The sequence below is a fragment of the Oryctolagus cuniculus genome, chromosome 5 (assembly GCF_964237555.1).
Source record: "Oryctolagus cuniculus chromosome 5, mOryCun1.1, whole genome shotgun sequence".
Classification (NCBI taxonomy): domain Eukaryota; kingdom Metazoa; phylum Chordata; class Mammalia; order Lagomorpha; family Leporidae; genus Oryctolagus; species Oryctolagus cuniculus.
In genome coordinates, this window is record NC_091436.1 from 140,914,453 (window position 1) to 141,058,631 (window position 144,179).

General features: G+C 38.5%; 5 protein-coding genes and 3 pseudogenes across 8 annotated transcripts; 2 read left to right on the forward strand and 6 right to left on the reverse strand.

Annotated features, from left to right (window-relative positions):
* The first annotated feature begins 350 nt into the window (after positions 1-350).
* OR12D3 (olfactory receptor family 12 subfamily D member 3) lies at positions 351-1,762 on the forward strand. Its single transcript, XM_002714322.3, has one exon. It carries the CDS (start codon positions 576-578, stop codon positions 1,524-1,526), a length of 951 nt encoding a protein of 316 aa, XP_002714368.2. The 5' UTR covers positions 351-575; the 3' UTR covers positions 1,527-1,762.
* A 29,551-nt stretch (positions 1,763-31,313) lies between these two features.
* On the reverse strand, positions 31,314-32,500 carry LOC100345426 (zinc finger protein 24 pseudogene; annotated as a pseudogene).
* Positions 32,501-46,359: 13,859 nt separating this feature from the next.
* LOC100341101 (olfactory receptor 14J1-like) lies at positions 46,360-47,361 on the reverse strand. The gene has a single exon (XM_008262704.3). It carries the CDS (start codon positions 47,359-47,361, stop codon positions 46,360-46,362), a length of 1,002 nt encoding a protein of 333 aa, XP_008260926.3.
* A 7,111-nt stretch (positions 47,362-54,472) lies between these two features.
* Positions 54,473-56,205, forward strand: LOC100340583 (aspartate aminotransferase, mitochondrial pseudogene; annotated as a pseudogene).
* A 2,892-nt stretch (positions 56,206-59,097) lies between these two features.
* Positions 59,098-115,089, reverse strand: LOC100340841 (olfactory receptor 14J1). Of its 4 annotated transcripts, none has more exons than XR_011389037.1 (2): positions 115,002-115,089; positions 59,098-59,274 (listed from the first exon to the last, which is right to left on the reverse strand). XR_011389037.1 is itself a non-coding variant. In XM_051854905.2 (2 exons), the coding sequence occupies exon 1, from the start codon at positions 68,301-68,303 to the stop codon at positions 67,338-67,340; it is 966 nt and encodes a 321-aa protein (XP_051710865.2). In that variant the 5' UTR covers positions 68,304-69,346; the 3' UTR covers positions 59,098-59,274; positions 66,327-67,337. The 4 variants fall into 4 exon arrangements, 1 of the variants encoding a protein (XP_051710865.2); XR_011389039.1 differs by lacking the exon at positions 115,002-115,089 and adding an exon at positions 98,355-98,775; XR_011389038.1 differs by lacking the exon at positions 115,002-115,089 and adding an exon at positions 65,226-65,616.
* Positions 94,936-98,359, reverse strand: LOC100338572 (olfactory receptor 2B2-like). The gene has a single exon (XM_070074839.1). The coding sequence runs from the start codon at positions 97,924-97,926 to the stop codon at positions 96,982-96,984; it is 945 nt and encodes a 314-aa protein (XP_069930940.1). The 5' UTR covers positions 97,927-98,359; the 3' UTR covers positions 94,936-96,981.
* A 2,777-nt stretch (positions 115,090-117,866) lies between the features above and the next one.
* On the reverse strand, positions 117,867-118,808 carry LOC138849887 (olfactory receptor 2G3-like). Its single transcript, XM_070074941.1, has one exon. The coding sequence runs from the start codon at positions 118,806-118,808 to the stop codon at positions 117,867-117,869; it is 942 nt and encodes a 313-aa protein (XP_069931042.1).
* A 15,925-nt stretch (positions 118,809-134,733) lies between these two features.
* Positions 134,734-135,685, reverse strand: LOC100340326 (olfactory receptor 2G3-like; annotated as a pseudogene).
* Between the last annotated feature and the right edge of the window lie 8,494 nt (positions 135,686-144,179).

A 144,179-nucleotide genomic window follows, 5' to 3' on the forward strand; every position in this document is an offset into this window, starting at 1 on the left:
TTCCTCGGCTACACCCATGGCCCATCTGCCACTCTACAGTCTTGTGACTTATGATACAAATAATGCTGTTTTTTGCCATCTACTTACACAATATTGAAGTTTTATTTAGGTTTTCAAGAGAGATGTGTTAATCTCTGTGGCTCTGAGGCATCTCAGAAGAGGTGAGGGAATCCCCTCAAGACTACATCTACATTATTGTTAAGCTCTAGAATCACACACTGGGCGCAACTCTTGTTTGTGTTTGTATGGGTTAAATTTCTGGTTCCTAATTACAGTGCCATACATGAGGTCAGCTCCTTCAGTTACTACTCTTGTTAAGTACCTTTTATCTAAATGTAGTTTATTAATAACATCCTGGCATTATTAATCTAATGCTATCTTATGGATTCAGAATTTATCAGGGATATATAGTATCTCTTTGTTTTGTTGTGAGTAAATTTTGCTTCACTATTAGGCATTTTCACATTGTAGTTTACTCTTGTGTGTCTCCAAAGGTTAAACTTGTCTCCCTTAACTCCCACAGTACCAAATGAAAAAATAACTGATTGTTACTGTTATCTTTGCTCCTCAAAGTGATGGAGAATGTCACGATGGTGAATGAATTTCTTTTACTTGGCCTGACCAGTGTTCAGGAGCTGCAACCTGCCTTCTTCGTGACTTTCTTAGTTATTTACCTAATAAACCTGATTGGAAATGGAGCTATATTAGCGATTGTTATTTTGGAACCAAAACTACACTGCCCTATGTATTTTTTTCTGGGAAATCTTTCTTGCCTGGATATTTGCTATTCTTCCGTGACACTTCCCAAGGTACTCATAAACCTCCTCTCTACTCACAGGGGCATATCTTTCCTAGGCTGTATCACGCAGCTACACTTTTTCCACTTTCTAGGAAGCACAGAGGCCCTTTTGCTGGCGGTGATGGCCTTTGACCGATTTGTGGCCATTTGCAACCCACTTCGCTACACTGTCACCATGAACCCTCAGCTGTGTATTATGCTGACAGCCATGGCCTGGATTGCCAGCTTCTTTTATGCTCTGATGCATTCCATCATGACTGCACGCCTGAGATTTTGCCACTCTCAGAAAATCAATCACTTCTTCTATGATGTCAAGCCTCTCCTGGAACTGGCCTGTAGTAACACGTTACTCAACCAATGGCTGCTCTCTGTGGTCACAGGCAGCATCTCTATGGGTGCTTTCTGCCTTACCCTCCTCTCCTATTTCTATATTCTTGGCTTCATTCTATTCAAGAACCGGTCCTGCAGAATACTTCATAAGGCACTGTCTACTTGTGCCTCCCATTTTATCGTTGTATGTCTTTTCTATGGACCTGTGGGCCTCACATACATTCGTCCTGCCTCAGCCACCTCCATGAATCAGGATCGGATAGTGGCCATCATCTACAGTGCAGTCACCCCAGTGCTGAATCCACTGATATACACCCTTAGGAATAAAGAAGTGATGCTGGCTCTGAAGAAAACCTTTGGGAGCAAGTTGTTTAAAGACTGCCAGCAATACCATTAAGACTAAGAAGACTCATACATGATTCCCATTAAGACTCACATCACTTCACAGCCATAAGTGATTAGTTTACCTAATTTCAAATTTCCTTCAGAAATTTTGAGTGAATCTTATATCAGGCAATAAAGTAGGTTCAAGAAACATGGAAATGAGGAAAAGAAATTCCACAATAGTATAAACTTAAAGTTTGGTGCAATAGGGGCACCCAATACACAAATTTACAGGGGCAATTAAATGCTATGGAGGAATTAAAGAAGGTAGGAAGAACAGAGGGGGAGAGAGTAGGTACTTGGTTTACAATTGTTCGCCTGATCTTTGCCTTGGGTTCCTGTAATGGAGCTGATAAGAACCTAAGAATCTTCCCAGTCATATAAGAGACATGTCTGTGTTATACATGCTTCTGGACTATACCTGAATTTATGTTCTTGAGATGACCCCTGGAACAGCTTCAGGATGGACATTGGTTATGCCAGAGAGATCAACCATGGGTTTGGGGATAAGCGTTCTGAGTCTTGTTGATATTAGCCCTACCTTCAGGAGGTGAGGGAGGATAGAGACAGAGTTCAGTTACATGGCCAATACTCAATTGTGTCTATGTGATGAACCTTAATTGCCATCTATTACTAAAGCTCAGGATTCCCCATCAACTTGTACAAATATTGTGTGTTAATTAATAAGAAACTCAAGTGAGATTCCTTTGTTGGCAATACATTCCATATTTTTGCATATCAGGGTGCTGGGAAGGCAATACACCCTAAAGACAAAGAAGCTTTGCATTAGGGACCCTGGCAAAGCTTGCCCCATGTGTTGCTCCCTTCAGTTGGCTCTAGTTGGTATCATTTACTTTGATAAAACTGTATTATGTAGGGAAGTTTCCTGAGTTCTGTGAGTCATTTTATCAAATCTGAGGGTATGGTGGGAGCCTCCAAAGTTGTAGCCAGGTGGTCAGGAGTTAGTGTGATCAATTCTAGCTTATAAAGATACATATAATATCTGGAGCAGGGGCACACTTGTGGAGAAGTATGCCCTTAACCTGTAAAGATTGTTCCAGTTCCAGGTAGTGGATGATAAAAGTCATTATACTCCGCATTTAGTCTTTCATATATACCCCCCTCCACATGCTAAAATTATATAAATTGTTCTACAATTCATGACCTTAAGTGATTCTGATAACATGAAGATACTTCAAAAAGTTTTTGGAAAATAAAATTAAAGTATGAATTTATTTTGAGGCAAAATATTTTGAAATTAAATAACAAAGATTCTTTAGAAAGTTCATAGAAAATTCACATTATGAAAAAAACTATACACGAATTTCACAATTTCCTGAGCTAATGGGGAGAAATATTGTATTTTTTAGATAAGTAATTGTTAGAGCATCTGTGAGAGCCAAAATTGATTAAATTACTGTAAAAGGCAGCAGGCTTGGAATGACAGACAAAGGATCATGACCTACATGTGTCTACAATGCTGGCAAATGGATCATGGGGAAAGTTCTATGTAAATCAATAATAATATTGATGGCTTGATATGTGTTGGAAGTGATGAGCAGAAGGCTGACATCAGCTACCTCAACAGATCATTCTTCAATTCAGTTTCAGTTTCCACCTCTGAGCCAGTTCCCAAAGCACATCAATTCAGGAAGTGCAGAATTCTCAAGGAAGCACTTGTAATTTTACTGGAAGTGTATATAGTAAAATTTTTCCTAGTTTTTAACCAAAGGAGACATATGGCCTTTTATCCAAACAACTATATATTTTGGAAAGGGAAATGTCTGGATGTTTTGAGAGCTACTATGGCAAGAGATAACTGAAAATGTTATCAGGGACTTGTTAGATGCAGGGCAGGTGCTGCCATTTGACTACCACTGGATAAAAAGATCATTGTCTAAATTCATTTCACTCTGGTTCACTATTTTCACAGGACTCCTCATAAGTCATGATCACAGTCTCTGACTGCAAAACTGAATTGCCTATATTTGGCAGCTTTGGATAGTAATTTGGTGTGTGAATTAATTTCAATATTCATTAATAAGAAAGATCCAAAATACTTTATATTCATTTGAAGTGAATATTCACAGCATTGCCTCAAGGCTATAATAATGCAGCTCTCTGTCAGAAATTTATTTAAAGGCATCATATGAAAATTATGCAGAAAAATTTCTGGTCCACTATATTAATTATATCATGGTAATTACACCTCTTGAGCCGAAGGGGTGGATGCTCTGAAAAGAACCCTGTGCTCCAGGGGCTGGTGCTGTGGTACAGGGGATAAAGCTGCTGCCTGTGACACTGGCATACTCTACAGGAGCTGATTGTGTGCCAGCTGCTCCTATTTGGATCTAGTTTCCTGCTTATGGTCTGGGAAAAGCAATGTAAGCTGGCTCAAGTGTTTGTGCCCCTGCCATCCAAGTGGTAGACCTGGATGAAGCTCTTGGGCTATGGCTTTGGCCCAGCCCAGTGCTGACCATTGCAGCCATCTGGGGCATGAACCAGTGGGTGGAAGATCTCTCTATCTTTCCCTCTCTCTATAACTCTGACTTTCAAAATAAGTACGTAAATCTTAAAATACGTGTACTCCAGAGACAGGGAGATAATCTCCCAAAGATTCATAGACTTTCTAGCTGATAAATTTTTAAGATGTTCTGTGGTTTGGAGAATGTTGTACATTTCCTTCAGCGAAAAATGCAAATTATTGATTATTGCATTTCTGTAACTAAAATTCACTATTCTTGGTAGGACTATTTGGGTTTTGGAGGCAGCGTTGGTTATATTTGGGATGATTCTGAGGCATATTAATTGGATCCTTATAAGACAAACAATGTTAAGTAGATTCCAGAATGAGAGAATTTCAGGAGGTCCAGTTTCTGGGAACAGAAGGGAATAGTTAAAGGCAATGATTTTTTTTGGATAAGGCCTTAAAAGCACAGTCAGCAAAGGCAAAACCAGACAGATAGGATTACCACAAACTCAAAAGCTCCTAGATAGGAATGATGACAATCGATAGGTTGAAGAGACATCCAAACAGTATGAGAGAAAATATTTGCAACCTACTTTTTTTTTATAAAATGCATCTTTTGTATTGTTGTGGCTTCCCCCCCGACCTCCCTCCACCCGTGGTCCTCCCCTCACCCACTCCTTCTTCCATCCCACCCTCCATCACGTTTCATTTTCAATTACCTTCATATACTGAAGATCAACTTAGTATATACTAAGCAGGGATTTCAACAGGTGCAACCTACTTCTTTAACAAAAGATTAATATTCAGAATATATCAGGAACTGAAAAAAAACAAACCCTTAGACACAGCAACAAAACAAGTAATTCATTAATAAATGGGCAAAGGACTTGAATAGGTAGTTTTCAAAAGAACAAATACCAATGTCCAACAAATAAATTAAAAACTGTTCAATATCACTAGCCAACTAGCCATCAGGGAAATGCAAATTGAAACCACTGTGAGATAGCTCAATCTCTGTTTGAATGACTATGATAAAAAAGACAAACATTAACAAATGCTGATGAAGCTATGGAGGAAGAACTCATATACTCTGTTGCTGGGCATGTAACTTAGTACAGCCAGTGTGGAAAACAACATGGGAATTCCTTAAAACACAAGAAATAGAGCTTTCATATGGTCCAGAAAACCCAGTACTGAGTATTTATACAAAAGATAGGCCGGCGCCGCGGCTCACTAGGCTAATCCTCCGCCTTGCGGTGCTGGCACACCGGGTTCTAGTCCCGGTTGGGGTGCCGGATTCTGTCCCGGTTGCCCCTCTTCCAGGCCAGCCCTCTGCTGTGGCCAGGGAGTGCAGTGGAGGATGGCCCAGGTGCTTGGGCCCTGCACCCCATGGGAGACCAGGAAAAGCACCTGGCTCCTGGCTCCTGCCATTGGATCAGCGCGGTGCGCCGGCTGCAGCGCGCACGGCCGCGGCGGCCATTGGAGGGTGAACCAACGGCAAAGGAAGACCTTTCTCTCTGTCTCTCTCTCTCACTGTCCACTCTGCCTGTCAAAAAAAAAAAGATATAAAATGATAAGAGCCTAGGGTGATTACTGATGCCATAAACAAGAGTGTCAATTTGTTAAGTCAACAACAGGAGTCACTGTGCACTTACTCCTCATGTAGGATCTCTGTCCTTAATGTGCTGTAATTGTGATTTAATGCTATAACTAGTACTCAAACAGTATTTTTCACTTTGTGTTTCTATGTGGGTGCAAACTGTTGAAATCTTTACTTAATATATGCTAAACTGATCTTCTGTATATAAAGAGAATTGAAAATGAATCTTGATGTGAATGGAAGGGGAGAGGGAGTGGAAAAAGGGAGGGTTGCGGGTGGGAGGGACGTTATGGGGGGGAGCCATTGTAATCCATAAGCTGTACTTTGGAAATTTATATTCATTAAATAAAAGTTAAAAAAAGATATAAAATGATTATATCAAATAGTACCTAATCCACCATGCTTGCTGCAGCACTGTTCACAATAGTCAAGATATGGAATCAACCAAAGTGTCCACTATTAGATGAATGAATAAAATGTGGTATATATATGAGATGGAAAATTTTTCTGGCCACAAAACAATGAGTCCCCTGTCATTTTCAGCAGAATGGCTGGAACTGGAAGATATCACGTTAACTGAAATAGGCCAGACACAGAAAGACAAATACTGCATGTTCTCTCATATATGGAAGAAAAAATATGAACTACTCAGTTTGATCACAGAATGTTGATAAATAGAGGCTAGGAGAGGTATGGGGTATGACAGAATTTGGAAAATGGGCACTAAATCAGAATGGAAGAACAAGGTGCTAGTGTTACCCCATACAGTGAGAACATTATAGTTTACAACGACCTCATTTATTTCATGATAAAATAGAAGAAGCTCCAAGCTTGTAATCATGAATATTGTTAAAGAAAGGGAAATGTTGGTTACCTTGATTTGATGAGTACACACTACATGTATGTATTGATATTTCATAATGTAGCCAATAAATATGTACAATTATTTAAAAAAAAACATTTAAAAGTAAATAAACAAGAGTAACCAATGAGAGGAAATGAGCTCATTTATTTCTAGTAGGGCTACAAGTTGCAATAATATTTGAGAAAAGTGGGCTACGTAGGTACCCTTAATTCAGGATTCCTATATTTGTAAATCCACTATATAAAAATTATAGGATATAAAAATTTATTCTTGCATTATTTGTAGAAACAAAAACCTGGAAATAGTCTGAATGTATTTCAATATGGAGATGTTTAAATGCATTTTAATACATCCAAATTTAGTTATTAATGAAAATGAATATATTCTATGTATATTAATCTAGAATTGATACATAGTGTATTTTTATTTTTATTTATTTATATATTTATTTTCCCTCCAAAGATACTTTTTATTTTATTTTTTAAAAAAAATTTTAAGATTTATTTATTTGAAAGAACTACACAGAGAGAAGGAGAGGCAGAGAGAGAGAGAGAGAGAGAGAGAGGTCTTCCATTCACTGGTTCACTCCCCAAATGGCTGAAACAGCTGGAGCTGTGCCAGTCTGAAGCCAGGAGCCAGGAGCTTCTTCCTGGTCTTCCACATGGATGCAGGGGTCCAAGGCCTTGGGCCATCTTCTACTGCTTTCCCAGGCCATAGCATAGAGTTGGATCAGAAGTGCAGCAGCTGGGTCTTGAACCAGTTCCCATGTGGGATGCTGGCACTGCAGGCAGCTTCTTTACCTGCTACAGCACAGCACCACACCCAAAGATACTTTTTATTTAAGGAACAGACTTCATGCATTTTGTAAGTACAACTTTAGAAATATAGTGATTCTTCCCACCATACCAGCCCTCCCACCCACTCTCCCACCCCTCCTCCTCCTCTCTCTCCCATTCCCAGTCCCATTCTCCGCTAAGCTCCATTTTCAGTTAACTTTATATACAGAAGACCAACTCTATACTAAGTAAAGAGTTCAACAATTTGCATGAAAAAAGCAAAAAAAAAAACACAAGAAGCAAAACAAAACAGAAAAATACTGTTTCTCAACAGTTGAGACAAAGGCTGTTCAAAGTCATTGTATCTTGAAGTTAATTTCACTTCTTTTTTTGTGAACTTTAGACATAATTATAATAAATGTTTTGAGGACAGAGGTCCTACATGGGAAGTTAGTACACAGTGACTCCTGTTGTTAATTTAACAGTTAACACTCTTATGTATGACGTCAGTGATTACCCGAGGCTCTTGGCATAAGCTGCCTAGGCTATGGAAGCCTTTTGAATCCACAAACTCTGTAAATATTTAGACAAAGCCATAAGCAAAGTGGACATTCTCTCCTCCCTTCAGAGAAAATAACCTCCTTCTTTGAAGACCACTTCTTTCAACTGGGGTCTCACCCACTGAGGTCTTTCATGTATGACATTTTTTTTGCCACAGTGTCTTGGCTTTCCATGCCTGAAATACTATCATAGGCTTTTCAGCCAGACCAGGAAGTCTTAAGGGCTGATTCTGAGGTCAGAGTGCTATATAAATTGATTGTTATTCCAAGAGTCTGCTAGGTGGACTGCTTCCCATGTTGGAGCCTTCATTCTTTTTGATTCTATCTATTATTATTACCGGACCATTAATCCTATCCATATGATCAATTTAACATTTAAGATGGTATTTTTACTCCCAGGAGATTTGGAGTCTCATGGCAAGTTTTTATAATCCCACCATGCCCACCCTTCCAATCATACTCCCAAACCCTCTTCTTCCTCCCTCTCCTATTCCCACTCTTATTTTTTTACAGAGATCTATTTTTAATTGACCTTATACACATGTCTATCTCTATATTAAGTAAAGAGTTCAACGAATAGTATAAAAATCTTGTTCCTCAACTGTCAAGACAAAGGCTGTTCAAGTCATTTCTTCTCAAAGTGTCAATTTCACTTCTATGGATTGCCTTTTAGGTACTCTATTAGTTATCACAGATCAGGGAGAACATGAGTTATTTTTCCTGTTAGGATTGGATTATTTCACTAAATATGATCTTTTGCAGATTCATTCATTTTGTTGTAAATGATTGGATTTTTTTAACCACTGTGTAGTATTCCATAGGGTACATATCCCATAATTTCTTTTTCCAGTCTTCAGTTGACAGGCGTTTGGGTTGATTCCATGTCTGAGCTATTGTAAATTGAGCTGCAATAAACTGGGGGTGCAGATAAGTCTTTCATATGCTGATTTTTTAAAAAACTATTTTATTTATTTGAGAGACAGAGTTACAGAGAGGCAGAGACAGAGAGGGAGAGAGAGAGAGGTCTTCCATCCATTGGTTCACTCCCCAAATGAACACAATGGCCAGAGCTGAGCTGATCCCAAGCCAGGAGCCAGGAGCTTCTTCTGGGTCTCTCACACAGGTGTAGGGGCCCAAGGCCTTGGGCCATCTTCTACTGCTTCCCCAGGCCATAGCAGAGAGCTGGATTGGAGCTGGAGCAACCAGGAGTTGAACTGGCACCCATATGGGTTGCTGGCACTGCAGGCAGCAGCTTTACCCAATATGCCACAGTGCCAGCCCCTATATGCTGATTTAATTTCCTTTGGGTAGATTCCAAGAAGTGGAATAGCTGGGTCACATGGTAGGTCTATATTTAGACCTTTGGGGTATCTCAGCATTGTCTTCCATTGTGGCTTTACCAGTTTACATTCCCACCAACAGATTAGAGTATCTATCCCCCCACATCCTTGCAAGCATTTGTTGTTTGCTGATTTCTGTATGAAAGCAATTCTAACTGGGGTGAGGTGAAATCTCATTGTAGTTTTAATTTGCATTTCCCTGACAGCTATTGATTCTGAGCATTTTTTCATGTGTCTGTGGCCATTTGGATTTCCTCTTTTGAAAAAATGTCTGTTTAAGCCCTTTGGCCATCTCTTAAGTGGGTTGTTTGTTTTGTGGTTTTGGAGTTTCTTGATCTCTTTATGGTATACATTCTGGTTATTAATCCTTTATCAGTTGCGTAGTTTTCAAATAATTTTTCCATTCTCTCAGTTGCCTCTTCACTTTCCTGGGTGTTTCTTTTACAGTACAGAATCTTCTCAATTTAAAGTAACCCATTTATTGATTTGGGCTTTAATTGCTTGTGCCTCTGGTGTCTTTTCCAAGAAGTCTTTGCCTATGCCAACGTCTTTGAGGTTTCCCCAATTTTCTCTAATAATTTGATGGTGTCAGATCATAGATTAAGGTTTTTAATCCATTTTGAGTGAATTTTTGTGTAAGAGATCTTGTGTCATACTTCTGCATGTGTAAGTCCAATATTCACAGCATCTTTTGTTGAAGAAACTCCTTGCTCCAATGATTGGTGTTAGCCTCCCACAGTCACAAGCACCCAGCCCCCGTTAGTTCTCCCCACCAGAGTCAGGAGTCTCCACTTGGCTGGCTGCTGGGCATGGACATGAGCTGGCACAGCTGTTATGTGTGTCCAAAATGGCACCTGCTTTATTGGCTTGTTACAGGATGCTGTTGCAGGGTGATCAGGTGAGAGAAACGTGCCCTTCCTTTTTTTTTCCTCCTCTAGTTTGGCAGGTACACTATCCCCCACAGGGCTGCAAGCCAGCTTCCTTCTAGGCTCTTCCTGCAGTTTTATCACTAATGGTTTGGGCTGCTGTAGTCTGGTCTCACCTCACTCTCCAATGCTGGTGCAAAAGCTCTCGGCTACTGGCTTACTGAGTTGTGGGTGTCCATGCTCTCCACATAGCTTCAGTGTGTCTCTCTAAATTGTGTGGAATTTTCTCTGCCATTTTCTTCCTAATTCTTCCTTGAAACTGCACTCTCCCCACTTTTTAAAACCATCTTCTCCTAGATTAGAGTCATAAGCTCCCTCCCTACTCTGTCATCTTAATTCAGTCAGTTCCATGGTGTATTTAATCCTAGTAAGAATAATTTGAATAATGATTTGTGTAAGAAGATTCCCCATGTGCATAAAAATAACAAAGAAACCCTACATTGTAGCTTTTACTTATTTGCATTAAAAAGGTGTGGGATAATGTATATAGAAATGTTATGGGGTGCAAATGGAGAGAGGTTGGTGAGTAATTTTTTTTAAATTAAAAATTTGCTGCATTGCTTAAGTAGCATATATAAGTATGCATAATGTTTTATTATCTCAAGATAATTGCTCCATTTATAATGTTTGCCCAAGGCATACTTCATTTTTTTCAATCAGTATGGATACAGATTCTAAAGCTGTATAATGACCACTGTTACAGCTATACTTGCAGATGCTGTTGAAGGTTCTCACTGGAGCTGATCTTTCCACATGGAATTCATGCACAGGGGCAACAGACATTCATCCCACACCATGGAAGGACTGCTTGAAAATGGAAGAATTGGAGGAGGAGGCAAGATGGCAGAATAGGAAGGGAACACACTGATAGTCCGGGGAGAGACAGTTTAATAAAAGTGGAGATACTGCAGGTTCAAGGAAGAGTAGGGGAGGAAACAGCAGAAGAAACTCTTCCAGAACGCGTGATTCACAGTGGACCTGCGTGGAGAGCGTGGGAGCCCACAGTTCGGGACACCAGCGGCAGACTCAACACACCAGCGCTGGAACGTGAGGTGAGCCGAACCTCAATAGTCTGAGACACCGGCAGGCAAGCGGAGAGAGGAGACTAGAGGGAATGACCCCCGGGGGGGGAAGTTCACCAGGATAACTAGAAGAGAGAGAGAGAGAAAAAAAAGGTGACTGGTACGGACACGGGTTTCTCTCTCTCCTCTCACCTCTCAAGGGCGAGCAAGACAAAGAGCAGGCGCCATCTTGGATTACGTCATAAGCAGAGCGACCTCAGGTCTGCACCGGCCCTGAGCCTAGCAGAAAAACCTGACTCTGGGCGGGGCAAATTAACAGGAGATTAGGACCTAGTAAATTTGTGGTGCTACTGAACTGAGACTGTGAAAAAAGAGACGGTGGGGGAGAGAACTCACAGAATTCACGTGAGTACTCCCCAGAGACGCTACAATTCCGTAACTTTGGCAAGCCAGTGGGAGACTGAAGGAGAATTTGAGCCCACTCTGAGGGCAGAACAGATTCCCTGTGTGGTCCTGGGGAAAGAGCTTCTGATCGCTGGTTCCTGTGGGTATATCATTTGCCTGCTAACTACCTCCAACTTCGTTCAGCTGTGCGGAATTACTTACCTTTTGAATCAAAAAAAAAAAAAAAAGAAAAGAAAAAAAAAGAAAGAAAGAGAGAGAGAGATCTACCACGCTTAACCTGGGAGTGTCACCTTTGGCACACCAAACAGAGCTCTCAGGCCACACCCATCTCAAGCCTCTAAGGCTCCATCAAAAACAGACAGGCCACTTAATCTAGAGTCATAGTATAACAAGAAAAAGCACCACAGTGAAGAAACCAAATATCTCCAATATGCCAAATAACAAACGCCAAAACCGAGGTAATAAAAACAAGGAAGTCACCATGACGCCCCCAAATGAAAAAGACACCCCAATTCAAGATTATGAAGATGATGAGTTAGAAGAAATGCAAGAAGCAGATCTCACAAAATTGATAAGAACATTAAGAAGTTCTCAAAAACAAATTCTGGAACTACACAAATCCTTAATGGACAAGATAGAAAATCTTTCTCATGAAAATGAAATATTAATGAGGAATCAAATGAAATGAAACAACTAGTACAACAGCAAACTGTGATAGTGACGAGAAATCATAATGAAATGAAGAATTCAATAGATCAAATGAAAAACACAATAGAGAGCCTTACAAACAGAATGGGTGAAGCAGAAGAGAGAATATCAAACTTAGAAGACAGAGAACAGGAAAGGATACAGTCAGACCAAAGAAAAGAAGAGGAAATTAGAAATCTAAAACATATTGTCAGGAATCTGAAGGATACTATTAAAAAACCCAGCATTCGGGTTCTAGGAGTTCCTGAAGGCATGGAGAGGGAGAAAGGATTAGAAGGCCTTTTTAGTGAGATATTAGCAGAAAATTTCCCAGGTTTGGAGAAGGACAGAGAAATCCTAGTACAGGAAGCTCACAGAACCCCTAATAAAAACGACCAAAAGAGATCCTCACCACAACACGTTGTAATTAAACTCACCACAGTGAAACATAAAGAAAAGATCCTAAAATGTGCAAGAGAGAAACGTCAGATTACTCTCAGAGGATCTCCAATCAGACTCACAGCTGACTTCTCATCAGAAACTCTACAAGCTAGGAGGGAATGGCGAGATATAGCCCAGGTACTAAGAGAGAAAAACTGCCAGCCAAGAATATTATATCCTGCAAAGCTATCATTTGTGAATGAAGGTGAAATAAAGACCTTTCACAGCAAACAGAAATTGAAAGAATTTGTTGCCACTCATCCAGCCCTGCAAAAGATGCTTAAAGATGTGTTACACACAGAAACACAGAAACATGGTCATCAATATGAAAGAAGGTAAAGGAAGGAAACCTCACAGCAAAAGATCACAGGGAATTCAAAGCATATATTAGAACTTATCTTTGGCAAATGGCAGGGCAAAGTTACCATTATCATTAGTCACATTGAACGTGAATGGCCTGAACTGTCCAGTTAAAAGACACCGATTGGCTGATTGGGTTAAGGAACAAAACCCATCTATTTGCTGCTTACAAGAAACACATCTTTCCAATAAAGATCCATACAAACTGAAAGTGAAAGGCTGGAAAAAGATATACCATGACAACAGAAATGAAAAAAGAGCGGGCATAGCCATCTTAATATCGGACAACATAACTTTACCACAAAAACTGTTAAGAGAGACAAAGAGGGACACTATATAATGATCAAGGGATCAATTCAACAGGAAGATATAACAATTATCAATGTATATGCACCTAACTACAGGGCACCGGTTTATCTAAAAGATTTGTTAAGGGACTTAAAGGGAGGCTTAGACCCCAATACAGTAGTACTGGGGGACTTCAATACTCCACTCTCAGAAATAGACAGATCAACAGGACAGAAGACCAACAGTAGACAGTAGATTTAAACGACACTATAGCCCAAATGCATCTAACAGATATATACAGAACTTTCAATCCTACAGCTAAAGATTTTACATTCTTCTCAGCAGTACATGGAAGCTTCTCTAGGATTGACCACATACTAGGCCATAAAGCAAGTCTCAGCAAATTCAAAAGAATTAGAATCATACCATGCAGCTTCTCAGACCATAAAGGAATGAAGGTGGAAATTAGCAACTCAGGAATCCCTAGAGCATACGCAAACACATGGAGATTGAACAACATTCTCCTGAATGAACACTGTGTCATAGAAGAAATTAAAAGAGAAATCAAAATTTTTCTGGAAGTAAATGAGGATAACAGCACAACATACCAAAACTTATGGGACGCAGCAAAAGCAGTGTTAAGAGGGAAGTTTGTATCAATAGGTTTATATCAATAGGTGTCTACATCAAGAAATTGGAAAGGCACCAAATAGATGAGCTTTCAATTCACCTTAAGGATCTAGAAAATCTACAGCAAACCAGACCCAAATCTAGTAGGAGAAGAGAAATAATTAAAATCAGAGAAGAAATCAACAGGATTGAATCCAAAAAAACATTACAAAAAATCAGGCAATGAGGAGCCGGTTTTTTGAAAAAATAAACAAAATTGACACCCCATTGGCTCAACTAACTAAAAAAAGAAGAGAAAAGACCCAAATCAACAAAATGAGAGATGAAAAAGGAAACGTAACAACAGACACCACAGAATTAAAAAGAATCATCAAAAATTACTACAAGGACTTGTATGCCAGCAAACAGGGAAACCTATCAGAAATGGATAGATTCCTGGACACATGCAACCTACCGAAATTGAACCAGGAAGACATAGAACACCTAAACATACCCATAACTGAGACAGAAATTGAAACAGTAATAGAGGCCCTCCCAACAAAGAAAAGCCCAGGACCAGATGGATTCACTGCTGAATTCTACCAGACATTTAAAGAAGAACTGACTCCACTTCTTCTCAAACTATTCAGCACAATCGAAAAAGAGGGAGTCCTCCCAAATTCTTTCTATGAAGCCAGCATCACCTTAAATCCTAAGCCAGAAAAAGATGCAGCATTGAAAGAGAATTACAGACCAATATCCCTGATGAACATGGATGCAAAAATCCTCAATAAAATTCTGGCCAATAGAATGCAACAACACATCAGAAAGATCATCCACCCAGACCAAGTGGGATTTATCCCTGGTATGCAGGGATGGTTTAATGTGCGCAAATCAATCAATGTGATACACCACATTAACAGACTGCAGAAGGAAAACCATATGATTATCTCAATAGATGCCGAAAAAGCATTTGATAAAATACAACACCCTTTCATGATGGGTTTGGAAGGAACATTCCTCAATACAATCAAAGCAATCTATGAGAAACCCACGGCCAACATCCTATTTAATGGGGAAATGTTGGAAGCATTTCCACTGAGATCTGGTACCAGAAAGGGATGCCCACTCTCACCACTGCTATTCAATATAGTTCTGGAAGTTCTAGCCAGAGCTATTAGGCAAGAAAAAGAAATTAAAGGGATACAAATTGGGAAGGAAGAACTCAAACTATCCCTCTTTGCAGATGATATGATTTTTTATTTAGGGGACCCAAAGAACTCTACTAAGAGACTATTGGAACTCATAGAAGATTTTGGCAAAGTAGCAGGGTATAAAATCAATGCACAAAAATCAACAGCCTTTGTATACACAGACAATGCCATGGCTGAGGAAGAACTTCTAAGATCAATCCCATTCACAACAGCTACAAAAACAATCAAATACCTTGGAATAAACTTAACCAAGGACGTTAAAGATCTCTACGATGAAAATTAGAAAACCTTCAAGAAAGAAATAGAAGAGGATACCAAGAAATGGAAAAATCTTCCATGCTCATGGATTGGAAGTATCAATATCATCAAAATGTCCATTCTCCCAAAAGCAATTTATACATTCAATGCAATACCAATCAAGATACTGAAGACCTTCTTCTCAGATCTGGAAAAAAATGATGCTGAAATTATATGGAGACACAGGAGACCTCGAATAGCTAAAGCAATCTTGTACAACAAAAACAAAGCTGGAGGCATCACAATACCAGATTTCAGGACATACTACAGGGAAGTTGTAATCAAAACAGCATGGTACTGGAACAGAAACAGATGGATAGACCAATGGAACAGAATTGAAACACTGGAAATCAATTGAAACATCTACAGCCAACTCATATTTGATCAAGGATCCAAAACCAATCCCTGGAGCAAGGACATTCTATTTAATAAATGGTGCTGGGAAAATTGGATTTCCACATGCAGAATCATGAAGCAAGACCGCTACCTTTCACCCTACACAAAAATCCACTCAACATGGATTAAAGACTTCAATCTACGACCTGACACCATCAAATTATTAGAGAGCATTGGAAAAACCCTGCAAGATATAGGTACCAGCAAAGACTTCCTGGAAAACACCCCAGAAGCACAGGCAGTCAAAGCCAAAATTAACATTTGGGATTGCATGAAATTGAGAAGTTTCTGTACTGCATTAGCAACAGTCGGGAAAGTGAAGAGGCAACGAACAGAATGGGAAAATATATTTGCAAACTATGCAGCAGATAATGGGTTGATAACCAGAATCTACAAAGAAATCAAGAAACTCCACAACATCAAAACAAACAACCCACTTAAGAGATGGGCCAAGGACCTTAGTAAACATTTTTCAAAAGAGGAAATCCAAATGGCCAACAGGCACATGAAAAAATGTTCAGGATCACTAGCAATCAGGGAAATGCAAATCAAAACCACAATGAGGTTCCACCTCACCCTAGTTATAATGGCTCACATTCAGAAATCTAACAATAATAGATGTTGTAGAGGATGTGGGGGAAAAGGGACACTAACCCACTGTTGGTGGGAATGCAAACTGGTTAAGCCACTATGGAAGTCAGTCTGGAGATTCCTCAGAAACCTGAATATAACCCTACCATTCAACCCAGCCATCCCACTCCTTGGAATTTACCCAAAGGAAATTAAATTGGCAAACAAACAAGCTTTCTGCATCTTAATGTTTATTGCAGCACAATTCACAATAGCTAAGACCTGAAACCAACCCAAATGCCCATCAACAGTAGACTGGATAAAGAAATGATGGGACATGTACTCTATAGAATACTATTCAGCAGTCAAAAACAACGAAACCCAGTCATTTGCAACAAGATGGAGGAGTCTGGAAATCATCATGCTGAGTGAATTAAGCCAGTCCCAAACGGACAAATATCATATGTTCTCCCCGATCAGCGACAACTAACTGAGCACAAAGGGGAAACTTGTTGAAGTAAAATGGACACTATGAGAAACAGTGACTTGATCAGCTCTTGTCCTGACGGTTGATGTACAATGTAATACTTTATCCATTTCAGTATTTTTTTTTGTTCTAGTACCATTGGTTGAACTCTGTAATTAGCACACAATTATTCTTAGGTTTTAAATTTTAACTGAAAAGTGATCCCTGTTAGGAATTTGAAAGCATTATGTTGAGTGAAATAAGCCAATCCCAAAGGGACAAATACCACTTGTTCTCCTTGAGAGGTGACAACTAACTGAGCACCAAAAAGGAGACCTGTTAAAGTGAAATGAACACTATCAGAAATGGTGACTTCATCAGCCCTCACCCTGACTGTTGATGAGCAGCTTAATATGGTATCCCTCTTAGTATTTTTTTTGTTTGTTCTACTTAATACTTTTGGTTGAATACTGTAATCAATACACAATTCTTCTTAAGTGCTGAAACTTAACTGAAAAGTGATTGCTGTTAAATATAAGAGTGGGAATAAGAGAGGGAAGAGATGTGCAATTCAGGACATGCTCAAGCTGACTTACCTCAAACAGTAGAGTTAGAAACATACCAGGGGATTCGAATTCAATCCCATCATGGTGGCCTGTACCAATGCCATCTCACTATTCCAAGTGATCAATTTCTGTTCACAATTTGTCATAATGATAGGACTAAGAACCAAAGGGATCATATAAACAAGAATAGTGTCTTCGAATACTAGCTGATAGAATCAAAAAGGGAGAGAATGATCCAACACGGGAAGTGAGATACACAGCAGACCCATAGAATGGCAGATATCCTAAACAGCAGTCTGGCCTCATAATCAGCCCTTAAGGCATGCGGATCCGGCTGAAATGCCCATGAGAGTATTTCAGGCATGGAAAGCCAAGACACTCTGGGGGAAAAAAAAAACCTAAATGAAACATCTCCATGAGTGAGATCCCAGTTGAGAGTGGGTCATCAAAGAAGGAGGTACCTTTCTTTGAAGGGAGGAGAGAACTTCCACTTTGACCATGGCGTTGTCTAAATATGATCAGAGTCGGTGAACTCAGGGGGCTTCCATAGCCTTGGCAGCTCATGACAAGAGCTTAGGGTGATTGCTGAGGCCATAGACAAGAGTGTCAATTTGTTAAGTCAACAACAGGAGTCACTGTGCACTTACTCCTCATGTAGGATCTTTGTCCTTAGTGTGCTGTACATTGAGATTTAATGCTATAACTAGTACTCAAACAGTATTTTTCACTTTATGTTTCTGTGTGGGAGCAAACTGTTGAAATCTTTACTTAAGGTATGCTAAACTGATCTTCTGTATATAAAGAGAATCGAAAATGAATCTTGATGTGAATGGAAGGGGAGAGGGATTGGATAAGGGGAGGGTTGTGGGTTGGAGGGACGTTATGGGGGGGAAGCCATTGTAATCCATAAGCTGTACTTTGGAAATTTATATTCATTAATTAAAAGTTAAAAAAAAGATATTTATATTCATTAAATAAAAGTTAAAAAAAAAGAAAATGGAAGAATTAATACTTTAAAATGTCCATATTACCCAAAGCAATTTACAGATTCAGTGTGTTTCCAAACGCAATATCTAAGGTATTCTTCTCAGATCTAGTAAAAACAATGCTAAAATTCATATGGAGACATAAGAGACCTGGAATGGCTAAACTAATCTGAAACAACAAAAACAAAGTGGGAGATAGCACATTACCAGATTTCAAGACATGCTACAGAGCAGTTGTAATCAAAGAAATCAGGCACTAGAATCTCCATCCAAATCTCTCACATAACATATAAATACCTGAGCTATCAGTTTGGGTGTTAGCAGAAAGCTGGAGCAGAAGTGCCTTTCCCAGGCATTCAGATATGGGACACAAGAATCTCAAGTGGTGTGATTTAACTCATTATTCCACAACACCTGCTGATCTGATAGTCTCTGTATGGAGTTTTTAGGTCTTTCTCTGTATAGAACCATGGCTTCTGAAAATAGGGTTAACCTAACTTCCTCATTTCCTATTTGTATACATTTTATTTCTTTTTTTGCCTAATTACTGTGGCTAAAACTTCCATTGAGAGTTGACATCCTTAGTGCCAGATATTAGATCAAATTGTTTTAGTTTTCCCCATTCATATATGGCCTTTATTATGTTGAGGTATGTTTCTTTTATACTTACTTCACTCAATATTTCTATCATGAATGGATGCTGGATGTTACCAAATATGTTCTTTGTATTTATTATAATGGTCATGTGATTTTTATCTTTTATTCTTTTTATGTGACATGTTTATTATGTTTATTGATTTATGTATGTATTTATTTATCTATTCCTGAGATAAATACCTTTTGATAATGACAAATAATTTTTATGAACTATTCATGGCTTTATTTTGAATTTTTTATTTATTAGATTTACTTGAAGGGCAGAGACAGAACAAACAGACATATAGAGAACTCCCTTCCACTGGCTCACTCCCCAAATACCCACAGGCTCAGGAAAAAAATCAGAAATTAAATCTGACTCTCCAACTTGGGTGGTATAGACCCAACTACTTGAGCCTTCACTACTGCCTTTAAGCATGTATATTAGTAGGAAGCTGGAATTGGGAGCATGGCTGGGAATCAAACCCAGTCACTCAAATATAGGGTGTGGACAACACAGTGTTTTAACCATTAAGCCAAATGTCCACCCCTGAATAATCTTTTTGAAGTGTTGTTGGATTCACTTTATTAATGTTTTTCTTGGAAGTTTTTGTAACTATGCTCATCAGGCATTGATAATTTCCTTCTTTTGTTGTATCTTTATGTGATTTTGGAGTCAAGGTAATGCTAGCTGTTGCTCCCCCATTCGCGGAGGAACAACACTGGACCCTGCGCTGTTCTTTCTGCTTGGCTTTTCCCGGGTTAGCTGCCGGTCCCTCACTCGCGGAGGAACAACGCTGTCCCGGGTTAGCTGCCGGCCCCTCCACCTCTGTGGAGGGGCGGCACCCCCCGCCGCTATCCCCACTTCCGCGGAGGAGCGGCACACCGCTGGTCGGCTCCCTCGGGGGCTGCTCAGATGTTCCTCAGGTGTTCCTTCAGATGTTCCTGGTGCATGTTGTTTCTCTCCTCCTTTATAGTCCTCTTCCACCAATCCCAACTCTGCTGCCCACACGCCGAGCACGCTGCTCTCCTCCAATCAGGAGCAGGATCAGCTCCTGCAGCTTATCAGTCAAACTGATTGAGGCAGCTGCGTAGTTGTTTGCTCCTCCCCAGCGCCATATTGTGGGAGAGCAGATGCATAGAATTAGTCCTAGTTCCAGTAATTTAGTCTAGTCTCAGTTGCTCCCCACAGCTAGCCTTGTAGAGTGAGTTTGGAAGGATTTCCTTCCTTTCAACATTTTGTAATTGGTTTTAGTTCTTTCCTAAATGGTGGCATTCAACAGTGAAGTTATCTGGTCCTGGGCTTTTCTTTGTTTGGCAACTTTGATTACCAAAGTTTTGATTACCATTATTGATCTGTTCAGGTTCTCTGTGTCTTCATGGTTCAATTTTATTTTCAGTGAAGACTATAAATGCAAGAGTAATTTTTGAAAGAACTAAAGGAAGCAATACACTGCTATGACTGAATGAGTGCAAATATTTCTTGATTATTATGTGTGATACTGTTTAACATGGTTAAGATATTAACATGTTCTTGGCATTCAGAACAACCACATAAAAGAGGTACTAATATCCTTTTTACAGCTAAATAATTGAGGCACAGCATTTTTAACTAGTTCCCCTTAGGTGACATACTTCAAACTTATTCAGTCTGATTCTAAAAGGTATATTCTTTTTTAAAGATTTATTTATTTACTTGAAAGTCAGAGTTACATAGAGAGAAGGAGAGGGAGAGTGAGAGGAGGAGTGAGAGAGAGAGAGAGAGAGAGAGAGAGAGAGAGAACTTCCAGCCACTGGTTCACTTCCCAATTAGGTGATCTGAAGCCAGGAGCCAGGAACTTCTCCCAGGTGTCCCACTTGAATGCAGGAGCTCAATGACTTGGGCCATCTTTCACTGAAAAGCCATATTCTTAAGAGGACTCTAACAATATTGAAAATTATCAGAATTTATTGTCTGCCTGTAACATTTATAAAGAATGTGGAGTTGAGTAAGTCTATTGGAAGTATGTCCTTTTATTATTCACGCCATTTAAACACAAAGAAGAATTTGAACTTCTGGAGTTTAAATTTTCTCTCCCAAAGTAGGGAGTAGGTAAGTAGAAAGACTTTAGAGACTCCCCGCCAACCCCGCCCCCCAGTATTTTTTTCTGAGACTACAGTGCTTAATCTGTACTGAATGTGTTTTTTTCCCCGAGATCAGTGCCAGGAAACAATGACATGTTTTACACAGAGCAAGCAATAGCTGATTAAAGCCATCATTTTAAAGTTTTCATGCAATTAAAAATGGTCTCTTGGAAACTGGCTCTTGTCCAGAAAATTTTTGTTCTACCAGTAGGTCATTCGGGAGCTCATTAAAGAGCTTACAGATAATTGTGCTATTAAATGATACAAATATTTTCACAAAGTTATTAAGTACATAATTGCTCAGGTGCGTGGAAACTCTGAAGAGCAAGGTGATTAATCCACCAGGCTATGCACTAACATATTCAAGGTAATCTCCAGAGGTGCCAGTTTGTTAGGTGCCTCTATCTCAATTTTGCCTCATGCCTTTAACAACTTCTTCTGGAAAAGATCTCTTGGGGCAAGCCATGAATATACATCATTGACATAAACTTTCTTCAAAGTTTAAGGACTCTTCAGGGAAAAAGAAGTGACTGCACATACAGCTCCACTCAACCATAAAGGAGAAAAGTCATTACCACTAACACAGGAAGACACCTCAGGAAACCTCAGCATTCTTACTTTCCTCTAAAGACCACTAACTACAAAATGCATGGGAACTAGAACCTCATTAATACATCACACACATTTATAATAATAAACACCCCATACACACACATATGTGTGTATGCAATATATACATATATACATACAAGAGAGAGAATGAACAAGATTCCAATAGATTCTGATTCTCATTTTCATTCATGAATGTGTTTTTATAAATGAAATCATTCAATCACTTATTCAATAATTTTACTCAATCAGTTATTCTGATATATTGGATAATTGCTGTTATAGTCTACCATATTAAATCTTATTTAACTAAACTACAAACTGAATAATAGCATTTGCTTTCATGATGGTCACTAAAGGTGGTGTATAAATTAAGGCTATAAATATGAAGACCTGCCTATGATCCTGGGGGAATGTGGAGAACAGCAGGATTTTCTACAATTCCCTGCTGTTCATGAATTGTGGAATGGATTTTTCACATACAAATACAATTTACTGTTGTGTATACCCTATAGCTCATAAGTTCTTTTGCTCTGGCTTTGAAACACTAGATGTGGGGGCCAGCATTGTGGCACAGCAGGTTAAAGCCCTGGTCTGCAGTGCCAGCATCCTATATGGGCTCTGGTTTGAGTCCCAGCAGCTCAACTTCTGACCCAGCTCTCTACTATGGCCTGAGAAAGCAGAAGATGGTCCAAGTGTTTGGGCCTCTGCACCCATATGGGAGACCCAGAAGAAGCTCCTGGCTCCTGGCTTCAGATTGGCACAACTCTGGCCATTGCAGCCTTCTGGGGAGTGAACCAGTGGATGGAAGACCTTTCTCTCCCGTTCTCTGCCTCTGACTCTCTGTAACTCTGCAGTTAAAATAAATAAATAAATCCGTAAATAAGATAAAAAAGAAATACTAGATGTGTATTATAAACTTACACGTATGTGTGCATATGTATGCATAGTGAGATCATTATATTACCATAGCAATACAAGTCCTTATGACTCCTCTTAGATTTGATCTTGACATTTCTATATGTTTGTGACCATTTAACAATATTTCACGTGTGAAAATTTCCTTTATAATCATGCCAGAATTATCTAGCAGAGAGAAGTGATTCTGTTCTCTTTCAGTCAATGAGAAACATCGAATATGAAGGCACTTCAAAAAGTTCATAGAAAAGTAGAATTGAAAGACACATTTATTTTGTTGCTATTGCTTTTGAAATTCATGGGCAGCTTTATCACAATATGTATTTCAATGAATTTTTGAAGCTTTTTTTGTACAGACATTTTACAAAATGATTTACATAAGTATTGTGTTATGTAAACAACATGGTAGCATACAGCAACTGGAATTTGGCTTGTCTTCATTTAGGGGATCCAAAGAACTCTACTAAGAGACTATTGGAACTCATAGAAGAGTTTGGAAAAGTAGTGGGATGTAAAATCAATGTACAAAAATCAACAGTCTTTGTATACACTGGAAATGCCAAGGCTGAAAAAGAACTGCTAAGATCAATCCCATTCACAATAGCCACAAAAACAAATACCTTGGAATAAACTTAACCAAGGGCGTTAAAGATCTCTATGATGAGAATTAAAAAATCTTAAAGAAAGAAATAGAAGAGGATACCAAAAAATGGAAAAAAATCTTCCATGCTCATGGATTGGGAGAATCAACATCATCAAATGTACATTCTCCCAGAAGCAATTTATACATGCAGTGTGATACCAATCAAAATACCAAAGACATTCTTCTCAGATCTGGAAATAATGATGCTGAAATTCATATGGAGACACAGGAGACCTCGAATATCAAGCAATCTTGTACAACAAACACAAAGCAGGAGGCATCACAATACCAGATTTCAAGACATCCTACAGTGCAGTTTTTTTTTTTTGACAGGCAGAGTGGACAGTGAGACAGAGAGAAAGGTCTTCCTTTGCCGTTGGTTCACCCTCCAATGGCCGCCACGGCCAGCGCGCTGCGGCTGGCACACCGCGCTGATCCGATGGCAGGAGCCAGGTGCTTCTCCTGGTCTCCCATGGGGTGCAGGGCCCAAGCACCTGGGCCATCCTCCACTGCACTCCCTGGCCACAACAGAGAGCTGGCCTGGAAGAGGGGCAACCGGGACAGAATCCGGCACCCCAACCGGGACTAGAACCCGGTGTGCCAGCACCGCAAGGCAGAGGATTAGCCTAGTGAGCCGCGGCACCAGCCTGGACATCCTACAGTGCAGTTGTAATACAAACAGTATGGTACTGGTACAGAAACAGATGGATAGACCAATGGAACAGAATAGAAACAGCAGAAATCAATCCAAACATCTACAGCCAACTTATATTTGATCAAGGATCTAAAACCAATTCCTGGAGCAAGGACAGTCTATTCAACAAATGGTGCTGGGAAAACTGGATTTCCACGTGCAGAAGCATGAAGCAAGACCCCCTCCCTTACACCTTACAGAAAAATCCACTCAATAATAATTGAAGACCTAAATCAATGACCCGTCACCATCAAATTATTAGAGATCTTTGGAGAAACTCCGCAAGATATAGGCACAGGCAAAGACTTCTTGTAAAAGACCCCGGAAGCACACGCAGTCAAAGCCAAAATTAACAACTGGTATTGCATCCAATTGAGAAGTCTTTTTACGGCAAAAGAAACAGTCAAGAACGTGAAGAGGCAACCAACAGAATGGAAAAAATATTTGCAAACTATGCAACAGATAAAGGATTAATAACCAAAATCTACAAAGAGATCAAGAACCTCCACAACATCAAAACAAACAACCCACTTAAGAGATGGGCCAAGGACCTCAGTGGACATTTTTCAAAAGAGGAAAACTAAATGGCCAACAGGCACATGAAAAAATGTTCAGGATCACTAGCAATCAGGGAAATGCAAATCAAAACCACAATGATGTTTCACCTCACCCCGGTTAGAATGGCTCACATTCAGAAATCTACCAACAACAGTTTCTGGCGAGGATGTGGGGAAAAAGGGACACTAACCCACTGTTGGTGGGAATGCAAACTGGTAAGGCCACTATGGAAATCAGTTGGAGATTCCTCAGAAGCCTGAATATAACCCGGCCTGAACACAACCCAGCCATCCCACTCCTTGGAATTTATCCAAAAGAAATTTAATTGTCAAACAAAATAGCTGTCTGCATCTCAATGTTTATTGCAGCTCAATTCACAATAGCTTAGACATGGAATCAACCTAAATGCCCATCAACAGTATATTGGATAAAGAAATTATGGGACATGTACTCTATAGAATACTATACAGCAGTAAAAAACAATGAAATCTGGTGATTTACAGCAAAATGGAAGAATCTGGAACACATCATGCTGAGTGAAATGTCAGTCCCAAAGGGATAAATATCATACGTTCCCCCTGATTGTTGACAACTGACCGTGCACCAAAAAGGAAACTGTTGATGTGAAATGGACACTATGAGAAACAGTGTCTTGATCAGCCCTTGTCCTGACTGTTGATGAAAAACTTAATACTTTATCCCTTTTAGTATTTTTTTGTCCCACTTAATACTATTGGTTGAACTCTGTAATTAACACACAATTATTCTTAGGTGTTTAAATTTAACTGAAAAGTGATCCCTGTTAAATATAAGAGTGGGAATAAGAGAGGGAAGAGATATACAATTTGGGACATGCTCAATTGAACTTGCCCCAAATGGTAGAGTTGGAAATGCGCCAGGGGATTCCAATTCAATCCCATCAAGGAGGCATGTACCATTGCCATCTCACTAGTCCAAGTGATCAATTTCTGTTCACAGTTGGTCATAATGATAGGATTGAGAGTCAAAGGGATCACATAAACAATTCTAGTACCTGCTAATACTAACTGATAGTATTAAGAAGGAGAGAACAATCCATCATGGGAAGCGGGATATACAGCAAACTCATAGAATGGCAGATATCCTAAACAGCAGTCTGGCCTCAGAATCAGCCCTTAAGTAATTCGGATCTGGCTGAAGAGTCCATGAGAGTATTTTAGGCATGGAAAGCCAAGACACTCTGGCAAAAAAAAGACCTAAATGAAAGATCTCTGCGAGTAAGATCCCAGTGGAAAGAACGGGCCATCAAAGAATGAGGTACCTTTCTCTGAAGGGAGGAGAGAACTTCCACTTGGACTATGAGCTTGTCTAAATATAATCAGTCGATGAACTCAAAAGGCTTCCATAGCCTTGGCAACTCATGACAAGAGCATAGGGTGATTACTGACACCATAAACAAGAGTGTCAATTTGTTAAGTCAACAACGGGAGTCACGGTGCACTTATTACTCATGTAGGATCTCTGTCTTTAATGTTTTGTACAATTTGAGTTAATGCTATAACTAGTACTCAAACAGTATTTTATACTTTGTGTTTTGGTGTGGGTGCAAATTGTTTAAATCTTTACTTAATTTATACTAAATCGATCTTCTGTATATAAAGAGAATTGAAAATGAATCTTGATGTGAATGAATGGGAGAGGGAGTGGGAAAGGGGAGGGTTGTGGGTTGGAGGGAAGTTGTAGGGGAAAAAGCCATTGTAATCCATGAGCTGTACTTTGGAAATTTATATTTATTAAATAAAAGTTAAAAAAAGAAATTTTATCCACAGTAAATGTGTCAAGCTGTTAATTAAATGAGATGTTTCCACAAGAGGTTTTTTTTTGCTGTTGAAATCTCCTTGTACCCAATAAATTAACTATTTGAAAGAAAAAAATAAAAAATTCTTAAATATTTCATATCCCACAAACCTTCTCCATGTGTAAATCACTATATTGCATAAAATGCAACCTGAATGTTTAGTGTTTTTGAAAATCATCATTTTTTTTCCTTCTCTAGGAGCAACATGTGCATATCTAATGGTGGAGAAATGGTTTCAGTTGGGGAATTTTATAAGGAAAGCAAATCAGGCAACATAATGTGTTGTTTTTTTTCTTTACCATAGATAATACTATTTTTCATATCCCATACTATCATTCATCTTCTATTTTGGGGTGCATCTCTTTAAATCATTTTCTCACTAATAAAACTCCTTGGAACCCAAACAATATTGTGAACAATTTCTCTAATACCACTACTTTCTCATGATAATTTTATCATTCCTTTGACTGACATTCAATTTTTTTTCCCATAGATCTTTCCTTTATCATTATTTAATTCCAAGCTGCTCTACTTTCACATTTTGGAGTTTTAGAAGAGGGCGAAGTCTGTATTCTATAAATTACTTATTTTTTCTGGACTATTATTTTTTCCCTACCACCAAATATTTTTCTTATGGTAAAATTATTTTCTTTTTTGTTTTTGTTTTATGCTTCTATTCATTTTCCAAGCATGCTCGTAATGATTGGGCAACTGTGTTAGTGTTTTCTTCTCAGCATCAATTTTGCTGTCTCTCAGGCTTCTATGTTGCGAATGCAGTTTTCACACTCATCATCATGCTAGCATAATCAATATCAGGAGGAAAATCCTGCCTCTACAATAACCTCAGACCTCTTCAACTTTACTCATTTGTTATTTTCTTTGAAATTATCATTGATCATTAAATTAGTATGAAGTAGTATGGTATGTGCTCGAAATAAGAAAATACAAACGAGTATAACGTCAAGCTTCAATTTCCCACCATAAACACGCCATCATATAAAGAGGGAAACAGGCATATATAATTTGAAAACATTGTGCTAAGTACAACAGTTGATATGAAAAAAGTTAAAAAAGAGTAGAGATTAAAATTTTTTCCTTGTTATATTTTAGATTAGCATATAATACTTGCACATCTTAAGGGGTACAATGCTTTTTCACTATAAATACATAATTTCAACTCACTGTATCAATAAATCAATCTTTCCAATTTATTATATTTTCTTTTTGTGTTTGGAGTCTACAAGATCCTCTCTTCTAATTCTTTATGGATATTTTATGTCATCATGAGCCATACTTGCCCTACTGAAAAGTACTAAACCGTGTTGCATTCACTCTGTTATGCTTTTGCCGATTCAAATCCAGGCTGCTCCATTTATGATACAGCTCCCTGTTAATGGGCTGAAAAAGCAGTGGGAAATGGCCCAAGTACATGGGCCCATGCACCCATGTGGGATACCAGGAAGAATCTCTTGGCTCCTGGCTTTGGATTGGCCCAGCTAGGGCCTTCATGGCTATCTTGGGAGTGAACCTGTGGATGGAAGATTTCTCTCTGTGTCTCTTCCTGTCTCTGTAACTCTATTTCAAATAAATAAATTAATCTTTAGCAACAACAGCAGCAACAACAACAAAAAGAGTAGAAAGGCAAAGACCAGATTATTCTGAACCTCAGACAACAAACTGAATGAGGCTCACACAGATATGTATAAGAGCAAACAATTATTACAAGAAGAAGAAATTAGACAATTTAAAAACAGTATTGGAGATTTATATGATACTATCAAATGATTTAATATATAGATCTTGGGAGTTCCTGAAGGTATGGAAAGAGAGAATGGGCTAGAAGGCCTGTTTATTGAAATAATTACAGAAATTTCCTCAGTTTGGAAGAAAGCAGCATTCAAGTACCGGAAGCACATAGAGAACGTCTAATAGCATGACCAGAAAAGTTCTTCACGATAACGCATTGCAGTCAATCTTTCCACAGTAAAACATAAAAAAGATTCTACAATGTGCATGAGAAAACAATAGATTACTTTCAGAGGATCTCCAATTAGACTCACAGCTAACTTCTAATCTGAAACACTACAGGCTAGCAGAGAATGGTGAGATATAGTCCAAGTGTTAAGAGAAAATAAACTATCAACCTAGAACACTATACCCTGCAAAGATCTCATTCATGAATGACAGTGAAATAAAGACCTTCCATAACAAACAGATTGAATTTGTCACCACTTATCCAGCCTAAAAAAAGATGTTTAATTAATGCTGCACACAGAAACATAGTCATCACTATGAAAGAATGAGAAAGCAGATAATCACCCAGCAAAAGTACAAGGGAAATTCAATGTAAACAATAGGAATATTCATGGAAAAATGGCAGGGTCAAATTGCTACTATAAACACTAACCTTGAATGTAAATGTCAACTCTTCAGTTAAAAGATACAGACGGGCTGAATGCATTAAAAAATCAAGATCCATCTCCTTATTGCCTACAAGAAATATATCTCAACAATAAAGATATCTGCGGACTGAAAGTGAAAGACTGGAAAAAGATATCTCATGATAATGGAAACCAAAAAAAAAAAAAAAAGAAGGTATAACCATCTTAATATGAGACAAAATAGACTTTGACACAAAAACTGTTAAAAGAGACAAAAAGGGCCCTCTGTAATGATTAAAGGATGAATTCAACAAAAAGATGTGACTACAAAACACACATATGTACCCAATTATAGGGCACCTGGGTATATAAAAGAGAATTTAATGGATCTAAGGGAGACATAGACTCTACTACAGTAGTAATAGGGACTTCAACACTACACTTTCAGCAAAGGGCAGACCAATCAGACAGTAAAACAGCCAAAAAAAAAAAACACACAGTTAATTGACACAATAGACCAAATGGACCTAATGGATATCTACAGAAATATTCATCCTACAGTGCAGAATATACATTCTTCTCACCAGTGGATGGAATTTTTCTAGGACTGACCACATGCTAGGCCATAAATCTGTCTAGGCAATTTAACAAATTGAAATCATATAGTCAGACTACAATGAAATGAAGCTGGAAATCAACCACTCAAGAATCTCTAGAACTAATGCAAACACATCCATCTACAACCAACTCATATTCAACCAAGGAGCTAAAATCATTTCCCAGAGCAAGGACAGTCTCTTCAGCAAATGGTGCTGGGAAAACTGGATTTCCACATGCAGAAATATGAAACAAGAGCACTAGCTTACACCTTACACAAAATCCATTCAAAACTGATTAAAGATCTAAATCTACAACCCAATACCATCAAATTACTAGAGAGCATTGGGGAAACCCTCCAAGATATCGGCCTAGGCACAGAGTTCCTAGAAAAGAGCCTAGAAGCACAGGCAATAAAAAATCAAGATTAACAAGTGGAATTACATCAAATTGAGAGGCTTCTGTGCAGCAAAAGAAGCAATCAGGAAAGTAATGAGGCAGCCAACAGAATGTGGGGAAGAGGCTAACTCACACCCAACAACTTTGTACCAAACCCCGTAACAATTTACAGTGGAAGAAACACCTACCTACCTAAGTAGGATTATAGTACCTAGCACAATGCCTCAACTGTAGAAAATGTGTAATAAATTCAGGACTGCTTTTTTAGCCTGGTGTGCAACTCTTTTACACCAAAGAAATAAAAATAGCAAACCTGATTGTTGGTTGCCCACTTGTCAGGGAACTTTATCCCTAACAAAGGTGAAGGCAAAATATTCCAGACAGACTGTTACCTTTATGTTCACATTTACCCTTTAACACTGTATTTATTACAAATTCTTCCCAAGTGTTGTATTTTCCACCTTTATAGTTTTACAATTGTTTATCATTTAGACTGTCTACCTTTCAGTAATATCTAGAAGAAAACCTATCTTAATTAATTAGATGCTTCCAAATTACAGACAGGATGAGTAGTTGGAGTTTCCTATAGGTGAATGATGGCATTTAGATAAACTGATCAAAATATTTGCATTATCTCCCACAATCTAGATGTCCCATTCACTTTTGATGTTTTATCAACATCACTTCTTACCTGAGATCTTAAGGCTCATTTTACTTTGAAGTTTTTAATCATCTTTTATCTTCTATTTTCTTAAATGCATATTCAAATCAGGTATAAGGAAACAGAAGGGCAAATTCTTAAAAGATATCTTAAAAGTTTAAGATGGATTTCAGATTTCATAAATTCCTCTATGTTGCCTTTTTTTGACAGGCATAATTAGACAGTGAGAGAGAGAGACAGAGAGAAAGGTCCTCCTTCCATTGGTTCACCCTCCAAATGGCTGCTACGGCTGGCGTGCTGCGCCGATCTGAAGCCAGGAGCCAGGTGCTTCCTCCTGGTCTCCCAAGCAGGTGCAGGGCCCAAGCACTGGGGCCATTCTCCACTGCCTTCCCAGGCCACAGCAGAGAGCTGGACTGGAAAAAGAGCAACAGGGACAGAATCCAATGCCCTAACCAGGACTAGAGCCTGGTGTGCTGGCACCGCAGGTGGAGGATTAGCCAAGTGAGCCACGGTGCTGGCCTATGTTACCTTTTAATGTAGAAGGGAATGTATTCTTACAAAGAAACCTTCAATGATCAAGATAAACAATCTGACTAAAAAAGGAAACTTTTAAGGAAAGGACAAAGAGTCAGGCAGTTCATTATTTGGAAAATAGAAAATATAAACATCACATGGAAAATTTAGGCATTAATACCTGAATTAATATGAAATTTCAGTTTCTAGGAGGCATTTCATTCCCATTTCGTTCAAGATAAAATAATAATGGTGAGTTTGTATTTTTTTTTACATTTCCAAGTGGATTTTCTGACAGTCAATTATGTAATATTTCATGTTTTAAATTTTGTCTTCATTTCTGAAGTAAAAGACCTGAGTGCTGATTCTTTTTTTTTTTCACTTTCTCAAACTTTCACAACATTCGGAAGTTTTTCTGCATTGTGTCTTCTCTGATGTCTAAAAAGCTTTGAGCTTTGACTGTATGATTTCCCACACTGAGCACATTCATAAGATTTCTCCCCAGTATGGATTCTCTGATGATTAAGAAGTCCAGAATTTGGCTAAAGGCTTTCCCACACTTAAGACATCTGTAAGGATTTTCTCTAGTATGGACTCTCTGGTGTTGCACAAGAATGGAACTTCTGCTGAAGGCTTTCCCACACTCAACATATCCATTAGGTTTCTCTGCACTGTGGATTCTTTGATGAAGAATGAGGGCTGAGCCCTGGCTGAAATATTTTCCACATTCATCACACATGTGCTGTTTCTTCCGAGAGGGATTTCTCTTTCTTTCAAACCTGCCTTTGCGGAAACAAGTTTCTCCATTTAAAAACCCGAGGAACACCTATATTCAGAGTGCCAGGAACTTCATGAGATTCTGCTGCTGAAGGGATCTCCTGCTTTGGAGCTGGTGCTCCACTTTCAGTCCTAGCATCATCATCACAGTGCCTCAGGGGATGGAGCTACCAGGATGGCCACTTGAGTTGGTTCACCACAGCATCAAGCTCAGAACTTGGTAACCCTTGAGCCTCTTCTTGAGACTCTATCTCTTCTACAAGCACTTCCTGCTTTCACTGATGAAGAGAAACCAGCTGTCCAGGGTCATCAAGTTTACTCTCCAAGTCCTCCAGCACGGTCACTGCCTCCTCCCCATTCTCTGGATGATCCTCCCAAACCCATGTTTGTAGCTCTTCAGTAGGAAAGCAACAAACTGCTGAAGCACTACCTACTCCAATATTTGTTCTTTTGTGTGGGTCTCTGGCCTGAGACACAGATGGCAAAGTTCTCAGAGCTGGCTCACAGCTTCACATGGTCCTGGTGAGTCCTGGTATCCAAACTGCCTGAATCGCTGTCGGAAAACCTTAGGGTCAGGGAGATGATTCCAGGGGATACTCTATCCCTCTTTACCATCGGGCTCTTTCTCCAACTTCACTCTCAGAACTTTTCCTCTTCATCTGGATTTGGGATTATACGTATGGAATCTTCTTCCACTGACTGTGCTGACATTCTGATTTGTAATACTTTTCAAGACAATCAAGGCAAGATAGAAACCTCAGGAAAATATTCCCTTTCCTTCACAGGCACTCCTCTGGCTCAGAAACCTCAGCAGCTTTACTGTCCATGGCAGACGCAGAAAACCCCTGGCTTCTTCACTTCTGATGCAACTCTCTGCTATGACCTGGGAAGGCCGTAGGAGATGGCCCAAGCTTGGGCCCCTGCACTTTCATGGGAGACCTGGAAAAAGCTCCTGGCTCTTGGCTTTGGATTGGTCCAGCTCTGGCCATTTCAGCCATTTGGGGAGTGAACCAATGGATGGAAAACTTCTCTCTCTTTCTGCTGCTGCCTCTCTGTAACCCTGCCTTTCAAATAAATAAATAAATATTTTTAAAAAGAAAATAGATACACAATAGGGAGAACATAACAGTTCTGGTGTATTATATTGTGGTCGGTGTGATGATGGCTTATGTTGATGTACCATATTTAGTATAACGAAGTGAGACAAAGAATCTGGTAGACTCCAATCCCAAAGAAAGAAAGATGAAGAATTGGAAATTCTGTTTGACTGGTGCTGTCAGTTGATGATATCCATTTGTGTTGAAATGTTGCAGTATATCACTTTAAAATGTGCAAGTATTGCATGTCAATCCAAAATTGAAGATAAATTAAAAAAAAATCCTTCATCAGATTGTAAATAGGAACAGATCCCAATAAAAGTCATACATGATTATCCACAGGTAGCATTATACTCATTGGGAAAAAATGGAAATATTTTTCTCTAAGATAAGGAGCAAGAATGCTAGCTCTCAGCATATATCTTTTCAAGATTGTGTTAGAAGTCCTAGCCAGACCAATTAGGCAAAAGAAGTAAATAAATGGCATTGATGCAAAAGAAGAATTTAAATTGTTGCTGTTTGCAGACAGCACGATCTTATATGTAGACAATTCTAAAACCTCTTACCAAAAACTGCTGGAACTAATAAATGAATAAAGTAAAATTGTAGAGTAGTAAATAAACATACAAAAGTCCGTGCATTTATATATACTAACGGTGAGCTATCTGAAAAAGGAATGAAGAAAGCAATCCTATTTGCAATAGCTGCTAAAGAAACCCAACATTAGAATATTTGGCCAAAAAGGTAAAATATCTGCACACTAAAAATACAGAACATTGAAGAAAATAGAACTAGTACAAATATATGAAAAAATCTCATGTTCATGAATTTGAAAAATTGATATTTTTAATTGCCTATGTTACCCAAAATAGTTTACAGTTCATGCAAATTCTATCAAAATCTCAACACTATTCTTTACAGAAAAAATAAGCCAATCCTGAAATTCATGTAAAACCACAAAATACCCTGAAGAGTCAAAGCAGTTTTGAGAAAAACAAATGGAGATTGATGGATTCATCGCATTGCCTGATTCAAAATATACGACAAATGACATTAAACAAAGCAGTATGGCACTTGGCACACAAGCAGATACATAACCAGTGGAAGAGAACAGAAAAGTTTGAAATAATTCTACACATTTCCATCCCACTGATTTTCATTAAATATGCCAACAACAGGGGACTGACCTTTGATGTAGCAGTTAAGATACTTCTTGGAATGTCAGCTTTCAAGAGTGCCCCACTGTTAGTCCTGGCTCCACTCCTGATTCCAGTTTTCTGCTGATGAACATCCTGGGAAGTAGCAAAAGATGGCTGAAGTAATTTGGTTCTTGCCACCTATGGAGGAGACCTGGAATGAGTTCCCAGCTTCTGGTTTCAACAAAAGGTGTTGCATGTGTTTGGAGATTGAAGCAGCATATGGAAGAGATCTCTGTATGTCAGTATTTCTGTCTCTGTGACTCTCTGTCTTTTTCTTTGTGTCACTCCATTTTCAAATAAATAAGTAAATAAGTACATAAATATAAAAAGAAATTCTTTTTTAAATGTCAGAAACACACAACAGGGAAATGATAGTCTCTTCAATAAATACTGTTGGAAAAACTGGATATTGACATGCAAGAGAATGAAGTTAGGCTCTTATTTCATATAGTATTCAAGAATCATCTCAAAATAGATATAAGATATAAACTAAAGACCTTCAACTATGAAATTACTACAACAAAATATTGGTCTGATCAAATCTTTTTTGAGGAGTGGCCTTAAAAGCAAAACAAAACCCAAAATAGACAAATTGGAGCATATCAAACTAAAGAACTTCTCCACTGCAAAAGGAACAATCAACAGAATGAAGAGACAATCTACATAATGAGAGAAATTATTTGCAAACTATACATCTGCTAAAAGAGAAATACACAAAATAAGTAAGGAACTCAGCTGAATACCAGGAAAGCAAACAACTGACTAAAAAAATTAAGCAAAAGATTTACATAGGCATTTCTCAAAAGAATACATACAATTGGATACCAAGTACCTGAAAACTACTAATCATAAAGGAAATGTGAATTAAAACCACAATGACTTCAATGACTACTCTCAAAAAGACAAAGGATACAAAATTTTGACAATTATGTGAGAGGTCTGTATCTGGTGAGTTGGCTGGGATGCCACCTGGAAAACCTGCATTCCATATCAGAATGTGTAGTTCAAGTCATAGTTCCATTTCCAATGCAGCTTCCCAAGAATGTGCCCGCTGGAGGGCAGCAGATGATGGCTCAAGTACTTGAGTGCAAACCACCCATGTGTGACACAAGGGTTGAGTTCCTGGTTCCTGGCTTTGTCCTGGTCCAGCCTTGTTTTTTGAATGCATTTGTGGAGTGAAGCAGCAGAAGCAAGATTTCTAAGTGTCTTTCTCTCTATCTTCTATCTCTTTTTCTTTCAAATGAAATGAAAATAAAAAAGAGAAGTGTTGGGAATGATGTAGAGAGAAAAGAATACTTGCATATTTTTGGTGGGAATGTCAGTACAGCCATTGTGAAAAATAGTGTATACATTATTCAAAAAGCTAGAAACAAAATTACCAAAAGATTCAGCAATCTCACTACTTGGAAAACAAAATCAGTATATTGAAGGGATATCTGCCCTCCATGTTTATTGTGGGGTTATTCACAATAGCCAACATATAGAACAAACCTAAATGTCCCTCAGCTGATGAATAGGTAAAGAAAATGTGCTTTCTCACTCGGACTTACCTCTAATGGTAGAGCTAGAAACATGCCAAGAGATTCCAATTCAATCCTATCAAAGTGGCATTTACCAATGCCATCTTAATAGTCAAGGTGATCAGTTTCAGTTCATAATTGATCATAATGAAAGGACTAAGAGTCAAAGGGAGCACATAAACAAGTCTAGTACCTGCTAATACTAACCGATAGAATAAATAAAGGGGAGAGTGATCCAACATGGGAAGCGAGATACACAGCAGACTCATAGAATGGCAGATGTCCTAAACAGCACTCTGGTCTCAGAATCAGCCCTTAAGGCATTTGGGTCTGGCTATAAAGCCCATGAGAGTATTTCAGGCATGGAAATCCAAGACACTGTGGCAAAAAAAAAAAAAATGACCTAAATAAAACTCACTCTCTGTGAGTGAGATCCCAGCAGAAAGAACAGGCCATCAAAGGAGGTACCTTTCTCTGAAGGGAGGAGAGAACTTCCACTTTGACTATGGGCTTGTCTAGATAAGATCGGAGTTGGTGAACTCAAGAGGCTTCCATAGCCTTGGCAGCTCATGACAAGAGCCTGGGGTGATTACTGACGTCATAAATAAGAGAGTCAATTGTTAAATCAACAACTGGAGTCACTTTGCAAGTTATTCCCCATGTAGGATCTCTGTCCTTAATGTGTTGTACTATGTGAATTAATGGTAAAACTACTACTCAAACAGTACTCTATACTTTGTGTGTCTTTGTGGGTGCAGTCTGTTGAAATCTTTACTTAGTATATACTAAATTGATCTTCTGTATATAAAGATCAATGAAAATGAATCTTGGTGTGCATGGGATGGGAGAAGGAGTGGGAGGTGGGAGGATTGCGGGTGGGAGGGAGGTTATGGGGGGATAAGCCAATATAATCCAAAAGTTGTATGTTAGAAATTTATATTTATTAAATAAAAGTTGAAAATAAATAAATAAATATTCATTAAAGTGTGCTGTATCTGCACAATGGTACATTATTCAGTGATAAAAGAAAAAGGAAGTGTTGTCATTTTCAACAAAATTAATGAGCATGGAGGACATTATATCAAATGTAATCCATAAACTGTACTTTTTTTTTTTTTTTATCTTTTATTTAATGAATATAAATTTCCAAAGTACGACTCATGGGTTACAATGGCTTCCCCCCCCATACCGTCCCTCCCACCAACAACCCTCCCCTTTCCCACTCCCTCTCCCCTTCCATTCACATCAAGATTCATTTTCAATTATCTTAATATACAGAAGATCAGCTTAGTATACCTTAAGTAAGTATTTCAACAGTTTGCTCCCACACAGAAACATAAAGTGAAAAATAATAGATGATTTTTTTAAAATGATGATGAAATCAGATCAGACCTATTGTCATGTTTAATCCCAGTGAGAGTCAAGTTGGGAATTGAAAATTTCTTTCTTTTTTTTTTTTTTTTTTTTTTTTTTTTTTTTTTTTTACAGAAGATCAGTTTAGTGTACATTAAGTAAAGATTTCAGTCGTTTGCACCCCCATAGAAACACAAAGTGAAATATACTGTTTGAGTACCCGTTATAGCATTAAGCCTCAGTGTACAGCACGTTAAGGACCGAGATCCTACATGAGGAGTAAGTTCACAGTGACTCCTGTTGTTGACTTTACCAATTGACACTCCTGTTTATGGCATCAGTAATCTCCCTATGCACCAGTTATGAGTTTCCAAGGCTATGGAAGCCCCTTGAGTTCTCTGACTCTTATCTTGTTTAGACATGGTCGTAGTCAAAGTGGAGGTTCTCTCCTCCCTTCAGAGAAAGGCACCTCCCTCTTTGAAGACCTGTTCTTTCCACTGGGATCTCACTCACAGAGATCTTTTTGCCAGAGTGTCTTGGCTTTCCATGCCTGAAATACTCTCATGGGCTTTTCAGCCAGATCCGAGTGCCTTTAGGGCTGATTCTGAGGCCAGAGTGCTATTTAGGACATCCGCCATTCTATGAGTCGCTGAGTATCTCACTTCCCATGTTGGATCACTCTCCCCTTAATTTATTCTATCGGTTGGTGTTAGCAGGTACTAGACTTGCTTATGTGCTCCCTTTGACTCTTAGTCCTTTCATTATGATCAATTGTGAACTGAAATTGATCACTTGGAGTAGTGAGATGGCATTGGCACATGCCACCTTGATGGGATTGAATTGGAATCCCCTGGTATGTTTCCAACTCTACCAATTGGGGCAAGTCAGCCCGAGCATGTCCCAAATTATACATCTCTTCCCTCTCTTATTCCCACTCTTATGTTTAACAGGGATCACATTTCGGTTAATTTTCAACACTTAAGAATAACTGTGTGATAATTACAGAATTAAACCAGTCATATTAAGTAGAACAGACAAAAAAAAATACTATGAGGGATAATGTATTAAGTTGTCCATTAGCAGTCAGAGCTATGCTGATCAAGTCACCATTTCTCATAGTGTCCATTTCACTTCAGGAGGTTTCCTTTTTGGTGTTGAGTCAGTTGTCACCGATCAGGGAGAACATATGGTATTTGTCCCTTTGGGACTGGCTTACTTCACTCAGCATGATGTGTTCCAGATTCCTCCATTTTGTTGCAAATGACTGGATTTCGTTGTTTCTTACTGCGGTATAGTACTCTAAAGAATACATATCCCATAATTTCTTTATCCAGTCTACCGTTGATGGGCATTTAGGTTGGTTCCAGGTCTTGGCTATTGTGAATTGTGCTGCAATAAACATTAGGGTGCAGACCGCTTTTTTGTTTATCAATTTAAACTCCTTTGGGTAAATTCCAAGGAGTGGGATGGCTGGGTCGAATGGTAGGGTTATATTCAGGTTTCTGAGGAATCTCCAGACTGATTTCCATAGTGGCTTGACCAGTTTGCATTCCCACCAACAGTGGGTTAGTGTCCCTTTTTCCCCACATCCTCGCCAGCATCTGTTGTTGGTAGATTTCTGTATGTGAGCCATTCTAACCGGGGTGAGGTGAAACCTCATTGTGGTTTTGATTTGCATTTCCCTGATTGCTAGTGACCTTGAACATTTTTTCATGTGCCTGTTGGCCATTTGGATTTCCTCTTTTGAAAAATGTCTATTGAAGTCCTTGGCCCATCTCTTAAGTGGGTTGTTGGTTTTGTTTTTGTGGAGTTTCTTGATCTCTTTGTAGATTTTGGTTATTAACCCTTTATCTGTTGCATAGTTTGCAAATATTTTTTCCCATTCTGTCGGTTGTCTCTTCACTCTCCTGACTGTTTCTTTTGCAGTACAGAAACTTCTCAATTTGATGCAATCCCAATAGTTGATTTTGGCTTTGACTGTCTGTGCCTCCCGGGTCTTTTCCAGAAATTCTTTGCCTGTGCCAATATCTTGAAGGGTTTCTCCAATGTTCTCTAATAACTTAATGGTGTCAGGACGAAGATTTAGGTCTTTAATCCACGTTGAGTGGATTTTTGTGTAAGGTGTAAGGTAGGGGTCTTGCTTCATGGTTCTGCACGTGGAAATCCAGTTTTCCCAGCACCATTTATTGAATAGACTGTCCTTGCTCCAGGAATTAGTTTTAGATCCTTGATCAAATATAAGTTGGCTGTAGATGTTTGGGTTGATTTCTGGTGTTTCAATTCTGTTCCATTGGTCTATCCATCTGTTTCTGTACCAGTACCATGCTGTTTTGATTACAACTGCCCTGTAGTATGTCCTGAAGTCTGGTATTGTGATGCCTCCGGCTTTGTTTTTGTTGTACAAGATTGCTTTAGCTATTCGAGGTCTCTTGTGCCTCCATATGAATTTCAGCATCATTTTTTCTAGATCTGCGAAGAATGTCTTTGGTATCTTGATTGGGATTGCATTGAATCTATAAATTGCTTTTGGGAGAATGGACATTTTGATGATGTTGATTCTTCCAATCCATGAGCATGGAAGATTTTTCCATTTTTTGGTATCCTCTTCTATTTCTTTCTTTAAGGTTTTGTAATTTTCATCGTAGAGATCTTTAACGTCCTTGGTTAAGTTTATTCCAAGGTATTTGATTGTTTTTGTAGCTATTGTGAATGGGATTGACCTTAGCAGCTCTTTCTCAGTCATGGCATTGCTTGTGTATACAAAGGCTGTTGATTTTTGTGCATTGATTTTATATCCTGCCACTTTGCCAAACTCCTCTATGAGTTCCAATAGTCTCTTAGTAGAGTTCTTTGGATCCTCTAAGTACAGAATCATATCGTCTGCAAAGAGGGATAGTTTGACTTCTTCCTTCTTGATTTGTATTCCTTTGATTTCTTTTTCTTGTCTGATGGCTCTGGCTAAAACTTCCAGAACTATGTTAAATAGCAGTGGTGAGAGTGGGCATCCCTGCCTGGTGCCAGATTTCAGTGGAAATGCTTCCAACTTTTCCCCATTCAATAGGATGCTGGCTGTGGGTTTTTTATAAATTGCTTTGATTATATTGAGGAATGTTCCTTCTATACCCAATTTGCTTAGAGTTTTCATCATGAAAGGGTGTTGAATTTTATCAAATGCTTTCTCTGCATCAATTGAGATAATCATATGGTTTTTCTTCTGCAGTCTGTTAATGTGGTGAATCACATTGATTGATTTGCGAATGTTGAACCATCCCTGCATACCAGGGATGAATCCCACTTGGTCTGGGTGGATGATTTTCCTGATGTGTTGTTGTATTCTATTGGCCAGAATTTTATTGAGGATTTTTGCGTCTATGTTCATCAGGGATATTGGTCTGTAATTTTCTTTCAGTGCTGCATCTTTCTCTGGCTTAGGGATTAAGGTGATGCTGGCTTCATAGAAAGAATTTGGGAGGATTCCCTCTTTTTCGATTGTTCTGAATAGTTTGAGAAGAAATGGGATTAGTTCTTCTTTAAATGTCTGGTAGAATTCAGCGGTGAATCCATCTGGTCCTGGGCTTTTCTTTGTTGGGAGGGCCTTTATTACTGTTTCAATTTCTGTTTCAGTTATGGGTCTATTTAGGTTTTCGATGTCTTCATGGTTCAATTTAGGTAGGTTGCATGTGTCCAGGAATCTATCCATTTCTGATAGGTTTTCCTGTTTGCTGGCGTACAGGTCCTTGTAGTAATTTCTGATGATTCTTTTTATTTCTGTGGTGTCTCATAAACTGTACTTTGGAAATTTATATTTACTAAATAAAAAAAAGAAAAAAAATCAAAAAAATACTTCCTTTTCTTAAAAAATATTTATTCATTTGAAAGGCAGAGATACAGAGAGGCAGAGGCAGAGAGAGAAAGGTCTTCCATCTGCTGGGATGTCAGCACTGCAGGCTGAGGCTTTACCTGCTACACCACAGCGCAGGCCCCTGGAACTCCCTTTTACAGCTAGAACCTGATCTACTTGTCTGTAGTGCTTGGAAATAAAAAACATCTCCACCATCACCCAGCATTTCACCATCACTGATCATCTTTGTCAAAGTAGACCTAGTTTTGTAGCTCCTCAAGTGTGGGGAGCAGCCCGGACTGGACTGAGTTACTGGAATTAAGACTTATTCTATGCATCTGCTCTCCCACAATATGGCGCTGGGAGAGAAGTAAACAGCTTCCGCACAGCTGCCTCCAGTTCAACCAATAAACTGTAGGACTTGCTCCTGATTGGAGAGCAGCGTACTCGGCGTGTGGGCAGCCGAGTTAGGATTGGCGGAGGAGGACTATAAAGGAGGAGAGAGACGGCATGCACCAGGAACATCTAAGGGGAACATCTAAGGGAACACCTGTGCAGCCCCCCAGAGAGCCGGCCGGCGGTGTGCCGCTCCCCTGCGGAAGTGGGGAATGTGGCCAGGGGGAACTGCCCTTCCACGGAGGTGGAAGGGATAGTAGCCAACCCGGGAAGAACCAGCAGCAAACCCGGGGAGGGCCGAGCAGACGAAAGAACAGCGCAGGGTCCTGTGTCGTTCCTCCACGAAGAGGGGGAGCGACACTCAAGTGTGGTAATTTTGATCATATATTTACCTTTGTCTCTTAAACATTGTGTAGTGTGGTGAAGCTCCTTTTTCTCATGATAATCACACACTCATTTTATAACCTTTTTGGCTTCTTCCTTTTCCATGGATCACTTTACCACCTGTCTACAATTTTTCTTGGGATTTACTGTCAACTTGAATATCTTCACTCAAATGCTCTTCTCAGGACCTATTTCTGTTAGTTACAAAACTTAGACACAAAGTACTTTTTTTTAAGAGGAAGACTGAGAGTTCCCCATACTTAGCACTCAAAACTTGGATAAGTAGTATCACAGGATGTGTTATTACAGAACAATAACAGAACACTGAAGCAAACCAGGGCTGTAACATGTGCCTACTTATTTAATGAGTTGAAAAAAAGAGAAGAACCTGGGAAAACTATTCACTTCTTATTTTTCTTAACTATAATGTAACAAAAGTAAGTCTGGGTTAGCTGAAATATAACATGTAGAAAAGTGAATCTAAGGAATCCCTTTGAAACCTCAACTTGTACCAGTTTCTGCTTGGCCATTAATGGCATTACTCAACCCTAAATTTACCCCATTACAAACATTAACCTTACCTTGGCAGCTTCTTCTTCCCCACATCAAAATGTATGGCTGTCCAATTATTGTCCATTACTTTTCTTTTCCTCGGTGATTTTTTTAAAACATTATTTAAAAGTGTTAAGTACATTGCAGAATCTCTTGAAAGTCCAGATAATTGTGCTCGGAAGAGTGAGCATGTCCATGAAACCACCCTCACAGATACCACACTACTGACATTGTACGGCATGATTTAAGCTGATGCTGGGACTAGAATCCAGTTGCCATTGCTTTTCTCCTCAAACCTGGATGTCTCAATCCCTGACTCCAGTAGAAATGGATGCTGCAGAGGGTCTGCCTTCTCCTTAGTCTTGTTTACAACCCAATTCCCCTGCCTGCATTCTAGCGGTATGGGAGACCCAGAAAGTGTGTTCTGTTTTTCCTGGCTTGGTAGGTAGAAAGAAGTAATGGCGTGTGAAGTACTACAGTTTATGATGTTATTTAGAGATCTTTAGTAGCTGTGCTGTATGTTTAATATAAATATGAAGTGAGTCACCTTTACATTAACCACACAAACAGTATCATAGAGTGAGTCTATCAAGAAATATGTTACTTTGTAAAGAAAATCAGCAGGATTTTTATTTGAAGAAAACAACAAAACTTATATATTGATTGATAAGAACAAACAATTTAATTTTATAGATTTATTAACTTATGCATTTCAGATGATTATTGATCTCAAGGACAAATACAAATACTAAAATAAGTGAAGTTCAAAATGCAGTTACAGGAGTTTCAGAGGACAATAAAAGTATTTAGAATGACTTTCTTACTCAAATCATGCATCAAACAAAAATACAATACATCTATGTAGCAAAAGTATCTTAAAACAGATTAATAAAAAAGGGATTGAAGGCATAGAAAGGGAAACAGAAATTGACTTTTTTGGTAATTCAGTAAGCTCATAAAAATAATAGGTAAATGAATGAAGTAATTCAGAAACCATGTTAACATATTTCACTGGAGTATAACTTAGAAATAAATGTAACTTACATGTACTGCAGATGTATTGAGTAGTCTCATAACTGAGGAAGCAAGAGATTTGACTATTAGTCATTTAATTATGTCTTGCTAATTGAACTAGTTAAGAATTGCAAATAGATCTTAGTTAAAAATAAGAGTCAGAATAAGAGAGGGAAGAGGTGGGGGGAATGTGAGTAGGAGAACAGGCTTAGAGGGAAGAATCACCATGACCCTAAAGTTGTGATTGTGAAATGTATGAAGTTTGTAACTGTAAAGCAGTATAGTTCTGCATACATCTCTATTGACCTACTTTTAAGGGTACAGATCAAAAACTTGCCATGGGACCACAAATCCTCTTATTCTGGGTGGTAAAAATAGCATTCTAGGTGTCACTGAGATCATAGAGATAGGATTAAGTGTTAAAGTGATCATAAAAATAGAATGTTTGGTAATAATAATAGACAGAATTAAAAAGGAGTAAATGCTCCAACATGGGAAGCAGTTCATTCTGCAGACTCATAGAATGACAATCACCTTAAATAGCACTCTGATTTCAGAGTCAGCACTTAAGATATTCTGGTTTGGCTGAAAGCATAGAAGAGCATTTTAGGCATGGAAAGCCATGACACTGTGGCAAAAAATGTTCTCCATCAAGGATATCTGTGGGCAAGACCCCATCAGAAAGAAGTTATCATCAAAGAAGGATGTACTGGGGCCACAGCTGTGGCACAGTGGGTGAAAGCCCTGGCCTAAAGTTCTGGCATCCCATATGGGTACTGGTTCTGGTCCCAGCTGCTCCTCTTCTGATCTAGTTCTCTGCTGTGGCCTGAGAAAGCAGTAGAAGATAGCCCGAGTCCATGGGCCCCTGCACCTGCATGGGAGACCCGGAGGAAGCTCCTGGCTTGTGGCTTCATTTCGGCACAGCTCCTGCCATTGTGGCCATCTGGGGAGTGAACCATTGGATGGAAGATCTCTTTCACGGTCTCTACCTCTCACTGTAATTCTGTCTTTCATATAAATACATAAAAATAAATCTTTCAAACAAAGAAGGATGTGCTTTCCTCTGAAGGGAGGAGAGAACTTCAACTTCTCCAATGACCTTATTTAAATACTGAAGGAGTTTGTGATTCCAAAAGCTTCCATAGCCTAGGCAGCTCGTGTCAAGAGTCTTGGGTGATTACTGACATCATACATAAGAGTGTTAATTGTTTAATAAACAACAGGAGTCACTGTGTGTTAACTTCCCATGCAGGCCCTCTGTCCTCAAAGAGTTGTATGAGGAGACTTAATAGTAAAACTTGTTCTCAAATAATAGCTTCATTTTAATGTATTAAGGAGGATATTCTTATGTCACACAAATTATGGTTATGTTTAAGTGCCCGCAAAAGGTGTTTCATTCTTGATTTCTTCTTTAAAGATATTTAAGCTTCCAAAAAAAGAAAAGCAAAATTACCATCAAGATGCAATGACTTTGAACAGTCCTTGTATGGACTGTTGAGGAATAGTTTTTGTGCTTGTTTTTTATGTTTTTTGTTTTTGTTTTTCTTTTTTCTTGGTTTGCTTGTTTTTTTTTTTCCCCTCTCTTTCTTTTTCTTTTTCTCCCTCATACAAAGTGCTGTACTCTTTACCCAGAATGGAGTTAGCTTCTGTATATAAAGTTAAATGTAAATAGATCTTAGTAAAAAATAAGACTGGGAATAGCAGAGGGAAGAGGTAGAAGAGTGGGAGTGTGGGAGGGAAGGCTGATACAGTGGGAAAAATTACTATGTTCCCAATGTTTTATTTATGAAATGCATGCAAATAAAAAATAAAAAAAAGATTTGTTGCCACAACAGTTAAAAAACTCACATTCAACTTATTTAATATAAATTTTGCATGGAAAGAATTTCCAAGATAAATTGAAATTAAGGAAGACATAAAGTGGTTTTGCCACTATAAGACACAGAATTATAATGCATACAAGACAAATATGAAAATGTGTAAAATATGTAAAATAAATATGAGTAATATAGAAAATTGGTAAATAAATGTTAAACATGCTTAAACTCTTGAGCTATCATGTATTTTAGAATTATGAAATGTTGCTACTATAAAAAGAAAAGTCTATAATTTCCAAAGCTATGTGTGTCTTAAGTATTTTTGTGTTCCAAGCACATGCTATGATTTCAGTCAGGTGGTCGTTTATGTTAATATTTGTTTAAAAGTCATGTGAAATATTGAGAAGTTATATGCCCATACATTGGCAATGGCTATTTAAAATATTTTAATATTTTTATAAAACAATAAGATTATACATTCAAGATGCTTGGAAATTTTGTATTCCTTGATTCAACAACCTCATTTTTTGGAATTATGAAGAGAAGAACTTCAATTTTTAACCTTCCTTAAAAGAATGAAAAGTTGAAAATAACCAATACATATAAATCAGATGAATTGTTAAATATATTTTGGTGTTAATTCCATTCAACACTGTGCATTCAAGAAAAGAAAACTATAATAATAAAAATAAGTGTACAAAATAATGGTATACAAATTTGTAGAAATATAAAATATTGGTATATATAAAGACAAAAATTTAAATTAGATGATTGAAGGAAAAATAGTTGATGGTGGGTAAAATTCTGAGTAAATTATCATATTTTAGTTCCTCTTATTGTTATACTATTGCCTGTGCAGAGGACTTCATGACATGTGCTATGTTGATGAGTCTGTGTATGTATATGTAGTTGCATGTATGTTTGTTAGGAAAGAAAAGGAAGTTGTAGGCCTATATCACAAGATTATAACTGTTTACTTTCTGTCACTTTAAAATAGCATGAGCATAGTTTCAATGACTAAAAAGGTGAACAAATAAGACGATTAGTTTCTCTTTTTAAAGATATATTTATTTATTAGAAAAGCAGAGTTACAGAGAGGCAGAGGCAGAGGCAGAGAGAGATAGAGAGAGGCCTTCCATCCACTGGTTCACTCCCCAGATGGCTGCAAGGGCTGGAGCTGCACCAATCCGAAACCAGGAGCATGGAGCTTCTTCCGGGTCTCCCACATGGGTGCAGGGGCTCAAGGACTTGCACCATCTTCTATTGCTTTCCCAGGCCATATCATAGAGCTCGTTCAGAAGTGGAACAGCCAGGGCTCGAATCCATGCCCACATGGGATGCCATCATTGCAGGTGGTGGCTTTACCTGCTACACCACAGCGCTGGCACCAAGAGTTTCTATCATGAAAATGGTTATATTCTGTGATTTACCTACAAAAAAAGCTATTGATTTTAATCCACTTTATGTTTTGAAGAAAACCAGTTATTCAAATAATTCTTTGTGCATTGTATTGGACATCCATCTACAATGTAAAAAACATGTTTTTTTCCTTGTAAGCTTTTTACCCAACAGTAACTTTCTTAAAGCTGCCTTCATAGTCTCATTTCTCAGACTGTAGATAATAGGGTTAAGTGCTGGAGGTATTACTGTATAAAAGATAGATGCCACAAGGTCAGAAGCAGTTGGAGAATCTGAAGTTGGTTTTAGATATGCAAAGACTCCTGTGCAGAGGGAAAATGAGACAACAAAGAGGTGGGGCAGGCAAGTAGAGTAGACTTTGGATTGGCCCCCAGCTGAGTGTATTCTTAAGACTGTGTAGAAGATGTGGATATAGGAGAAGATAATAAAGATGAAGCAGATAAATGCAATCACAGACACGAAAAGAGACACTCCAATCACCCCCATGTTATCATTAGAGCAGGATAGCTTTGACAACTGAGGGACATCACAGAAGAAATGATGAATTGTGTTGGCTCTACAAAATGTAATAGAAAATGTAGCTGCTGTGTACAAAATTCCAGATATGCCTCCACTTAGCCATACAGCTAACACAAACCACTTACATTTTCTAGTATCCACGATGACCTCATAGTTCAGTGGCAGGCAAATAGCTGCATATCGGTCATAGGACATCACGGTGAGAATGGCCATCTCTGCCCAGGCCAAAGATGTGAAGAAGAAAACCTGAAGAATACACTGACCATAGGAAATATGGCCATTGTCTGCCAGTGAGTTGTCAATGGACTGGGGGACTGTGACAGAAATGAAGGTGAGGTCCAGGAGAGACAGGTGCTTCAAGAAGTAGTCTATTGGGGATTGGAGACCCTGGTCTAGGGTTGTGATGGTGATAATAATAATGTTACCTGCCAAAGCCAGTAGGTATATCACCAAGAAAAGCAAAGCATGTAAGATCTGCAGCTCATGATCATCAGAAAAACCCTTGAGGAGGAATCCACTCATTGTGGTTACATTTGTCATAATCATTTTGCATCCTCAAATTGAGGTGACAGCTGGAAGTTAAAGAGATATGCAGAATGCAGTAGAGAGACATTAAAATAAATTATGCATCTATCATTAACAATTAATTTTTAAGTATATACTGTTCAGCAGCTGTGCTCTAGATGTTGGGGACCCAAAGGTGAAGTAATGTATTTCTTATATGCGTGGAGTTTACAGTCCATGTTAGTAAACCAGTAGTTTTAGCGTAGTACAAATGCTGTCAAGTCACTGATACTGTCAAGGAAAATGATTATATTTACCCCCCAGAAAAAACAATTCCATTTCTACAGGTGAAATCTGTTGATTTGGTTAAGAGAAAAGCAGTGATAGACTTTTGACTATAGATTTCTGGAAACCTAATGGGCTTCATTTGAGTAGACTTTGCTCTATTTTAGTAGATGATCTGGCCTTTTAGAGAAAAGTAACAGAATTGAAACAAGGGGTTAGTTTGTTGGTGAAGGCAAATACCCGAAGTTGTTTCCTGAAAGACACTTCTGTTAACTAACAGCACATACCCAGTAATTGTGAAGCCAAGGGATAAATTGAGTAGTGTTATTACTCTTCCAATTAACATTTTGTTGGATAGACATCTTGTTGCAATCAAGAGAAAAATCCTTTTGCAAAGGGAATATTTCCTTACATGTCACTTTCTGATGCAGTGTTTAGTGTGATTGTGTAGAGTATATTCTTGAATCTAACAGCTTTCTCCGAATCTTCATTTTATTTCACTATTTTTCTTATCATTGTTTTTAGTTTAAGACACTGAGTAGTTTCGACCATTGAGTACTATCAAAGGCACTTGCAGAGAAGAGAAAGACAATGATTGACCTGAAGTGGTTTTAAAGTTGGAAGAAAACTATTCATATGCCCAATGCACAATGTAAGAAAGAAACTAAAAAGGTATAAATAACCCTATATTTTGGAGAAGGTAGAGACCAAGTTTTGTTTATGTGCCAATGTTTTGGACTTCTCAGGAAGAGATTAAACAAATATTCTTTCCTCAATAAAATAGACGTTAATATATTAGGGCTGGTGAGTTACTTAGTAATCAGTGTCTCATATTCCTGCATTTTTTCTCTTCCATCTGTCAGATCTAGGGAAGAACTGGAAAAACTGCCATATTAGACAGTCTCTTTGGACTTTATTATAGTAAGACTATGCGAAAAAGTCCCATCAGATTTTTTTTTTTATCTTAGATATTTCTTTTCTTAGGAGTGATATCTGGGAGACTCCTGACTTTGAGACCAATAACCCATCCCTCCTCTTTCTGTCTGTGAGAGGCTTCTTTTAGTCATTCCACAGCCTCTCTCATTTGCTCCATTTTTCTGTTGTCTGATGCTAATCTCTCTCACAATCCAGGCTTATTCTGCCTTTCTCATTTCTGTAAAGAGTGAAATTACCATCCAAACGCTCCATTTCTACATTGTTCTGTCTTACAGTGGTTGCTGGTTTTAAACTGGATAAAAATGAATATTAATGTAAACAAAAGTCCTAAACTTTTATTTTAGCTGCTACATTTGAAGACCTCTTCACTCTTACTCTGTGAATATGAATCACAGAATTAATCAATTCTTACATTTATTGATTTCCATCAAAACCTCACAGCAAATAATAGAAAATAAGGAAAATTTGAGAACAAAAATATGCTTCTGACATAATTTATCTATGTTCTGCTGTACTGTTCCCCTTTTCTTGAACTGATAAAATGGTAAACAGTTTACTGTCATATTTGATTTTGAATTTGGTATATCTGCAAAAGTTGCACAAGTATTATCAACAGACTGGTAATTAGAAACAACTGAATAATTTTGAGTATTCATTTTAATGAGACAGACACTATACAGAATCTATTATAAAGCAGATATGAATTAATCCACACAAGTATTTTTATCTCTTGGAAGTTAAATGTTTTAAACTCCACTTTTATAGGGAAAAATTCAGGATCAGAATACTTAACTAACAGAATGGAGGTCTGAGTCTCAATTCCTTCACCTTTGTAATCATACCACTTCCCCACACCCAGCATCTAGAGATACTACTGAAGGCTATGAAAGAAAATAGCCACAATACAATGATTTAATAATCATGGAAGGCATTGTCTTCCTTACTGATATTACAGACTATTTGAAGAAGTGCTTTATTGAGGTTTTCGTAATATAAACATAAAATATTAACTATTTCCAGTTCACTCATTTTACTCAAGTGGTTCATTATTATAGCACATTTATAGGAATTAAATATATAACTTTATTTATAATTAAATAGATAACTTTATTGCTGTGCTCATTTTTGGGAAAATGAGCTTCTTTCCTTGTTAGAATTCATATTTTCTTTCCTAAACTTATTTGGAAGAATATAAGATTTTGCCAGTGTTTCATAAAATTCCATCCCTTCTTTATTCAGGATTGGAAAACTCACCACAGATGTACTTCTTGTATAGGTAACTATCGTACAGTTTCTGAAATTTCTTATTTATAATCACACAGAGTTTTAAAAAACACATTTCCCTTGAGAACAGGCTGTTCTGTTTGGTTGGTTGGTTGATTTTCTTTTGGCATCTTTCATATTAGAAGCCTGAATTGAATGACAAAACTAATTGATTTTTTTCTGTCATTTGTCACATGGACCTTGGAGTCATTGAAATTTATCCACAAAGGTGTAATAAATCAGCAAGAAGTGGGATTTTCTGTTTTGTTTTGCTTTTGTTTTTTGACCATATGGTTCAGTAGCTCTCAAACTCTAGCAGACATGTAAATCACCAGAGAGCTTAGTGAAATACAGGTACCTGTACCTCATACTCATAAAATCTGATTCAGAAGGTCTCAGATGACATGCATGAATTAAATGCTAACAAGCTCCAGGTTCTATGCTAGCAGCTGGTCTGACTGCCAACTCTTGATGAATCAATTTTCTGATTGACAAAAAGGAAAATTTAAAATTTTTAAGAATCTCTAAATGCATCTTAAATGCCAGGCCTCCAGTCCAAGTAGAAATCAACATTTGCAGTTATTTTTTCTGATAGAGATTGAGGCTACAGGGGTGGGTGTAGTGACGTAGCAGTTTAAGCTTCCATATGCAATGCTGGCACTCCTATATTGAGTGCCTGTGCTAATCCCAGCTGCTCCTTTTCTGATCCAGGTCTCTATCAATGTGCCTGAGAAAGCAGAAGATGATGGCCCCAAGTACTTAGGCCGTTGCCTCCCATGGGAGAAACTGAAATGGGCCCCTGACTTTGGCCTGGACCACCCTGGACATCATGGCCATTTAGGTAGCAAATCAGTGGATGTAAGATATCTCTCTCTCTCACACTCTCTCTTTGCCTGTGTCTCCTTCTTTCTTTAACTTTGTATTTCAAATACACAAAATAAATCTTTAAAAAAAGAGAGATTGAGACTACGCTTCAAATCCCAGATTTCTGAGCCAAGTACATTGATGATCCATTTTGATCTCTAGCAATTGTGTAACATGCACTAAAACAAAATCTGACAACAAATCCGGCAGCATTATCTGAAAACTTCAAAACGTGGCTCAGTCCATTATATATTTGTTATTTAAATATTCCGCAATAATAAAATTCAATTAGTGTTTAAATTGCTTATTCAGTGAAATCTGTATTTCAAAAATATATTAAACACTGAATTTTTTTTTATTTTTAACTTTTATTTAATGAATATAAATTTCCGAAGTACAGCTTATGGATTACAATGGCTTCCCCCCCATAACGTCCCTCCCACCCGCAACCCTCCTCTTTCCCACTCCCTCTCCCCTTCCATTCACATCAAGATTCATTTTTGATTCTCTTTATATACAGAAGATCAGTTTAACATACATTAAGTAAAGATTTCAACAGTTTGCTCCCACACAGAAACATAAAGTGAAAAATACTGTTTGAGTACTAGTTATAGCATTAAATCTCAATGTACAGCACACTAAGGACAGAGATCCTACGTGAGGAGTAAGTGCACAGTGACTCCTGTTGTTGACTTAACAAATTGACACTCTTGTTTATGGCCTCAGTAATCACCCTAGGCTCTTGTCATGAGCTGCCAAGGCTATGGAAGCCCCCTGAGTTCACCGACTCTGATCCTATTTAGACAAGGCCATGGTCAAAGTGGAAGTTCTCTCCTCCCTTCAGAGAAAGGTACCTCCTCAAACTTGCCTAAGTTTGAGTCCTGGCTCTGCCATTTAATCTCTTTGAAGTGACTTTGAATTATAACTTCAAATCTTTGATTGCTCATGAGGGTACTAACTAAATAATTAATGTCAACAGAATGACCCCAAAACAATTGGGCATTTGTTGATAAGTGTGATGCTTCTTGATGTTTTATTTAAAATTTTATCACATAAAATTTTCCAGAAAATGAAAAAGAGGAAATATTTTCATAATGGTAATATGATATTAAAAATAAAATCAGACACACAAAAGAGAAGATTTACATACACACGAAAGAAATAATTTTCACTATACAGATATAGGAAAAACATGATGAAAGTAAGCATTCACTCATAAATTCACTGCATTACTGAACATACTCACATGAGACAAGGAAAGTAAAGAAAATGTATAGGAATTGTCAGGAAAGAGAGTCAGAGTATGAAGCCACAGGCAGACCAGGTTTATTCACAAGAACAAAGCCCTGGAGGGGCTCATTCCCAGGTGAACACAAGGCAGAGAGAGAGCTCCCTCCCTTACAGACTAGTGGTTTATCTAGTACAAAATAGTGGGAGGGGACTTGGGGTCTGCACTAGAACTGGGCTGCAGGGATAACAGGAGAGCTTGGGTTAGATCTAAATGTCCTTCGAGATAGCAGTGTGAACTGGAAGCATTTTGGGCAGAGGCTGAGGCTGGACCTTGAGGCTGAACTGCTGAGTTGGAGGGAGAGGGATTGGGAGGAGTGGGGAGAGCCTAGGCTGATAGCTGGACTCTTCAGATAGTGGTGAGTTTACCAATACAGACAGGGCAGTGTTGGTCAAGAAAGGGTGGGGTTGTGTTAGTAGTACAGAGAAATGGGGGCCTGCTTATTGCTATGTAGATGAGAGGTCTGTGTGGATCTAAGGCTTTTTGCCTTTGCTCCACTAGGAATTTCAATGTAGGAAACAAAAGCTTTAATGACAAGCTATATTTTCTTACATCCCATCGAGGTGGCATGTACCAATGCCATCTCACTGTTCCAGGTGATCAGTTTCAGTTCACAGTTGGTCATGGTGAAGGGACTGGGAGTCAAAGGGAGCACATAGACAAGTCTAGTACCGGCTAACGCTAACTGATGGAGTAAATAAAGGGGAGAGTGATCCAACATGGGAAGTGAGATACTCAGCAGACTCATAGAATGGCAGATGTCCTAAATAGCACTCTGGCCTCAGAATCAGCCCTAAAGGCATTCGGAGCTGGCTGAAAAGCTCATGAGAGTATTTCAGGCATGGAAAGCCAAGACACTCTGGCAAAAGATCTCTGCGAGTGAGATCCCAGTGGAAAGAACAGGTCATCAAAGAAGGAGGTACCTTTCTCTGAAGGGAGGAGAGAACCTCCACTTTGACTATGAGCTTGTCTAAACAAGATAAGAGTCGGAGAACTCAGAGGGCTTCCATAGCCTTGGAAACTCATGACTGGAGCATAGGGAGATTACTGATGTCATAGACAGGAGTGTCAATTGGTAAAGTCAACAACAGGAGTCACTGTGCACTTACTCCTCATGTAGGATCTCTATCCTTAATGTGCTGTACATTGAGATTTAATGCTATAACGAGTACTCAAACAATATATTTCACTTTGTGTTTCTATGGGGGTGCAAACTGTTGAAATCCTTACTTAATGCATACTAAACTGATCCTCTGTAAAAAAAAAAAAAAAAAAAAAAATTATCAATTCCCAACTTGACTCTCACTGGGATTAAACATGACAATAGGTCTGCTCTGATTTCATCATCATTTAAAAAAAAATCATCTATTATTTTTCACTTTATGTTTCTGTGTGGGAGCAAACTGTTGAAATCCATACTTAATGTATACTAAGCTGATCTTCTGTATATAAAGAGAATTGAAAATGAATCTTGATGTGAATGGAAGGGGAGAGGGAGTGGGAAAGGGGAGGGTTGTGGGTGGGAGGGACGGTATGGGGGGGAAGCCATTGTAATCCATAATGCATTAAATAAAAGTTTAAAAACACACACACACACACACACACACACACAAAAAGAAAATCTTAAGAACCTAGAGACAAATCACTAGAAATAAGGTGATTTAGCAAATTTCTTGGCTGAAATAGCAAATTTCTTCTACATATTAGTAATAAAGAATAAAATATAGGGCCGGCGCCGCGGCTCCCTAGGCTAATCCTCCACCTTGCGGTGCCGGCACACTGGGTTCTAGTCCCGGTCGGGGCGCCGGATTCTGTCCCAGTTGCCCCCCTTCCAGGCCAGCTCTCTGCTGTGGCTAGGGAGTGCAGTGGAGGATGGCCCAAGTGCTTGGGCCCTGCACCCCATGGGAGACCAGGATAAGTACCTGGCTCCTGCCATCGGATCAGTGGGGTGTGCCGGCCGCAGCGCGCCGGCCGCAGCGGCCATTGGAGGGTGAACCAACGGCAAAGGAAGACCTTTCTCTCTGTCTCTCTCTCTCTCACTGTCCACTCTGCCTGTCCAAAAAAAAAAAAAAAAGAATAAAATATAATTTAAAAACTATAATTTCTTACCTCTAAAATAATAACACCCAGAAATAAATCTAATAAAAACAAAAATGACATTTCAAAATTATTATGAGAGTTTACTGAAAGACATTAACAATGATCTACATAAATATGGGTGTTTGCCTTGGCAATTGTTGGGGAATTGATACTGTTGTAGGCAGGCAAATAGGATAAAATTGATTAGGTTTGTGAGTTGGAAGATCATGCCTTCACCATGCTCCTGTGTGACCTCATGCTCCTACCTGACCATATGTGTGTGCCCACCGGCCAATCAGACTAATTAACCACTCCCCATTTAGAAGTGGATTAAAGGCCTAGGACACGGTGGGCCCAGCTATTCTTTTTGGCCTCTTTTCATTGTTGGCCCTTGCTGTCCTGTGTCTCCAGGGAGTGTGGCCTTTGGGCCACCTGTCCATGCTTCCTGGCCTACATGCATTTGACAAGGCATCCACAGAACTAGCACTGAATGAGAAAACGAAGTGATGAAAAGCAGCCAGTTTTTCACTGTATAGACCATTTCTGGACTTGGAGCCTTGATGGGAGCCAGTTTTCTGCAAAGATTTTTTAAGGTCAGCAGAGATGTCCTTCTACTCAAATTATCCCAGGGACATCACACATACATCTGCATGGACGCTGGCATGCAGCTTCAAGATTAATGAGGGGCTGGTGGCGTGGCTCACTTGGTTAATCCTCCACCTGCAGTGTCGGCATCCCACATGGGTGCTGGGTTCTAGTCCTGGTTGCTCTTCTTCCAGTCCAGCTCTCTGCTGTGGCCCAGGAGGGCAGTAGAGGATGGCCCAAGTGCTTTGGGCTCTGCATCCACATGGGAGACCAGGAAGAGGCACCTGGCTCCTGGCTTCGGATCAGCGCAGTGCCAGTCATAGCGGCCATTTGGGGAGTGAACCAATGGAAGGAAGACTTCTCTCTCTCTCTCTCTCTCTCTATAACTATAATACTATGATTCCAAGACTTGTGTTTTTTAAAATTATTTTTTGACAGGCAGAGTTAGACAGTGAGAGAGAGAGAGAGACAGAGAGAAAGGTCTTCCTTTTTCCGTTGGTTCATCCCCCAAAGTGGCCGTTACAGCCTGCAGGCTGCGCTGATCTGAAGCCAGGAGCCAGGTGCTTCCTCCTGGTCCCCAATGTGGGTGCAGGGCCCAAGGACCTGGGCCATCCTCTACTGCACTCCCGGACCACAGCAGAGAGCTGGACTGGAAAAGGAGCAACCAGGACAGAACCGGCACCCCAACCGGGACTAGAACCAGGGGTGCCGGCACCACAGGCAGATGATTAGCCTAGTGAGCCATGGTGGCAGCCCAAGACTTGTGGTTTTGACTTCATGGATGCTGTAGAGAACTTTTCAAAAATGCTGGAACAAAATATTCTTCTCTTGCATGCCTGTGCCTACAATACCACAGGAGTGGACCATTGTCCTGAGCAATGGAAGAAAATAGTGATCGTGGAGAAGAAAAAATCTCTTTTGAGTTCTTTGGCATGGTCTACCAAGTTTCTGCCAGTGTTGATGGTGAAGAGTGCCTGGACTGTGTGTTACTTCATTTGTCTCTGCCAATCATACCCAAGAGCATGGTCTTGTATGGTAGCATGTGGGAGTCTTCACTGTGATTTTCAGATGAAGTCAAAAGGGTGGAGTCACATTTGAAGATCTTGATTGGTCCATGTATTCCAACTATCTTCTCAATGGAGCCTAAATTGCCTGTATGATTCTGACTTCCCTGGATTTGTGGAAACAATGTTTGCAAGAAATTAAAGGCTAGTGACTGCATATTAGCATGTGGACCCAGCTGGTCTCCAGACTCAAGGAGGAGGGCTATTTGGTAGCATATCATTGACAAAACTGGCATGCTTTATTTCACAGGGATAAACCCTACACAGGTGGAGCAATCAACCAAGGAGTTTTCTATCCACATGACACATGATGGTCACATCTCTGTGGCAGATGTCACCTCAGGCAGTGTGAATTATCTTACCCAAGCCATTCATTAGGTCACCAAGCAATTTCTCTGCAGTCCCCAAGCAATTTCTGTCTTTAACCCATGCTATTGTGAGATTCACATGAAGGGAGGGTGGATTGTTTCAACCACAGTGGATAATACTCAGCAATTGTGTTTCTCAGAAAAGCATATGTAGTGAGAAAGGTCAGAAGCATCTGTGACTGGTGTCTGGAATTCTGTGGTTCAAAATGAAAGCTTTTTCCTACATCCTTTTATCTCCAGAATCTCCCAAAAATTTCCAAGTGCAAGAAAGTCATAGAATGGCCAGTGCTATGGCTCACTAGGCTAATCCTCCACATGCAGCGCTGGCACCCCGGGTTCTAGTCCTGGTCGAGGCACCAGATTCTGTCCTAGTTGCTCCTCTTCCAGTCCAGCACTCTGCTGTGGTCCAGGAGTGCAGTGGAGGATGGCCCAGGTCCTTGGGATCTGCACCTGCATGGGAAACCAGGAGGAAGCACCTGGCTCCTGGCTTCAGATCAGCGCAGCCTGCAGGCTGTAACAGCCACTTTGAGGGATGAACCAACGGAAAAAGGAAGACCTTTCTCTCCGTCTCTCTTTCACTGTCTAACTCTGCCTGTCAAAAAAAAAAAAAAAAAAAAAAAAGAAAGTCATAGAACAAAAAAATTGTCAATCATACAATTGTAACATTTCAGAATCTTTTACTGAAGCAACTGTTTTTTTTTGAAAAGTTTTATTTAATGAATACAAATTTCATGCATTTCTTATATAGTGGTTCTCACCCTATCCTCTCTGCCACTCACTCTCCTACCGTTTTTCCTTTTCTATCTCCTATTCCCACTTTTAATTTTTACAAATATCTATTTTTACTTTATTTTCATAAGATTAATCATGCACTAAATAAAGAGGTCACCAGATAGTGTGAGGAAAACATTGTTTTCAACAGTAGAAAGACTGTAAAATGGGATTACATCAAGCTAGAAACTTCTGCACTGCAAAGGAAATCAAAAGAAATGCTCAGCACAGTGAAGAGGCAATGGACAGAATGGAAGAACGTATCTGCCAACTATGAAACTGATAAAGGATTAATATCCAGAATGTATAAAGAGCTCAAGAAACTCAACAACAACAACAACAACAACAGCAATGCAGTTAACAATTGACAAAGAACTTCAACAGCATTTTTCAAATGAGGAAATTCAAATGGTCAAAAGACACTCGAAAAAAATGCTGAAAATCTCTAGCCATCAGGGAAATGAAAATCAAAACCACAATGAGGTTTCACTTCATACCAGTTAGTATTACTCTCATACAGAAATCACCAAACAGTAAATACTGGTGAGAACATGAAGAGAACGATACCCTAATTTGTTGTTGGTGGGAATGCAAACTGGTTCAGCCATTGTGGAAGACAGTACTGGAACCACGGGGAAGCCCTTATCACTGTAAGATGCTTCAGCTATTGATTTCATTTCCCTTGGGTAAATTCCCAGGAGTGGGATGGCTGAGTCATATGGTAGGTCTATTTTCAGCTTTCTGAAAATACAGGTATCTCTGTACTGTTGGTTGTCCATCAATTCCATCCTATCAGGATTTATCTAAAAATTAAGAACATTTTCTGCATTTGCCATATCCTTACCTTTCCCTGCAAAGAATAGTGGAAAATTAGATAATGGCTATTTATTTCAGCATCTTTTTCTTTTTTTAAAATTTTCTAATTTTTTATTTATATAAATGGAACAAATTTCATGTATCTCATACGTACAGTTTTGAGAACATAATGACACTTCCCACTCCATCCTTCTCCCCTCCCTTCCTCCTACTCTTCCTCCTACTTCCTTTCTTATTTTTCTTTTAATTTTTGTGATAATATACTTTTTTTCTTTGAGAACATGTTTTATTATTAATTAAAGAAGCACCTAAAGAAACAAGTGATGGAATTGGGCACTTGGCTTATATAAATCTTATGAAACATAAGAATATCCTCCACTAAATACACCAAAAAGAAGTAAATCTTTGAGAACAAGTTTTACTATTAACTCTCATCATACAATTCTTTGAGGACAGAGGTCCTGCATGAGAAGATAGTGCACAGAATGACTCATGTTGTTAATTTAACAATTAACACTCTTATGTATGATATCAGTGATCACTGAGGCTCCTGACATGAGCTGTCTAGGCTATGGAAGCCTTTTAAATCCACAAACTCCTCCAGGATTTAGATAAAGTCATAAGCAAAGTAGAAATTCTCTCCTCCATTCAGAGAAAAGTACATCCTTCTTTGAGGACCACTTCTTTCCACTGGGGTCTCACCTACAGAGGTCCTTCATGTAGGACACATTTTGCCATAGTGTCTTGGCTTTCCATGCCTGAAATTCATCATCTTTTCCAATGATTATTAAATTGCCTTTTCTTTTATTTGTTGTCTTTGCTAAATTGGACCTTGACCCTTTTTCATTCTTTGTGATTGCATAGTCATTCATGTCACATTGTGACAGGCCATGCACAGTGGTATCAGGGAAGAGGATTTTCTAGGCTTTGTGTGCTGCTAACTGGGCCCAGGCTTCACCCTTTTGAAAGATAGCAATAATCTACTCTAATCATATGCTTATTGCAATGTGGTTTTCTGCTACACTAAAATTACTGTAGATTTGAAAAAAATTCATATACAAATTATAAAATTCACACAGACATAGCAGAGTATAAATTATCAAAGAAACATTTGAGGGACAAAATGGAATGCTGTGGTTTGGTATGTTTAGTCCCTCCAAAGATTCATGATCTGGAAGCTTGGTGCCCAGAGTGATGATACTCAGGTGGCAGAGCCTAGAGGAGGTGGGGTTCAGTGGAAGTCAGCTAAGTCATGATGGCTCCACCTTCATGGATGGATTAGTGCTGTCTTGCAGGAGTGTGCTGGGCTATGATTGGATTAGTTTTAAGGAAACTGGGTGGTCATAAAGTGAGGCATGTGCGTTGCCCCTTCTGCATGCAGCTAGTTTCCTTTCTGCTTATCTGCTATGCTGTAATGCAGAAAATAACTCAGAAAAATATATTTTATTATAGCAACAAAACCATCCTGAGACATGCAGGGACTTGTCCCAATAGATAGCTAGAACTGTATTGCGCAAGTACAGTCATTATTAGAGTGCTGTATCAGCAGGGGCAGAGATCGGCAGACTGGAATAGAGGGCTCAGGTGGGATCTTCACATGCGTATGCATTGTATATCACTGGAGTACTGGTTACTTCTGTAATAAAAAGAAAAACAAATAGGTTGAACTCTACCTGACTTCGTATTCATGAATAAAGTCCTGGTGGAGTAAAGATTTATACAGTAAAGTGAAAACTCCAAAACCATAGGATTACCTAAAGGTGATTATATTTATGACCCAATGAGTAGGAAATCATTTCATAATAACAGAAAAATCCTTTGTGTGAAAATAAAATGTTCATTTTAGTAAATTGCACAATCTACACTTAGAACATTTTTGTCAAACAGGCCATAAACAAACAGAATATAAAACTACAGAAGAATGATGGAAATAGTAACGAATGAATGAAAAAATTGTGTGGTCATCTCAATAGAAACAGAAGAAAATCCTTGCATGAAAGTCAGTATACATTCATGATGAAAAACAGAAAACTTTTCACTTTTCTAAATGATATGATCAAATATCATGAATATACAAATTCTTCTTACATATCAATGAGAAAAAGAAAATGATCCAAATCTGAATAGGCAAAGTTCAAAACGAGCCAAGATGGTCACTAAATACTGAATAACCAAACATTTTTAATAAACTGGCAAATATTTGATTAAGTTAAAGAGGCAATTAAAACTATGAAGTGCTCTCACTTTAATGTCTGTAGGTGTTGTCAGTGCAATGCCAAGTCAGGTAAGTATTTAAAGCCATGAGCATTCTTTTATATAGTCATTGAGGATGTACGTTGATAAAACTACTTTGGAATAATTTCACACTGCACAGGAAATTTTTATATGTGAAAGGGAAGAATATGACCTTTGGGGGAATTTCATAATGGATATATTTGAAAAACCAGGAAGGAGGAAAAGGAACTTGTAGATGTGTATAAAATGAAATAAACTTTATTCATAATGAGTTCCATATTTAAAAATGATTGACAGCCACATTATAAACTGCTAATAGTTGTTATTTTGAGTTGACATGTAGATTTTGGTTAGATTGTTTCATGTAATTATATCCTTGAAGTAAAAAGAAAAAATAAAGAAAATATTTGCAAAAGTAGGGAATCTGCCTGTAATGCTACAGCTATTTGATCTCAAATTTGCTTGTTTTCTTAGGGGAAGGCTAACATTTCTTTCACTTTTATTTCATTTCCTCATCTGTTTTAAATTTTCATTTTATTTTAATTTTTACCTATGATTCTTTCTATTAATTATTCTAATGAAGCTGAAAATAATAAGGAATTCCTGATTCTAAGCACATTGAAACCTATTTCTTTTTTTTTTTTTTTGACAGGCAGTTAAACAATGAGAGGGAGAGACAGAGAGAAAGGTCTTCCTTCCATTGGTTCACCCCCCTAAATGGCCACTACGGCTGGCGCACTGCGCCCATCCAAAGTCAGGAGCCAGGTGCTTCCTCCTGGTCTCCCATGCGGGGGCAGGGCCCAAGCACTTGGGCCATCACCCACTGCCTTCCCTGGCTGCAGCACAGAGCTGGACTGGAAGAGGAGCAACTGGGACAGAATCGGGCATCCCAACCAGGACTAGAAGCCGGAGTACCAGTGCCACAAGCGGAGGATTAGCCTAGTGAGCCGTGGTGCTGGCCAACATTGAAACCTATTTCAAAGTGTTTTCCTGAATGGCAAAGAAGGAAAAAAGAAAAAGATATGAAAGAAGGAATGAATCCATTCTCATTACACTACCTTCATTAGATGTTGCTAATATATTCTAGCACATGTATATATCTAAATTGAATTTTATAATCACTAACAGTGAATATTAATTTAAGTTCTTCATGGAAAGAATTTAGAATTATGGACACATGGAATTTAAACAAGTGCTTTAATATGATATTATATGTTTTAGAATGTTTACTTAAGAAGTATGTGAAATTTGCTAATAATATGTGTGGGTATGTGTGTGTCCACATATTTGTTTCTACAAAATTATGGACAAATTCTCATATCAAAATTTGCAAAGGGAGAATTTACCCATGGAAAGTTCAGGAGAGACTGGGTGCAAGCTTCCAGATGTCCTATCCTAGTAGATTCACAAAGGTGAGCTCAATTCTCCCTGTAACTAATATGTGACATGTGCAATGTGTTTCTCCCTGGATGCTGTCCCAAGCCTTGATGTCCAGAGCTTTCATTGGGAGTTAGACACTCAAGCCTGCAAAATGTGAGTGATTGACCTCAGGTCCTCATACTCTAATCTACCAGAGCAAAAGTAAGGGTTCTTTATAAGCAATCTTATTAGCATAACCTATCTAATCAAACTAGTATGATATAGATCAAGGTCTCTGGCATAAATAAAATGCTGTTCTCAGGCAGAATCTTCCTATAGCAAGAGCTTATCACCTATTGTCCTGCCAGCTGCCAGTCCCAGAGATAATATTTTCTTAGGAAGGTGTAGAGTTTGAGCAACAAAAGAGTCCTGAGTTAGCCTTTTACCAATAGTGATTGACTAGTGCATTTCTGCATGTCAAAATGTCCAAGCTCTATTGACATTGCAAAAAAAATTAGAACTGCATTTGTAGAATAATATCCAATTTTTACTTAAAATATCAAGATGTTAAGGAATGGAGATTTTGGGGCCTTATAGCCTTGAGTCTGAGAAAACCGGGTGATGGACAGAAGGGATGACTGTATTATCTGCAAATTTTCTATAAGTCTAAAATTAGTTCAAGATTAAAACATTGCATTATATATTGTATTCTACTGGAGCAGTGAAGATTATGTCAGGAACTACTACTGCCCTGATAGTGGGAGTGCCGCCTGGTGGATCCATTCTGAAACATGTTTTAGTCATGAATATGCAGTTTAAGTGTCTTATACTTGGAGCTGAGCAGCTATGCTCCCAGATTTATTTCTCAAATTAATCTTATAGATTAATGTAGACACTTATATTAAAATGTACATTTCAGCATTATTTGTGATAATGGGGAATTGGAAGCAATCCAGATGTTCATGAATGGGAAAATGGATGTGTTAACAATTTTTTAAAAGATTTATTTGTTTGTTTATTTATTTGAAAGGCAGAGTTACGGAGAGGCAGAGGCAGAGAGAGACAGAGAGAGGGAGGGAGTCTTCCATCTGTTGATTCATTCCCCACATGGCTGCAACATCCAGTAATATGCCGATCCAAAGCCAGGAGCCAAGAGCTTCTTCCAGGTCTCCCATGTGGGTGCAGGGGCACAGGGATTTGGGCCATCTTCTGCTGCTTTCCTAAGCATATTAGCAGGGAGCTGGATCAGAAGTGGAGCAGCCAGGGGTATAAACAGGTGCCCATATGGGATACCAGAGTCACAAAAACAGCTTTATCCACTATGCAACAATGCAGGCCCAAAGGGATACAGGCATCTATACTGCTAGGTCATAGTCTACTTGAAATCCAAGGGCAGGGAAAAGAAAGACTACATGACATAAGCGGATCTCTTTGGGGTGTTAAAAAGGTTCTTCATCTTGTATGATTCTGATGGTAGTTTAATGGGTGTAGACAGTTGTCAAAGTTCACTGATTTGTAAGCCTTAAAGCAATGAAATACATTTTTTAAATAAATGTCATCTAAACACATGTTGCATTCAAAATAGAAAGTTTGTGAGAGTCAGTTATGAGGCTGTTACAAAGCACCTGTAATGTTTATCTGGACTAATAAATGTCAGTAATGAGAAAAAAATATAATCACTGATTGGTTTAAAATGGCGGTTGAGTAAAAGGGAGTATTAAACAATCTGACTGGAATAACTGGGTAGACAAAAGGATTATTTACCGTGATAAAAATTGGAAATGGATAAATGTACAACAAAGTGAGCAGACAGGAAATTGGAAAGGTTGTCAATGGCAACATGGCTATTGATGTGCCTAGTCTTCTGAGGTTAACCTGTCAATTATATGCAAACATTTTCCTTCTTTCTACTGTGGCTATCTCTTGGATACGGTTGTTTTCTTACAAACAGTATATTTTATTGAACTATATTTATTTGTAAGGTTACAAGAGTATTTTTCCTCTTAAGTCTATCTCAAAATTATATCTCTCAAATTAAAAAGAAATCCCACATTGCTAATTATTTTTATTTAGTATCATTTCTTCTGTTTCCTTTGAGAATTATCAAAGTCTCTCTGCAAGAGAAAAATAGTTAATACAATTAAAGTTTAGTATAAATGTATTGCTTGCAAGATTCTCTGTTTTAGACATAAGGCAGAAGACCAATTGGCATTCAGGAAGATGTAATAACATACAGAACATTTATAAAGAGAGGCCAATGAAGGGGCAATTCTATTAGTATACTTGAAGCCTAAGTAATTAATCATATGAGTATGCAAACATTTACATAGAATTTCATCAAATATTATTGAAAATAATGACAACAAAAAATGATACAGGGGTGTTCATTTGACCTGTCAATTAAGGGAGTGGTTGAGGTGTCTGCATCCCTTATCTGTGTAGCTCAGTTCAACTTCAAGTTCTGCTCCCAATTCCACCTTCCTCTTAAGAGCTACCTAGCAGGCACCAGGAGATGGCTGAAATACTTGACTCTCTGCTACCATGTGCAAGACATGGATTGAGTTCCCAGCTCCTCACCTTCAGCCTGACTCAGTTCTGGCCATTATTGTTTACTTGGGGAGTGGCAGCTCTGTCTTTCTTTCTTATTTACATTATGATTCTTTATTTAAAAAAATTGACAGACGTGTAAGAATTGTACTTATTTCTGGGGTACTATATGATATTTCAGTACATGTATGCACTGTGTAATGTCTATCAGGATAAATATAGTTATACCTTCAACCATTTAACATTTCTTTATGATGAAAATATCCAAAATCCTATCATCTAGTTTGCTTTTTATATAGTACATTAACATTATGCATAGTCACCTTATTGTGCAATAGAACCCTCTCTCTGTTTCTTTAATAAAACAAGCACATCAATTTTTTAAGAGTGCTAAGCATTCTAAAGAGGAGTGGGCTAAATATGACATATCCATTAAAAGATTTAAATATTGATCTAGAAACATTCTTATAATTTTGAAAGAGCTTATTCATCCCCTTGTATGTGACATTACAACATAATACAATATATACACATGCATATGTCTAAATAGAAAGGCATTAAAAATATATACACAGGAAAATATTTCCAATGGATTTATGGTTCTCTTTTAAAGTTTTGTTTATTGCATTAAGAGTTTTTCTTTACAAATAATATATATTGTTTAAATGATCTATACTTTAAAAAATGTACATGTATAGGAAGAAGAATGATTATTGATCAAGATTTATGGATATAAACTATGGCAGTAGTATAGTTTTTGTTATCAAATCCAACTTCATAAAGGCAGATAATAAATGCATTCCTTTAAAAATAAATAAACCAAAAACCCTCACTCATATGTGTGCATATATAGATACTAAAAACAGACTATTAGGCTGGTGCTGCGGCTCACTAGGCTAATCCTCTGCCTTGTGGTGCCGGCACACCGGGTTCTAGTGCTGGTCGGGGCGCCGGATTCTGTCCCAGTTGCCCCCCTTCCAGGCTAGCTCTCTGCTGTGGCCAGGGAGTGCAGTGGAGGATGGCCCAAGTGCTTGGGCCCTGCACCCCATGGGAGACCAGGATAAGTACCTGGCTCCTGCCATTGGATCAGTGCGGTGCACCGGCCGCAGCGCGCCGGCCACGGCGGCCATTGGAGGGTGAACCAATGGCAAAGGAAGACCTTTCTCTCTGTCTCTCTCTCTCTCACTGTCCATTCTGCCTGTCAAAAAAAAAAAAGACGATTAATCACAAAAAGGCATATAAAATATTGCTCAGTCCTGTTACTGAGCAATTGGTCATTCTCATTCGCATCAGAACATTTACTTTGAATCATCTCCAAAGTGAGAAAAACAGTCCAGTTTTATCTTCCTGGGACTTGAGTCCATTAGAATGTTTCAACATTTCCTAATCAAAATTAGCCAGACTTTCACGTCCACAAGATATGCTCATAGGTTATGTGCCACTCACATTTGTTCTCTCACACAGGTGAAGGAAGCATCACTGCTGTCTGTAAATACATCTAGTCAAATTCTTCTATGGATAAGTAGGGGAAATGAATTAATACAAATATTTCCAGTACTGGAAAAGTAGATGCCCAATGGCTACCTCATTAGTAAATTATCATATATTATTGCTTTTATAGATGATATACATACACAATAACTCATATCTGGAAAATAAATAATTTAAATTGATGGATATATAAACAAGCCATGAAACAGAAACATATCTATTGGAATCACAACTTTTTTACTTTTTATTTGATAAATCTCAAGAGAATATCTCTTAAATTAGCATCCTCAATAGAGTGAGGGCAATGTGTCATAGCCAGAAGAGTTGCTAGAGAGTATTCAACAAAAAATGTGTATAAAACACCTGGTTTTTACTAGGAATCAAATAAACTGTGGAAATAGCTAATATAAAATTTAATGAGAAGCAAAAACTAAATAAGGATACTTAATAGAGATAAACTTTGAAGTTCACTGGAAATTACATACATATATACCATGGATATACTATTAACAATAGTCTATCTAATGGCAGTTTGGAAATTATTTGCTAAAATCTACTTTATTTTTTTAATTTTATTTAATGAACATAAATTTCCAAAGTACAGCTTATGGATTACAGTAGCTTCCCCCCTCCATAACTTCCCTCCCACCGACAACACTCCTCTCTCCCACTCCCTCTCCCCTTCCATTCACATCAAGATTAATTTTCAATTCTCTTTATATACAGAAGATCAATTTAGCATATATTAAGAAAAGATTTCAACAGTGTGCACCCACACAGAAACATAAGGTATAAAATACTATTTGAGTACTAGTTATAGCATTAATTAAACACCTAAGAATAATTGTGTATTAATTACAGAGTTCAACCAATAGTAATAAGTAGAAGATAAAAAATACTAAAAAGGGTAAAGTATTAAGTTCTTTGTTTGTTTGTTATATAGTTTTTTTTATTTAATAAATGTGAATTTACAAAGTACAACTTTTGTATTGTTGTGGCTCCCCCCCCCCACTCCCTCTCCCATACCGCCCTTCATCGAGTTTCATTTTCAATTACCTTCGTATACTGAAGATCAACTTAATATATATGAAGCAAGGATTTCAACAGGCTGCACTCACACAACCGCACAAGGTATAAGGTATTGTTCGACTAGTAGTGTTGTCTTTAAGTTTCATAGTAAAACACATTAAGGACAGAGATCCTACGTGGGGAGCATGTACCCAGTGACTCCTGTTGTTGATTTAACAATTGGCACTCTTATTTATGACGTCAGCAATCACCTGAGACTCTTGCTATGAGCTATCTAGGCTATGGAAGCCCCTTGAGTTCACCGACTCTGAACTTGCTTAGCCAAGGCCGTATCACAGTGGAGGTTCCTTCCTCCCTTCAGAGAAAGGTGCCTCTCTCCTTGATGGCCTGTTCCTTCTGCTGGGGTCTTGTTCACCAGGATCCTTCATTTAGATTGTTTTTTGCCACCGTGTCATGGCTTTCCATGCCTGTGAGACTCTCATGGACCTTTTAGCCAGATCCAAAAGTCCCAAGGGTTGATTCTGAGGCAGGAGTGCTATTTTGGGCATTTGCCATTCTATGAGTCTGCTGTGTGTTCTGCTTCCCCTGCAGGATCATTCTCTCCCTTTTAATTCTATCCTTCATTATTTGCTTACACTGGTCTTATTTGTTAAATCTCTTCGACACATACCCTATCTTTTTGATCGGTTGTATATTTATACTTATCACTTTACCAAGTGCGCTGGCATTGGTACCTGCATCCTTGGTAAGATTGAGTTGAAATCCCCTGGCACAATAAAATCTACTTTAAATTACACTACCCATGCCTCAAGCTAATTCCTAAAAGAAGTATTTAAAGCCATGAGAGAAAAGATGTTTCAAAATTGCACTTGACTTGGAAGAAGGAAGGAACATGAAAATTCTTATAAACAATACATTTTGCAGAATTATGTTTGAGAAGAACATAATAACTACAAAGTTTGGAGGAAGGAGCCTTGTGAAGACAATCACTCCTTCAGTGTGAAACATGCTATCAATGCCTTTTATGTGCCTAGAGACTCAGAGCTTAAATATGGCTTTTAAGAACATCTTTCTCTGAGCAAATTCTTCCTTTGACAGTACCTTCCCCAGAGCTGCCTTCATGGCTTCGTTTCGCAAGCTGTAGATGACAGGATTGAGTGTTGGAGGTATCACAGTATAGAATATGGAGAACATGAGATCCATAGCTGATGGGGAATCTGAAGGAGGCCTTAGAAACTCAAAGCCTGCAGCCGAGAGGAAGAAAGTGACTACAAATAGGTGTGGTAGGCAGGTGGAGAACACCTTGGTCCGTCCTTCAGCTGATGGGATTCTCAACACTGTTGAGAATATGTGAACATAGGAGAGTACAATGGAGATCAAACAGGCAAATGCTGTTGAGGTTGTGAATGCAGCCACTGCAATCTCATTCAGGAATTCATAAGAACAGGCTAGTTTCAGCATCTGTGGAACATCACAGAAGAATTGATGAATGACTCTTTCCCCACAAAGAGGTATAGAGAAGTTTACAGCCGTGTGCATGAGTCCAGAGAGGCCCCCTGCAATCCACACAGCAACCACTGCCTGCCTGCAAGCACGGGGGTCCATGATAGTCTCATATTGTAGTGGCTGACAGATGGCTACATAGCGGTCATAAGACATCACTGTGAGGATGGCCACTTCTGATGAGGCCATAGCTATGAAGAAGAAAACCTGAAGGATGCACTGACCAAGGGAGATGTAACCATTATTCATAAGTGAATTGGCAATGGACTGGGGGACTGTGACAGATATGAAGCAGAGGTCCAAAAGAGAGAGGTGCTTCAGGAAGTAATACATGGGGGAATGAAGACGATGGTCCAAGGTAGTGATAGTGATAATCAGGAGATTGCCAGTCAAGGCCAGCAGATATGTTACCAAAAACAGCAGCGCATGTAAAATCTGAAGTTTACGGTCATCAGAAAACCCCATGAGGAGGAATCCACTCACTGAAGTTAAGTTGTCCATGGTTAGCCTGAAGGTACCAAATTTAATTCTGCATAGGAAGAAAAAAAAAGTGGAGAAAGAATGCTTGCTATTTAATATATTTTAGTGCCAACCATTATACCTAAAGATACAAATCCTGAAACCTGTAATCCTGATTATTGAAATCTGCCAACGTCAAAATTTCTAAAGTCAAAAATCCTCAAAGTCACAATCCCAAAAATTCACATCCCAAATTTGAGGTCATGAAAGTTTCAGTCCCCAAAGCCACAGTCCCCAATCCATCCTAGTCTTGTTTCTGCAGAATCTGTGCTCTCTACCTGAGTGCACAAAGAATAGATTTCTCCATACCCAAAATAACACAGAAACATGGCTCAGAAGATGGGAAAATTTGATAAGGGCATGCTCATGTTGGTCTATATTGAATCTCAGAAGAATTTCAAAAGGAGCTGTGCCAGGAGAAAATGAATGTGAATGTCTTCTCTGAGGAGAGCTACACCCTACTCTTGTAACAGAGCTATTCATTGCAATCCAAGTCTTCATGATATAGTTAATGATTACAAAAGTTGACTATCTCTTCCAGACTACTTGTGTACAATTGTCCATAATCTAACCCAGTAAAATGCTTTTTCATATGTTGATGCTTTTGTTTTTCCCCTTTCATCTACATTTAGTTTTTCCCCACTATTTCAAATTGTATTATGTTGTATAACTCTCTCTGATATGAATTTCAGTTTCACATTATTTCCTACACTGAAGGTATAAATTGTGTAAAAACATTTACAGAGTTCTAATTTATTTTCTTCATTTTTTTGGAAATCAAAAGTGCCTTATCTCAACATTGACTTTTTGTCTAAGCATTGTACTTGTGTGTAAAAGCACTGAAATATTATCAGTAAAAGAGGATGCGTCTTTTGTGTACATCTACATTTGTGACAAGTAAAATGTCACTCATTTTGGTTTTGATTCATCTTCACAAAAGAATTAAACTGTCTGTCATGGTACTTCATATGACTGCTGTAAAAAAGCTGGGTATACATAAGTATCAACCATAGTAATACATTTTATACATTTATATTTTATACTTTATATCCATGTGACTGTCATTAGTATACCTGAATGTTTATGTTTGTAGAAAATGTAATTATTGCCAATTTTTATATGAAGTTGTCTATGAAGTGCTTTTTGTCATGTTTTAAGATGGTTCTCAAATAAATCTGCCTTTCAAAATGAATAAATGTCTTTTTAAGAATCTTTAAATTTTTTTCTAGAGTATGCTTTTAGGATTTTGATCTTGGAATTTTATACTTTAGTGATTAAAAACACCATTTAAAACAAATATATAAAAATCATATTTATGGGGTATTATGTGATGTTTTCATATATGTATACATTGTGAAATGTTCAATCATGGTAAATATACCTATCTCCTCAAATGTCTTACATTTCTTTATGGTAAAAACATAAAAAATCCTATGTTCTAATTGTTTAAATGGAAACACTCTGTACATTAACATTATTTATAGCTGCTCTACTATTTAATCCTAGAACTCCTTACTCTTATATATAAGAGTTCTAAGTTATGGATTATAGGGATTTTGATCTTTCAGAATTTCAACATTTGCAATTACAGTTTTCAGGATACTGTGTTTTGTAAGCTCAACCCAAATCAAATATATGAGTATCTATATGCTAAGCAACTCAGTACATATGGCATGAGTGCACAGAAATCAATATGGATTCATAGCTATAATGGTTAAGTAATATTCAGTTTGGAAAAATATTCAGCCAAATTTTCTGGAGCAGAGTTTAAGTTTTGTGAAAGTTGGAGAAACTGGTGGACAGCATTTTGGTGCAGCAGGTTAAGCTGCCACTTGTAACTCTGGCAGTTCATACTAGAGTGCTGGTTTGAGTCCAGCTGTTCCATTTCCAATCCAGCTTCTTGCTAATGTCCTTGGGAAAGCAATGGAAGAAGACCCAAGTACTTGGGTCACTGCCATTCATGTGGGGGTCCAGGATGGAGTTTCTAGTTTCAGCCTAATGCAGATCTGGTTGCTGCAGGCATCTGAGGAGAAAACAAGTAAATGGAAGATCTCCCCCTGCCAATCCTTTCAAATAAATAAGTAAAAATTCAAAAACTGTTGGAGAAATTGTTGGGAATTATAGTCTTTACCCTCAGTAATGTCAGTGAAAATGATACAGATGTATCAATTTCATTACATTTTATAACCCGTACCTTAGTGTTACAAAGATGTGCTAAAGCTTCCTTTGATAACCATCTAAAGTGAAGTTGTTGATACTATCTCATACAGGGATCTGGCAAAGCCCAGAAGCAAAGCTAGAAGATATGTTAACTCAGATAATAATCATATTTCTTGCCTATGAAAGGCTCTTGCTATTTTGAAAGACTGGATTTGATTGGATTGAACTTCCCAGAGCAATCTTGAAGAGTGAAATAAGTCTCAAAATCTTATGATTTGATCATTGTTTATACTCTTTGTCTATATTCTTATGGAACAGTGGTCTTTCTATTTTTTACTTGTTGAATATTATTATTACTAGTTCATTAAGCATTTAATTATAAAGTAAATTGAAAGTATCTTATTCCAGGACTTAAAGGAAAGAAAAAAAATGGAGGGTTATTGAGGGAGGGAGGGAGGGAGAGGGAAGTAAGGTTATCTTCAAGTTATATCTATGAACTGCATGAAATACTTTTAAATGTAGAGTTTTGAAAGGTCAATCAACATTATTTTTACTGTATTTCATGACCACAGAAGCACTACTTTTAGTTTATCTATGTCCATTTCTCTACCCATTACAATGTTGTCTAGCCTATAGGCACTAAGTAACAATTTAAGTGGGCATTAATTTTTTAAAACTTTTATTTAATAAATATAAATTTCAAAAGTATCAGTTTTAGATTATAGCAACTTTTTTCCCCATAACCTCCCTCCCACCCACAACCATTCCATCTCCCACTACCTCTCCCATGCGATTCTTCATCAAGATTCATTTTCAATTATCTTCATATACAGAAGATCAAGTTAGTATATATTAAGTAAAGATTTCAACAGTTTACACCCACACAGAAACACAAAGTATAAAGTACTGTTTGAGTATTAGTTTTACCATTAATTCACACAGTACAACACATTAAGGTCAAAGATCCTACATGTGGAGTAAGTGGACATTAAATTTTAAGTGAATAATTTTGTTTATATCCAAGCAAAAACTTAGTGATCAAGTTCCATGAATCACTTCATCAGTTATTGTGGTTTGTTTCATTTGCTAATCCATAAATAATAGGAAAAGGATAAAAAATCACTTGAACTATCATCTTCCTATTTTTGGTCTATTTTATTGGAGATCTAACTGAATCACTTGGGGAAGTGCTGCTTAGATGTTGGATGAATTTCATAGAATGTGGAGAAGTTTTACTCACCAAGTTGATCCAAGTCAGTAGAAACACATCTTGGTTGATCCTGAGATTAAGTATCTTTGTTCTAGAACCAAACTGGTAGTTCAGTCTGTAAAATCTTATGTAAGGAAAGGATTGAACTTCTTTCATATATGACTAAGCAGGGAGCATCGAACCAGGAACATTTTAAGTTTCCATTAAGCACATGATTGCTAAAATTAAGCCCGTGCTGTCCAGGCACTAGGGAGCAAACCTATTCAGCCAGGTGTGTGTTTGGGGTAAACACTGTAAGTTCAGAGTATTGGACATTGTGGAGCTCTCCCTCAAGGAATTGCCTCTGTGGAAACGAATTAATTACCATCTTGATTTAACTGACTCTTACAGACTATGCACTCCATGTAGGGAAAATTAATATTGTAAAAACTTGTTTTCTGCAGTGTACATTCATAGTTAATTCTCTGTAGTGCAATGTATTCTTCCTTTCATTAACAATTTCAGTTTAACTGCCCAAGAATAAATTCATATATGATTGTATAGGCCTCATGTAAAAGGAGAATATGTGATTTTTTTTGCATAAACTCATACAGATTTAAAGAATTGAACAGCTTTAGATATGAACCAATACCTAGAGATCTAATCCTCTTCCACACACCATGAATTTTTTTTTATTTTTTTCTTTTTTTTAACTTTTATTTAATGAATATAAATTTCCAAAGTACGACTTATGGATTACAATGGCTTCCCCCCCATACCGTCCCTCCCACCCACAACCCTCCCCTTTCCCACTCCCTCTCCCCTTCCATTCACATCAAGATTCATTTTCAATTCTCTTTATATACAGAAGATCAGCTTAGTATACATTAAGTATGGATTTCAACAGTTTGCTCCCACACAGAAACATAAAGTGAAAAATAATAGATGATTTTTTTAAATGATGATGAAATCAGAGCAGACCTATTGTCATGTTTAATCCCAGTGAGAGTCAAGTTGGGAATTGATAATTTCTTTTTTTTTTTTTTTTACAGAAGATCAGTTTAGTATGCATTAAGTAAAGAATTCAACAGTTTGCACCCCCATAGAAACACAAAGTGAAATATATTGTTTGAGTACTCATTATAGCATTAAATCTCAATGCACAGCACATTAAGGACAGAGATCCTACATGAGGAGTAAGTGCACAGTGACTCCTGTTGTTGACTTTACCAATTGACACTCCTGTCTATGGCATCAGTAATCTCCCTATGCTCCAGTCATGAGTTTCCAAGGCTATGGAAGCCCTCTGAGTTCTCCGACTCTTATCTTGTTTAGACAAGCTCATAGTCAAAGTGGAGGTTCTCTCCTCCCTTCAGAGAAAGGTACCTCCTTCTTTGAAGACCTGTTCTTTCCACTGGGATCTCACTCACAGAGATCTTTTGCCAGAGTGTCTTGGCTTTCCATGCCTGAAATACTCTCATGGGCTTTTCAGCCAGATCCAAATGACTTTAGGGCTGATTCTGAGGCCAGAGTGCTATTTAGGACATCTGCCATTCTATGAGTCTGCTGAGTATCTCACTTCCCATGTTGGATCACTCTCCCCTTTATTTATTCTATCGGTTAGTGTTAGCAGGTACTAGACTTGTTTATGTGCTCCCTTTGACTCTTAGTCCTTTCATTATGATCAATTGTGAACTGAAATTGATCACTTGGACTAGTGAGATGGCATTGGTACATGCCACCTTGATGGGATTGAATTGGAATCCCCTGGTATGTTTCTAACTCTACCATTTGGGGCAAGTCAGCTTGAGCATGTCCCAAATTATACATCTCTTCCCTCTCTTATTCCCACTCTTATGTTTAACAGGGATCACATTTCAGTTAATTTTCAACACTTAAGAATAACTGTGTATTAATTACAGAATTAAACCAGTCATATTAAGTAGAACAGACAAAAAAACTACTAAGAGGGATAATGTATTAAGTTGTTCATTAACAGTCAGGGCTATGCTGATCAAGTCACCGTTTCCCATAGTGTCCATTTCTTTTTTTTTTTTTTTTTTTTTTTTAAACTTTTATTTAATGCATATAAATTTCCAAAGTACGACTTATGGATTACAATGGCTTTCCCCCCATACCGTCCCTCCCACCCACAACCCTCCCCTTTCCCACTCCCTCTCCCCTTCCATTCACATCAAGATTCATTTTCGATTATCTTAATATACAGAAGATCAGCTTAGTATACATTAAGTATGGATTTCAACAGTTTGCTCCCACACAGAAACATAAAGTGGAAAATAATAGATGATTTTTTAAAATGATGATGAAATCAGAGCAGACCTATTGTCATGTTTAATCCCAGTGAGAGTCAAGTTGGGAATTGATAATTTCTTTTTTTTTTTTTTTTTTTTTTTTTTTTTTTTACAGAGGATCAGTTTAATATGCATTAAGTAAGGATTTCAACAGTTTGCACCCCCATAGAAACACAAAGTGAAATATATTGTTTGAGTACTCGTTATAGCATTAAATCTCAATGTACAGCACATTAAGGATAGAGATCCTACATGAGGAGTAAGTGCACAGTGACTCCTGTTGTTGACTTTACCAATTGACACTCCTGTCTATGGCATCAGTAATCTCCCTATGCTCCAGTCATGAGTTTCCAAGGCTATGGAAGCCCTCTGAGTTCTCCGATTCTTATCTTGTTTAGACAAGCTCATAGTCAAAGTGGAGGTTCTCTCCTCCCTTCAGAGAAAGGTACCTCCTTCTTTGATGGCCTGTTCTTTCCACTGGGATCTCACTCACAGAGATCTTTTGCCAGAGTGTCTTGGCTTTCCATGCCTGAAATACTCTCATGAGCTTTTCAGCCAGCTCCGAATGCCTTTAGGGCTGATTCTGAGGCCAGAGTGCTATTTAGGACATCTGCCATTCTATGAGTCTGCTGAGATTCTCACTTCCCATGTTGGATCACTCTCCCCTTTATTTACTCCATCAGTTAGCGTTAGCAGGTACTAGACTTGTCTATGTGCTCCCTTTGACTCCCAGTCCCTTCACCATGACCAACTGTGAACTGAAACTGATCACCTAGAACAGTGAGATGGCATTGGTACATGCCACCTCGATGGGATTGAATTGGAATCCTCTGGTATGCTTCCAACTCCACCACTTGGGGCAAGTCAGCCTGAGCATGTCCCAAATTATACATCTCTTCCCTCTCCCATTCCCACCACCATGTTCAACAGGGATCACATTTCAGTTAATTTTCAACACTTAAGAATAACTGTGCATCAATTACAGATCTAAACCAGTCATATTAAGTAGAACAGATAAAAAAAAACTACTAAGAGGGATAATGTATTTAGTTGTTCATTAACAGTCAGGGCTATGCTGATCAAGCCACCATTTCCCATAGTGTCCACCTCACTCCAACAGGTTTCCCTCTTGGTGTTCAGTCAGTCGTCACCGATCAGGGAGAACATATGGTATTTGTCCCTTTGGGACTGGCTTATTTCACTCAGCATGATGTGTTCCAGATTCCTCCATTTTGTTGCAAATGACTGGATTTCGTTGTTTCTTACTGCAGTATAGTATTCTAAAGAGTACATATCCCATAATTTCTTTATCCAGTCTACCGTTGATGGGCATTTAGGTTGGTTCCAGGTCTTAGCTATTGTGAATTGAGCTGCAATAAACATTAGGCTGCAGACCGCTTTTTTGTTTGCCAATTTAAATTCCTTTGGGTAAATTCCAAGGAGTGGGATGGCTGGGTCGAACGGTAGGGTTATCTTCAGGTTTCTGAGGAATCTCCAGACTGACTTCCATAGTGGCTTGACCAGTTTGCATTCCCACCAACAGTGGGTTAGTGTCCCTTTTTCCCCACATCCTCGCCAGCATCTGTTGTTGGTAGATTTCTGCATGTGAGCCATTCTAACCGGGGTGAGGTGAAACCTCATTGTGGTTTTGATTTGCATTTCCCTGATTGCTAATGACCTTGAACATTTTTTCATGTGCCTGTTGGCCATTTGGATTTCCTCTTTTGAAAAATGTCTATTGAGGTCCTTGGCCCATCTCTTAAGTGGGTTGTTGGTTTTGTTTTTGTGGAGTTTCTTGATCTCTTTGTAGATTCTGGTTATTAACCCTTTGTCTGTTGCATAGTTTGCAAATATTTTTTCCCATTCTGTCGGTTGTCTTTTCACTCTCCTCACTGTTTCTTTTGCAGTACAGAAACTTCTCAATTTGATGCAATCCCAATAGTTGATTTTGGCTTTGACTGCCTGTGCCTCCCGGGTCTTTTCCAGAAATTCTTTGCCTGTGCCAATATCTTGAAGGGTTTCTCCAATGTTCTCTAGTAACTTGATGGTGTCAGGTCGTAGATTTAGGTCTTTAATCCATGTTGAGTGGATTTTTGTGTAAGGTGTAAGGTAGGGGTCTTGCTTCATGATTCTGCACGTGGAAATCCAATTTTCCCAGCACCATTTATTGAATAGACTGTCCTTGCTCCAGGAATTAGTTTTAGATCCTTGATCAAATATAAGTTGGCTGTAGATGTTTGGGTTGATTTCTGGTGTTTCAATTCTGTTCCATTGGTCTATCCATCTGTTTCTGTACCAGTACCATGCTGTTTTAATTACAACTGCCCTGTAGTATGTCCTGAAATCTGGTATTGTGATGCCTCCGGCTTTGTTTTTGTTGTACAAGATTGCTTTAGCTATTCGAGGTCTCTTGTGCCTCCATATAAATTTCAGCACCATTTTTTCCAGATCTGAGAAGAAGGTCTTCGGTATCTTGATTGGTATTGCATTGAATCTGTAAATTGCTTTTGGGAGAATGGACATTTTGATGATATTGATTCTTCCAATCCATGAGCATGGAAGATTTTTCCATTTCTTGGTATCCTCTTCTATTTCTTTCTTTAAGGTTTTGTAATTTTCATCGTAGAGATCTTTAACGTCTTTGGTTAAGTTTATTCCAAGGTATTTGATTGTTTTTGTAGCTATTGTGAATGGGATTGATCTTAGAAGTTCTTCCTCAGCCATGGCATTGTCTGTGTATACAAAGGCTGTTGATTTTTGTGCATTGATTTTATACCCTGCTACTTTGCCAAACTCTTCTATGAGTTCCAATAGTCTCTTAGTAGAGTTCTTTGGATCCTCTAAATAAAGAATCATGTCATCTGCAAAGAGGGATAGTTTGAGCTCTTCCTTCCCAATTTGTATCCTTTTAATTTCTTTTTCTTGCCTAATAGCTCTGGCTAGAACCTCCAGAACTATATTGAATAGCAGTGGTGAGAGTGGGCATCCCTGTCTGGTTCCAGATCTCAGTGGAAATGCTTCCAACTTTTCCCCATTCAATAGGATGTTGGCTGTGGGTTTTTCATAGATTGCTTTTATTGTATTGAGGAATGTTCCTTCCAAACCCAGTTTGCTTAGAGTTTTCATCATGAACGGGTGTTGTATTTTATCAAATGCTTTCTCGGCATCTATTGAGATAATCATATGGTTTTTCTTCTGCAGTCTATTAATGTGGTGTATCACATTGATTGTCTTGCGCACATTAAACCATCCCTGCATACCAGGGATGAATCCCACTTGGTCTGGGTGGATGATCTTTCTGATGTGTTGTTGCATTCTATTGGCGAGAATTTTATTGAGGATTTTTGCATCTATGTTCATCAGGGATATTGGTCTGTAATTCTCTTTCAGTGCTGCATCTTTTTCCGGCTTAGGAATTAAGGTGATGCTGGCTTCATAGAAAGAATTTGGGAGGACTCCCTCTTCTTCGATTGTTCTGAATAGTTTGAGAAGAATTGGAGTTAGTTCTTCTTTAAACGTCTGGTAGAATTCAGCAGTGAATCCATCTGGTCCTGGGCTTTTCTTTGTTGGGAGGGCCTTTATTACTGTTTCAATTTCTGTCTCAGTTATGGGTCTGTTTAGGTTTTCGATGTCTTCCTGGTTCAATTTAGGCAGGTTGCATGTGTCCAGGAATCTATCCATTTCTGATAGGTTTCCCTGTTTGCTGGCATACAAGTCCTTGTAGTAATTTCTGATGATTCTTTTTATTTCTGTGGTGTCTGTTGTTACATTTCCTTTTTCATCTCTGATTTTATTGATTTGGGTCTTTTCTCTTCTTTTTTTAGTTAGTTGGGCCAATGGGGTGTCAATTTTGTTTATTTTTTCAAAAAACCAGCTCTTCGTTTGGCTGATTTTTTGTAATGTTTTTCTTGATTCAATCCTGTTGATTTCTTCTCTGATTTTAATTATTTCTCTTCTCCTACTAGATTTGGGTCTGATTTGCTGTAGGTTTTCTAGATCCTTGAGATGCATTGAAAGCTCATCTATTTGGTGTCTTTCCAATTTCTTGATGTAGGCACCTATTGATATAAACTTTCCTCTTAACACTGCTTTTGCTGTGTCCCATAAGTTTTGGTATGTTGTGCTGTTATCCTCATTTACTTCCAGAAAGTTTTTGATTTCTCTTTTTATTTCTTCTATGACCCATTGTTCATTCAGGAGCATGTTGTTCAATCTCCATGTGTTTGCGTATGCTCTAGGGATTCCTGAGTTGGTAATTTCCAACTTCATTCCTTTATGGTCTGAGAAGCTGCATGGTATGATTCTAATTCTTTTGAATTTGCTGAGACTTGCTTTATGGCCTAGTATGTGGTCAATCCTAGAGAAGCTTCCATGTACTGCTGAGAAGAATGTAAAATCTTTAGCTGTAGGATTGAAAGTTCTGTATATATCTGTTAGATCCATTTGGGCAATAGTGTCGTTTAAATCTACTGTATCCTTGTTGATCTTCTGACCGGATGATCTGTCTATTTCTGAGAGTGGAGTATTGAAGTCCCCCAGTACTACTGTATTGGGGTCTAAGTCTCCCTTTAAGTCCGTTAATAAATCTTTTAGATAAACTGGTGCCCTGTAGTTAGGTGCATATACATTGATAATTGTTATATCTTCCTGTTGAATTGATCCCTTAATCATGATATAGTGTCCCTCTTTGTCTCTCTTAACAGTTTTTGTGGTAAAGTTTATGTTGTCCGATATTAAGATGGCTACGCCCGCTCTTTTTTCATTTCTGTTGGCATGGTATATCTTTTTCCAGCCTTTCACTTTCAGTCTGTATGGATCTTTGTTGGAAAGATGTGTTTCTTGTAAGCAGCAAATAGATGGGTTTTGTTCCTTAACCCAATCAGCCAATCGGTGTCTTTTAACTGGACAGTTCAGGCTATTCACGTTCAAAGTGACTAATGATAAGTGGTAACTTTGCCCTGCCATTTGCCAAAGATAAGTTCTAATATATGCTTTGAATTCCCTGTGATCTTTTGCTGTGAGGTTTCCTTCCTTGGTTTCCTTCCTTTACCTTCTTTCATATTGATGACCGTGTTTCTGTGTTTCTGTGTGTAACACATCTTTAAGCATCTTTTGCAGGGCTGGACGAGTGGCAACAAATTCTTTCAATTTCTGTTTGCAATGAAAAGTCTTTATTTCACCTTCATTCACAAATGATAGCTTTGCAGGATATAATATTCTGGGCTGGCAGTTGTTCTCTCTTAGTACCTGGGCTATATCTCGCCATTCCCTCCTAGCTTGTAGAGTTTCTGATGAGAAGTCAGCTGTGAGTCTGATTGGAGATCCTCTGAGAGTAATCTGACGTTTCTCTCTTGCACATTTTAGGATCTTTTCTTTATGTTTCACTGTGGAGAGTTTAATTACAACGTGTCGTGGTGAGGATCTCTTTTGGTCGTGTTTATTAGGGGTTCTGTGGGCTTCCTGTACTAGGATTTCTCTGTCCTTCTCCAAACCTGGGAAATTTTCTGCTAATATCTCACTAAAAAGGCCTTCTAATCCTTTCTCCCTCTCCATGCCTTCAGGAACTCCTAGAACCCGAATGTTGGGTTTTTTAATAGTATCCTGAAGATTCCCGACAATATGTTTCAGATTTCTAATTTCCTCTTCTTTTCTTTGGTCTGACTGTATCCTTTCCTGTTCTCTGTCTTCTAAGTCCGATATTCTCTCTTCTGCTTCACCCATTCTGTTTGTAAGGCTCTCTATTGTGTTTTTCATTTGATCTATTGAATTCTTCACTTCAGTCACTATCACAGTTTCCTGTTGTACTAGTTGTTTCGTTTCATTTTGATTCCTCCTTAATATTTCATTTTCACGAGAGAGATTTTCTATCTTGTCCATTAAGGATTTGTGTAGTTCCAGAATTTGTTTTTGAGAACTTCTTAATGTTCTTATCAATTTTTTGAGATCTGCTTCTTGCATTTCTTCTATGTCATCATCTTCATAATCTTGAATTGGGGTGTCTTTTTCATTTGAGGGCGTCATGGTGACTTCCTTGTTTTTATTACCTTGGTTTTTGCGTTTGTTATTTGGCATATTGGAGATATTTGGTTTCTTCACTGTGGTGCTTTTTCTTGTTATACTATGACTCTAGATTAAGTGGACTATCTGTTTTTGATGGAGCCTTAGGGCTTGAGATGGGTGTGGCCTGAGAGCTCTGTTTGGTGTGCCAAAGGTGACACTCCCAGGTTAGGCGTGGTAAATCTCTCTCTCTCTTTATTTTTTTTGATTCAAAAGGGAAGTAATTCCGCACAGCTGAACGAAGTTGGAGGTAGTTAGCAGGCAAATGATATACCCAGAGGAGCCAGAGATCGGAAGCTCTTTCCCAAGATCCCCACAGGGAATCTGTTCGGCCCTCAGAGTGGGCTCAAATTCTCCTTCAGCCTCCCACTGGGTTGCCAAAGTTATGGAATTGTAGCGTCTCTGGAGAGTGCTCACGTGAATTCCGTGAGTTCTCTCCCCCACCGTCTCTTTTTTCACAGTCTCAGTTCAGTAGCACCACAAATTTACTAGCTCCTAATCTCCTGTTAATTCGCCCCGCCCAGAGTCAGGTTTTTCTGCTAGGCTCAGGGCCAGTGCAGACCTGAGGTCGCTCTGCTTATGACGTATGTCCAAGATGGCGCCTGCTCTTTGTCTTGCTCGCCCTTGAGAGGTGAGCGGAGAGAGAGAAACCCGTGTCCGTACTAGTCACCCTTTTTTCTCTCTCTCTCTCTCTTCCAGTTAGCCTTGTGAACTTCCCCCCCCGGGGGTCGTTCCCTCTAGTCTCCTCTCTCCGCTTGCCTGCCGGTGTCTCGGGCTATTGAGGTTCGGCTCACCTCGCGTTCCAGCGCTGGTGTGTTGAGTCTGCCGCTGATGTCCCGAACTGTGGGCTCCCACGCTCTCCACACAGGTCCGCTGTGAGTCACGCGTTCCGGAAGAGTTTCTTCTGCTGTTTCCTCCCCTACTCTTCCTTGAACCTGCAGTATCTCCACTTTTATTAAACTATCTCTCCCCAGACTATCAGTGTGCTCCCTTCCTATTCCGCCATCTTGCCGGAACTCACACCATGAATTTTTTAAAATAACGTTGAAGCTGGCAATCAAAGTTGTATTTCAACGATCCCTATAAGAATAATTTTCATCCAAGATGAATGAATGAATTCAGTAGTGCTGGGGAAGTCATTTTTGTTGTGATAAGAACATTTCATATAAAATATACTTTCTTAGTAATGAAAATAATTAAAAATTTTTAAATGTGTATTGTCCATTCCTAAATATCAAAAATTAAATTCCTAAAAATTAAAATTAGTTTTATCTCTCACATTTAAGTTTTTAATCCATTTTGAATTGATTTTTTTGAAGAATATCTTTAAATTTTTGATTTGCATACATTTTATAAGCACAACTTTAGGAACATAGTAATTCTTCATATTGTACCCGCCCTCCCACACACACTTTCACTCCTCTTCCTCTTCCTGCTCCTGTGCCCAGTCTTGTTTATTACTTAAAACAAAAACCAAAAAAAAACAAAACAAAACAAAAAAAAATAAGAACGAAAGCTGTTCCTCAACAGTCTAGACAAGGGCTGTTCAAAGTTGTTGCATTCCTATGGTAATTATGCTTTTTTTGAAACTTAATTATCTTTAGAGACGAACCCAAGAATGATACATCTTTTGCAAGCACATAGACATAACTGTAATTTGTGACCTAGGAATATCTTCCACTTAATACACTAAAACAAAGTAATTACTTGAGAACAATTTCTTTTTTTTTCAAAATTTATTTAATGAATATAAATTTCCAAAGTACAGCTTATGGATTACAACGGCTCCCCCCACCCCCCGCATAACTTCCCTCCCACCTGCAAACCTCCCCTTTTCCTCTCCCTCTCCCCTTCCAATCACATCAAGATTCATTTTCAATTCTCTTTATATACAGAAGATCAGTTTAGCATATAATAAGTAAAAATTTCAACAGTTTGCACCCACATAGAAACACAGAGTGAAAAATACTGTTTGAGTACTAGTTATAGCATTAAATCTCAATGTGCAGGACATTAAGGACAGAGATCCTACATGAGGAGTAAGGGCACAGTGACTCCTGTTGTTGACTTAACAAGTTGACACTCTTGTTTATGGCATCAGTAATCACCCTATGCTCCAGTCATGAGTTTCCAAGGCTATGGAAGCCTTTTGAGTTCACCAACTCTGATCATATGTAGACAAGGTCGTAGTCAAAGTGGAAGTTCTCTCCTCCCTTCAGAGAAAGGTACCTCCTTCTTTGGTGACCTGTTATTTCCACTGGGATCTCACTCATGGAGATCTTTCATTTAGTGTGTTTTTTTTTTTTTTTTTTTTTTTTTTTGCCAGAATGTCTTGGCTTTCCATGCCTGAAAAACTCTCATGGGCATTTCAGCCTGATCCGAATGCCTTAAGGGATGATTCTGAGGCCAGAGTGCTGTTTAGGACATCTGCCATTCTATGGGTCTGCTGTGTATCTCACTTCCCATGTTGGATCGTTCTCTCCCTTTTTGATTCTATCAGCTAGTATTTGCAGACACTATTCTTGTTTATGTGCTCCCTTTGGCTCTTAGTCCTATCCTTATGATCAGTTGTGAACAGAAATTGATCACTGGGACTAGTGAGATGGCATTGGTACATGCCACCTTGATGGGATTGAATTGGAATCCCCTGGTATGTTTCTAACTCTACCGTTTGAGGTAAGTCAGCTTGAGCATGTCCCGAATTGCACATCTCTTCCCTCTCTTATTCCCACTCTTATATTTAACAGTGATCACTTTTCAGTTAAGTTTCAACACTTGAGAAAAACTGTGTATTGATTACAGTATTCAACCAAAAGTATTAAGTAGAACAAACAAAAAAATACTAAGAGGGATAATGTATTAAGTTGTTCATCAAGTCAGGGCAAAAGCTGATCAAGTCACCGTTTCTCATAGTGTTCATTTTACTTTACAGGTTTCCTTTTTGGTGCTCAGTTAGTTGTCACCTATCAGGGAGAACATATGGTATTTGTCCCTTTGGGATTGGCTTATTTCACTCAGCATAATGCTTTCCAGATTCCTAACAGGGATCACTTTTCAGTCAAAATTTAAACACCTAAGAATAATTGTGTGTTATTTACAGAGTTCAACCAATAGTACTAGAAAAAAAATACTAAAATGGATAAAGTATTACATTGTACTTCAACAGTCAGGACAAGAGCTAATCAAGTCACTGTTTCTCATAGTGTCCATTTCACTTCAACAGGTTTCCCCTTTGGTGCTCAGTTAGTTGTCACCGATCAGGGAGAACATATGATATTTGTCCCTTTGGGACTGGCTTAATTCACTCAGCATGATGTTTTCCAAATTCCTCCATCTTGTTGCAAATGACCAGGTTTCGTTGTTTTTGACTACTGTATAGTATTCTATAGAGTACATGTCCCATCATTTCTTTATCCAGTCTACTGTTGATGGGCATTTGGGTTGGTTCCAGGTCTTAGCTATTGTGAATTGAGCTGCAATAAACATTAAAATGCAGACAGCTTGTTTGTTTGCCAATTTCATTTCCTTTGGGTAAATTCCAAGGAGTGGGATGGCTGGGTTGAATGGTAGGGTTATCTTCAGGTTTCTGAGGAATCTCCAGACTGACTTCCATAGTGGCTTCACCAGTTTGCATTCCCACCAACAGTGGGTTAGTGTCCCTTTTTCCCCACATCCTCTACAGCATCTGTTGTTGGTAGATTTCTGAATGTGAGCCATTCTAACCGGGGTGAGGTGAAACCTCATTGTGGTTTTGATTTGCATTTCCCTGATTGCTAGTGATCTCGAACATTTTTTCATGTGTCTCTTGGTCATTTGGATTTCCTCTTTTGAAAAATGTCTACTGAGGTCCTTGGCCCATCTCTTAAGTGGGTTGTTTGTTTTGATGTTGTGGAGTTTCTTGATTTCTTTGTAGATTCTGGTTATCAACCCTTTATCAGTTGCATAGTTTGCAAATATTTTTTCCCATTCTGTTGGTTGCCTCTTCACTTTCCCGACTGTTGCTAATGCAGTACAGAAGCTTCTCAATTTGATGCAATCCCAAATGTTAATTTTGGCTTTGACTGCCTGTGCTTCTGGGGTGTTTTCGAAGAAGACTTTGCCGGTACCTATATCTTGCAGGGTTTTTCCAATGCTCTCTAGTAGTTTGACTGTGTCGGGTCATAGATTTAAGTCTTTAATCCATGTTGATTTAATTTTTGTTTAAGGTGAAAGGTAGGGGTCTTGCTTCATGATTCTGCACATGGAAATCCAGTTTTCCCAGCACCATTTATTGAAAAGACTGTTTTACTCCAGGGATTGGCTTTGTATCCTTGATCAAATACGAGTTGGCTGTAGATGTTTGGATTGATTTCTGGTGTTTCAATTCTGTTGCATTGGTCTATCCATCTGTTTCTGTACCAATACCATGCTGTTTTTTTTTAACCTTTATTTAATGAATTTAGATTTCCAAAGTACAGCTTATGGATTACATTGGCTTCCCCCCCGCAATGACTTCCCTCCCACCCACAACCCTCCCCTTTCCCGCTCTCTCTCCCTTTCCATTCTTATCAAGATTCATTTTCAATTTTCTTTATATACAGTAGATAGCTTAGTAACATTAAGTAAAGATTCAACAGTTTGCATCCACATAGCAACACAAAGTGAAAAATACTTTTTGAGTACTCGTTATGGCATTAAATCTCAATGTACAGCACATTAAGGACAGAGATCCTACATGAGGAGTAAGTGCACAGTAACTCCTGTTGTTGACTTTACAAATTGACACTCCTGTTTATGCCATCAGTAATCTCCCTATGCTCCAGTCATGAGTTTCCAAGGCTATGGATGCCTTTAGAGTTCATCGACTCTTATCTTATTTAGACAAGGTCATAGTCAAAGTGGAAGTTCTCTCCTCCCTTCAGAGAAAGGTACCTCCTTCTTTGATGGCCCATACTTTCCACTGGGATCTCACTCGCTGAGATTTTCCATTGAGGTCTTCTTCTTTTTTTTTCCAGAGTGTCTTGGATTTCTATGCCTAAAATACTCTCATGGGCTCTTCAGCCATATCTGAATGCCATAAGGGATGATTCTGAGGCCAGATTCCTATTTAGGACTTCTGCCATTCTATGAGTCTGCTGTGTATCCTGCTTCCCATGATGGATCATTGTCTCCCTTTTTGATTCTATCAGCTTGCATTAGCACACACTAGTCTTGTTTGTATTATCCCTTTGACTCTTAGACCTATCAGTGTGATCAATTGTGAACTGAAATTGATCATTGGGACTAGTGAGATGGCATAGGTACATGCCACCTTGATGGGATTGTATTGGATCCCCTGGCATGACCTAACTCCACCATTTGGGGCAAGTCAGCTTGAGCATGTCCCAAATTGTACATCACCTCACTTTCTTAGTCCCACTGTTATATTTAACAGGGATCACTTTTCAGTTTGACTTCTTCCTTCCCAATTTGTATCCATTTAATTTCTTTTTCTTGCCTAATAGCTCTGGCTAGAACCTCCAGAACTATATTGAATAGCAGTGGCGAGAGTGGACATCCCTGTCTGGTCCCAGATCTCAGTGGAAATGCTTCCAACTTTTCCCCATTCAATAGGATGTTGGCTGTGGGTTTTTCATAGATTGCTTTGATTGTATTGAGGAATGTTCCTTCCAAACCCAGTTGGCTTAGAGTTTTCATCATGAACGGGTGTTGTATTTTATCAAATGCATCTCGGCATCTATTGAGAGAATCATATGGTTTTTCTTCTGCAGTCTGTTAATGTGGTGTATCACATTGATTGTCTTGCGCACATTAAACCATCCCTGCATACCAGGGATAAATCCCACTTGGTCTGGGTGGATGATCTTTCTGATGTGTTGTTGCATTCTATTGGCGAGAATTTTATTGAGGATTTTTGCATCTATGTTCATCAGGGATATTGGTCTGTAATTCTCTTTCAGTGCTGCATCTTTTCCCGGCTTAGGAATTAAGGTGATGCTGGCTTCATAGAAAGAATTTGGGAGGATTCCCTCTTCTTCAATTGTTCTGAATAGTTTGAGAAGAATTGGAGTTAGTTCTTCTTTAAATGTCTGGTAGAATTCAGCAGTGAATCCATCTGGTCCTGGGCTTTTCTTTGTTGGGAGGGCCTTTATTACTGTTTCAATTTCTGTCTCAGTTATGGGTCTGTTTAGGTTTTCGATGTCTTCCTGGTTCAATTTAGGTAGGTTGCATGTGTCCAGGAATCTATCCATTTCTGATAGGTTTCCCTGTTTGCTGGCATACAAGTCCTTGTAGTAATTTCTGATGATTCTTTTTATTTCTGTGGTGTCTGTTGTTACATTTCCTTTTTCATCTCTGATTTTATTGATTTGGGTCTTTTCTCTTCTTTTTTTAGTTAGTTGGGCCAATGGGGTGTCAATTTTGTTTATTTTTTCAAAAAACCAGCTCTTCGTTTGGCTGATTTTTTGTAATGTTTTTCTTGATTCAATCCTGTTGATTTCTTCTCTGATTTTAATTATTTCTCTTCTCCTACTAGATTTGGGTCTGATTTGCTGTAGGTTTTCTAGATCCTTGAGATGCATTGAAAGCTCATCTATTTGGTGTCTTTCCAATTTCTTGATGTAGGCACCTATTGATATAAACTTTCCTCTTAACACTGCTTTTGCTGTGTCCCATAAGTTTTGGTATGTTGTGCTGTTATCCTCATTTACTTCCAGAAAGTTTTTGATTTCTCTTTTTATTTCTTCTATGACCCATTGTTCATTCAGGAGCATGTTGTTCAATCTCCATGTGTTTGCGTATGCTCTAGGGATTCCTGAGTTGTTCATTTCCAACTTCATTCCTTTATGGTCTGAGAAGCTGCATGGTATGATTCTAATTCTTTTGAATTTGCTGAGACTTGCTTTATGGCCTAGTATGTGGTCAATCCTAGAGAAGGTTCCATGTACTGCTGAGAAGAATGTATAATCTTTAGCTGTAGGATTGAAAGTTCTGTATATATCTGTTAGATCCATTTGGGCTATAGTGTCGTTTAAATCTACTGTATCCTTGTTGATCTTCTGTCCTATTGATCTGTCTATTTCTGAGAGTGGAGTATTGAAGTCCCCCAGTACTATTGTATTGGGGTCTAAGTCTCCCTTTAAGTCCATTAACAAATCTTTTAGATAAACCGGTGCCCTGTAGTTAGGTGCATATACATTGATAATTGTTATATCTTCCTGTTGAATTGATCCCTTAATCATTATGTAGTGTCCCTCTTTGTCTCTCTTAACAGTTTTTGTGGTAAAGTTTATGGTGTCTGATATTAAGATGGCTACGCCTGCTCTTTTTTCATTTCTGTTGGCATGGTATATCTTTTTCCAGCCTTTCACTTTCAGTCTGTATGGATCTTTGTTGGAAAGATGTGTTTCTTGTAAGCAGCAAATAGATGGGTTTTGTTTTTTAACCCAATCAGCCAAACGGTGTCTTTTAACTGGACAGTTCAGGCCATTCACGTTCAATGTGACTAATGATAAGTGGTAACCTTGCCCTGCCATTTGCCAAAGATAAGTTCTAATATATGCTTTGAATTCCCTGTGATCTTTAGCTGTGAGCTTTCCTTCCTTGGTTTCCTTCCTTTACCTTCTTTCATATTGATGACCGTGTTTCTTTGTTTCTGTGTGTAACACATCTTTAAGCATCTTTTGCAGGGCTGGACGAGTGGCAACAAATTCTTTCAATTTCTGTTTGTTATGAAAAGTCTTTATTTCACCTTCATTTACAAATGATAGCTTTGCAGGATATAATATTCTGGGCTGGCAGTTGTTCTCTCTTAGTACCTGGGCTATATCTTGCCATTCCCTCCTAGCTTGTAGAGTTTCTGATGAGAAGTCAGCTGTGAGTCTGATTGGAGATCCTCTGAGAGTAATCTGACGTTTCTCTCTTGCACATTTTAGGATCTTTTCTTTATGTTTCACTGTGGAGAGTTTAATTACAACGTGCCGTGGTGAGGGTCTCTTTTGGTCGTGTTTATTAGGGGTTCTGTGAGCTTCCTGTACTAGGATTTCTCTGTCCTTCTCCAAACCTGGGAAATTTTCTGCTAATATCTCACTAAAAAGGCCTTCTAATCCTTTCTCCCTCTCCATGCCTTCAGGAACTCCTAGAACCCGAATGTTGGGTTTTTTAATAGTATCCTGAAGATTCCCGACAATATGTTTTAGATTCCTAATTTCCTCTTCTTTTCTTTGGTCTGACTGTATCCTTTCCTGTTCTCTGTCTTCTAAGTCCGATATTCTCTCTTCTGCTTCTCCCATTCTGTTTGTAAGGCTCTCTATTGTGTTTTTCATTTGATCTATTGAATTCTTCACTTCAGTCACTATCCCAGTTTCCTGTTGTACTAGTTGTTTCGTTTCATTTTGATTCCTCCTTAATATTTCATTTTCACGAGAGAGATTTTCTATCTTGTCCATTAAGGATTTCTGTAGTTCCAGAATTTGTTTTTGAGAACTTCTTAATGTTCTTATCAATTTTTTGAGATCTGCTTCTTGCATTTCTTCTATGTCATCATCCTCATAATCTTGAATTGGGGTGTCTTTTTCATTTGAGGGCTTCATGGTGACTTCCTTGTTTTTATTACCTTGGTTTTTGCGTTTGTTATTTGTCATATTGGAGATATTTGGTTTCTTCACTGTGGTGCTTTTTCTTGTTATACTACGACTCTAGATTAAGTGGACTATCTGTTTTTGAGGGAGCCTTAGGGCTTGAGATGGGTGTGGCCTGAGAGCTCTGTTTGGTGTGCCTAAGGTGACACTCCCAGGTTAGGCGTGGTAAACCTCTCTCTCTCTCTCTCTCTCTCTCTTTTTTTTTTTTTTCAACAGGGAAGTTATTCTGCACAGCTGAACAAAGTTGGAGGTAGTTAGCAGGCGAATGATATACCCACACAGGAGCCAGAGATCAGAAGCTCTTTCCCAAGGACCACACAGGGAATCTGTTCGGCCCTTAGAGTGGGCTCAAATTCTCCTTCAGTCTCCCACTGGGTTGCCAAAGTTACGGAATTGTAGCGTCTCTGGAGAGTGCTCACGTGAATTCCGTGAGTTCTCTCCCCCACCGTCTCTTTTTTCACAGTCTCAGTTCAGTAGCACCATAAATTTACTAAGTCCTAATCTCCTGTTAATTCGCCCCACCCAGAGTCAGGTTTTACTGCTAGGCTCAGGGCCGGTGCAGACCTGAGGTCGCTCTGCTTATGACGTATGTCCAAGATGGCGCCTGCTCTTTGTCTTGCTCGCCCTTGAGAGGTGAGCGGAGAGAGAGAAACCCGTGTCCATACCAGTCACCTTTTTTTTTCCCCCTCTCTCTCTTCCAGTTAGCTTGGTGAATTCCCCCCGCCCCGGGGGTCGTTCCCTCTAGTCTCCTCTCTCCGCTTGCCTGCCGGTGTCTCGGGTTATTGAGGTTCGGCTCACCTCGCGTTCCAGCGCTGGTGTGTTGAGTCTGCCGCTGATGTCCCGAACTGTGGGCTCCCACGCTCTCCACGCAGGTCTGCTCCCCTTCCAGCGCCGATGTGTGGACTCGGAGCCCTGGACTTCCCAAGTCTCCCCGCTGTTGCACTCCCCTTCGAGCACTTGCGGGCAGACCCTGCAGCTTGCGCAGCTCAGTCCCGCTGCTCGGCTTCCGCGGCTCAGTCCCGCGGCTCGGTCCTGCGGTTCGGCTTTCGCGCGCGGTGGGCGACCTTGTTCTCCCAGTAGGTCCTCCGATTCACGCCCACTGGATCCAGAAGAGTTTTGTCTGCAATATTTTCCTGGTTCTTTTTTCTGAGGCTACCGTAACTCCCCTTTTATTAAACTAAATTTTCCCGGACTATCGGTGCGCGCCCTCACTATTCCGCCATCTTGGCTCCGCCCCTGTTATTATTTTTTTTGTCTTTTTGATAATATCCATTCTAACTGGGCTAAGGTGCTGTCTCATGGTGATTTTGATGTGCATATGCTGGAGAGTTAATGACACTGAGAAATTTTTCATAAATTGTTTAGTTATTTGAGTTTCATCTTTTTTTTAAAGAGATTTATTTGAAAGAATGAGAGAGAGAGAGAGAGAGAGAGAGAGATCTTCTATCTATTGGTTCACTCCTCAGATGATTGCAATGGCTGGGGCTTGACCAAGCTAAAGCCAGGATCCAGGAGCCCAAGCTCTTGGACCATCTTTCCCTGCTTTCCTACGCCATTAGCAGAGTGCTAGATTGGAAGTGGAGCAGCCAGAACTCAAAACAGCACCCATATGGGATGCTGGTGTCACAAGCGGCAGCTTTATCCACTACGCCACAGCACCAGCTCTGAGTTACATCTTTTGAAAATTATCTGCTAATATAATTTGCCCATTTAAAATGGATTATTTGCTTGTTTTTATTTTTGAGTATTTTAAGTTCCTTATGTATTCTGGATGTCATTTCTTTGTCAGATGAGGAATCTGACAAATATTTTATTTTAAATACAACAACAACAACAACAACAAAACAAATATTTGGCCGACGCCATGGCTCACTAGGCTAATCCTCCGTCTGCAGCACCGGTACTCCGGGTTCTAGTCCTGGTTGGGGTGCTGGTTCTGTCCCGGTTGTTTCTCTTCCAGGCCAGCTCTCTGCTGCAGCCCAGGAAGGCAGTGGAGGATGGCCCAAGTGCTTGGGCCCTGCACCTGCATGGGAGACCAAGAGGAAGCACCTGGCTCCTGACTTTGGATTGGCGCAGTGCGCCGGCCATAGCGGCCATTTAGGGGGTGAACCAATGGAAGGAAGACCTTTCTCTCTGTGTCTCTCCCTCACTGTATAACTCTGCCTTTAAAAAAAAGTTATTAAAAAAAAAACAAATATTTTATTCCATTCTGCTGGTTCTCTGTTTAATCTGTAGTACTTTTTTGGGAGGTAGTACTCGGTTTGATATAATCCTTTTTGTCTGTTTTCACTTTTGTTGCCTGTGCATTTAGAGTTTTAACGAAAAAACATCACCAATATCAATATCCTTAAATAGTTGCCTTATGTGCTTATGTCTTTAGCTTAATTTGGGTTGATTTTTTGGGTGGGATTAGAGGTGAGTGGGTGGATATGCACCAATATTATGCAAGTGGGGTGTGGCTGGCGTTGGTGATCTGGCATCCCATATGGGCGCCACTTTGAGACCTGACTGCCCTATTTTGTGTCCATCTCTCTGCTAATGTGCCTGGGAAAGTAGTAGAAGATGGCCTGAGTGCTTGGGCCTCTACTCCCATGTGGGAGATCCAGAAGTTCCTGACTCCTGGCTTAAGCCTGGCCCATCTCTGTCCATTGCTGCCATTTGCGGGAGTGAATCAGTGTCTTTTCTCTCTCTGTGTGTCTTTTCCTCTTTGTGTAACTCTGACTTTCAAATAGATAAATAAATCTTTAAAAAATTATGCATGTGGATATCCAGTTTGCCCAGCACCATTTATCAGCTTTGCCCCTCCATTATTATATGTTTTTGATGACTTGGTCAAGAATCCGTTGGTTGTAGACATTTGGATTTTTGTCCTTTATTCTATTCCACTGGTTTATGTGCTTATTTTTATACTAGTCCCACATTGTTTTGATTATTACAGCTCTGTCATATATCTTTTTTTAAAATTTTATTTAGTGAATATAGATTTCCAAAGTACAGCTTATGGATTACATTGGCTCCCCCCCCCCAATGACTTCCACCCACATACAACCCTCCCCTTTCCCACTCCCTCTCCCCTTCCATTCTTATCAAGATTCATTTTCAATTTTCTTTATATACAGAAGATAGCTTAGTATACATTAAGTAAAGATTTCAACAGCTTGCACCCACGTAGAAACACAAAGTGAAAAATACTGTTTGAGTACTCGTTATGGCATTATATCTCAATGTACAGCACATTAAGGACAGAGATCCTCCATGAGGAGTAAGTGCACAGTGACTCCTGTTGTTGACTTAACAAATTGACACTCCTGTTTATGGCATCAGTAATCTCCCTATGCTCCAGTCATGAGTTTCCAAGGCTATGGAAGCCTTTTGAGTTCACCGACTCTTATCTTATTTAGACAAGGTCATAGTCAAAGTGGAAGTTCTCTCCTCCCTTCAGAGAAAGGTACCTCCTTCTTTGAAGTCTGTCATATATCTTGAAAACTAGTTTTGTGATGCATCCAGATTTGTCCTTTTTGCTCAATATTTCTTTGGCTCTTTGTTGTATTTGAGCTTTCATATGAATTTTAAGGCTTTTATTTTCTAGTTATGCAAAGAATATTATTTGTGTTTTGATGGAGATTGCATTGAATCTGTAAATCTCTTTGGATGACATGGATATTTTACAGTATTAATTCTTCTAGTGTGTGAATATGGAAGATATTCACTTTGCTTTTGTGTCCTTTTCATTTTCTTTCATCAGTGCTTTACAATTTTTATTGTTGAGGTTTTTTGCTTCCATGAGTAAATTTATTCCTAGATGTTTAATTTTTTGTAACTATTGGTAATGGGGCTGTTTCATTTCTTTTTCAGATAGTTTATTATTTGAGTATTAAAATATTACTGACTTGTGTATTGATTTTGCAACTTTACTAAGTTCCTTTATCATCCCTATGGGAACAAGATCCACTTCTGTGTTGAACCACCTGTTGTAGTGCAGAGCACTGCATAGGTAAGGTACTGGGGTCACAGTTATTCTGTTGGGTCTAGTTGGGTTCATGAGACTAAAATCTTCTTGATAGTGTGAAGGAATGTATGTGGGGGTCTCTGGAATCCGGTACTCACATATTTCTGTCCCATAGGGCAATATGGATTCAAATAGTGAATCCTTTCTCAAGATAAAACTACACTCCTGTAGCCTGTGGTCTAAGGGTTTAGGAGATGATGTGAAATTCCACTCTAAAACAAAGTTATCATATGTAAAGCAAATGGAAAACACTTCAGGGCATTGGAGTGAACAAATATTTTTCTGGATCAGACTCAAAATGCACAGAAAATAAAAGAAAAAAAGCAGACAAATGGGATTTTATCAAACTAAAGAGAGTTTGCAAAGCAAATAGCCAAATGAGCAATGAGACAGCATATAGAATAGAAGACAATATTTGCAAGCTATAAGTCAATGTCCAGAACATTATAAATAACTTAAGCAACTCAACAGCAAAAAATGAAAGATCCAAGTATAGAATGGACAATGGATCTAAGCAGACATTTCTAAAAGGAAGACACACAAATGGCCAACAGGTACATACAGGATGCTCAAAATTGCTAGTCATCTGGGAAATGCAAATCAAAACCAGAATGAATCACCACTTTTATTTTTTAAAGTAAAATTGGCTCTTATCAAAGAGATAAAAGATGACACATGTTGGTTAGCATATGAAGAAAAGGGAACTCTGGCACACTAATCTAAATTATTACAGCCTCTGTGTAAAAAACATGGGGATCTCAAAAAACTAAAAATAGTACAAACACCTGTTGCCTCCCTGGTGTGCTTTCTAGGAAGTTGTAATAGAGAACAGAGGCACAACTTGAACCCATGTGGGCATCCCAACTGAGGTACTAACCTATAGGCCAAATGCCCATTATTGAAACAATGAGTAAATATCCTATTGAATTTTTTATTTGATGTAAAGGTCAATATCTTATTCATTCTAGATTATCTGTTTCTATCCTACCGACTTATCTACACTTGGTATCAGTAATTAGTTCCCAAACAATGGAATACAAAGTTTCAACACAAGATAATAGCAATGACTCATTAATAATTTCTAATTTTGGTTGTCTTATACTTTATTATATTTTTTTCCTTTTTTATTTTTATTTATTTTTTGACAGGCAGAGTGGACAGTGAGAGAGAGAGAGACAGAGAGAAAGGTCTTCCTTTGCCATTGGTTCACCCTCCAACGGCCACCACGGCTGGCACGCTGCTGCCGGCGCACCACGCTGATCCGATGGCAGGAGCCAGGTACTTATCCTGGTCTCCCATGGGGTGCAGGGCGCAAGCACTTGGGCCATCCTCCACTGCACTCCCTGGCCACAGCACAGAGCTGGCCTGGAAGAGGGGCCACTGGGACAGAATCTGGCTCCCCGACTGGAACTAGAACCCGGTGTGCCGGCGCTGCAAGGTGGAGGATTAGCCTAGTGAGCCGTGGCGCCGGCCTACATTTTTTAAATTAGTAATTTATTAGTGATATTGGCTTCCTGCTGGGGAGATATCATCTTGCCTGGAAAGGGATTCTATGTGTAAAATATTAAAACTGAGGCAACTGTCATAAAGAACCCTTCAGTAAAGAAGTGACAAGAACTGCAAGTGACACAGTGAATGAGAAAAAGAACAGAGAGGAACAAATCATGCTGTTACTGCAGCATTGCCTGCTGCCATATCTTGCTTCTCTTTGGATAGTAAAGAGTAGCATGTTTTTCCAAAAGATAGGAGCATTTCTAATTTCCTCTGGATTCTATTTTCTAAATATCCTTTTCTCTATATATGTACCATTTTTTCTTGTTGGAACTGGATTAACTAGTGGTTTGGGTTAAGGGTAAATATCTCTTGATTGATGGGTTAAGTTTTTAAAAGCAGTTACAGGAGCCTTCTCCCAACCAGTTCTAGTTGTCCACGTTCCAAAATATTGAATGGAGCCTTGCTGCTTCTGTAATTATAAAACTATGACAAGGAACTGAATTACACTTTGATCAGTACACATTATATACACACATTGAAATACCATACTGTACCTCAGAAATATATACAGTTATTGTTATGTCAAAAAACATATTTTAATTTTTTTACCTTTTATTTCATGAATATAAATTTCCAAAGTACAGCTTATGGATTACAATGGCTTCCCCCCCCATAACGTCCCTCCCACCCGCAACCCTCCCCTTTCCCAATCCCTCCCCCCTTCCATTCACATCAAGATTCCTTTTCAATTCTCTTTATATACAGAAGATCAGTTTAGCACATATTAAGTAAAAATTTCAACAGTTTGCACCCACATAGAAACACAGAGTGAAAAATACTGTTTGAGTACTAGTTATAGCATTAAATCATAATGTACAGGACATTAAGGACAGAGATCCTACATGAGGAGTGACTCCTGTTGTTGACTTAACAAATTGACACTCTTGTTTATGGCATCAGTAATCACCCTAGGCTCTTGTCATGAGTTGCCAAGGCTATGGAAGCCTTTTGAGTTCACCAACTCTGATCATATGTAGACAAGGTCGTAGACAAGGTCGTAGTCAAAGTGGAAGTTCTCTCCTCCCTTCAGAGAAAGGTACCTCCTTCTTTGATGACCTGTCCTTTCCACTGGGATCTCACTCATGGAGATCTTTCATTTAGTGTTTTTTTTTTTTTTTTTCCAGAGTGTTTTGGCTTTTCCATGCCTATAATATTCTTATGGGATTTTCAGCCAGATCTTCGTGCCTTAGGGCTGATTCTGAGGCCAGAGTGCTGTTAGGACATTTGCCATTCTATGGGTCTGCTGAGTATCTCACTTCCCATGTTGGATCGTTCTCTCCCTTTTTGATTCTATCAGCTAGTATTTGCAGACACTATTCTTGTTTATGTGATCCCTTTGGTTCTTAGTCCTATCATTATGATCAATTGTGAACAGAAATTGATCATTGGGACTAGTGAGATGGCATTGGTACATGCCACCTTGATGGGATTGAATTGGAATCCCCTGGTATGTTTCTAACTCTACCGTTTGAGGTAAGTCAGCTTGAGCATGTCCCGAATTGCACATCTCTTCCCTCTCTTATTCCCACTCTTACATTTAACAGTGATCACTTTTCAGTTAAGTTTCAACACTTGAGAAAAACTGTATATTGATTACAGTATTCAACCAAAAGTATTAAGTAGAACAAACAAAAAAAATACTAAGAGGGATAACGTATTAAGTTGTTCATCAACAGTCAGGGCAAGGGCTGATCAAGTCACCATTTCTCATAGTGTTCATTTCACTTTAACAGGTTTCCTTTTTGGTGCTCTGTTAGTTTTCACCAATCAGGGAGAACATAATGTTTTTAAAAAGAATGATTAAAATATTTGAAAAATATTACACAGCAAATTTCACAAATACGGAATTGATAAGTTTAAAACTGTATGCCATTTTGAATAACATTATTAAATTTCTTACAGTTCTGCTGTCATTCTGTAGATATGAATCACCCCTTTCTGTAGTGCATCCTGTGTTAGGTTATCCTGTGTAGGATAACCTTCTGTTAGTCACTTTGTAGCTGTCTTTGTTATCAGATTAGCTGTAATGGTATCACAGTACTTATGTCCAAATAACTCTTAGTGTGCCTAATAATGGCCCTAAAGTGCTAGAGTAAGGATGCAGGCATTTTGAATATTCCAAAGAGAAGACATAAAGTACTTGCTTTAAGCAAAAAGATGAAAATATGCAGTTTTATCAGGAAGGAAACAATCATATGATAAAGCTGCTAAGATGTATGGTAAGAATTACTCTTCTGTCTGAAATCGTGAAGAAGGGAAATTTATGATAGTTTGCAGTGGAACTTCACGACACAAAACTTATGTCCACAGTTTAGTTAAGATGAAAAGTAAACTGAAGGTAGATCATTGTAAAAATTGAGGGAAGAAATAAGAGAGAAAGATGGAGGAGGCATGGGAGCATGTGTGTGAGGGAGGGTAGAGTGGGAAGCGTCACTATGTTCCCAAATCAGTATAAATGAAATACATAAAATATGTTTACCTTAAATAAAATTTTAAAAAAAGACATTAAATTTTAGGATTTGGTGCTATTCAAAGTTTCAGGCATCCACTAATGTCTTGGTTTGTATCATTTACAGATATAGGTGTGTTATTGTATTTTCGTAAGTAATAAGTGCTATATGGATTTCACCGAGTGTTGATTGTTCCACTTATGAACATTTGGGCCACTAGATATACCCCTTGGTCAACTATTATATACATGTGCAACATCTTTAAAAGGAAAACACATCCATCATAACTGCTTAGGTCTTATTTTCAGTGGTCATCTTGCCTTGATCCAAAACTCCTTAGTCAGCGTCCTTCTCAGGGCAGCTTTCACATCCTTGTTCCTCAATGTATAGATAAATGGGTTGAGGGTAGGTGTGACAATGCCATAGAAGAGAGCCATGATCTTCCCCCTGTCACGAGAATAGCTAGAGGGAGGCTGAACATACATACTGATGGCTGTAAAGTAGAAGAGGCCCACCACAAGCAAATGTGAAGCACAGGTGTTAAAGGCTTTCCAGCGACTTTCAGCAGAGCGGATTTTCATTACTGCTTGAGCGATGAACACATAGGTGCCCATGATGAGGCTGAGTGGCACCAAGAGAAGCAAAGCCCCTAATACGTTGAGCTCAGCTTCATTCACACGAGTATCAGTACAGGCTAGTTTCAAAAGGGCGGGAACTTCACAGAAGAAATGGTCCACCACCCTGTGTCCACATCTTGGAGCCACCACTGTGAGAGTGGACTGGACAAGCGAGTTAGCAAAACCACTAATCCAGGTTCCAGCAGCCATGTGGATGCAGCGTCTCTGATTCATGATGATCGGGTAGTGAAGAGGCTTGCAAATGGCTGCGTAACGGTCAAAGGCCATGATGGCCAGAAGTATACATTCCGTGGAACCCAAGGCTAAAAAAATATAGAGCTGAGCGACACAACCTCCATAGCTAATTGTCTTTTTGGGTCCTCTAAGGTTGACTAGCATCTGTGGGATGGTGCTGGTAGTATAGCAGAGATCCAGAAGGGACAGGTTTGAGACAAAAAAGTACATGGGACTGTCAAGCTGAGGATCCAGACGGGAAACTAGGATAATGGAGATATTTCCAAATAGAGCAAAGATATAGGCCACCATAAAGATCACAAAGAGTGGGGTCTCTAGCCAGGGGCGGTCAGAAAAGCCCAGTAAGATAAAATCATCTAGTGAGCTCTGGTTGCTGTTCACCATATTGGCACTTACAGGTGAAATTCCAGCAAGGACCTCTGAATGTCCACTGGTAGAGATGGTTATCAAGGGTAAGAGGTAGACCCTGAGAATTAGAGGCCAGAGATGTTGCTATCCAATTCTCATTTTTGCTCTATCTGCATCTATATCCTGATGGCAGCAAAATTAGACCGTTTGCCTCTATATCCTGATTATGGTCAAATGTTAGGTCAACACCATCAACATAATATTGAAAGATTACTGAGAAAAGAGTCTAAAAGGTGCCAGTATGGTAGCTGTGAAAAATTCCTCATTTAGTGGACCCTCAAGTCTGTTATTCACTCCCTCTGGAATTTAGTATCTTCTCTTTTAAAAAGATTTAATATCAATACTACCAACTATATACATCATGGATATTTAGAAGTGACAACAGAGTAAAGATGAAAACTGACTGGGAAAAGGTAGAGTTTTCCAAACCCGATCAAACAAAGGATGGCAGGAGGAAAGCAGATGGATCTGAAGCCGAGACAGAGCCAAGGCATCTTGTGTGCACATCGTCTTCACATTGATCCTGAGAAGAAACACCACAGGAACTGGAGCACATATCTACATCTGCACGTTGAGAGGATGGAGCATCAGGGTTCTTTTTACTCTTTCCAAATTTTAATGCTCATTCTACTAAAAATAATTTGAAAATAAGGGCAAAATTAAAAAATGCAAACAAGATCACAAAATAATCAGACCTTAGAAATGTACTTTCTGTGAAAATGCTATTTTAAAAATATCTTGTTAAATTTGAAGAATTTTGACTTCTGTGAAAAATCATCAATAAGAGGTTCATATATTTGTACCTCTGAAATTTGAGGCTATGTATGGATTTCTAAACCCTCAGGATTTTCAACAGTATAATCACTTTCCCTTTATCTCTCCCTTCCTTATTCTCATGTCTCCAATCTCTTCTGCTCTTCCCCCACTCAAGTCACATATTTATGATATAATTTTGAATGAAAATATTTCCTTTCTTTTCTTGACTGTCATATTTTACTAAACGTGTATGATGATTTTCTATGTTTTTTTAAAAGGTATTTTCATTCTTCCTTCATATTCTAGTACTGGACCAGCATTGTGGCATAGTAGGTTGGGGTGCTTCCTGCATCCCACATGGGTGCTGTTTTGAGTCCCAGTACTTCCACTTCTGATCTGGCCCTGCCAATGTGCCTGGGAAAGCCCAAGTATTGGGCTCCTGCAACCTACATAGGATACTTCTATAGAATTCTAAGATCCTGATTTTTTACTGGCCCAGCCCTGGCTGTTGTGGCCATATGGGATGCAGACAGATTCTCTATCTCTCTCCCTCTCTCTCTTTGTTTCCCTCCGTCTCTTTCTGTATTTTCCTCTCTCTGTAATTCTGCCTTTCAAATACATAAATCTTAAAAAAAGTTTCAACTATCCAACTTGTTATATGTGTCACAATAACTATTAATATTATATATTTGCAGAGGAAATCCAAATGGCAAACAGACACACGAAAAAATGTTCAGGATTGCTAGCCATCAGGGAAATGCAAATCAAAACCACAATGAGGTTTCACCTCACACCGGTTAGAATGGCTTTCATACAGAAATCAACAAACAACAGATGCTGGTGAGGATGTGGGGAAAAAGACATTCAGATCTGGTTAAAAAGCCCATGAGAGCATTTCAGGCATGGAAAGCCAAGACACTGTGGCAACAAATGACCTAAATGAAAGATCTCTGTGATTGAGATGCTGGTGGAAAGAAGGGTTCATCAAAGAACAAGGTACCTTTCTCTGAAGTGAAGAGAGAACTTCCACTTTGATTATGGCCTTGTCTAAATAATGTCAGAGTTTGTGGACTCAAAAAGCTTCCATAGCCTTGGCAGCTCATGACAAGAGCCTCAGGTGATCACTGATGTCATAAATAAGAGTGTCAATTGTTAAATCAACAACAGGAGTCACTGTGTACTTGCTCCCCATGTATGTCCTTTGTCCTTAATATATTGTACTATGAGAATTAACAGTAAAATTAGTCTTCAAACAGTTCTTTATACTTTGTGTGTATGTGTGGGTGCAAACTGTTGAAATCTTTACTTAGTATAGAGTTGATCTTCTGTGTATTAAGATAATTAAAAATGAATCTTGATGAAGAATGGGATGGGAGAGGGAGTAGGAGGTGGGATGGTTTCTGGATGGGAGGGTGGGTATGGAGTGAAGAACCGCTATACTCCAAAAGTTGTACTTAGGAAATTTAGATTTATTAAATAAAAGCTCTCTGAAAATATTATTTACTTGCTTAATTGTGAATTCCCATATTGTATTAATTTTATTTGTGTGCATTCATATGCAGTGAATAATGGTATTTATAATAAACAATTAGTAAATATATACTAGGAACAGTAAACATAATAAGACTGCTAGGGAATCAGCTTGGGATCCCCTGAGTATTTGTTTTTGTAATCTTCTTAGTTGGTTCTATTCATCTCCATTTTGAGATCCAGCTTAGTGGGATATGTGGATTCAGCTGTCAGATACATTTTTTTAAGTTGACATCATCTGAATTATAAAAATGGATAGAGTTGGAGCAATTAGTACCAGTGATAAACTAGATGGAGTAATACATACTTCATGCTAACCATAGAATCACTGACTCCAAAATTGAACTAATTTTGTCTATAGCATCACAATTTTTTTGGTACCCAGAAAATAATAATTCCTTTGAATTGCAATTGCCTGTGTTATCTAAGTTGTCATCAGGACCAATTCTTTTCTCATACTGTCTATTTAATCTGTATCCAACCAAAAACATGGTAGCAGACACACAGACATGGCTATGGCTCATGACCCCTAACTTTCAAATTGATACTTATAATTATTCTCTCATTTTCATAGCATCCTAGCTTCTTTGGAGAAACATTTCATTCATTTACATTTGATCACTTACAGCTGAACTCTAAATTCTTCAGTGACTCTTCATATTCTACCACAGTTATGTTAAAGTTCAGTCACAGATTCCAGGGCTCACATAATAATGGGTTGAACTAAGCAGACCCATACGCTGATGTAGCCAAATTTCCTACTTCTCTCTTGTGTCTATGCTGAAGAGAAATTTCACCAGGGTATCCATTTTGTAAAAAACATTCTTATATAAAAATATTATTGTTTCCTGTTCTTTATTTACTCTCTATAGTACTTTATTTATATTTCTTTCATGATATGCTCCACATTTTATTATATATATTTATACGTAGAGGTGGGGGAAGGATATGTACCCCTCTCTCTGTGTCAAAAATTTATGAAAGAGATTTTCTTTTTCTCTTGTTTTCCTTACTAGATTGCTTCTATATATTTTTTGAGTAAGCATGTGACTTAATCATGCCCTAGTATATATTACACATGGTAGACATTTACTACATATTAATTAATTTTAATTAGTTGAAACCAGTAATCATAACTTTTCCTTTTGATGTTCAGATATGTTATATTACATTAACATCTTGATATCACTATTTTCAGCTATGATCTCAATTACTTTCACTGATACTGAACTACAACTCAACCCAGATACTTTTTCATTCCAAGCACAAGAAGTCAAAACAGAGGTAAAATATTTCTTATTTTGGGGCCAGCCTTTTGGTGCATCTGATTAGGCACCACCTGCAACACTGGCATCCCATGTGGAAGCACTGGTTCAAGTCCCAGATGCTCCACTTCTGATGCCGATGCTTGCTAATGTGCCTGGGAAAGGAGGAGAAGATGATTCAAGTACTTGAGTGAAGTAGCAGACGGAAGATTTCTTTCTGTGTTTCTTCCTGTCTCTGTCACTTTGACTTTCTTTTATTATCATTATTTCTATTTTAAAATTTTTTGGTTATTTAATTTAAAATTTAAGAATTTTTAACATTTTCCACATTCAATTCATATGTACACATTGTGTGCATACACATATATACTATTTTCTTCTTGAAAACAGAGATAAATTATATAAATCTTTTTTAAAAATGCTGTATCTTACTCAACTCTGATATGTTAGACTTTTATTGTTAATTCTTAAGTTGATACATCTTATCAACCAATAAGTTTATTTATTCTATTTACTAAAAATCAGTGGATTTTGATTTTATTGTCTTTTTGTTCAACTGGATAATGATAATTAAAATATTTGTATGCAAGCTTCATAGTATATTCATGAAAATTCAGTGTGAATTACTTTGAAATTTAAAGAGAAAATAGCTTCATGAAATAATACAAAAGGCATAGGGGAATATAGTCAGTACCTGGCAGGACTACTTGCATGGTAAAAATTACACTGGAAGGATTCTGGAAATTTCCAGGTATCTTTGATCTCCTTAGAAAACGAAGTTAAAAATAAATAAATAAATAAAAAACGAAGTTAATTACTTTCTTAGGATTTCTTATTTTATAAATCATATCTTGTGACAATTTTTAATAAAAGTACTTTAGAAATATAGTTATGTTTTGTATCATATTTCTTTCAAAATGGGACAGACACCATTGCCAGGACAATGATAAAATATATTTTAAATGAATCCTGAGGAAAAATTTTATCTTCATATATACTCTGGACCAAATGTTTTTTTATATGATCTGGTCAGGGGAAAACATCTGTGTTGCAGGATTTCTTATAGAAGGATATCCTTTAGTCAGCTTTTTTATTTTAGTTTTTTATATAACCAGAATTTTAAAAAGGACAGTTAATTGTAGAATGCTTTCCTTTCTTTACCATAATTGGTTTGTTTTCTTCCTAAAACAACTTTCAAAATCTCATTATTTGGTTGTCTTCACTCACATATTTTTCTGTATCTGAGAAAAGCCAGTTTTCTTCTCTTACACTTAAAAATGTGTCATCATATTATTTCATAATCTTTATATTTTTCTGTCACCTCTCTCCAAATAGGCAGAAATATATCTTTTTGTTACTAAGTGCTATTGAGTTTCTGTGATACCCTTGGATTATTATGAATAAAACCAAATCATGTACTTTACTTCAGGGGAAGAATAAAGCTATTAAAGAAGAATATGTAGAGTGCTATCTTGGTTTTCTGAACACTTTTTGTATACCTAGATATGGAAGATTTATAGGAACATAGAGGTGAAATTAATAACCAAATAACTGCAAGGATAAGTTCAGAAAATAAACTTGAGAGAGGTGAATAGTGGAGAAGAAAGAAAAAAGTAATGTATAAATACTAATGTTCTAACAAATGCTTAATTATATTAAATATATATTATACATATAGTATTATTGATATATAATTATAAGTATTATAGATATCTGTTGACTATATGAATATAGGAAGGAGTATAAGGAAAATTGGAAATAAGAGTTAAAGGTGTTAGAGTCACTCAGGTAGCCAGCGCTGTGGTGCAGTGGGTTAACACTCTGGCCTGCACCACCAGCTTCCCATATGGACACTGGTTAGAGACTCAGCTGTTCCATTTCCAATCCAGCTCTTTGCTATGGCCTGGGAAAGCAGTAGGGGATGGCCCAATCCTTGAGCCCCTGCACCCACATGGGAGACCCAGAGGAGGCTCCTGGCTTCTGGCTTCAGATCGACATAGTTCCAGCCGTTGCGGCCAATTGGGGAGTGAACCATCAGATGGAAGAACTCTCTGTCTGCCTCTGCTACCTCTGCTGTGTAACTCTGACTTTCAAATAAGTAAGTAAATATTTTAAAAAAAAGAATCACTCAGGTAACTCACTTAATTTGCTTAAAAAGGACTATGGGGAGTTCTTGCTTTTCTGGCTGTATAAAATAATTATGGGGGATATTAATGGAATTTAATTTACCTAAATGTCAAGCAAAAATATGTGAATGGTTTCCCTGAGGTTGACAAATTGGTGTTAAGAGATAAAAGGATCTATAAATCTCAAGGAAATGCAAAGTGTAAGGGAGCAAACATAGAGTTCTAAGTATCTGTCCAAGTGGCTTAAGAAAACATGGAGGCCGGCGCCGCGGCTCACTAGGCTAATCCTCCGCCTAGCGGCGCCGGCACACCGGGTTCTAGTCCCGGTCGGGGCGCCGGATTCTGTCCCGGTTGCCCCTCTTCCAGGCCAGCCCTCTGCTGTGGCCAGGGAGTGCAGTGGAGGATGGCCCAGGTGCTTGGGCCCTGCACCCCATGGGAAACCAGGAAAAGCACCTGGCTCCTGGCTCCTGCCATCGGATCAGCGTGGTGCGCCGGCCGCAGCGCGCCGGCCGCGGCGGCCATTGGAGGGTGAACCAACGGCAAAGGAAGACCTTTCTCTCTCTCTCTCTCTCTCTCTCACTGTCCACTCTGCCTGTCAAAAAAAAAAAAAAAAAAAAAAAAGAAAACATGGAGCCCATTTTTTAAAAGAAGTGTACATCTTAATACATTCTTCATTAACTTTCTAAACTTGATTCCAACATAATATGTTAATAAAACAAAATAGGAATAGCAGTTACAGATTTAGTTCACCTGTGACCCACATTATCTTCCTAATGGCATTATCTGACGACCTTTGCTATGGTTTTAATCTCATGCTCTCTGCCTACCAGATTTCATTATTCTAACAGGTTAAATCTGTCACAGATTTAAACAACCTTTGATTTAGCTGAATTGCAGGCCTTAAGTGATCAATTGTTCTCTACACAAAACCCATATTGGTATCTACAAACTTTGTAATTTAATAGAAGTTTCAAAGTAAAAATGAGCTTTAAAGGCTTGCCTGAAAATATTTAAATGAAAACAAAAGTTTCTAAAAGTAAACAACTTGAGTAGCTACTTATATTTTTCCACAGTTCTTCTCATAATGAAATAGTGAATAACATTTTACCAAATTTATGCATAAAACAAAACTTTATATGAATATTTGCTTTCAGGTGTAAGTCTATATATTATACTCATATGTATATTTATCTTGTTCCCACAGTAAGCCTCAAAAGTAAGAGTTATTTAGTTACTAACATTACAGAGGATACTCAGGTACCAAGAGGTTATAAGACTTGCCCAAGTTTATAGTCTTAGTAAATTCAGAGGTAAAAATTTGAATAATGTAATACTTTGAAACCTGTATCAGTACATTTAATTTTTTAAAGCTTTTATTTCATAAATATAAATTTCATTAGTACAGCTTTTGGAATATAGCAGTTATTTCCCTCATACCCGTCCTCCCATCCCACTCCCGCCCTACTACCTCTTACTCCCTCTCCCATCCCATTCTTCATTAAGATTCATTTTTAATTATCTTTGTACACAGAAGATCAACTCTATACTAAGCAAAGATTTCAACAGTTTGCACCCACACAGACACACAAAGTATAAATCATCAGTACATTTTCTATAATTGTAGTGCTCATATCTCAAACAAAAATATGTGTGACTTGTAGAATTAGTTTTTTAACATGTTTTTACAACTTACTTTACAGTTTTACTCCTGAATACTCTCTTTATAGCAATTATGAAGCCTAAGTAAGGAAAGTGGTTTTAACTTTTGACTAGCCTTCCCTCCCAAAATCCCTTCTGCATTTACCTGCAGTTCATCAGCTTGCCAAGTATGTGACACAGAGATGAGGAGCTCAAACATTATACTCAGATAGGCTTGCTGTTTAAGTATCTTCTCAGTCTTCTGTAGTATCAAGCACTCTGATCTACTGCAGGGTCATTTTTAAACAACCAACTCCTATTTATGGTCATTCATACAGTCTATAGATCCACAGGGAACTTTCCCATGAGTTTTCATGCCATTACCATCATAGTCTCATTCTTCTGTTTAAATCTCTGAGAGTCAGCATAATTAGCAACTACTGTCGCCAACATGTCCAGGAGAAAAGAACCAGAGAGACTAAAAAGTGAGAGAAGCTCAGAGAAATCAAGAAAAATTTCTAATAAAGGGTGGGCATTGTGACACAGCAAGTTAAGCTCCCAATTACAAAGCTAGCATCCCATGTGAGTGTGAGTTCAAGTCCCAGCTGCTTCCCTGCTTATCCTGTTCCCTATTGGTTCACCTGGGAAGGCAGCAGAGGATGGATAGAGTGCTTGAGCCTCTGCCACTCACATAGGAGACCCAGGTAGAGTTCCAGGATCCTGTCTTTGGCAGGTATTGTGACCATTTAGGGGTCACACTTATCAAACTAGCAAAGGGAAAAATATTTCATTTTATATCATGCTGGAAATCCCCTTTGATTTAGCCTTATTGTAAAGTAATTTATAATTGTATATCATACGTAAGAATGAACATATCTATTGGCACAGCAGTTCTGGCTCCATAGATTCTTACACAATACTCAGAGGTAGATATACAAAGAACTTCCTTACAATGTTATTTGGTCTAGCAAGGGATTAAATGTATCAATAATGACTACCAATCCTGAAGTTGTTCAATACATCTTTACAATGCAATTCTATACATTCATTAAAAACAATGAGGCAAGTCCATAGCCACAGAATTAGAAGTGTCTCAAATTTAAGTAGGTAAGGAAAAAAAATTCATGATCATGTTTATAAAGCAACATAAAGGGTTATCTCTTCATTAACTTATCAACATACACATGTAAATGAATATACTTACATAACAATACTTGTACATATACACAGATATGCCATAAATGCTAATATATGTATAGGTATATTGGGAAAAGTGGAAAATTGAGAAGGGAATAAAGAGCCAAGGAGAGATCTATTGATTCCATGAATACCTTATTGCATGTTTCTTGTACTTTTCATGCTATTTCTATTTAAATATAACAAGAATAAAACAAAATTATTATGTCCTTTATGGGAGGCTTCCTGAGGTATATATGTTGAGTGTTTCACAACTGTAACTGTGTTTAACATCTGAAGTGAAACAAATCAAAATTTTAGCCCAACCAAATATCATTCAATGTGCATCTCTTTATTTTTAAACTTGATGGTTTTACATTTAAATTTATTTTTTAAAGTAATATATGTACATAATTTAAAGTCAAATAGTTCTACATGACTTTGTAAAAAAACCAAAAATAGTATCTCATTCCTTCTCTGCCTCCATTTCCTATTTTCCCAGGGTATGCCCTTTTGGCTCTGACAGTTTTTCTGACAGTTTCTTGAATATTTCTCAATGACTTCCACATTGCCAAAATACACTCATTCAGTGTCTTTCAGTTCCAGGGACTGCTCCATGCACTTGGGATGGGATATAGCAGTGAACAAAAGAAAAATCCTTGCCTCCATCTCAGAAGTTAAAATTTTAGAAGATGGGACATAAGAGAAAATAAGCCTAATAAGTCTTGCTACATTATGTGTTAGAAGATAACCAGTATTATGGATGAAAGAAATAATTTTATTTTCTTCATTTGTCCTTTGAAGACAATTAACAGTTACAGAGATGATCAAATCTCATTTTTTAAAAGATTTATTCATTTATTCGAGAGGCTGAATTACAGACAAGAGAGGGAGAGACAAAGAGAAAGCATTTTCCATTTGCTGGTTCACTCCCAAAATGGCCAAACCAGAGCCAGGATCCAGGAGCTCCTGTGGGGTCTCCCCTGTGTGTGAGGGAACCCAAGCACTTGGGCCATCCTCTACTGTGTTCCCAGGCCACCAGCAGGGAGCTGGATCTGAAGCAGAACAGCTGACGCAAACTAGCACCCACATGAAACACCAGCACCATAACAGAGGCTTACTCTACCACACTACAGTGCCAGCCTCCAAATCTCTTTTAAGCACAACAGTCAAGTTCAGTTAAGTATTTTAGGTAAGAACCATCATCTACACTTAAGAAACAAAGATATTGTACCCTCAGTTTACACTTTATTTCACTCTGTTAGATTTTTCTTAACTTTTATTTAATGAATATAAATTTCCAAAGTACAGCTTATGGATTACAATGGCTTCCCCCAAATAACTTCCCTCCCACCCACAACCCTCCCCTTTCTCACTCCCTCTCCCCTTCCATTCACATCATGATTCATTTTCGATTCTCTTTATATACAGAAGATCAGTTTAGCATACATTAAGTAAAGATTTCAACAGTTTGCTCACACGCAGAAACATAAAGTGAAAAATACTGTTTGAGTACTAGTTATAGCATTAAATCTCAATGTACAGCACACTAAGGACAAAGATCCTACATGAGGAGTAAGTGCACAGTGACTCCTGTTGTTGACATAACAAATTGACACTCTTGTTTATGGCCTCAGTAATCACCCTAGGCTCTTGTCATGAGTTGCCAAGGCTATGGAAGCCCCCTGAGTTCACCGACTCTGATCATATTTAGACAAGGCCATGGTCAAAGTGGAAGTTCTCTCCCCCCTTCAGAGAAAGGTACCTCCTTCTTTGATGACCCGTTCTTTCCACTGGGATCTCACTCACGGAGATCTTTCATTTAGGTGTTTTTTATTTTTATTTTTATTTATTTATTTTTTTGCCAGAGTGTTTTGGCTTTCCATGCCTGAAATACTCTCATGGGCATTTCAGCCAGATCCGAATGCCTTAAGGGATGATTCTGAGGCCAGAGTGCTGTTTAGGACATCTGCCATTCTATGGGTCTGCTGTGTATCTCACTTCCCATGTTGGATCGTTCTCTCCCTTTTTGATTCTATCAGCTAGTATTTGCAGACACTATTCTTGTTTATGTGATCCTTTTGGTTCTTAGTCCTATCATTATGATCAATTGTGAGCTGAAATTGATCACCGGGACTAGTGAGATGGCATTGGTACATGCCACCTTGATGGGATTGAATTAGAATCCTCTGGTATGTTTCTAACTCTACCGTTTGAGGTAAGTCAGCTTGAGCATGTCCCGAATTGCACATCTCTTCCCTCTCTTATTCCCACTCTTATAGTTAACAGTGATCACATTTCAGTTAAGTTTCAGCACTTAAGAATAATTGTGTATTGATTACAGTATTCAACCAAAAGTATTAAGTAGAACAAACAAAAAAAATACTAAGAGGGATAACATATTTTAAACACAAAAAACCTCCAACTAATCATAACAGAATTTAGTATCTCTAACTTTCGCAATTACTGTGCTATCATTGTTTTTCATTAGTAATTTTTTTTTCCTGAAAAGGTTCAACAAGTGTTGAGAAGAAAAGGCAGAAAGGAAAGAGTTGCCTATGTCACCCCACCTCCAACTCCAGGTGGCACAGAGTCAAGGGATTCCTCTTGTTTTGAAGAATGAGAGGGAATTGAGGGCAGAACTTAGAATTGGAATCCGGGACCAGGCCTACCGTGGCTAAACTCAGCACTGGGAAGAGACTTATAGCTCCTGTGCCTAGGCCAATGTCCACAAATGGAATTTCTGGATACGTTCAAGACCCAGGTGGAAACTCATGACCACTGCAAAAAGGATTCATGTACTGGCAACACTGTTGGCTGCAATAGGGCTACATTGAACCCTCCAGACTGTGACATTAGGATATGACTCAGTTTAGCATCAGTCTTGGTGGCCAAACTGTTGCTACCACCTCCCAGCCCCCCTTCTCCATAGCACAGCATGGATAAAGACTCCCTCCATTGGAAGACAAAGATATTCTCAGACAGAGAAGTAAGTGGAAGACATTGACTTGAAAAACTGTTCTAACCTGCCATGGTGTAAACAACATTGGGAAAATCCAGTGCTCCTGTCTCTGGCCAGTACTCATGGACGGAGCTGGGAGACCTGCACCAGGCAGAGACCAGTGGCTTCAATGGGCTTTGATCTTGCTTTGTACTGGACTGTTTTGTTGGGCTCTGGACTCGGGGTCCATTCCAGCATTGGGACAATTGTGACTGCTCACTTCATTCCTGCTCCAACTTCAGGCAGCACACAGTGGGAAGAGTCATCGACTGCTTGGGAGTAGAAGAGGAAGGTAGGCACAAGATGTGGCTTTGGAGAACAGGTTTGTGCACATCACACAGTGAGGCCCAGCACTGGAAAGATACTATGGCATCTGACTAGTGCTGGTAATTGGTATTAATATGATATTTTTTATTCAGTGTGACATTTGTGATTTTTGTGAAAGAATGGAAATAGACACTTCTGTACACTTACTGTGCTTAATCAGACTCTGTTTTTACATAAATATTTATGGTGCTGATTATAAGGATTAAAAATAGAAAAATTACACGAAGATTTATACTGTTAAAGCCTAAAGAATGTAAGACACCATTTAATTTTGTTCTTGATATATATATCATTGGAAGGCAATAACCCGATTTCCATCTTTTGGAGATGATGTACATTCAGTACATTGTCACCTGAAATAGAATTTTTCCCTACATATATTGATATTTTCATTTCTCCCTTCAAACTAATACTAATCAGCAGAGGATATTTTACTAATAATTTCTCAAATATATAGACATTGAATATACTTGTCTTCTTGGTTTATTTGCATATAGTATGATCTTAAATTGCCTTTTAATTTTTCAAATGTTATGAAATATATTTTATAGGTATGATGTGTATTATTTGTGGACAGTGCTAGCATCATCTCATCCCTCACAGTGGTAAACACAGAATGGTGCATAGTTATTACTGATCAATTGAATGAGTAAGGAATAAATTGTTGATATGTTGATCTATGACCTTACCCATCAGATACTGCATTTTTATTCAAATGACACATATTTATATATGGCACATATAACAGTTTTATTTTCTTTGATATAAAATTACTGTTGACCATTATACAGTATATACAAAATGTTGAAATATAACAATCCACTTCCAGAAATATGTATCATTGCATGATGATAAAAATTTTCTTTAAAAATATCTATGAAGGTGGAAAAATAGGCTATTTATAATATAATACTGGTGTTAGTGCTGCTTTCATTGAGTGCATCCTAGCTGAATAATTAGTGCTTTAAAAGAACATTGAGAATGAAACAAATGTGTTAAAATCTGACTTAGCCAAAAAGAGACTATTGCGAATGAATGCTTATTTCCCAAGGTTGCTGAGATACTTCTTCCTGGTCATGAGATATTTTGACTAGGCATATGGCCTTTCTTTTTTCAAAAAATTAGTTGTTTTAGGCATGCATATGAATAATAGTCCATAAGACTCCTCATAAGCCCTTTGGAAATATTTGCTCCACCCTTCTAGGAGGGTGAATTTGTCTCCTCCACAGTCTGAGTTGATCTCACCTCAGCCTGTCACCCCATGAGGTTCTGGCTTCTGGCTAGGCCATTCCATTTCTATCCTCCATCATGGTTAGAAGGAACTCTTGCATATAGAGAGTGTAAATTTTACTTTAATAATAAAGCTGTTAAATATAAAGCAAACTTACAATTAATTGAATTTCAATAGCAAAATTAAATAAATGTCATGAAAATAAAAACAAATCTCTGAGTACACTAGCAGGAAAGAGATGATGTGATTATAAAAATTAAATATGAGCCAAACATAAATCAGATAATTATAGAGATTAAACAATCTAGCTTTTCAGGAGAACTTAGTTAGTATGTCATATCGCTACAGGAGGTGAATCCAACTTGTAGATAGGGAGATGACTAGATGAAGACTGAACAACATGCTCCTAAATTTTGGGTTATTGAAAAAGCAAAAGAGAAATAAAAAATTTTCTGGAAACAAATGAAGATAACAATACAACATATCAAAATCTATGGAGTACAGCAAAAGTAGTGTTAGTAAAAAAGTTGATATCTATTAGTGCCCACATCAAGAAATTAGAATGGCACCAAGTATACAAGCTATCATGCATTTCAAGGACCTAGGAAAACAATAGCAAACCAAACCCAAACCAAGTAGAAGAAAATAAATAATTAAATTTAGAAAAGAAATCAACAAAATCCAAACCATTAAAACAATACAAATGATCAGCAAAATGAAGAGCCGGTTGTTTGAAAAAATAAACAAAATTGACACATCATTGGCACAACTAACCAAAAAAGAAGGGAGAAGAGGCAAATTAACAAAATTAAGGGTGAAAAAGGAAATGTAACAGCAGACACCACAGAAATAAAAAGAATCATCAGAAATTACTACAAAGAGCTGTATGCCAACAAATTGGGAAACCTAGAAGAAATGGATAGATTCTTGAACACATGCTACCTACCTGAATTGAGCCATGAAGTCATAGAAAATAAACAGACCCACTACCAAGACAGAAATTGAATCAGGAATAAAGGCCCCCCCCCAACAAAGAAAAGCTCAGGACCAGATGACTTTACTGCTGAATTCTACCAAAAATTTACAGAAGAATTAGCTCCAATTCTTCTCAAGTTATTCAAAAACATTGAAAGGGAGGGAATGTTACCAAATTCTTTCTTCCTAAACCTGAAAAAGTTACAACAGAGAAAGAAAATTAGAGACCAAATTCCATGATGAACATAGATGCAAAAATCCTCAACAAAATTCTAGCCCATCGAATCCAACAACACATCAGAAAGATCATTCATTTGGGCCAAGTGGGATTTATCCCTGGTAAGCAGGGATGATTCAACATTCACAAATCAATCAATGTGATGCATCATATTGACACACTGAAGAACGAAACCATATGATCATCTCAACAGATGCAGAAAAAGCATTTGACAAAATACAACACCATTTCATGATGAAAACTCTAAACAATGGGGAATAGAAAGAACAACTTTAACACAATCAAGGGAATTTATGACAAACCCACAGCCAGAATCATACTGAACTGAGAAAAGTCAGAAGCCTTCCCGCTGAGATCTGGAACCAGACAGGAATGCCCACTATCACCATTGCTTTCAATATAGTTCTAGACATTTCAGAGCCATTGGGCAAGACAAAGAAATCAAAGGGATACCAATTGGGAAGGAGGAAGTCAAACTATTCATATTTTCAGATGACATGATTCTGTATATGGGGATCCAAAGGACTCCACTAAGACACTATTGGTACTCATAGAAGAGTTTTGAAAGTAACATGATATAAAATCAACACACAAAAATCAACAACCTTTGTATACACAGACAATGCCATGACTGAGAAAGAGTTTCTAAGCACAATCCCATTCACAATAGCTACCAAAAAAAATCAAAAACTTTGGAATAAATTTAACCAAGGATGTCAAAGATATCTACGATGAGAATTACAAAACATTAAAGAAAGAATTAGAAGACACACAAAATGGAAAAGTCTTCCATGTTCAAAAGTAATTTATAGATTCAATGTGATAGGAATCAAAATACCGAAGACATTCTTCTCAGATATAGAAAAACAATGCTGAAATTCATATGGAAACACAGGAGACCCTGAATTGTTAAAGCAATTTTATACAACAAAAACAAAGTTGGAATTATCTCAATACCAGATTTCAAGACATACTACAGGGCAGTCATCATCAAAACAGTGTGGTACCAGTACCAAAACAGATGGATAGACCAATGGAACAGAATAGAAATGCCAGGAGTAAACCCACACATCTACAACCAACTTTTCTTTGACAAGGTATCTAAATCAATCCCTGGAGCAAGCATAATCTCTTCAACAAATTGTGCTGGGAAAACCGTATCTCCACATGCAGAAGCATGAAGCAAGAATCCTACCTTACACCTTTCACTAAAATCTATTCAAAGTGGATTAAAGACCTAAATCTATGATCCAACACCATCAAATTTTTAGAGAACATGGGGAAAACCCTACAAGACATTGGCATAGACAGAGTTTTTGGAAAAGGCCCCAGAGGCACAGCCAATCAAAGACAAAATCAACATATGGTATTACATCAAACTGAGAAGCTTCTACACTCCAAAATAAACAATCAGTAAAATAAAGAGATAACTGATAGAATGGGAGAAAATATTTGAAAACTATGCAATTGACAAAGGATTGATAACCATAATATGTGTAGAGATCAAGAAACTCAACTACAGCAAAACTAATAACCCAGTTAAGAATTGTGCAAAGGACTTAAACAGGCATTTTTCAAAAGAGGAAATCCAAAAGGCCAACAGACACATGAAAAAATGATCAGAATTGCTAGGCTTCAGAGAAATACAAATCAAAACCACAATGAGGCTTCACACACCTTCGTTAGAATTGCTTTCATACAAAAATCAATAGACAACAAATTCTGACAATGTTACTGTTGGTGGGAATGTAAGCTGGTAAAACCCATGTAGAAGACAGTTTGGAGATAGCTGAGAAACCTGAATATAGATTGAATATAACCTGAATATAGAAACCTGAATAATATTCAGCCATCCCCCTCCAGGGAATTTACCCAAGGGATTTGAAATTAACGTATGAGTATTTCAGGCATGGAAAGCCAAGACACTCTGGGAGAAAAAAAAAAAAAAAACTAAAGGAAAGATCTCTGAGTGAGATCCCAGTGGAAAGAACGGGTCATCAAAGAAGGAGGTACCTTTCTCTGAAGGGGGGAGAGAACTTCCACTTTGACCATGGCCTTGTCTAAATATGATCAGAGTCAGTGAACTCAGGGGGCTTCCATAACCTTGGCAACTCATGACAAGAGCCTAGGGTGATTACTGAGGCCATAAACAAGAGTGTCAATTTGTTAAGTCAACAACAGGAGTCACTGTGCACTTACTCCTCATGTAGGATCTTTGTCCTTAGTGTGCTGTACATTGAGATTTAATGCTATAACTAGTACTCAAACAGTATTTTTCACTTTATGTTTCTGCGTGTGAGCAAACTGTTGAAATCTTTACTTAATGTATGCTAAACTGATCTTCTGTATATAAAGAGAATCGAAAATGAATCATGATGTGAATGGAAGGGGAGAGGGAGTGGGAAAGGGGAGGGTTGTGGGTGGGAGGGACGGTATGGGGGGGAAGCCATTGTAATCCATAAACTGTACTTTGGAAATTTATATTCATTAAATAAAAGTTAAAAAAAAAGAAATTAACGTATGAAAGATCTATCAGTACCTCCGTGTTTACCACAGTTCAATTCACATTAGTAAAGACATGGAATCAACCCAAATGCCCATCAATTGATGACTGAATAAATAAATTATGAGATATGTACACCATGGAATACTACACAGCAGTAAAAATAATACATTGTGGCAAAAATGTTCTATATGAAAGACCTCTGTTGGAGACCCCAATGGAAAGAAGCGGCCACCAAAGAAGAATGTACTTTCCTCTGAAGGGAGGAGAAAACTTCCACTTTACCTATGGCATTGTTGAAATACTGAAGGAGTTTGTAGATCCAAAATGTTTCCATAGCCTAGGCAGCTCATGTCGAGAGGCTTGGGTGATTACTGATGTCATAAATAAGAATGTTAATTGTTAAATCAACAAAAGACATCACTGTGCCTTAACTTCTCATGCAGGACCTCTGTACTCAAAGAGTTGTGTTATGACACTTAATAGTAAAACTTGTTCTGGAAGAATTACTTCATTTTAGTGTATTAAGTGGAGGATATTCTTTTATTTTTTTAAAAATTTTTTTTGGACAGGCAGAGTGGACAGTGAGAGAGAGAAACAGAGAGAAAGGTCTTCCTTTTCCATTGGTTCACCCCACAATGGCACCGCACTGATCTGAAGCCAGGAGCCAGGTGCTTCTCCTGGTCTCCCATGCAGGCGCAGGACCCAAGCACTTGGGCCATCCTCCACTGCCTTCCCGGGCCACGGTAGAGAGCTGGACTGGAAGAGCAGCAACAGGGACAGAATCTGGTCTCCGGACCGGGACTAGAACCTGGGGTGCCATCGCCACAGGTGGAGGATTAGTCTAGTGAGCCGTGGCTCTGGCCATAGAGGATATTCTTATGTCACACATATTATAGTTATGTGCAAGTGCTTGCAAAAGATGTATCATTCTTGGGTTTCTCTATAAAGATAATTAAGTTTAGAAAAAAGTGAAATTATCATCAAGATGCAATGAACAGCCCTTGTCTGAACTGTTGAGGAATAGTTTTTGTTCTTTTTTTTTTTTTTCATTTCTCTCTTTCTCTTTTGTTTTCTCTCTCATTCAAAGTGCTGAACACTTTACCTAGAATAGAGTTAATCTTCTGTGTATTAAGTTAACTAAAAAGATCTTAGTACAAAACAAGTCTAGGAACAGGGGTGGGAAGAGAAAGAGGGGTAGTGTGTGTGGGTGCTGCTATGGTGCTGCAGGTAAAAGCCCTGGCCTGAAGCACAGGCATCCCATTTCGGTGCCAGTTCTTGTCCCGCTGCTCCTCTTCTGATCCAGCTCTCTGCTATGGTCTGGGAAAGCAGCAGAAGATGGCCCAAGTCCTTGGGCCCCTGCACCCACATGGAAGACCAGGAAAAACTCCTGGCTCCTGGCTTCGGATTGGCACAGCTCTGGCCATTGTGGGCATCTGGGTAGTGACCCAGCCCATGGAAGACCTCTCTCTGTCTCTACCTCTCTCTGTAACTCTGTTTTCAAATAAATAAAATAAATCTTTTAAAAAAAAAGGAGTGTCGGTGGAAGGGAGGGTATGGTGGGAAGAATGACTATGTTCCTAAAGTTGTAGCTATGAAATGCATGCAAATAAATAAAAAGGAAATGTTATAGTTAACTGATAACCATTAGATGACAGTTGAGTCAAAAGCATTAAATCAGAGTAGACTAATCACTATTAACTTGTCTATGAAAAAGGGCTTGTTTACAGAAATAACTGACATATTGGTCACAGTCCAAAGCAGTACCCACTGACTATAGAACGTAATCTTAGTAAAGTGTTAATGGTAACAATTGACAATGCAATCTATGATGGAAAACATGTATATTTGTCATCAAATCTACCCCATGTGACATCATGATTATTATAGGAGAATCAAGAGTTTTTAATACTAAATAACTTGTTGTATAGTCCTTATTACTATGCCTTTCAACTATCTATCAAAAACAATGAAACTTTGTGGTTGTTTTTATGTTAGGAATAAAAAACTAAAGCCCATAGACACTAAATAATTTACCTAGGATTATACAGTGAAAATAAATGGTGTAGAGAGTCTACAGACTGACCTCTCCAAAATGCCATTAACATAATTTAGTGCCACACTACACTTACTTTCTTTTTATAAACAACATTTTCAACTCTGCTATAACCATTAAAAATACTTCTTATAGCATAAAGAAAATAAATTCTTTCTTCCATAATACAAAAACAAGGTTTAAGTTGTTTTATAATATTTTCATATTATTATTTTTCCATTTGGATATAAATACAAATGTATAAACAATTATTGAGAAGATAAAAAAAAATTTGTGGGGAAATTTGAAAATAATAAAAATAGGAGGAATATTATGACCCAAAGAGGAGAAGACAGAAGCATGTTAATGGGTATTTATTGATAATTTATTATCAGGCATTATGTTTATAATCTTTTATTCAATTTATACTGGAAGACTCATATTTTTCTTAAAAGTATACTAGTATACAAATTATTTAATAAGAATTGCACAAGGTCAAAGAGAAAATTATGAAGCTAAAATCTAAATTTCCTAGCCTAGTATTTCTATTATTGCCCACAAAAAAATTCCGAAAGCTTTTTATTGTGACAAATGAGGATGTAGAGCTGAATGTTTGCAATAATTGTTGGAATATTTATGGGAACGAATATAATGTAGAACCATCAGGAAAAATGACTATAAAGTACATCATAAAAAGGGATGAAAAGAAGAAATGAGTTGTTAATAAGAGTGATATGAGTTGTAAAAGGAAAGATGGAAGGAAGGAAGGAAGGAAGGAAGGAAGGAAGGAAGGAAGGAAGGAAGGAAGGAAAGAGAGGAGGAAACTGGAAGGGAGGAAGGAACATTGAAGAGAAAGGCAGGTAGGGAGGGAGAGTGAGGAAACAGAAGTGACATGAATAATAGACATTTATAGAGTGTGGGGAAACGTTGCTTTGCATATGGGCCAAAAGAAGCCTGGAAAAAGACAAGAGGACAGATGACTCAGAGGCCAAGGCAAATACAACAATGCAGACTGTAGAGTTTGCATCTCTTCTTTAAGGGTCGTGAAGTTAATGAGGGAAGGGTTATGTAAAGTGATCTTTTTGTCATAAAAATTGATCACTGTTTACTCTGCTTCATTTGTATGTTGTTGGGTCTCTGTGAAATAGTCTTACCAGTGCCCCTTTCACATCTTTATTCCTCAGTGTGTAGATGAGGGGATTGAGCATTGGGGTCACGACTGTGTAGAAGAGGGAGATGAATTTCCCATGAGTTTGGGAATAAGAACTGTTGGGCTGGATGTAGACAGCAGTGATGCTCCCATAAAAGAGGGTCACAACCATCAAGTGGGATCCACATGTCCCCAGGGCCTTGTGCCAGGCCTGCACTGACTTAATCCTTACAACCGCCCTGGCTATGTGTCCATAGGATGTCAGTATCAGTGCTAAGGGCAAGAGCAGCAAGACCAATGAAGCAAAGAAGAGCTGGACCTCATTGGCATGGATGTCCACACATGCAAGCTTAATCATGGAGGGTACCTCACAGAAGAAGTGATGGAGCAATCGGTGTCCACAGCGAGGCAGCCGGAGGGTGACAGTCCCCTGGATGAGAGCATTTCCTGTCCCACTCAACCACGCGACCCCTGCCAGAGCCTGGCACAGCTGTGGGTTCATCACAGTAGTGTAGTGGAGAGGTTTACAAACTGCAGCGTAGCGATCAAAAGCCATGACAGCCAGGAGAACACACTCGGTGGAGCCCGTTGCCAGGGAGACGTAGAGTTGAATGGCACAACCCAGGGAAGTGATGGTCTTGGCTCGTCCTTTTAGGTTCCAGAGCAGCTGAGGGCCAATGCTGGTGGTAACACACATATCAACTAGGGATAGTTGAGTAAGAAAAAAGTACATGGGTGTTTTGAGTTTAGGGTCTACAGAGGAGATCAGAATAATCACTGTATTTCCTGCCAATGTAAGAAAATAGGCTATCAGGACGATCACAAAGAGTATCTTTTCCAGCTGGGGCTGGTCAGAGAAGCCCACCAGAATGAAAGTTCCCTTGAAACTCTTATTGGACATTCCCATTACCTTGTTCCTTAAAGGAGAAAAAATATAACAAGCAATCAGTTTGTAAATAATTTGTTGACTACAGTCATGCTGGCAACCTCTGAAACACTATGATGCAAATTTCAGGGAGCTATTGAATAAATTTTGTTGCAGAAACCAAAGCAGGTGACATTAAAGAAAAGACATTCTAAAAGGAGGTACATCAAGGCCATTGGGAATGCAAAGTCTTTTCCTGAGATATAACTATTAGATGAGACAAAGTACAGCAAAGAAAAAAAATGAAAAAAAAATTCACTGAAGAAGTACATTAGTTGTTTCTTGTGAAAAATATTCAAATTCAATGGAAAAGGTCACTAATAGGTTTAATTAAACAAATTATGTTACTTTTTAATGTTTTGGGAAAAAATGGTTAGAATACAAAAGTGCCAAGATATTTAATGGGGTTTAAAAATATAAAAAATTATAAATAAAAAGTTTTAAAATATATTTATTTATTCAAAGAATATACTGAAAGATCATAATAATACTCCTAATCCAGCACAAATATGCATTTTCTACCTGGCAACAGCAACAGTCACTCAGATCTTAAAATTCTTCCCTAATGATAATTATATATCCCAACATTATTTTACTACTTAGAATAAAAGTTAGTCATTGAAGTAAATATTTAAAGTATTAATATATTATTTAATTTCACATTTAGAAATTAGACTCGGCATAACTAAGTGGGAATGATGTCAAATCCAGAGTGAGGGGAGCGGTGCAGTAATACATGAAGTCTGAGTGGTCACTCAGGATGGAAAGGCACAAACAGAAAGAAGGGAAATGAATGAATCTGTGAGGAGTGCCCCAAGGAGATATCCTGCATGTGAGTGTGTGTGTGTGGTCCATGCAAACACAATCACACACATACTGTGATTACTGTTCCTATTTTCTCACTCTTTGTTAATGCCAATCTATTTTGTGATAGTATTAAGTACTCATTTTTGTTTTTCAAAAGAATAAAATAAAACTCACATATTACTCTTATTCTAATCTCTTTAATACAGCCTCTTTCTACCACCCTACTTATTCCACAAAAATGCACAAACACACAAACATATGCACACACATACACACAACCTTAAGAGAGATGTAACTCATCATGAATGAGTTCTTTTTTATAAGAATAATCTCATTTTAGGTTTGTAAACTAATTTTATTTCACTATGTGCTAAGTAAATACCACATATGTGCCATAGTATCTTACCTAATGTAAATGAGCATAACTTTAAACCATAATCTCATTTTAACATTGTAAACTAATAATCATGGAAGATATGGTGTAGACATAAAATGAAGGCATAAAAAAAGTTGAATGAATTAAAAAGAGGACATTAAAATATTTTTGCCTTAATAATCACATTTCAATAAAAAAGGAAATTATGCCATAGAATTCAAAGTGTTTTTACCTTAGGTGACAAATCAGTGCCTAAGGTCCATGTGTTTGTTGTAGTGGCTGCTATTTGAGTTTGAATATCCCTGAAGGCCAGCCAATCAGGAGAGAATGAGAGAGGACACAGGCCACTGCATGCAAAAATGGGTCCCAGGACACAGTTCCACCAGTGTCACGGCAATTAATACCTGACTCTGTAGTATCCAAAGAGGCACTGCCCCAGGAGATCATTCTGAGATACACTTGGCTCTCTGATCTTACAACATTGCTTAAAGCTGGGAAAAATCACAATGATGGTTGACTTCTGCCCTCGTAATCTCCTAATGTTGAGTTTCTGATTTCTGCTGTTCCAGTTAGATTTCCTTCAGTGATATGTATGTGTTTTCATTTGAACTTCCATTCCATACCACTATTTATACATAGTAGCATGATATATCCTTCTGGCTGATAACCTCAAATTCTTATAAATAAATTGCCATCACATTGCTCTTTTTCACAACTACTCTGAAAAACTTCAGGCCTGGAACATTTCAAGAAGCCCTTTTTATTTTCTTTCTTTCTTTTTTATAAATATGCATCTTATTTATTTGAAAGACCGTTACAGAGAGAGGTAGAGACGGAGCGAGTGACAGAGGTCTTCCATCTGCTGGTTCACTCCCCAAATGGCTGCAACGGCTGGAGCTGAGCAGATGTGAAGCCAGGAGCCAGGAGCTTCTTATGGGTCTCCCACGTGGTTGCAGGGGCCCAAGGACTTTGTCCATCCTCTGTTTCTTTCCCAAGTGCATTAGCAGGGAGATGGATCTTAAGTGGAGCAGCCGGGACTCAAACCAGCGACCATGTGGGATGCTGATTCTCCAGGTTGGGGCTTTAACACACTGTGCCACAGCACTATCAATAGGGCTTTTTTTCACCATTTGTTACAGCTGCATTTATGATGTTGGAATTAGTCACACACATATGATGATTCATATCCTTAACAGTAACTGGTCTTTGTTAACTTCAAATGAGCTCTCATTTTTGTCTCCAAGTCTTTATGATTGTGTCCTCTGTTTGTCTCTTCCAGCTCCATCTGTCAAGCCTTAAACTTTCCCAGTGTCCTGTATCTCTACATGTAGCACCTGCTTTGACTTTTACAATGCAACAATAGGTACAGGTAGACATTTTGTTAATGCCCTGTCTACCACCTTTAAATATATACACGCTCATGTCCATCCTTCTTGCTTGTCTTCAGGTCTCAAAACATGAAGTGAACCTCTTTACCTAGCAATACATTATTCCGTCTTCCAATTTATTAGAGTCCAAAGAAAAGCTCATGGACGTTTGGTCCCCAGGCAGGCATTATTAACTACCAAGTGGATCAGAACTAAGAATAGCAATTGCAGTAAGACAACAAGTGGTGACAAATATTTAACTAATGTCTACGCTCAGTACTAAAAGAGTGGTGGAGATTTTGACAAACTTCACAGAAGATATTCAGTCAGAATGGAGCATCTGCTTGGTTCCAGAGCAACAATTTTCTATGCAATGAGTACCAGGACAGCAAAATATTCATAATGTTCAATGGAATCTTGATTTTTAGCAAAGTAAAAGAGTTTCCTAATATATATATATATATATATATATATATATATATAGACAGGCAGAGTGGACAGTGAGAGAGAGAGACTGAGAGAAAGGTCTTCCTTTGCCATTGGTTTACCCTCCAATGGCTGCCGCGGCCGGCGCACCGCGCTGATCCGATGGCAGGAGCCAGGTACTTATCCTGGTCTCCCATGGGGTGCAGGGCCCAAGCGCCTGGGCCATCCTCCACTGCACTCCCGGGCCACAGCAGAGAGCTGGCCTGGAAGAGGGGCAACCGGGACAGAATCCGGCGCCCCGACCGGGACTAGAACCCGGTGTGCCGGCGCTGCAAGGCGGAGGATTAGCTTAGTGAGCCACGGCGCCGGCCTAAAAATATATATTTTAAAGATTCATTCTTTATTTGAATGGCTGAGCAGCACAGAGCAAAAGAGACAGAGGGAGAGAGAGAGAGAGAGAGAGAGAGAAACTCTTCTATCCACTGGTTCATTCCCCAAATTGTTACAACAGGCAATGCTGGGCTAATCTGAAGCCAGGAGCCCGGGACTTCATTATTTTTTAAACTGGATAGAAAGGAAATAATGCCCTTTTCTTTATTTCTACCTTAATTTATTCAGCATTATGTTTTTGAGATTAATTTGTGCTGGTGCTAGTAATAACTGAGCCCAATCTTTACTGGTATTTCTTTTTTTAAAGATTTTATTTATTTATTTATTTATTTATTTATTTATTGTCAGAGTTACACAGAGAGGGAGTGGGGAGAGAGAGAGTGAGCTTCCATTCGATGGTTCACTCCCCAATTGGCCACAAAGGCCGGAGCTGCGCCTATCCGAAGCAGGAGCCAGGAAGTTCCTCCTGAGCTCCCACGCAGGTGGAGGGGCCCAAGGACTTGGGTCATCTTCTACTGCTTCCCAGGTCATAGCAGAGAGCTGGATCGGAATAGAGCAGCCAGGTCTCGAACCGGCACCCATATGGGATGCTGGTGCTTCAGGGCAGGGAGTTAACCCACTGCACCACAGCACCGGCCCCATTTGCTGGTATTTCTAATTACTGCCCTTTTTTTTTTTTTTTTTTTTTAGAATGCTACAGTAAATATTTTGTCATTTCCTTTGCTGAACAAAATTTTTAAGCATTTCTTTTGGTACTCTGCCATGCAGAAGAATTGCTTACTAAGGAAGTATGCGTAAGTTCAACTTCAGAAGGTACCACTTATTCTAACAGTTGTAGGTAAAGCTGCCGCTTGCAGTGCTGGCATCCCATATGAGCGCTGGTCCAACTCCTGGCTGCCCCACTTCCCATCCAGCTCTCTGCTATGATCTGGAAAAGCAGTAGAAGTGGCCCAAGTCCCTGGGCCCCTGCAACTGCGTGGGAGATCCAGAAGAAGCTTCTGGCTCCTGGCTTCAGATTGGTGCAGCTCTGGCCATTCCAGTCATCTGGGAAGTGAACCAGCAGATGGAAGACCTCCCTCTCTCTCTCTTTGCCTCTGTCTCTGTTACTCTGCCTTTTGAATAAATAAAAAAAATCTTTTAAAAATAGATAGCTCTCGGAGTTGGCGAACTCAAAAGGCTTCCATAGCCTTGGAAACTCATGACAAGAGCCTAGGGTGATTACTGATGCCATAAACAAGTGTGTCAGTTGTTAAGTCAACAACACGCACATTTATTCCCCATGTAGGATTTCTGTCCTTAATGTGTTCTTCAATGTGAATTAATGCTATAAGTAGTACTCAAACAGTACTTTACACTTTGTGTTTCTATGTAGGTGCACACTGTTGAAATCTTTACTTAATATATACCAAATCGATCTTCTGTGTATAAAGATAATTGAAAATGAATCTTGATGTGAATGGAATGGGAGAGGGAGCAGAAGATGGGGGGTGCGGGTGGGAGGGAAGTTCTGGGGGTGGGGAAGCCACTGTCATCCAAAAGCTGTACTTTGGAAATTTATATTTATTAAATTAAAGTTAAAAAATAGATAGTTCTCTCTCTGTGTGTGTCTCTCTCTCTCTTCCTCTCTGTCTCCTGAACTCTGTCTCTGTCTCTCTCTCTCCTCCCTCTTTCCCTTCTTCGCCCCTTCCCTTCAGCCTGTTGGAATTCCCCCAATAAACTCTTTCCTTAAAAAAAAATAGACAAATAGTGTGGCTTTTTTAAGTGCTCTACATTACTGTTAAAATAATAGTTTCTATCTTTCTTTAAAAAAAAGCTTATCTATTTATTTGAGAGGTCGAGTGATAGAGCAAGAATATGAGAAACAGAGAAAGATCTTTTATCTCCTAACTCACTTCTACATATTGCCACAATTCTCAGGTCTGAGCCAGGCCAAAATCAGGTTTCAGGAACTCCATCATAGTTTCCAACATGAGTGGAAGGGGCCCAGGTACGTGGGCTATCTTCCACTACCTTCCTAGCTGAATTAACAGGAAGCTGGATCAGAAGTGCATTAGCAGGCACCAATTCAGCACTCTGATATGGAATGCTGGTGACACAAATGGTGTACCACAACACTTGCCCCTCACTGTCCCTTTAAAGAACCTTATTTTTATTTATAATTGACACATAGTAATTGTACTTATACATTATAATATAACTAGATATAATAAAATATATAATATAATACCATATAATTGTATTGTACATATACAATATACTTCAGTACATTTATTTAATGTATATGTTATATATAATATATATTACCATATATATTTAAGATTTTTTGTGTTGGGAATATTCAAAATTCTAACATTTATTTACTTATTTATTTTGTTTATTTTGAGGTACATTTTTATTTACTTGAAATATAAAAGTTACAGAGAGAGGTAGAAAAAGAGAGAAAGAGAAAGAGAGAGAGAGAGAGAGAGAGATCGTCCATCTGGTGGGTCATTCCTCAAATGGCTGCAACAGCCAGAGCTGGGCCAATCCGAAGCCAGGAGCCAGGAGCCTCTTCCAGGTTTCCCACAAGGTGCAGGAGCCCAAGGACTTGGGCCATTTTCTACTGCTTTTCCAGACCATAGCAGAGAGCTGGATGGGAATTGGAGCAGCTGGGACTTGAACTGGCGCCCATATGGGATGCGTTCCCTGGTTCCAGTAACCACTATTTTATTACTTACTTTTTTTTTTGGAGGGGGGGGGTTTAAAATATCTAAAGAAGAAGATGTGAGACTTGTCTTTTGGTGCCTATCTATTTCACTCAATATCATATCCCTAGTTACATCTGTGTTTGTTTCAAATAACAAAATTTCATTTATTTGTGGCTGGATAATATTTCATTGTGTATGCATTTCATGTTTTCTTTACTCACTAATCTGCTGATGGACGTCTAGGTTGATTTCCTGTCTTGGCTAATGTGAATACCGCTGTAATAAGCATGAGAATTCTGACATCACTTTGATACACTGATTTCAATTCATTTGGATATATACCCACTGTACTTTTTAAATTTAGCCATTCTGGTGTTGGTATGTAGTGACTATTTAATTATATTTTTAGTTTATCTTCTCGTGATAAGAGTGCAAGTTGATGAGTAATTTTACATTCATAGATCACTGAGAAATCATATGTGTAGTACATATTCAAGTTTGTATGCTGTTTTCAAATTAATTTGTTGTCTATTTCATGCATGTCAGAAGTTTGAAAAATAAGACAAGATTCACATACTTGTGTTGTCAAGTAGAACTTTGGCAGCAGGAAAAGAAGGACATTAAAACACAGTTTCATAGTTAATACAGATTTGAAAATAATCAATGTAAGTCAATTTTAAAATTATACATTTCCTAAATAGTTTATTTCATAACCAACATGAATAAATATAATTTGTAGAAATAACAGAATAAAGGAAGAAAAATGCATATACATTTCATTAGATTCAAAATCAAATATTTGGTAAAATTCAAGTTTCTTAAAAATTACAAAATGATTTTTAAACTAGCACTAGATAAAAACACCTTAATGTGTTAAAAAGGATCTGAAAAAACTTTCAGCAGAAATTATGCATACAAGGAAAAATTGCCCTTTGAAATTGAGGATGACAAGGACTTTCTATTATCACTTTCACTCAGTAATATTATTGTAAAGGTTTTATTCAGTATAATAAGGCAATAAGATAAGGAGAAAGGAAGATTACAGTAGAAAATAAAAGTGCCATTATTATATGATGTGATTATTTACAAAGAAATTAAAATATAAATGAGAAAGTATTTAGAGAGGTCAGTATGACCAAACTAAAATTAATATTTAATAATATATCATTTAAGATTGAATCAATAAATAAAATAGTGGGAATAAATATGAAGTAGGATAAACTCTTTTAAATATTGGGAGAACTATTACATACTAAACAACTGGATTACAATTTCTCAATAGATTAGAACGTTGCTAATTGTAGAGACGTAAACTCAATCAAAACTCCAAGTTTACTTGTGAAATTTATAGGATGATTCTAAGCTTTATAAAGATTTGCAAAATGGGGCGAGTGAAGTGTGTAAAGCTGCTGCCTGCAGTGCCAGCATCCCATGTGGGCGCGGATTCAATTCTTGGCTGCTCTACTTCTGATCCAACTCTCTTCTATGGCCTGGGATAGCAGTAGAAGTTGGCCCTTGGGCCCCTGCACCCACATGGGAGACCCAGAAGAATCTCCTGGCTCCTGGCTTCGGATTGGCACAGCTCTGGCAGTTGTGGCCAATTGGGGAGTGAACCAGCGGATCGAAGACTCTCTCTCTCTGTCTCTGTCTCTGTCTCTCTCTCTCACCCTCTCCTTCTCTCTCTGTGTAACTCTTTCAAATAAATAAGCTAAGCTTTAAAAAAAGAAATGAAAAATATCAATAATTTCAAGACAGCTTTGAAGAAGAAGCACAAGGCATGAAGATAGACTTCATTGTCATTCAAGTGCTATTAATAAACCTTAAGTTATGAAGAACTGTGATATTTGCACAAGACGAGGCACACAGGAGCTGGTGCTGTGGTGTAGTAGGTTAAACCTCTGCCTGTTGTACCAGCATCCCATATGGATACCAGTTCAATTACTGGCCGCCCCACTTCTGTTTTTTTTTTTTTTTTAAGATTTATTTATTTATTTATTTAAAAGGCAGAGTTACACAGAGAGAGGGGAGACAGAGAGAGAGAGAGAGAGAGAGAGAGAGAGAGAGAGAAAGACATCTTCCATCCAATGGGTTCACTCCTTAATTGGTGGCAATGGCCAGAGATGGGCTGATCCAAAGCCAGGAGCCAGGAGCCTCTTCCAGGTCTCTCATGCAGGTGCAGGGTCCCAAGGACTTGGGCCATCTTCCACTGCTTTCCCAGGCCCATAGCAGAGAGCTGGTTTGGATGTGGAGCAGCTGGGTCTTGAACCAGCGCCCATATGGATACCGATGCTGTAGGCCAGGGCGTTAACTCGCTAAGCCACAGCACCAGCACTGGTTGTTCCACTTCTGATCCAGCTAACTGCTAATGGCTTGGGAAAGCAGTGGAAGATGGTTTTAGTACCTGGGCCTCTGCACCTAAGTGGGAGACCCAGAAGAAGCTTCCAGCTCTTGGTTTTAATAGGCCCAGCTCTGGCCATTGCAGACATCTGGGGATTGAACCACTGGATAGAACATGTCTTTCTGTGTCTCCTTCTCTCTCTCTGTAACTTTGCTTCTCAAATAAATAATGAGTCTTTTTTTCTTTAAAAAGAAGAGACACATAAACTAATGGTATAAAATAGAGAACCTAGAATTAGGCCAAATATTTATGGACTCTTCCTCTGAAGCACACTAGAACTTCAGGCCAAATGTAGATTTTAAAAGTAAATTATGATGCAGTGATTAATTGCAAATATGGACAAAAAGCAATAGCATCACTATCTCACAACACCCACACATAACTTTCCAGATGACTGTAAATTCACTCGTGAAAGGAAATAATATATTTATGACCTCACCACAGGAGCAATTACTTAATTAATTCATTTTTTTTAACTCTTTTTTTTTTTTTTTTTTGACAGGCAGAGTGGACAGTGAGAGAGAGAGACAGAGAGAGAAAGGTCTTCCTTTTGCCGCTGGTTCACCCTCCAATGGCCGCCGCTGCAGCCGGCGCACCGCGCTGATCCTGGCAGGAGCCAGGATCCAGGTGCTTTTCCTGGTCTCCCATGGGGTGCAGGGCCCAAGCACCTGGGCCATCCTCCACTGCACTCCCTGGCCATAGCAGAGAGCTGGCCTGGAAGAGGGGCAACCGGGACAGAATCCGGCGCCCCAACCGGGACTAGAACCCAGTGTGCCGGCACCGCAAGGTGGAGGATTAGCCTATTGAGCCACGGCGCCGGCTCTAATTAATTCATTTTAAAGTCTTTTTATTTATTTTATTTTATTTATTTGAGAGGCAGAGTTATAGACAGTAAGAAGGAGAGACACAGAGAAAGGTCTTCCATCTATTGGCTCACTCCTCAAGTGACCGCAGTGGCCAGAGCTGAGCCAATCTGAAGCCAGGAGCCAGGAGCTTCATCTGGGTCTCCCACATGGGTGCAGAGACCCAAGGACTTGGGTGATCTTCCACTGGTTTCCCAGGCCATGCTGAGAGCAGGATCAGAAGTGGAGCAGCCAGGACTTGAACCAGTATAGGATGCTGGCATTGCAATCAGCAGCCTAACCTACTACGTCACAGTAGCAGCCCAAATTAATGCATTTTTAAAAATAAATCAATAAATCCTGAATTTTGAAATATAGAGGGAAAGTTTGATGAATTTGAATACATAAAGATTTTCGAAAAAGTTTTTTAATCACTCGGATTGATTCTTCAAGAAAGATTCTCGCTTCTTTTTTCACAATATTCTTTATTTTAGTTATAATTTTCCAACTATAAACACGTCCTCCTATTCTAATTAGTACATCTTTCCCTTTCTTATATCTTCCTCTCCTAATTGTCCTATATCTGGGGTTTTTCACACTCTCCTGAATTTGCACTAAACCCCCCTGAACTCTCTTGTAGGGCTCAGATTTTGCTTGCCTCGAATCTGTTTCATTGTTCTTAAAGTACAAAAAAAAAAATGCTCCTCTTTTAAGTGTGCAGTTATTCATAATTGCCTCTTATTACCTTCCTACTAAAATCTCATTTTTTTTTTGACAGGCAGAGTTAGACAGTGAGAGAGAGACAGAGAGAAAGGTCTTCCTTCCATTGGTTCACCCCCCCTAAATGGTTGCTACGGCTGGCGCGCTGCACCCATCCAAAATCAGGAGCCAGGTGCTTCCTCCTGGTCTCCCATGCGGGTGCAGGGCCCAAGAACACGAGCCATCCTCCACTGCCTTCCCAGGTCAGAAAAGAGAACTGGACTAGAAGAGGAACAATCGGCTCAGAACCGGCACCCCAACTGAGACTAGAACCCGGAGTGCCGGCGCCGCAAGTGGAGGATTAGCCTAGTGAGCCGTGGACCTGGCCCTAAAATCTCATTTTTATAACTGATAATGGTTTCTGTGCCTTGTTTCTCCTATTTTTCCTTAAACAGTCTTGCCAAACAATTAACAATATTATTTGTTTCTCACAAATTGTATGTTGGTTTGTATTTAGATTCCATTTTCATGTTTATTATACTCCACTTATATTCTTGCAGGATTTAGTTTGTCATTCTTATAAATTCTTAAGATTCTATTTCATTGATTTTCTGCCCTTTTTTATTTTTTTACAGACAGAAAGAGGTGGAGACAAAGATAAAGTTCTTCCGTCTGCTGGTTCACTCCTCAAATGGCTCTATGGGCTGAAGCTGAACTGATCTGAAGCCAGTAGTTAGGAGCTTCTTCTGTGTTTCCCACATGGGTGCAGGGGCCCAGGCACTTGGGCCAACTTCCACTGCTTTCCCAGGCCACAGCAAAGAGCTGGTTTGAAAGAAGAGAAGCCAGGACACAAACTGGCACCAATATGGGATGCTGGCACTGCAGGCTGAGGCATAGGCTACTATGCCACAATGCTGGCCCCTTCTTCCTTTCTTTTACATACATATTTAAAGTTATATATTTCTCACTCTGCATTTTTAAATCGTGATGCATGATATAGAAGTTTTATCATTCTAATATTTGTTATCATTTCAATATATGTAATTTATCTTGTAGTTTCTTATTTGAATCAGGAAACACATTTTTTCTTTCTGAATACATGTGGTTATTCAAATAGTATCTGCTAAATTTGTAATTTATCTTTGATTTCTTATTTGAATCAGGAAACACATTTATTGCTTTCTGAATACATGTGGTTATTCAAAAGTATCTGCTAATTTGATATTATATGTAACTTTATCTATAGAACATTTAAATTTTGTTCTTAAAAAAGTATTTTCTAAAACACAATGTATTCTCTCAAGGAACTACACATATTCAAGGCTGTACATTAAATCCATCTGAATGTGATGTAGGTGATTGATGAGATGAAAAACAAAGAGTAAGTAATAAAATTGCAATGAAAATGAAATAAAAGAGGATATTGTCCTGGCAGTGATAATGGGCAGCTTTACCTTATGAAACAAGGAATATTAATTTTAATTCTATGAAAAAGCAATTCTATTGTTCTATAAGATGGTGAATTCAAGAGGAATTCAAAAGAATTTTGCAAAATGGAATTAAATGATAAGTTTATTTTGATTCAAAACATATTTTAATTCATGCATTTTTTTCATGACATGCATTTCCATGAGCTTTTTGAAGATTTCTCATAATAGTTGTATAGAATAAGTTTTGACTGTCAGTTGTAGCTTAATTAATAAGTATCCATGTTTTGGTAGTGACCTCTCGAGGTAGTAGATATAAAGAAGGAAATATCTTGATAAAATTTACCCTTGACCAAAAGGAAAAATTGAGAGAAGTAGCTAAATGGGATTAAAAAATGAAAATATGTTTTCAGATATTGGATATTTTCATCATAAAAATATTGCTTTCCTGGCCATTATACAATGTATACATGTGTTGAAACATCACTTGGTTATCCAGAAATAAGCACAATTTTTCTGTCTTAAATTTTGTTAAATAGGAAAAATTTTAAAGAATGTGTTTAAATTAATGAAATATTTGGATATTTTTAAGTCATGACAGTAAAGCAACAGAAGTTGGGAAGGCCTTTTGGCCATTGGGTGCACTGAGGAAATACCACCAAAGCCTTTCTTCCCAGCACAGTCATGTCTAAGTTCAGGGCCACCTGAAGAACCCAAACAGCTGTGGAAGCTCTTCATCTGGGGGCTGAGTGTGACGAGCTCTTCTGAGCCATGGGGAGTGCTCATGGACTGTAATGAGAGATCTTAACACCAAGTACTCCGGGGGCTTTGGGTTTGTCACCTGGGTGTCCTGGAGGAAGAAGATGCAGTCATGAATGCAAGGCCACAGAAAGTGAGTGGATGAGTTGTAGAAGCAAAGAGGGCTGTCTGAAGAGAAGATTCCCGGAGACAAGGTGCCCATCTAACCATGAGAAAGACTGAAGGACACCTCAGAGATTAATTTAACACCATGGGAAAGCTGAAATGAATTGAGAGAATGACTGCTGAGGCAGAGCAAGGAGAGGGGCTTTGCTTTTGTGATGTTGAGTGACCATGACCCTGTGGGTAAGATTGTCATTCAGAAATGCCATCCTGAGAGTGGTCAGAACTGTGAAGAGAGGACCCAAGAGGTCAGAGTGGTTCTGGGAACTGTGGTGGTGGTTCTGGAGGTGGTTTTGGTGGCAATGACAGCCTGGGACATAGAAGAAACTCCAGCAATTGTGGCAGCTTTGGTGGCAGCCATGGTGTGGGTGGATATGGTGACAGTGGGATGTTTATGATGGATTGGTAATGGTGGAAGCAACTCTGGATGTGGTGGAAGCTACAGTGATTTTGCAATTACAGGCATCAATTTTCAAGTTTTGGACCCAGGAAGGGGAGGAGGCAGAATCTCTGGCCCCTTTGGCAGTGGTGGCCAATAATTTGTCAAATCACACAAAGTAGCTATGACAGCTCTAGCAGCAGCAGTAGCTATGGCAATGGCAGACAGTTTTAATAACTGCCAGGAAACAGCACTTAGCAGGAGAGGAAAGGCAGATAAATCACAGGAAGCTATAGATTTCAAAAGATTTGTGAACTCAGCCAAACACAGCTGTGGCAGAGGTCAGCTACCACAAAGAAAACATGCGTCAGATAATACTCATGTGTATGGGCAAAAGACAAAAAACAAAAAATTAATTTTTTTGCATTTGTGACTAATTAGATAGAAGTTTAAGTTTTGTTCCTTGGAAAGTATAAAGCCTTAGAACAAAGTGTGTAAATGATTGCTAAAAAAATAGGCTGAACATGATGCTGAGTAAGTATATATATTTTTAATGTGCTGTGCAAAGTTAGTCTACTTGAAGTTATCTTGCCAAATTCCCCCGACAGTGTAAAGTTAGAATTCATCAGGGGATGCCAGGTTCCATTTGAAATTCATTTACAAACTGCTTGAATGGAGAAGCCACTGTCCTTAGATATTGATTATTACCATTGTGATCTCCTGAAGTTCACCATCGAAAGAGTCTCCCAAAAAAAGCCAATGGATTATTTGCTTAAACAGTTGATTGTTGGCAATCTTATGTAATATATTTAAATTGAATAATAACATCAGATAAAATTGCAGATGGGAATGAAGTTATCCACTATCATGTGTACTCAATAAATGATTTAATTCTCTTGAAAAAATAAAGTTGAGTAAAAGATAAAGGAGAGGAGAAAAGAATAAAACAGAAAAATTCATGTTCTTGTGGAGGTAAGAAAAGAGAAAGTAGAACACAGGTCGAAGGGCTACATGGGAAAAGTGGAGAGATACTGCTTTCACCAACACTGGAGAATAAGAAGACTGAAAGTTAAAACTTCTTTCTGTTTTAGTGAAAGAAACAAACTTACATTTGACTCTTAAGACAGAATTGAAATTCTTTTTCTTTTCTTCCTCCCAATCAGCAAACACCTTACATCCTGCCTTCTTTGTCATGGTGACTTACTTTCTCATGTATTTGCCTATCTTAATCACCATACTATAAATTTACATTTCCCAGATTGTGTCACAGGATACCCTCTCAGGTGTTCCTTTGTTTCAGGTTGAGAAATGCATCACCATCTCTTATTCATATTACTATGAATGTGTTGTAACTTTATGTTGAGTATCTTTTCTGCTTTACCTTTAAATATTTGAATAATTCTCAAAACAATGGAAACGTTTGTTAAATGGGTTTAGTTTCTGTTTCAGTTGAAGTCTGGAAAAGTCAAGAGGAAATTTGGAAGAGCTTGCTTCCTTCCAAAAGAAGATGCTTACATATTTAGGTGTGAATTTTGGATTCAGTGGACCTATAACTTGCTTTGGGAATCAATCAGGGAGTCTAGGATGTGCTGCAGTAAGAAAGCATTCAAAATAGCCATGGGTTAATACAGCAGATAGTTATTTCTCATTCATGCAATATGGTTTATGGAATTCTGCTAGAGTTTTTGTAATGTTTCCCCTCAGGATCACAGCCAGGCAGTAGGTTAGTATCCCCAGAATTCCCAGAAGCTGTAAGAGAAGAGATGACAGAGCCCTGTGGAATCTTGTACTGGCAATTAAATGTTATGGCCTGAAATGAACATGTCTGTTTCTGCCATAACTAATTTGACAGAAGTAATTTATGTCCTCTCAACCTCCAAGAATACATCTGTGTGCTAGGATGCAGAGGGACAGCCTATTATGTACCAAAGGAGATGAAAATATATGGAAACCATCATGAGTACTTATTTTGATGGCCTTTGGCTGATTATCCCTTTTTAGGTGGGAGAAATGAGAGCTATAGCTTGAAAAATTAAAGGTGGATTTATGTGGTGAGGGTCAAATTGTGCATACTTCCTTTTTACCTCAGGTCAGACACAAGGTATGTGCAAGGATGAAGAAAGTATTTTAGGTTGTGTTGGGTGTTTTATGAACAGAGTGAGTGGATGATTTCATAATAAATAGCTGAAAGTACATAAACATCAGAGACAGAGTGAAGCACTCTCGAGCTTATACTAAGATAAACTCTGCTGCCTAACTTCTTCTTTGTCCATCTGCAGAGCTTTGGCCTGGCTGGTTCCGAAACCACATTTGTCAGGCTAGAGACACAGAGAAACATGTGCAAGGTGAACTTGAGACATTCACAACACTTTAACCCCCTCCTTAGGGTCAGCCAGGTTCATACTGGGGATGTGGAGGACGGCAACCTTAATTCAAATCATGTGTGGCACAGGAGCACACATTTTAATTACTGATATGAGTTATTTATTAAAAGTGAACTTTTTACAAACTGAAAAAGAAGTTGAAAAATAATGGGTAATTATAAATTTGTGATCCAGGAGTTTGGAGAAGGCCACAAGGGTATGGGAGGCATTGATGACAGAATAAAATTATTTTTCTTCTGTTTTAATAATGCACACCAAATCATTCTACCATTAACAGAATTTGACAGCTACGGAGACAGACAGGCAGACAGAGAGACAGAGAGAAACAGAAAGAGCTCCCGCCAGCTGATTCATTACCAAAATATCTGTGATGGCTGAGACTGGGTTGTGGCCAAGGCCAGGAAGTGGGAAATTAATCTAGGTTTCCAATATGGCAGGAACCCTATTACTTTAGCCATCACCACTACTTTCAGGGTCTGCATTTGCAGAAAGCTGTAGAAAAGAGCTCAGTTCAGGATCTGCTCTTTCGGGAAACTGGAGAAAGGAGCTGGAGCTGGGATCAAACCAGGCATTCCAATGTGGGAATGGGAATTTTAACCTAAATGCCCCCTCCCAAACATATTTGATAAAGCAGTGTGGAACAATAAGGAGCTATAAGCTATGGACGTTGCATATAAAGTTCTCTTTTTTAAGACATGGCAGTCATTCTGTAGTAAATACAAACAGGTAAGTACCACATATACTGTACAGTTGGTACTGGTTCTTTAATATTATATATCTTAAACAATACTCCAACTAACGTCACTATTTCCTGATTTCTCTTTGTAAATTTTGCTTTCTTTTGAACAGTCTCCTCAGTGCTCCTTTCACATCCTTGTTCCTCAGAGTGTATATGAGGGGGTTGAGGGTGGGAGTCACAACTGTATAGAAGAGTGTGAGGAACTTGCCTTGACTATGGCCGAGGGATCTTTGGTTGAATGTATATGACTGAGCTGGTCCCAAAATAGAGCGACACCACTAGTAGATGTGACCCACAGGTCCCTAGGGCCTTCCGCCAAGCTTGAGATGACTTAAGTTTTATCACAGTTTGAACAATGAATCCATAGGAGACCACTATCAATGCCATGGGAAGAAGGAGGAGAACTAAGGTAGCCACAAGAAGCTGAACTTCATTAGCATGGATGTCAACACAAGCCAGCTTAATCATGGCAGGCACCTCACACAGGAAATGGTGGAGATGGCGATGCCCACATCGAGGAAGCCGAAGAGTGATGGTACCTTGGATGAGAGTGTTTCCTACTCCACTGAGCCATGATATTCCTGCCAAGGTTTTGCAAAATGACGGGTGCATGATAGTGGTGTAATTGAGAGGTCTGCAGACAGCTACATAGCGGTCAAATGCCATGATAGTAAGGAGGACGCATTCGGTGGAGCCAAAGGAGAGGGACACATAGAGTTGTATGGCACAGCCCATGGGTGAGATGGTCTTGGCTGGTCCTTTAAGGTTCCACAGTAGCTGGGGGACAATGCTAGTGGTGAAGCAAAGATCAAGAAAGGAGAGATTTGTGAGAAAGAAGTACATAGGTGTGTGCAGTTTGAAGTCCAGGCAGGAAACCAGGATAATGGCTGTGTTGCCCACAAGGGTCAGAAGATAAGATATCAAAACTACCACAAAAAGCATGGCTTCCACTTGGGGCTGATCTGAGAATCCAAGCAAAATGAAGTCTCCCTCCAAAGTTTCATTGTTTTGTTCCATCAGTCTTCTAAGGCAAAATATAAAAATGGACATAGGTAATTCAATCTAGGGAAATATTATTATTATATATTACCATATTTGACACAGACTCTCGGGTGAGGATTTTAACTATTGAGGTTTCAAACAGATGGAAAAGGGTAATTATTAAAAGCTTTCTTGGGCAGGAATTTGGACAAGCTGGCATTTGGAACAGTGGTTGATGTCAGCTGAGACACCCACATTCCATACCACAATGTCAGATTTGAGTCCCAGCTCCAATTCTGATTCAACTTCCTGCTAATGTGCTTCCTGGGGGGTAGCAGATGATGGGTTGGGTATGTGGGTCCCAGCCACCCATGTGGCTTTTGCTTGGCCCATTCCCATATGTCATGGGTATTTGAAGAGTGAACCAGTAGATGGAAGAAACCTCTCTATCTCTCTGGCTTTCAAATACAATGAAAATAGATAAAAAATTAAAAGCATTCATAATAACTAAGGCACTCCCTCCTGTAATTATTTTTTGTTTCAATGAACATTTGATCCATTCTTCTTTTCCATGCGACCATCTCTTTCCCTTATTTGTTTTTAATTATTATCAGTGATAACCTATTGAGAGATGAGCATGAAAGCTTCCAGTCTGGATGGCTATACAGTCACTTATAAGGCAAATAATAAAATAGGGTACCACAAACTCCAAAAAATGGAACTAAAAGACAAGCTTTGAAATGTTCACATAGTTGCTTCATGATCACACATTCCGTGAAATTTTTGATGACCCCTTAGATAGACTGAGACCAATTTAAATATCCAGCATGGAATTCATTTTGTGTGACCACTGCTCATTCTAACAAATTAAAAAAAAGGACCTCAGCAAAATAAATGGGGTATATTTCACATCTATTTTGTGTCACTGACAAGAAGGTTATGCTGTTTTTACAATTAATTATTTAATTGGAGTGATTCAGGGACAGACATAGATGAGTCTATATATAGTTGGAAGCTAAGTAATTTTATGATTTCTTTAACAGATGACTTATGTGTATCTAACACAGACTATGATGTCTTTTCAAGTTTATGGAAAATACATTTGTGATATGTGGACATAAAACTCATGGACATACAATCACTGATGGGCATATATTTGTTCAGCCAAATAGCCACAAAATGTTGATAAATATGAAGGAAAATCTCACCTACACAAACTCACTTAAAAGCAAAGTAATACCATTTGATGGAAACATGAAAGGAGAACTTAAATTTTTGCCAGCCAATTGTAAAATTATTTTCATTGTTCCACCTAATTCTTCTTAAAAAGGTCTGTTTTACAATACACATTCCATAAGAATTCTACACTTACAATTTTTAAGCTGTCATTTGTACTCCAAAGTTTTCTGCTCTCAGGACAGTAACTTATCGAATCATTTTCTTTTAGGAATAATAGCAACTTGTCATTTTATTCAGATATGATATCTCGAAGAGTAAATTTATGTCTTAAATTGGTTGACTAAAACATAAAAAAATTAATATCTGAAGATAAATATCTAGATATCTATATACCTTATAAAGAATTCCAATCAGGGTCAGGTGTTTGGTCTAGCAGTTAAAATGTCAATTTGGAAGTCTGCTTCCTGTATAGAGTATCTGGGTTCAGTGGCCAACCCTGATTCCTGATTCAGCTTCCTCTCCCACACATTTCTTACTTTACTGTTTGTTCTGATAATTTTGAGGTGTAACTCTGTCCTCTCCAGTTCCCTGATAACCAGCTTATACATTGGGGCTATAGGTGTAGCTTTTTATCTTTTCCATGATTCAAGCCTGTTCCTTGATGGAGGTCCCTGAGCTGGATCTGACAACCAGGTAGATCAGATTTTTGTGGATCCATATGAGTGTATATAATTTTATCCCAAAATATAATTATGAGATGCTATCATTGCATATCTAAAATATGAATAAATGCAACAACTTTTCTTCCCCTCAGCCTTTTTTCCTGGATTTCTTCTTATACTGATGATTACTTTTTTTTTTTTTTTGACAGGCAGAGTGGACAGTGAGAGAGAGAGAGACAGAGAGAAAGGTCTCCCTTTTTCCATTGGTTCAGCCCCCAGTGGCCGCTGTGGCTGGTGTGCTGTGGCCGGCGCACCGCGTTGATCTGAAGCCAGGAGCCAGGTGCTTCTCCTGGTCTTCCTTATGGATGCAGGGCCCAAGGACCTGGGCCATCCTCCACTGCACTCCCAGGCCACAGCAGATTGCTGGACAGGAAGAGGAGTGACCGGGACAGAATCCAGCGCCCTGATCGGGAATAGAACCCAGTGTGCCTGTGCCGCAGGCGGAGGATTAGCCTATTGAGCCATGGTGCCGGCCAATAATGATTACTTTTCATGAAGATTTATAATGGCCAGACCACATGAATGGATTCCTGAATGAGAATCTATAACACAGATAAAAAGCTTCAGTAGAAGGTCAGTTCTGTATAATGTGATTGGAGAAATTCAAGAAAGACAAGACATGATGCTATGAGACATTAAGACAGACATACCTCCTTAGGGTCACCTCTTTGTACATTTGCCAGAGTGTAGTGAATACTGCTGTCTACACTTCAGTTATGTTCGAGTTTCTCCCTGCAGTAACTATCACTGCCAAGGATCCATGAGCCTGGTGAAAGTAAATATTTACCGTGCAACAGACCCTGGAGAAAATCAATTTAGAAAAATGAAACATACATAAGATATAGATTTTTCCCAATACGCTGGGGACATGTATATCCAAATTACTAATTAACATGGAGTTATTTGTTGTCCAGAACAGTGTTTCTCAAGGGAGAAGCATGAAAAAAAGCATTTCTCAAGTGGACCTTGGCAGATCTTTAGTTAGAAAATATCATAGGCATATTCTCTTGTTTATATTCAGGCCTCTTGAGTGTATATCCTTTCATATTCATCGATGTGATGTAGTCAATGTTTTTCTCCATTTACTCCTTCATTAAACGCAATGTTTTCTGCACTTTATTATTTTATTTTATTATTGTGTAGTACTATAAAATAAATTCCACTAAAGTGGAATTATTGAGGTCAGTATTGTGGCTTAGCAGGTAAAGCTGCCGACTGCAATGCCAGCATTCCATATGGGCACCAATTCATGACCTGGCTGCTCCACTTCTGATCCAGCTCCCTGTTGATAGCCTGAGAAAAGCAGTGGAAGATGGTCCAAGTTCTTGGATCCTTGCTACCCCTATGGTAGACTTGGTGGACTTGGAAGAAGCTCCTGGCTCCTGGTTTTGGTCTGACTTAGATCTGGCCATTGTAATTACCTGGGGAGTAAACCAGTGGGTGAAAAAATCTCTCTCTCTTTCCTTCCCTCTCTCTCTCTCTTTGTAACTATTTTAACTAATTAAATAAATGAATATTATAAAAAGTGTTTGAAATTATTGCTTTAAGATGATCTGATCACCAACATTCTTATTGAAAATTTAAATGTCATATTTACCTGCCCACTTTTACACACAGTATGACTTTTCAAGCCCTACTCCCATCCATGGGAAATTGCAGCTTTTGCTTGATTGTTGGTGATTGCAATCTCACTAAATCTTTATCTGAGTCTTTTTTTCTTTCATTTTGCTACACAGTTACTTTCACTTTGAGTACACAGTTTTTTCAGCACTTTCTGTGTGGTAAAATTATTTTTGGAGGGTGAACCAATGGCAGAGGAAGACCTTTCTCTCTGTCTCTCTCTCTCTCACTGTCCACTCTGCCTGTCAAAAAATTATTTTTGGTAATAACTATAACATTTAATAATTATTATTTATAATAATATATTATAATAGTATAATACAAGCATAATATACATTATAATGCATATCATAATCTAATATATAATATATTATGATATATTATGTATAATATAAATAATATAACATATTATATATAATATATACTATATTATGATATATATACTATAATATATATTATATTATCAAAAATAATAAGTGCAGTAAGAAAAGAAATGCATTAAGAAAATTTTTATTTTCAATGAACTTTGAATATATAATAGTGCTACTAGAAGAAACAAAACATAAATAATTAAACAAATACTACAATATCAAAAGCAAAGCATCGGCAAAAAGTATAATTGTGTCATTACTGTTAATTTTATCAATTTATTTTTAAGCATTAAAACAAGCAATCAATAATTAAAAAGAAAATTATCTCTACTTTTAGTGTAGTAGCTAAATATTGCTAAGTATTTCAGGTAGGATCAAAATCTACAGTTGTAAAGCAGAGATACTGTACCTTCAATTCACACATGACTTTGCTCTCTCATTTATTTACATTTCTTTTTTAAAATATTTATTTATTGATTTATTTGAAAGGCAGAACAATGGGGTGGAGAGAAAGAGAGAGAGAGAGAGAGACAGAGATCTTTCATCTGCATCTGCTGATTCCCTCTCCAATGGTGGAACAGCCAGGGCTGGGCCAGGTATAAGCCAGGAGCCTGAAACTTCATCTGGGTCTCTCACCTGGGTGGCAAGGACCCAAGTTCTTGAACCATCTTTTCCTGCTTTCCCAGGCACATTAGCAGAGAGCTGGATCATAAGTAGAGCAGCTAGGACTTGAACTGGCATTCATGTGGGATGCCAGTGTTGCAGGTGATGGCTTAACCCACGAGGCCACAGTGTTGGCCTCTGTTTAGTACTTTTACATTTTGTGCACAAAAACTCCAAGTGGTCATATCAAAAGACAGAATTAAAATATCTCAAGTTTTGCGCTCAATGTGGTATCATTGTTTACTTTATTTTTTAAATGTCAAACTATATTTTTTTTCAAAAAGATCCACACAGGAGTTGGGAAGAGAAGGATGTGAATTAGTATATATCTTACCAGACATAATTATATTAGTATATACAAAATTATAATTATATAATTAGTCTAAATCTTGCTTGACTTCTATACTTGACTACAGTGCCTTGCACACTTCTTTTCACAAGAAAGGAGGTAAACAAACAAAATAGGGGATGGCAGCGTGGCTCACTTGGCTAATCCTCAGCCTGTAGCGCCGGCATCCCATATGGGTGCTGGATTCTAGTCCCGGCTGCTCCTCTTCCAGTCCAGCTCTCTGCTATGGCTTGGGATGGCAGTGGAGGGTGTCCCAATGCTTGGGCGCCTGTACCCGCTTGGGAGACCAGGAGGAAGCACCTGGCTCCTGGCTTCGGAATGGCTTAGCTCCGGCAGTAGCGGCCATTTGAGGGGTAAACCGACGGAAGGAAGACTTTTCATTCTGTCTCTCTCACTGTCTAACTCTACCTGTCAAAAACAAACAAACAAACAAACAACACAACAGTTATTCTACCAGCATATTTGGGTAAAGCACAGGTGGAGTAGAAGGAGATGTCACAAAGATGTCATGGGCCATGGTTACTCATTTGACCTTATAAAAATGGGAACCCAGAACACAGTGTCTAATGTCTTGCCCATCCAGTTGAAATCAACCCAGAATCAAGAAGGTCTTTGCATGGCAGGGAAAAGGGAAAGCACCAGAATTATGGCAGTCTTCAGTAGTGCAACACACACCAGAAATATTTCCTGTTGTATAGGCCTTCAGTCCTTAGAAGGCATGGGCCCAGTTTGTCACATTGGCCCAGGGCATGTTTGTCCCTCCCTCACCTAAACTTCTGTTGTATTGATCTGTACTGAGATCCACACAGCTGGAGTCTCTTGAAAGAGCCAAAGAGCCACCTCCAGCCGCTTAGCCAATCTACTCAAGTGAACCAAGCAGATGCCCCTGCCCACCTAATTTCCATCTTGCACTCTGAGTCTCCTACGAGCAGCAAGCATGTTTCCTTTTTATCTTTAATCCTGGGAAGAAACTAAACAACCTGGCCTGAGTTATATCCTACTCAGATTCCTAGGAAGCAGTAAGTGGCCTCACAAAGAGTGCCATGGCCCCAGGAAGCAGAAGAATAGTCCTACTGATCTATGTGTGGTTCCAGGAAGCAGCTGGGCAGCCTTTCCTGAGAAGCCCTTTGAAGGAACTCACATAGATCTCAAGGACTGATGAATGCTGCTTCTAGACCCACTGGTGTTGCCTGGTCCCAGCATGGCCTTCAGATATTTGCAGGCATCCTGGCCTCATCATTAGCTACACAGTTCTATGCATACCCAGATCTACTGTAGCAGCCCCACCTCTGCTCAGACCTCAGAAACTGACAGGCTTACCATCCCAACAGGCACTAGTCTTATTCAGCTGCATGAGTGACCCAATGTGATCCTGTCTTCATGCCCAGAGTATAGTTTACCCACACCCACAGCTGAGCATCATTCACAAAGACACTTGCAAACTTGCCCCAGCTAACACAGCAGCATTATAGCAGATGGAGAAATCCTGAAAACCACTGCAACCCATAATACCGAGAAGGCTGCAATCATTACCGATGTTGATTATGGCTAAGAAAACTACACATATGCTATGCTAAAGACTACCTGGAACCAAAGCTAATGTCACCTACCTTATGGACATACTAGGAAATAGCTTTAACAGAAAGTCTTTCTATGAAAGCCACCCTATGAAGTTGGTAGTGGCAACTGACCCATGAGATGCACACATATCAACATTTGGACATGGCATGAGTAAAATTAACAAACTGTTACAATGCCTAAAGGAATGATGTAACTTTCTAGCAACAGATCCTGAGAAAAGGAAATAGAATAATAAATGTTTTATTGGTTGAATTTTAACATGAGAAATTAAGCAGGTGTGTTGTGAAGATGAAAAAAGAAGGAAGTAACAGTGTAACAGAGATAAATAGATGAAAGTGAATGTGATAATTAAAAAATATGGATAACTGTATAGGTGAAAATAGATCTCACTAAAGCAGCTTTTCAGGAGACTTTTGTCAGTGAGGAGCTCACCTGATGTGTACATAGTAGGTGAATCCGGCTTGTATGGGGAGATAAGCTAGATGACTAAACGTGAGGTATGCTGCACAATGCTTGGATAAGGATATCTTGTTTAGAGTTTAAGTTTTGTGTTAGTATAAAGCATTCATTGTTCCTCCTACTCTGGGAGTGAAAAACCACAGAAATTGAAGCAAGAACAAAATATTCTGTTTTAGTCACAATCAGTAGTCACAATTGAGTCCATACTGATGCATCAAAGTGAACTCATTACTATTGGTTTATTTATTAATAAGTGTGTGTTTACATGACAAACAGAATTGTCACATGTCCAAAGCATAACCTGCTTGACAATTGAGAGAAAATTTATGCTGGAAAACATTTGTGTATTTGCCACTGAAAATTCTCAATCTGATATCATGATTATCACTAAGAAAATCAATAGTTTATTACTAATAACTATAATATGTTACATATTCCTTACTATATGCTAACTACTTAATATGAAATACTTCTGAGGTTGTCGTACTATTAGAAATGAAGTGGGGGAGCCTCAGAGATATGAAATGATTTAGAGTTATGTGACAGGTAAATGAATGGTAGCAGCAGGATATAGATTCTGATCTCTCCAAGTTCAAATATCATTCTTTATTACCACCTACATGCTGTGTTCTTTTAGAAATTACAATTTTAACTCACCATTAAGATAAGTCTACACTTGCTAAACCTAAGAGAAGTAAATATATTTTCCCATGGTATAAAGATAAAATAAGGATTTCTTACTTTTCTCATTTTTTTAAAGACAGTTGTCTTCTCATTCAGACATCAATACTAATTACAGACTGGTAAGAATTTTTATTAGATTCAGTTGAAAGCAGTATCTATTAGGTGATCATGAATGAAATAGTGTAACCTGGAGAGTAAAAGGTCCAAAATATGTTAGCTGGTATTCATTGATTATCTGTTCTGCACAAGATAAAGAAAAGATATTTATTGAGACAAATGGGAAAATATTTTATTTTTTTTTAACTTTTATTTAATGAATATAAATTTCCAAGGTACAGCTTATGGATTACAATGGCTTCCCCCCCAATAACGTCCCTCCCACCCGCAACCCTCCCCTTTCCCAATCCCTCCCCCCTTCCATTCACATCAAGATTCATTTTCAATTCTCTTTATATACAGAAGATCAGTTTAGCATATATTAAGTAAAGCTTTCAAGAGTTTGCACCCACACAGAAGCACAAAGTGTAAAATACTGTTTGAGTACTAGTTATAGCATTAAATCACAATGTACAGCACATTAAGGACAGAGATCCTACATAAGGAGTAAATGCGCAGTGACTCCTGTTGTTGACTTAAAAAACTGACACTCTTGTTTATGGCATCAGTAATCACCCAAGGCTCTTGTCATGAGTTGTTAATCCTTACAACCGCCATGGCTATGTGTCCATAGGATGTCAGTATCAGTGCTAAGGGCAAGAGCAGCAAGACCAATGAAGCAAAGGAGGCCTTTTGAGTTCACCGACTCTGATCTTATTTAGAAAAGGTCATAGTCAAAATGGAAGTTTTCTCCTCCCTTCAGAGAAAGGCACCTGCTTCTTTGATCACCCATTCTATGGAAAATA

What these genes read in the sequence shown, in the direction of transcription:
- LOC100341101 (XM_008262704.3), bottom strand. Translation starts at nt 47,361, where the DNA reads ATGATTATGACAAATGTAACCACAATGAGTGGATTCCTCCTCAAGGGT.
- OR12D3 (XM_002714322.3), top strand. Translation starts at nt 576, where the DNA reads ATGGAGAATGTCACGATGGTGAATGAATTTCTTTTACTTGGCCTGACC.
- LOC138849887 (XM_070074941.1), bottom strand. Translation starts at nt 118,808, where the DNA reads ATGGGAATGTCCAATAAGAGTTTCAAGGGAACTTTCATTCTGGTGGGC.
- LOC100338572 (XM_070074839.1), bottom strand. Translation starts at nt 97,926, where the DNA reads ATGGTGAACAGCAACCAGAGCTCACTAGATGATTTTATCTTACTGGGC.
- LOC100340841 (XM_051854905.2), bottom strand. Translation starts at nt 68,303, where the DNA reads ATGGACAACTTAACTTCAGTGAGTGGATTCCTCCTCATGGGGTTTTCT.